At 43.3% G+C, this 144,179-nt stretch overlaps 2 protein-coding genes and 1 pseudogene across 3 annotated transcripts; 2 read left to right on the top strand and 1 right to left on the bottom strand.

Moving 5' to 3' along the window:
* Positions 1–13,702: 13,702 nt before the first annotated feature.
* Positions 13,703–15,060, bottom strand: LOC148043127 (uncharacterized; annotated as a pseudogene).
* Positions 15,061–47,026: 31,966 nt separating this feature from the next.
* On the top strand, positions 47,027–140,817 carry ZC3H12B (zinc finger CCCH-type containing 12B). 2 transcript variants are annotated; one of them, XM_087727810.1, is made up of 7 exons: positions 47,027–47,247; positions 121,591–121,656; positions 122,888–123,634; positions 125,901–126,040; positions 128,706–128,940; positions 136,521–136,627; positions 137,822–140,817. In XM_087727810.1, the coding sequence occupies exons 3-7, from the start codon at positions 123,027–123,029 to the stop codon at positions 139,255–139,257; spliced, it is 2,526 nt and encodes an 841-aa protein (XP_087583936.1). In that variant the 5' UTR covers positions 47,027–47,247; positions 121,591–121,656; positions 122,888–123,026; the 3' UTR covers positions 139,258–140,817. The 2 variants fall into 2 exon arrangements, with proteins under 2 accessions (XP_087583936.1, XP_087583938.1); XM_087727812.1 differs by lacking the exon at positions 47,027–47,247 and adding an exon at positions 119,795–120,007.
* On the top strand, positions 64,582–66,226 carry LOC148043126 (uncharacterized). Its single transcript, XM_087727365.1, has one exon. It carries the CDS (start codon positions 64,871–64,873, stop codon positions 66,182–66,184), a length of 1,314 nt encoding a protein of 437 aa, XP_087583491.1. The 5' UTR covers positions 64,582–64,870; the 3' UTR covers positions 66,185–66,226.
* Positions 140,818–144,179: the final 3,362 nt, after the last annotated feature.

The raw sequence follows: 144,179 nt of genomic DNA, 5'->3' as shown, positions 1-144,179 counted from the left end.
GCAGAAAGGTTGGTCCGGGTTGAGGGTTCAGGATGGTCTTTGAGGAACATAAGTCTGTCCGGGTGGGGGGGGCATATTAAAGCACTTTATATTTATGTAATTGTATTTTATTTTGTAAGGCATGTTTAAATACAATAAAATAAAAGTTGTTTAATCAAAACAATCTGATATATAAACAATCAATGTGTCGTCGCGAACAACGCTCCCCCACCCCTGCGCGCGCTCAGCGGGCCACGGTAAAATTATCAAAGGCTGACTAGTCCGCGGCGATAAAAAGGTTGGGGACCACTGCTTTATGGTATTAGTGGTATTAGTATCTCATATGATCTTGATGGAATCCATTTGTCAGCACTCCTTCATTGGATAATCAGGAAAGAAAACCACGAGACTCCATTGATAGAAATCAAGTGTACTTTTACTAATTATAAATGAACAGAAGCGTAGCAAAGCGAAGACTGATTATTAAGGCGCAAAAGCAAATGATATATAGAATAACCCATTCCCCACCCCTTGGCATCCCAGTCACAGTCCAATCATAATTCTCCCAAGTGTCAGGTGCAAGATAACTTTGAAAGGCATCACCAAGATGGAATGTAGGTGCCGTTGGCCTTGGCGGGAAACCTCCTCCGCATGCGCAGTAAGACAGGCAGCAGAAACTCCAGAATCTTCCTCCAGCACAATTAGTAGTCCCCTCCCAAATACCATGCCCCCCTCCCCGTTTCAATGGCAGCCGAAGCAGCAGCAAAGCAGAGGCTGACACCATTCTTAATGCAGTTTAGGATTGCATTGGCTTTTTTGGCTGCCGCTACACATGGTTGGCTCAGTGTTAGCGTTCCAAGTAATGTACCCATATCAAACAAAACTCTGAGACAGGTAAATTCCTTAAAGAACAGTTTTATTGGATATATCATATTGGCATAGAGTGGCAAAAACAAACTCTAAAGGTTCCCATAGTTTACGCCTAATTAGAAGTAAAGGTTTTCCAACATTGGACCATGTGATGAGAGGGGCGGAGCTTCATGTCACAGCGTGAAGACAAACTTTCAGGCTTCTCCTGAATGTCTGTCTAATTCAGATCATCTGGACAGTTCTTTTTGGACCTAAGCTGTCCCAAAGAGACAGTGAAAGGTAGGGGAAGATCCAGTGGTCCCAGAGACACCCACAAAGTCTCTGGTGAACTGGGAAAAGCCCCCTTTGCCAGTGATCCCGAGTCAGCCACCAGGCTGCTGAAGCTGCTGACAGCTCCTACACGCAAGCGCTGGAGAGAAGCATGTCGTGTTGGTGAGAGTTTTTAAACCCTTTTTCTATTGGAAAGAGAACACCCTAAATTTGGAAACTTAATTTAAAATAAGGCTGACTAGAGAGAAAAGTGGCAGATATAAGTTGGCCAACTTATTGGTCTTTTTCCCCCCTTTTTACTTCCAGAAGCCAGGCTGGACTTTCATTGTAATGTGGATTGGCTTTCTGTGGTTTTTTTCTCCTTTGATACTCTTAATTTTGGACTTTGTGGGGACACCGAATTCATTTAAATCTTAAATGCTTTGAAGATTCCTTTTTTTAAGCTCTTTTTCAGCTACTTTTGTTATTTTTAAGAAGAAGTTGAAACGGAAGATTTAAGTATCGTGTGTTGATACAAGTAACACTGCCATCTAGTGGACTTGAAACATTGTTACCAGAGAGAAGCGTCCCTTGTAAGCTATTTGGTTAAGGCTGAAAGGGCAGGAATACAGTTGTTTACACAGCTGTTTCCTGTGAGACTTTCAGTATCTGGAAACCTATTTTAGACTAAATAAAAGCGTCAAGGGAAGCTAAGAATGATCTTGGAAAGGCTTTTATCTTAGAAAAAAGACTGAATTTATTTGTTCTAGCTTTGTAGCAGTTCTTATACTATTCTTATATCATCTTGCTGGGGAGATGGTGACTTTTTTTTTCTTTGGCTTTTTGACTCCCCCCTTCCTTTTGTTTTAGTGGCTTGAAGTATCTTTTCATTTTTTTTGCTCTCTTTTCCTTTTGAAGATATTGGACACAAATGGATGGCTTGCCTTAAAATTTGAGCGAATTGGACTGAAGATATTTTTTCTCTCCTCTCCCTTTCTCTTCTCCTTTTTTACTTCTTTACCTTTCTTCTTAACTGAGAGATTCTCACTCTTTCCTCCTCCATCTTTCTTTTTCTTTCTCCTCTCACTTTATTTATAATCTCTCATCTTCATAAATTGATGTCTAAACTTCTGTGATATTACCTGCACTAGAATATAAAGGAAAAAAAAACTTAGAACATGAATAGAAAAGTAACACCTGTTGGTTCTACAACGACAACCCCTGGCTCCTCACCTGCGGGAGGACAGAGATCAATACAGTCAATGCTTCAGCAAGAAAAGGAGAAAGGAGTAACCTTAGAGGTAATCATGCAAGCGATACAGAAATTACAAGCAGGAGCTGATAGCAAGGATGAAAAGTTAGACACCATTGTAAAGAAGTCTGAGAGTATAGAAAAAAGAATTGAGACAATAGAACAACAAAATCAAAGCATAGAACAAAAAGTTGCCAAAAAGGAAGGAAAAATGGAAGAAATGCAAAACTGGATGATGAAATATGAAGACAGAGTCCAAAAAAATCAAAGAAAAAGTTCAACAAGAAGAGAAGGTTGAGAAGTTAGACAGTAGACTGAGTGATGGGGAAAGGGAGAGCAGTGGAATATTAAGATGGGAGATCGATAGGTTTGAATTTTTCTTAAGATTTCAAAACAGAAGAAGAAAGAGGAGAGAACCTAGTACAGATAATATCCGAGATATTGACAAACGTATTAGAGATATTTAAAGAGAAGATGATGGATGGCATAGATGAAGAGTTCTGAGTACATACAAGGTATGCAATGAGAAATGCCCTTCCAAGGGAAGTCCATGTAAGATTTACCAAGAAAACAATCAAACTACAAATTCTACAGAAAATGAGAGATAGAAAATTAGAATATAAAGGCAAGGAGATCGTAGTTCTGAAACAAATTCTGAGAGCAGTGAGAGAGAAGAGAAGAGAATATCAATTTTTGATTAAAGTTCTGATTTAAAAAGGTGTTAGTTACAGATGGCTCATACCGGAAGGTCTACTATTTACATGGCAAGGACAAAGACACAGGATAGATACAATTGATGAGGCAGAAGCTTTCTATGCAGAATATTTCAGAGAAACGGCTGAGAAAACTGGAAAAGATGAATTAGTGGCACAACTATTGGAGGCACCTATAATCAAGACTGAAAAAGTAGAAGGAGCTGTAGGTGGAATTGATAAAGAAGAAAGTGCGGTGGGGGATGTAAGTCACAGAGAACAATGAGAACCCAGACCTACTAGAGTTATAAATCCTGTATATAAAGTATAAACATGGAGGAAAGAAAAATGGCTACAATCAATATTAATAGACTTAACTCAGCAATTAAAAGAAAGAAAATATTTCACAAATTAGAAAAGTTAAAACTTGACATAATTTGTCTACAACTTGTAGGCTACAAGAAGTACATATACAAAAGAGACATGAACACCTACTAACACAACCAAAGCTTGGGAAAATGTTTACTACACTGGTGAATTGCAAGAAAAGAGGAGTGATCTTCTATATTAAAGATAATATTCCAGCAAAATTAATTTATGCAGATGAGGAGGGAAGAATTTTGATGGTGGAAATTATGGATATCAAAAAAACACTTCTAATTGGAATCTATACTCCTAATGAAAGGCAAGATGAATTTTATAAAAAATTGCATAAAAGAATCTCAGATTTGGACTATGTTGATATTTGTAGATTTCAATGGCATTGTAAACCAGAACATGGACTACAAAACACACAAAAAGCTAAATAGAAAACTGCTTCTGAAATCCTTCTTCAGGATGATAGATGAAATAAATTTAAAAGATATATGGAGTAAAAGAAATACTAAAAAAGAACAATATACTTTCTATTCAAATAGACATTCATCATTCTCCAGAATTGATATGATATGGGCCTCAGCAGAATTGATTTGCAATGTACAAGAAATTGAGATTGAAACAAGCACTTGGGTGGACCATAATCCAATTACAATTAAATGGAAAGGCCAAAGGATAAGATCTAGATGGACACTAAATAATACTATATTGAAAGAAAAAGACTTTGTACAAAAAATGGAAAAAGAACTAGTCTTTTTCTTTAAAGAAAATAGGAAAGAAGATACATCAATGCAGAATCTTTGGGATACAATGAAGGCTGTCACTAGAGGTCTGATAATAGACTGATCTATTAGAAAAGGAAGAACTGGCACAAAAAATTAGAGGCACTAAACAGAATTATTTTGAAAATGCAAATAAACCAGGCAGATGGTTGGCATATAAGCTGAAAAAAGAGGGAGAAGCAAAGAAAATATTCCAATTAAGGGATGAGCAAGGACAAATTCAGTATGGAAACACTGAGAAAAAAAATTATACAAGACTACTATGCTAAGCTCTATGAATAAGAGAAGGTGGAAGAGGGAGGAGTTAAAAGTATTTACAGGATGCTAATCTTCCCCAGATATCAGATGAAACTAGAACAATGTTGGAAAGTAAAATAACAATGATGGACCTAATGCAAGCACTTAAAAAACAAAATAATGGAAAAGCCCCAGGTCCGGATGGACTTCCTGTGGAAATTTACAAAACATTTGAAGAAACCTTGACTCTCCCACTCTTAGAAGTAATGAATGAAGTAATATCTGAGAGTAGAATACCGAAATCATGGTCAGAAGCATACATTGCATTGCTACCCAAGGAGGAGACTGATTTAACACAAACTAAGAATTATAGACCAATTTCTTTATTAAACTCAGATTATAAGGAATTTGTATCTATACTAGCAGAGAGACTCAAAAAATACTTAAATAGCTTTATCCACTCAGACCAAAATGTTGTTGTTGTTGTTTTTTACCAAAGAGACAAATTAAAGACAATATGAGAATGATTTTGAATACTTTGGAATATTATGAGGCTCATCCCGAAAAACAAATGGCTTTGATGTTTCTTGATGCACAAAAGGCCTTTGACAACATGAACTGGCAATTTATGTTTCTACAATTGAAACAGATGAACTTTGGTAAGAAATTTATCCAAACCATAGAAATGGTATATCATAAACAAACAGCAAAGATAATCGTAAATGGAGAATTGACAGATTCTATTGAAATAAAGAGAGGTATGAGACAAGGTTGCCCGTTATCACCGTTACTCTTTGTCTTAACATTAGAAGTTTTAAATAGAAAGATTAGAGAAGAAGAAGAAATAAGAGGAATGAAAATTAAAAAAGAAGAATACAAGCTACAAGCATTTGCAGATGATTTGGTCTTCATTCTTGAAGATCCACTAGAAACAGCACCCAAATTGTTAGAGAGAATAGAGGAGCACGAAAAAGTAGCAGGTTTGAAAATAAACAAAGATAAAACAAAGATTTTGACAAAGAACATACCAGTAAGACAAAAGGAAGAGTTGTCAGAAGCTTTGCAGATCCAAATCAGAAGCAAGGTTAAATATTTGGGGATATATTTATCACCTAGATGCAGTACTCTTAAGAAGGACAATTATATTAGACTAAAACAAAAAATTGTGACTGACTTGATGAAATGGGAAAACCTACAACTATCAATGATAGGAAGAATCTCTAAAATTAAAATGAATATCTTACCTAGAATTTTATACCTGTTCCAGACAATCCCAATCAGATTGGGTAAGGACTTTTTTCAAGATCTAAATAAATAGTTTTGAAGTTTATTTGGCAAGGGAAAAAAGCAAGAATAAAACTCAAACTGTTACAAGATGCTAGAACTAGAGGAGGATTGGGCTTACCTGATTGGGAGTTATATTACCAAGCAACAAATTTGATGTGGATTAAGGAGTGGATAACACTAAAAAACTCTAGATTATTGAATGTAGAAGGTCATGATTTACTGTTGGGATGGCATGCTTTTTTATGGTAAAGGGAACTAAAGCACATCGTTATTTTAGAAGACATTATATAAGGTATTGCAGAAAATTACAGGCTTTAGACTTCTCAGGATATAGGAAAAGTTTATTTGGCAGCCAGGTCCAGAAAGCTAGCCCATGGCTAGCATTGCAAGTTCTGAACAACCTTCATTATCGAAGCATACGTTCTTATACATTTTCAAAGGCAGCATAACACAGAAACACTTAACTCATTTCTTAGTGGTTACCTTGAGGAGAAAGCCTTATAAGGAGATGGGGTATGGAGTACATGTCATTAACGAACTTTAATTGAACCTTGTGGTTTGGACTTTTGACATAGGTTTTGACATAGGGACGTTGGCTAGAGCATCTTGTGGTTAGGCACTTGCTTCCTGTTCTTTTGCAAGCTGCAACTCTGCCTATGTGGCTTTTTAATATAGAAGTAAAGGGGCCCCGAGAGGCTGTACAGCCTGACCCAGTAGGTTTCACACTTAATGTCCAAATCTCACTTTACGTCCTACTTTATCCCCCCCTTCTAGACTCTATTAATACCCACAATTGAGTCTAGCCTGTTAGATTAACAATATAAGCATGCAGAATACAGAATAGCAAATAAAAGCAAGCATACAAACAATACACAGTTTAGGGCTTATCTTCCGGAATCACTTTCCCTTCTTCTAAGAGTGCAATTTGAATATAGGAGCTAGTATCTGAACTTCATCTTCCTTGAGGGTATGTGGGATTAGGCTTTCCATTAACATTAACACCTTTTCAGCCTGTATCTCTTTTACAGACCTCATAATGAGCTGTTTAAGCAAGGGTATTATGCAAGGGAGGAATGCTAAACTTGCAATTCCACATAATAAAAGAAGTAGCATTTGCTTAATCCAACCTGTTCCCAGTAGCCAAGAGAACCACACATCTGTTCCTTGTACTTTTTGACCAATAGAGGAAGCTTGATCTCGTAGTTCTTGGACCACCCCCCCCCCCGGACTGCTCCTGATCTATTCATATAGAAACAGCAATCTTCTCCCAGGAATACACATAGCCCACCTTTTTCAGTAGTTAAAAGATCTATCGCACGCCAGTTCAACAATTTGGTTCAGGCTTTCTTGGAATTCTTCCAACAGCTGTCTGAACTGTGTAATGGAGTGGGTCATTCCACCTACACCCATTCCAACTGCAGTCCCTATTCTCAAGATCGCTAATAGCGGAATTAGGAACAGCACTCTTTTCTAGACATGTCCCATGAGGGGTACAGGGACGGTCTGTTCCCTACTTACCATCCATTTTAGGGAGGAGGTGCATGTGCCAGTCCAATTGGTGGGTAAACATAGAAATGCATTTCTCCCACATAGAAAGAAAACTCCATTTTCTCCTACACATATGCCGATGTTCACGGAGAAGGCATGGGCTCGGAGGTTCCTTCCATTAGTCCAGACTTGTAAGGTTCCTGCTAGGAACATACCAGTCAGGGGCTGTAATGGAACCTCTTGATTAGGATCCATTAACTTATTCCTGAGGTCTGGTCCTTCAAAGAGATATTGCAGAAGTAAACACAAACTCCCATATTGGATTGGATTGAAAGCCAAATGGGAAGTCGGGGTGGTTGGAATGGCCTTGGGCAGCTTCCAGGGGTCAGATTCCCCTCCCATCAGTTAAAAACAAGTGGAGGTGGGAGCAAGAAAGTAACTTTCTGTTGGAAGAGCTTGTGAGCAAAGGGAGACATGCTGTGAATCAATTTTACGTCTACAAGGATTTTCCTGGGGGCAAGATACATTTCAGATGGGCATTGTTCCTCTGATAGTGACCCCACAGGAATGCCAGGCTCCTGATATCGTTTGATACACAAGAAGGGTGACTCTATAATTTCTACACCAACTGCTATGGGCCAACGATGGGGAGATGGCTCATTCCCCAGTCTTTTCGCCATGTAACTGGGCTTCTGCCATTTCAGTTCCCCATCTACCTCCCTTGTCAAAGACAATCATTGATTTTGGGTCATTTCCCCAAAATCTGGCTCAACTGGAACAGCATTGTAAGATGAAGAGGTTGCAGACAAGCACAACCTGCCCTTTTGGCCTAGGTCAGGGTCAGACCGTTTGATTAAGCTTTGACCTAACACTCTTAAAACTCTTTGACCCAGCGCTCTTTTAACATATTGTTCCCTTTTCTCAATTGTTGCAGGGGCCCATTTTCTCTATGCTTTGCCCTTTTTCTTACAGGGTTAGTCAGATGGTTGGCTTTAGGTATTGGGATTGGCTTACGGTTCCGTCCCCAAGCATAAATAATGCACCGTTGATGGGAGCGGACCTATTCCACATCCTGTAACTTGATTCCACCCTGTTCTTTGGGATTTTTGACATCCTCGGATCTTTCTTCAAGAGCAAGGGGGGTTGCTCAGGTATTTTTGCAACATTGGGAACTACTATTCAAGATATTATCACTTAGCAAGCTCTTTGCCAATAACAGCCAGAGCCACAAAAGGCTCATAATTGTCCCTCACACAAAACTTCTTCTAACACAATTCTTTTAGCCCACTGAATCACCACGTCAGGGAGAAGGCAGGGGATATATATAGTTTGAGGAAGGGCAATATCATATTTGGGCAATCTATAAAACCAAATCTTATTTGCTAAACATATTACCCACAATCCAAAAACTCCTATTATACTGCAAAGAACCCATTCTCACGGTTCCTCAAACATAAGTGACATCAGAAGATTCACACTCCTCTTTGTCACAGTCAATGATTTTAGCCTCAGCAACTGTTTTCCTCTGGAGGGGGCAATTCCAGGGGGATGAATATGCAATACAACAATTATATTCACTAAAGCAGTTATGACTATGAATACTTGGCTTGCCATTTCCTGACAGGCGCTCAAACTTTCTAATACATCTTATATCTAATAAATGGAATGTTGTCTTCCTTCCTTCAATTCTTCAGCCATACGTCGAGAAACCAGCTTCCGGTTGTGGTTTCAGTAGGGCTTCTTCTGCCCCCTAAGAACTTCCCGTTGCCGGTAGGAAAGCTTATAGGAGGCGTTTCTTTAAGCATATCACTAGAGGATGGGCTACATCCTGGTCTGCCTCCCAATACTCATCAGCAGCTGGCTTAACTCGAGTCCAGTGAATCCAAAACTTGGATTCCAACACTTTTACTTACTTTACTTACTTAAAAGTATGCACAGTATACGGGCCCTTCCATCTAGGTTTCAAATTCTTCTCCTTTCCAGTGTTTTACCTATGCTTTTCTCCCACCTGAATATTATGACTAGGGGTGGTCAGAAATGATGGACTGAGGGACACACAGTATTGCTGGATTTCTTGTATTTGCTTATTCAGTTCTCTCACCATTTGGTTCACCCATGAGGCCCCTATTTGACCGAGGTGCCCTATATGATATTTCAAGTTAGAACTTATAACTGGGAGTCTCCCAAACATCATTTCAAAACGAGATAACCCAATTCCCTTTCGTGTAGAGCATCACACAGACTAAAGTGCCAAAGGCAATGCATTCACCCATTTATGACTAGCATTGCCTTATATAGCCCACACTTGGGCTGTGAAATCAATAACTAATGAATCCATTGGATAATATCCTTTGGGTTGACTTCCAGGAGGGAGTCTAGGTCCTTGCCTTGGGTTTAATTGAGCACACATGCTATACCTTTCATGGGCACACAGTGTGTGTAAGCAGTCAATGTAAGATGGAGTTCTTCTGCTTTGGAATATCTGGAGCTCAGTCCCCTTCGCATTTCTGATGCTGCATAAGCTGTCATGTCAGGGTGGCTCTGATCATCTCAGGTTGCTGACAGTCTTGGTTCTCTGTCAGCTGCTTTTCCCTTTTCTGCTGGATCCGACCATCCAGTTTGGAGAGATTAAGGAGCTATTTAGAGTCCTTTATGTGGGGTACATCTTACAGACCAGAGAGCTAAGGGTAAGGCGTCTACCCATTTAAGGTGGGTTTCAAACACATCTTATCTTTTCCTTAACAGTGCGATTCACACATTTCCTTAATTTATTTCCTGAGGCCGCTAAAAGACCTCTTTCCCCATAATCAGCAGTATTGATATGCAAAGTAAGGAAGGCATATAGAATCAGTTCAGAAGTTCACCCTTTCATTCATGTCCTCTTTTAATGCATGGATTAAAGCCCATAATTCTAGGGTCTGTTAACCATAAATGTCCCTTCATTTCTAAAATTCTTTGAATTGCGTGGCTTGTGTAATTTGTTAACTTCCTCCATGAACTGTTTGGATAGATAAGCCACAAGTTGTTGCCAACTTCCCTTTTCTTATCAGAGCCTGAGATAATTCTGACTTCAGGGCTTTTTACACTCGTTTTTGCTTTAAACTCCAAACAAAGGGTTCTTCTTCACCCCCCTTCGTAGATGTGTAAGGAGGCTTGGCTAGAAGTGCAAAATTTGAAATCCTCATCCTGCAATTTGGCACACAGTTTCTTTTCACTCATTTCCTATTGCCTTCTATCCTCGAGTTATGGTGTACCTTAAGTATTTAATTTGGGGCTTTTCCAGCTGAGCTTTTTGCCTTGGGGCAGGATGTCGCTTGTCCATTAACAAATGGAGCAATTGATTGCTTTTTTTTTCTCAACAAATCTCCTTCGTTTGTCTGGTTACTGAGATATCTACATATTGGAGTAGCACATTTCCATCTTCGCCATAAAGGTAGGTAATTTTTTTTTAATCCTTGGCAAGCAAACTGCCTCGTGACCTGGTGCATTAATTTACATGCTGCTGGAACCACTCATCATGAGCGAGGGTGTTCTTGAGATTGGAGAGAAAATCCTGGGACATCTCCTCTTTAGAACGTGCCTGTTGTCTAGTAGCCACAGGAGCAGCGAGGCTTGACGTGGGAACGACCGGCTGGACCACGCTGTGCTTTGAACAGTTGTGCTGAGGGAGCCTGGACAAAGCATCAGCCATGAAGTTCTTCCCTCCCGGAATGTATTTCAGGATGAAATTAAAACGATTGAAATGCTGAGCCCAGCCCATCTGCTTAGGGGAAAGTTTCCGGGGAGTTCTCAAAGCTTCTAAATTCTTATGGTCAGTCCACACCTCGAACGGGTGCTTAGCACCTTCTAGAAAATGGCGCCATGTGGCCAAAGGCCAACGAACAGCAAATGCCTCCTTCTCCCAGATAGCCCAACGTCTCTCCGTGTCAGTGAGTTTGCGAGAGGTGTATGCACAGGGTTGCAAGTTACCTTGATCATTGGCCTGAAGCAATACGGCCCCCACCGCCACGTCGCTGGCATCAGCCTGAACCACAAATGGTGCGTCCATGTCCGGGTGCTTCAGAACTGGTTCCTCGGCAAAAAGTCGTTTTAACTTCTCAAAAGCAGCTTGACATTCCATGGTCCAATCCAATGGCTTGCTAGGTCTGGGTTTCGGCCCACCTTTGGACTTCAATAGGTTAGTAATGGGAAGAGCTATCTTAGCAAAGGGATGAACTGGCGATAGAAATTGGCAAAACCCAAAAATTTCTAAAACTGTCTGCGTGTACGAGGGGCCTCCCACTCAGTGACTGCTTTGACCTTAGTGGGGTCCATCTCCACACCCGCATGGGAGATACGATAGCCTAGGTAGTCCCCCTTCTCCTGATGGAATTCACATTTGGACAATTTGGCATAAAGCTCCGCGGCTCGAAGCTTCTTCAGCACCGTATGAACCAGCTTGACGTGTTCCTCATGTGTTTGCATGTAAATAAGGATATCGTCTAAATATACGATAATGCCTTTGTAAAGATGGTCATGCAACACCTCATTAATCAATTGCATGAAGATTGCAGGCGCCCCCTGCAGGCCAAATGGCATCACACGGAACTGGAAACAGCCCAGGGGACAGTTGAAAGCTGTTTTCCACTCGTCTCCCTCCTTAATGCGGACTCTATAGTATGCCTCCCGTAAGTCTAGTTTAGTAAAAATGCGGCCCTTGCCCAGTTGGGCTAGCATGTCCTTCATTAGTGGTAATGGATAGAGGTTCTGGGCAGAGATACTGTTTAAATTTTTGAAATTAATAATCTGAGAGAACCATCTTTCTTTTCTCTGAAGAGCACAGGAGCTGCTACCTTGGGTCTAGCTGGTTCAATGAAACCTCTCTCCAAGTTCTTGTCAATGAATGTTCTCATTTCCTCCATCTCCATAGGAGACATAGAATATATCTGGGGCTTGGGAAGCACCACTCCAGGTAAAATCTTGATGGTGCAATCAGTGGGTCTGTGGGGAGGGAGCTTATCAGAAGATTTCTCACTAAAGACTCCTCTTAGATCCCAATATTCCTTCGGAATTTTCTCTTCCCCTTCGATTCTCTCCTGCCCCCTGGCTGCCAAAGTGGGGTTGGAATCAGCAGGGTCTGGGGCTTCAACCTCCCTGTCAGGGGTCACGCTAGTGCGAATGCGTAGCCACCCCTTCCTCCAGTTAATGCAAGGGTTCCATTTACGAAGCCAGGGGAGTCCTAAAATAAGGGGCCGGTCCATGCCAGGTGCCACAATAAAAATGATTAACTCCTGATGGGTTCCCATCTTCATCTCTAACGGCTCAGTAGAAAAATGAGCAGGGCCCCTACCTGCAATAGAACCATCAATCTTGTGAAGTAACCATCCTCTGCTACCAAATGTGATGTTCCTGTGGGTCGTCCATGAGGCCAATGTTGAGAAAAGACAGGACACGAACTTTCTCGGGATGGAGCGACCCAGATTGGGGTCTGAGAGCCCCTTTAATTGGGATAGAACAAAGGCAGGAGGAGCAATAGCATGTGATTAAAAACAGCCTGTAAAAGTACAATTTCTAATCTACTGCTCAGGAAAGTTCTTTCTATATATGGTCAAATCCTGGACGTCAATGGTAGGGCACATCTCAGAATGTTATGTTATTCACTATCAAGATGTTATGGCTTTCTAGGAGTTTGTTTTCTCCTGTGTGATTCAGCGTGACTCTGCAAGCCCTAGTATGAACTAGGCCATGGAGGACACACACCTACACAAGGAACTATATTACAACACAATCTGGCAAAAAACAATAGGGGTTTTTTAAGTCCTCAACTTCAACTCCAGTTTTTCCACCATCACCGGACTAATCATACAGCGAGAACAGCCGGAGTCCAGCAGAGCTAAAAGCTTTTCAGTCTCACCAGCAGGTGGCACCCTTAGTTCAATAGGGATCAACATGGGGCCTTTGTTTGAACTCACCCAACGATGCAAGCGGTCGTCATCTGATGTTGCATTTAGGGTTCCCGAGGCTGAAGATGAAAGGAATGTCCACTCACGGATAGCTGAATCAACCAAAGTTTATTGAGCATCCAGAATTAACATCAGAATCAACAGCAAACTTATTAATCATGAAACATCATTCTTATAGTGTTTTCAGCTTCTTAGAGCTCTACCTACTTTACGTGTTATATCATTATTGGCTAACAAGTCTCCAAGGCACAATAATTGGTTAGTCCTTACATCATTGGTGTTCGTGAGAATGTTCACGTTGTAATAGCTAAGTAAATCAAGTGTTATCAAATGAGTGAATAAAATGTTGCAGGTTATACTTTGTATCATCCCGTGTCCTTGAACATCCCTGGGAACACTGCAAGAGCAAAGAATAGCTGACAAGCAAATATTTTCTGCAGATTGCTGCAGTTTCTACTTACACATGTAACCTCAGTTCTAAGGACCATCCAGATGATTCACTGTAAAAACCCTACATTTCCTCGCTTTTTGTTAAAAGAGATTTTTCAAGAGCATGCATTTGAATCATATTCAAAGTAGGTGCAGGAGACTTACGAAACATGGCAAAAAATGAAGGAACACATTACATACAGCAACAGCAAAGTATAAGTAATACGATTATGCTCACACCATAGAAAAACAATTGTTTTAACCAAGAAATATCAGGTAACCAGTTAGTTAACCAAGCAAAAGGAGAAAATTCATCATGTACATTATTTTTTATAGAAGCTTGTAAATTAGCTAATTCATCTTCAATAGTTCTATTAAGTGAATGAAAATGCACAGCACAAGCACGTTGACCAACTAAGGTGCAAAATCCACCTTGACGAGCTAGCAAATAGTCTATAGCAAAGCGTTGTTGAATTAAATCTTGATTAAGTTCTTCAATTTCATTTTGCAAGTCTCTAATAATTGCAGCAGTAGCATTAATAGATTTCTCCAATCGGCATGTGAGACCTAAAATAGAATGTCTATTTTCTTGAGCTAATATTCCTGGATATGATCCCAAAGAAATAGTTCCAGTTATTGATCCAACTAATGCACGTCCAAAAGTAGGCAATGAAGAAAATTGAGTATCAATAATAACTTCATCAGAACATTTTGATCCCAAGGCTGCACGTCTTTTTCTAGTTGGTAAACTTCCATATGCACCCACTTGTACAGGTAACGACAAATATCCAATGGCAGCACATTGATAGTTCTGAGGGTGTACGTTAGTTGCATATTTGTCAAAGAAAAACCACATTGCAGGATCTTTTAATTGCCATCCAGCACAGATTGATCCACCTGTGTCAGTATTAGAAAAGACAGTTTGAAAAATAGGAAAATTTTCAGGATACATTTCAGGTATGGTGTTATGACCTTGTGATGTTTTAATAGGACCCCATAACCAATATTTCTGAGTACAATAACTATAATTCCCTACTTTATCTAAAATACGTTTAGCTTTTGAGTAATCAGACCATTGATTAAACCAATTATGACGAGCATAACAACAAAAACATAAGTCTCTAGTAAATTGGTTAATGCAAATATACTTCCATCTTACTAAATTTAATTCATTTGGAGGAGTAGAAAATAACTAAGAAGAAGAAATATGTTGAAGTTGCGAAACAATGAAAGCAGAAGAATTAATTAGATTAGGAATAAAAGCAACTTGACCAAGAGCCATAGGAGGTTCATAATATAAAGTTATATTACGACCATGAATCAAAAACATGTATTGAGCGTGACGAATCCAAAGATTAGGACTAAGAGGAAGAGCAAGAATTGTTTCCGAGTTAGTAGAAACCGGAAAGAAAAAGAAAAAGAGAAAACAACATATGAGAAAAAAGGATTTTTTCAATTGATGTTGATCTTCAAGGTGATTCCAAGGCAATATTGGAAAGGACGAACACACCGGCCTGGAATCCACACAGCTTGCTTTGTTTTCAAATCTTCAACTGTGGCGTAACCCCGTCCAGCTTATAACCACGATCAACTTATAACCTGGGGACATCTGAAAATGAAACTTGACTGGAATGTCTGAAAAGGAATCTAGAAAAGTTAAGTAATTCCATGCATAAAGAGCAATAGAGATCAAATTTTGAATTTTTCTCAAATTGAAAGGACCAGATTCAGATTTTACCAATTTAGTTAATGTAGCTTTGAATGTACGATGAGCTCGCTCAATTATAGCTTGCCCTTGAGAATTGTAAGGAATTCCATGTATCAATTATGTTCCATTGTTGACAAAAAGAATTAAAGTCCTTGCTAGTATACGCAGGACCATTATCAGTTTTTAATTGAATTGGTCGTCCCATTACGGAAAAGGCAGAAAGACAATGAGACATTGCATCAAAGGTGTGCTCATGTCTAGCAGCAGTGACCCATAAAAAATGAGAATATGTATCAATGGAGGCATGTAAATAAGTGTATGGTTTAAAGGTAGCAAATTGTGTGACATCCATTTGCCAAATTTGATTAGATTTTGTTCCTCGAGGATTTACTCCCATAGGAAAAGGAACAGCAAATTGTTGACAAGAAGTACATCCTCGAACAATGTCACGAGCCTGAGACATAGGAACAGAAAATTGTTTAGCCAAAGATTTAGCATTTTGATGAAAATATGAATGACTAGCAATAGGATCTGAAAAAAGAGTTGTAACTTCTTTGAGAGTCTCATCAGCTCGTCTATTTCCTTCCGTCAAAGGATTTTGAAAAGGAGAATGGCTCCTAATGTGCTCAACATATAAAGGAAAGACACGTTCTTCCAAAACATGTTTTAAAGATAAAAATAAAGACAAAAGATTAATGTCAAGAGAAACAGCACAATAAGCATAAGGAAGAGATTGCATTGCAAGAAAAACATATTTGGTATCAACAATCAATAGGCTGATCAGAAAATAGTCTCAAAGCCAAAATAACAGCTGCCAACTCATAACGTTGGGCAGATGTCTGAACAGAAGTGAATTTAGAAAACCATTGTTGACCATCCGTCCAAACCACAACTCCACGAGTGGGTGATCCGTCTGTGAAAATAGTCACCGGTAATGCTTCAGGAAGAGGAGAACGAGTAAAAATAGAAGAAAATGAAAGATTCAATGTATTTGTAATAACTATTCTAGGATCTTTAGGTAAAGAATATTGAATATCACCAAGGTAGTGTGAAAATGCAATTTGATATGAATCAGAAACAGTCATCAAATGTTCATGTTCAAGTTTAGTACAAGTGAAAGCTATTCCATCCAGGTCATGACCTATTAATTGCAAAGATCTTCGTCGTGCTTTCATAATCAATTCTTCTAAAGCCTGTTGATAAGGAAAAATGTTTCTAGGAGGAGAAGCAGACAAATTCAACCATTCATGAATATGAATCACTTTTTCATCCAAAATAGTTTAGTTTAGTTTAGTTTAGTTTGCCTTTATTTGTATGCCGCCCTTTTCCCTAAGGGGACTCAGGGCGGCTCACAATTCAAAAGGGAGGGGGAAACAACAAACAATAAACAATACAACATATTAAAAGAGAAAAAATGCAACAATCATACCATTCGAGTGGGGCTATAATCTTAGCCCCAGGCCAGCCGGGACAGCCAGATCTTTACAGCAGCACGGAAGGATCGGAGGGTGGTGAGGGTCCGAATCTCCACGGGGAGTTCGTTCCAAAGGGACGGAGCAGCCACCGAGAAGGCCCTCCTCCGGGTAGTTGCCAGTTTGCACTGGCTAGACGATGGGATTCAGAGGAGGCCTAATCGATGCGATCGAATCGGTCTGGTGGAGGTAATTGGCAGTAGGCGGGCTCTCAAGTACCCAGGCCCACTACCATGAAGGGCTTTATAGGTGATAAGTAGCACCTTGAAGCGCACCCGGAGATCAACAGGTAGCCAGCGCAGCTCGCGGAGGATAGGTGTTACGTGGGTGAACCGAGGTGCATCCACTATCGCTCGCGCGGCCGCGTTCTGGACTAGCTGGAGTCGCCGAATGCTCTTCAAGGGCAGCCCCATGTAGAGCACATTGCAATATTCCAGCCTAGAGGTCACAAGGGCACGAGTGACTGTTGTGAGGGCCTCCCGGTTCAGGTAGGGACGCAACTGGTGTACCAGGCGAACCTGTGCAAATGCCCCCCTGGTCACAGCTGACAAATGATGTTCAAAGGTCAGCTGTGGGTCCAGGAGGACTCCCAAGTTGCGAACCCTGTCTGAGGGGCATATAGTTTGACCCCCCAGCCTGAGAGATGGAGTACTTGGCCAATTCTTGGGAGGGAAACACAACAGCCACTCGGTCTTTTCTGGATTGAGCACAAGCTTGTTGACCCCCATCCAGTCTTTAACAGCATCCAGCCCCTGGCTCATCACATCCATTGCTTCGTTGAGTTGGCACGGGCGGACAGATACAATTGAGTATCGTCCGCATATTGATGGTACTTTATCCCGTGCCGTTGAATGATCTCACCCAGCGGTTTCATGTAGATGTTAAAAAGAAGGGGGGACAGGACCGAATCCTGAGGCACCCCACACGTTAGGGGCCTAGGGGTCGATCTCTGCTCCCCAACTAACACCGACTGCGACCTGTCCGAGAGATAAGAGGAGAACCACTGTAAAACAGCACCTCCCACCTCTACCTCCCGCAGTCGTCGCAGAAGGATACCATGGTCGATGGTATCGAAAGCCACCGAGAGGTCAAGGAGCACTAGGATGGAGGCGTGGCCTCCATCCCTGGCTCTCCAGAGATCATCGGTCAACGCAACCAAAGCGGTTTCTGTGCTGCAGCCAGGTCTGAAGCCAGACTGGAATGGATCGAGATAGTTGGCTTCCTCCAAGGACCGCTGGAGCTGAAAGGCCACCACCTTCTCAACAACCTTCCCCACAAAGGGGAGGTTGGAGACTGGACGATAGTTATTTAAAACAGCTGGATCCAAGGATGGTTTCTTCAGGAGGGGTCTCACCACCGCCGTCTTTAAAGCGGGGGGAAAGATCCCCTCCCGAAGTGAGGCGGTAACAACCGCCTGGATCCAGCCTCGTGTCACCTCCCTGCTGTTTACAACCAGCCAGGAAGGGCACGGGTCCAGCACACATGTGGAGGCACCTACAGCTCTCATGGCCTTGTCCACATCCTCAGGGGCAACAGCCTGAAACTCAGTCCAGCGATGACTTACCAGATCATCCCTTAGTGCCTCGGCTGGTACTGCGGGATTGGAGTCCAGGTCCGGCCGAAGCCGAGCAACCTTGTCTGCGAGAAATTGGATGTAGTCCTCAGCCCTGCCCTGCAGCGGATCGCCCGTATCCCTCCTATTTAGGAGGGAACAGGTTATCCTAAACAGGGCGGCTGGGCGCGACTCAGCAGACACAACCAGAGAGGCAATGTGTGTTTTCTTAGCTGTCCTGATTGCCCGAACGTAATCTCTGGTGCAGGTTGTCAAAAATGCTCGGCTCGATTCGGACTTACTGGACCTCCATAGGTGCTCTAGGCGTCTCCTTCGGCGCTTCATCTCCCGGAGTTCCTCAGTGAACCAAGGAGCCTTCCGGGATCCACTGCCTCGGAGCGGCCGTAGAGGCGCAATCCGGTTAAGAGACTCCGCCGCTGCCAGATCCCAGGCAGCAACCAGAGTCTCCGCCGAACTGCGGGCGAGAGTATCAGGAATAACCCCAAGCTCCGTCTGGAACCCCGAAGGGTCCATAAGTCGCCTGCGGCGGAACCACCTGGTCGGTTCCTCCTTCCTACAGTGGGGGTTTGGTCTCCGAAAGTCAAGCCTCAATAGGTAGTGGTCTGACCATGACAGGGGCAAGATCTCGCTACCCCTCAGACCAAGATCACAATTCCACTGCTCCGAGAGGAATACGAGGTCAAGCGTGTGACCCGCTGAGTGGGTTGGTCCTCAGATTACTTGGGTCAAGCCCATGGTTGTCATGGAAGCCATGAACTCCTGCGCTCCATCGGAGTGTTCACCGAGCGAAGGCAGATTGAAATCCCCCAGAACCATAAGCCTGGGGAACTCAACTGCCAGCTCGGCTATCAACTCGAGGAGCGAGGGGAGGGCTGTTGCAACGCAGTTAGGAGGCAGGTACATTAGCAGCAGACCCACTTGACCCTTGAGGTCCAACCTCACCAGCAGGGACTCACACCCGACAAGCTCCGGAGCAGGGATCCTACGAGGTGCTAGAGACTCTCGGATAACAATAGCCACACCCCCACCCCTTCTCTGAGCTCTCGGCTGATGGTGCACCTGAAAACCCTCTGGGCACATCTCTACGAGGGGGACTCCTCCCTCCGGGCCCAGCCAGGTCTCAGTAATACATGCCAGGTCTGCCCTCTCGTCTAAAATCAAGTCCCGAACGAGAGGAGCTTTATGAACTACAGACCTGGCATTTAGCGCCAGCAGCCTGAGGCCAGGGTCCTGATTGCTCACACCACCTGGCCTTGGAGTGGGACTCATAGGGCTGGAAGGAGGGATCTCTGTGACGTAGCGAACCCTCCTTCCCCGGTAATGGCCTGCCCTAAAGTCCCCGCCATATCTGCCCCTCCCTGTTAAGACCGTAATGCTCCATCCCACTCCCGTGTCCGTAGTCCCACCAACCACCCCTATAGCCCCCGCGTTCCCCGACAAGCCCTTCGAATCAGTCATCCTCTCACATAAACACAATCACTCGTCCATGCATTCCCCACATAGGTCAGTTAAAAAACACAGAAAATACAACAGTAATAAAATTAAAAAGTGGGTACAATCATCAATCAAACATACCAGTCACACTACATTCCTACATTCCAAAATAGAATAAAGACATCCAGTAGGTAAAGGTGATGTAGGAAGAATTGCTAACCATAACTGCTTGGTTATAGAAGCAATTCTATCAACATATCCTAATTTAAATTTATTTAGAATGTCTTGGAGACATTTCTTTTGCAAAACAGTAAGTGAAACCAAATCTCCAGGTTTTTTGGAACCTTTTAATAGAGAGAAAAGAGGTAACATTTCTCCTGTAGAAATTTTAAAATATGGACGAGCCCAATTGATTGTACCTAAAAGTTTTTGCCACTGAACCAAAGTGTATGAAGATTGCACCTTAAGTTCAGGTAAGATAGGAATGGAAGAAGATTGTAAAACTTTAAAACCTAAGTAGGAATATGGTTCAGAACATTGTATTTTTTCAGGAGCTATGAAAAGCCCTCTGCTTGCTACAATGGTAGTCAATTTTTGTAGCACTTGTTCTTCATCAAGATTTTCACCTGCAATTAAAATATCATCCATATAATGGAAAATAAGATAAGAAGGAAATTGATCACGAAAGGGTTGTAAAGCTTGATCCACAAAATATTGACAAATTGTAGAAGAATTTAGCATACCTTGTGGTAAGACACACCAATGAAATCTTTGTGTAGGTTGACTATTATTTAAAACAGGCACAGTGAATGCAAATTTTTCTTTATCCTGTGACTGCAAAGGAATAGTGAAAAAACAATCCTTCAAATCCACAACTAATAATTTATAAGACTGTGGGATTAAATTAGGATTAGGAAGACCACATTGTAAAGGCCCCATTGGTTGAATGCATTCATTTATTTTTCTAAGATCAGATAAAAATCTCCATTTTCCACTTTTCTTTTTAATAACAAAGACAGGAGTGTTCCATGGACTAGTAGAAGGTTCAATATGGCCAGCAGCCAATTGCTCCTGTACTAAGGAATGCAAAGCAATCAATTTTTCAGAAGATAGAGGCCATTGCTCAATCCAAACAGGTGTAGAACAAAGCCATTTAAGAGGAAGCGCCATCATCCAAAATCAAATGAGCATTAAGAAGAGAAAGAAGGTCCCTACCCCAAATATTAGTATGAATATCTAAAATGTAAGGATGTAAGGATACAGACTTACCAGCAGAGGTTGTGATGGCTATGGAATGAATGCTTTGCCAACATCACGTTTAGGCCATTGGACAGGCCACTGTAAAAGTGAGATGACAGTAACGTTGGCTCCTGTGTCCAACAAACCTTGAAAAAGTTGCTTATTAAGATACAAAGTAAGAAGTGGTCTATGAGAATTAATAGATTGCAAGAGGCCTATAGAAGTAAGAGTAGAACCAAATCCAGAATCACCACAATTTCCAGTACCTGGGTTAGGTATTTTATAGGGAAGCAAAAGAAGTTGTGCTACAGAAGATCCTTTGGGAAGAAATTGTGGAATGTTGACCCAAATTTGCATAAGAATCACTCCAGTGTAATCAGAATCAATAACTCCTGGAACCACAAAACATCCCAATTTATGAGCAGAAGAACATGGTAAGATGATGCCAACCAAACCAGAAGAAAGAGGACCAGTGTATTGAGAAGCAACCAATTTTACTTCTAAAGGAAATTTAAAATCCAAATCAGCTTGAGTAATTAAGTCGATCCCAGCACTACCTGCTGTGGCTGAGGAAGCCCCAGAGAGGGAGGAGGAACAAGAGAGGGGGGAGGAAAACTCACAACGGGAAAGGCACTCTTTGTTTTCTGGGTGGGTGCCACACCCACCTGGCCGTTTCCCGAACTCAAACGAAATCTACACTGATTTGCCCAATGAAAACCCTTCTTGCATATAGGACACTTCTTCACAGGACGCTCACCACCAGTTGATGTTGAACGACAATCTTTCTGAAAATGACCTAATTTTCCACATCTAAAACAGTTTCCTGGAGGCTTTCTCCCTTTTTGAATCGCTGCAGCCAACAAATTCATTTTGTATGATTGAGAACCTACATCCTGACAAACACGTAACATGTCTGCTAACATGTATTGATTTGTAGCTTTTAAAGTCTGCAAAGCACGTTTACAGTCCACATTAGCATTTTCACTTTTTTATTTTTTTTATTCATTTTCATTTTCAATTTTGTACATTCACTTATATACTGGATATTTGCAGTAATAATAATATAATAATAAGAAAAGAAAAACCCCAACCTAAACACAACTCATAAACCCAACCTATCACTTTCATACACCCCTTCTTCTCCCCCTCCAACTTTCCTTTCTCCCTCCAACGATCACCCCTCCTACTTCCCTTTCCCCTCCTATCTTCCTTTCTCGCCTTCCTCACCCTCCTTCCCCTCTCATCCTCCTTACATTCCCCTCTTCCTCCCTCCTTACTTCTCCCTCTTCCTTTCTCACTATGGTGCATTTCTCTATTCCTTAATCTATTCAGTTACGCTAAAAAGAAAAAAGAAGGGGAAAAAAAAAGAAAAAAAAGAGAAAAGCAAAAAGAAAAGATAAAGATCAACAGTATACAAGTGTTTTCTTCTTATTCTATATATTGAAACTATATCTCCACCCACCCACCCACCCCCAATGAACCCCCCTCCCTAACCCCCTCCGACTTCCCAGGTCCCACACCCGGCACAGTTCAGTACCATTCACCTTCAAAATATCTTATTAACAATAATAATGAAAATAAAATAAAAAGAACGCTCCGAAAAAGAAAAAAAAAATACGAAAAAGTAAATAAAATTTTTTTAAAAAAAATCTTTTGCATTATGCTCAGCCTCCCATCATTCTTAAAATTTAAACAGTGTGAATCATTCCATTTATATTTTGTCCTCGTCCCTTACTTCTTTGATATTTACCCCCATCTTCCTGTAGACTCTCCAAATAGCCTTTCTTAACCTTATATTCAAATATTAGTTTATACAAAAATCAATTTATCTTCAAATACAGAGCAGTCTAATCATACTTTCGCTACTCATCTTCCTACCCTTCGTTTCACGTCTCCATTCCTCCCAAGCCCAAATTGCATAAGATTAGGATCTCGCTCTTCACTTTAAAATCCTGAGCTTTTTATGTTATACTTCAAGCATATAAATCCGTAAAATGTGTGCCCGAGATCCATACCATTTCGTTCAATCCCAAGATCCCTTCATCAATATCCCGCTCCACCTTCCCTCCTGCCCCACTCCTCCCAACTCCATTCATCCCAGACTGCAATTCAAATAAATCTTGATCCCCGCTTTCCTCACAGAAAACACTTCATGCGCAGTTTGGATTGAGATTCAAATAAGTCTTGTAAAAGTCCCGTATAATATCTGTCTAGAATAAGCAATGCTTCTTTCCATTCCTCATCAGTACACAGCTTTACCATTTCATACCAAACAGAAATCCTAAAGTTTTAATCAGTCCAAAAGCTTAGAAAGTATTTTAAAGACATCGCTGGATCTATATTCTTTACTCTTCTGCCCTTCCGGAAAGAGAAGGCAACCCTCTGCCTTATAACCACGTGTCCCGCTGCTTTGAAAATATGACTAAATCCTCAGTTTCCGCTCTTCTGCCTCTCCAGTAGGGGGAGAACAACTCCCTCCTTCTTGTAACCAAGTGACTTGCTGCTTGTCTTTCCTTCACCTTGTCCTTCTGCATTTCCGAGTGATTCAGGAAGCCCCGCCTTCAGTTTTATAATAAAAGTCCCGAGCTTCCGAAACAGAATTAATACGAAATCTTTGATTTTCAAGTGTAACTGTGATTCCAACTGGAGCTTCCCATTTGTACTGTATTTGACGATTTCTAAGTTCTTGGGTTAAGAAAGTGTAGCCTCTCCTTGCTTGCAGCATCTGGAGCGGAATCTCTTTAAAGACAAACAAATCATGGCTATCGATTCGGAGCCTGTTATTGTAAAACTTTTGAGTGATCGCATTTCTGGATTCTCTTGTGAAAAAGTATATAATTATGTCTCTTGGAAGCTGTCGTTGCTCTGCTACACGCGAATTCTGGCGATAGATTTTTCGAATATTCCAATCAAAATTGAGTCCCGGACCTCCCACCGCTTGACTGAAAGCTTCTACAAACGTCTGTTTCAAGTTCTCTCCTTTCTTTTCGGGCAGTCCTCTGACTCTTATTGCAGACGCCTTTCTGTTATAATTTATCATTGTAAGTTGTGTTTGAGTATCTCTAATCTCTTGTTGTAATGCTTGGATATTAGAAGTCAAATTAAAATTAGCCTCCTCCAAAGTTTCCAGTTTAGTCTCCATTTCTTCGATATAATCTGTCAAAATAGACGTAACTTCAAACATATCCGCCTTTATTTGGGCAATTTTAGTCTGTATTTTGTCGCATAAATCCAGCACAAATTCTTTAATTTCTTGTTTAAAGTCATTAATTATTTGAAAGAAAAGCTCCTGTGTCAAGGAATCTCCAGTAGGTGGTGTCGGAGACAAAGGCAGAGATTTACTAACAAGTTCGTTAAGCACGGGCGGGGGGGATTTTTTTGCCTGCTTAGATCTGGAAGGCATTATAGATAAAAGCTGAGAATAAACAGATAAACAGTGTCTTCACCTGGTCAGTTCTCAATAAATTATTTGTGGATTTTGCTTGTTAATGAGTAGCAGTCTCCGGGGAGATAAAGCCGGTTAATTACGTCATCAATCACCAACACAGTAAAAACGCCATTTTGTATCCCAATTGCACAAAGAAGTTTCAAAGGAAAAACCAGGCTGGTGTTTAGATAGTTATAAAAAAAAAACATCACAGGAGTGAGACCCGCTCGTGTTAGCCTTAAGTTGCTTTAAACAATTTATCATTGTCCTGAGTGGGGGGGTCGCCTGTCTAGGGCTGCAAAAAGGCAGCTGCGAGGAACTGGCTGGAGATAAGAGCTCAGTTACGCTGGATCTCTTCTCCGTTCGCAGCCCAAAAAAAAAAGAAAGGGGGCTGTGAACTACGAATAAATCCTAGCACCTGAGCTTCTGCCTGCCCCTTTCTGCCAGAAAGGGGTGATATCTATTGATCTTAATTAGATATACAGACCAGAACTCTGAGAGGGCCTCCGTTGAGCTCCTTCGGCGACAGGCTCCTCCCACAGGAAGTCCACATTAGCATTTTCAATAGCCAACTGATGAAGCAATTCTGCAGCTGCTTCCTGGTTATCCAACTGTTGATGCAAAGCTTTTGAAAGTCTCTCCACAAAATCAGCATAAGGTTCATTCACTCCCTGGCGTATGTTAGAAAAGCTAACTTTAGGTTCTCCGGCTTGGGGAACCTTGAGAAAAGACCTGAATGCACATTCAGAAACTACCGCCAAAGTTGCAGGAGGAAGTATGTCTGCAAACTGACCTGATCCAAACAACTGTTCTGCTGTATAAACTCCACCACTACCTACAGCAGCTGCCTGAGAATGACACAAATACTCACTTTCCCAAACAACATACTGCATAGAAGTCAAAATCATTCTAAACAATTGTTTCCAATCCTGCGGAATCATGGTATAGCCATTCTTAATTCCTTCCAAAAGACCTTTAGTAAAATTTCCAGTGATACCATAATCAGAAATAGCCTTCTTTAACTCCCTTAAAATCTGAAATGGCAAACCTTCCCATTCAGCAATCTGCTAACCTGGTTGTGGCCCTGGTTGATATTGAACCGGACACACAGACAACAAATCAGCTAACTCTTCTCCAGAAATATTAACATCTGATTTACAATTTTCTACCATTTTCTGAAAAGCAGACTTTGGAAGAATATTAGCAGAAGGATGAGGAATAGGAGGAAGAGAAAGAGGAGGGGGAATAGGAGGAGGTGGAGAAGGAGGAGTGGGAATAGGAGGAGGTGGAGGAGGTGGAGGAGGCTTTATCATAATGTCAGAAGAAGGAGAAGAAGGTATTATTTCAGACTCAGATTTAAGATCAAAAGAAGAAAATTCTTTTTCAGACAGTGGAGGAAAAATCACAGTAGTAGAATGTTGAGAAGGAGGGGATGATAAGAAAGAAACAGAATCTTCTTTCTGACCAAACATTTCTACAGCATGCCGACACAAATGCCAAGCATGCAAAACATCTACATCTTTCCTAGGCTCAGAATGCAAAACCTTGCCAACTTTTTCCCAGTCTGACAACCTCAAAGAGCCTTGTACAGGATAAAAAGGACAACTTAAAGCAATTTCACGGACCAGCCGAAAAAGAGCCTTTTGTGACACACATAACTCAGACTTCTTAAGAAGATACCCCAACTCACTAACATGCTTCCTTTGCTCTTGAGAAAGCGAAGATCCAATACTTACAGAAACCTTGATAGGTTGAGAAGCCCTTGGGCCGACGACGCGTCTGTCCTTTTCTGGACGAAGTATGGGTCCCTGTTCGGGCGCCAAAATGTTGCATTTAGGGTTCCCGAGGCTGAAGATGAAAGGAATGTCCACTTACGGATAGCTGAATCAACCAAAGTTTATTGAGCATCCAGAATTAACATCAGAATCAACAGCAAACTTATTAATCATGAAACATCATTCTTATAGTGTTTTCAGCTTCTTAGAGCTCTACCTACTTTACGTGTTATATCATTATTGGCTAACAAGTCTCCAAGGCACAATAATTGGTTAGTCCTTACATCATTGGTGTTCGTGAGAATGTTCACGTTGTAATAGCTAAGTAAATCAAGTGTTATCAAATGAGTGAATAAAATGTTGCAGGTTATACTTTGTATCATCCCGTGTCCTCAAACATCCCTGGGAACACTGCAAGAGCAAAGAATAGCTGACAAGCAAATATTTTCTGCAGATTGCTGCAGTTTCTACTTACACATGTAACCTCAGTTCTAAGAACCATCCAGATGATTCACTGTAAAAACCCTACAATCTGATTCGTCAGACGAGCTGGAGGTAATGTCACCCTCCTCCTCCTCCGTCTGGAAATGCTGGGGGACATTTTCAGCAGCGCACGCAGCCTCTCTCTTTTTTCCCGGGGCCTTGCTTGCCCTCCCCTCTCTTCTGGGTGGGGGTGGAGCGGTCTGAGCCAGTTTAACACGGCAATTCACGGTGCGATGGCCTTCCTTCCCACAGCGGAATCACGTGAAAGGCTTGGTCTTGCCGGCGAAGCTTCCCTTCCCTTCGCTTCTGGTGCGAGCAGGGGCTTTTTGGGCCAATGGGGGGGGCGACTTCTCCGCTTCTCCCTCTTTCATGCATTGAAGTCTGGCCAAATCTAACTCAACGTCTGCTGCATGTTCATACCAACAGTCACTCGGCGGGGAAGGTGTCTGTTAACGCACTGTTGGTAAATTTTTTCATTCAATCCCCCAGCGAACTGATCTAATAAAGCGTCTTTTGACCATCCCCTCATACAGGCTGACAGCTGTTGAAACTCCTGAATATATTCAGCCACCGGTCTGTTTCCCTGCTTCAGGGCCATAAATTTCACCTTCCCGCATTTCTCAATCAGCAGGTCATCAAACCTCCTCTTCATTGCAGCCATAAAGTCATTAAAATTCCTCAGGAGAGGGGAATTGCATTGGTGTAAGCCCACCATCCAGTCGGCCGCTTTGTCTTCCAATGAGAGTAAAACCATTTTTACTTTCATATCATCCGTTTCTAAATCCGGACCATAAATTTCCATATAGTTCCAAATCTGTATGGCAAACAACCCTAATTTTTTGGGATCGCCATTATATTTCACTGTTAAGGGAGTTAACAGTTAACAATTGGCGTCGCCAGGGCCCCCCCCTTCTCTTGGAGCAGCCCTAGCTGGGGAGGAGGCTGGTTCTGGGTTTCCTTGCTCCCAACCCCCCTCGGCCTCTTCACCCTCCCTTAACCTATGCATGGAGTACCTTTGTTCAAACTCTTCAGCTTGCTCCCTTTCCATTGCTCTTTCACGGTTTTTGCGTTCGGACATAGCTTCCTCAAGGAGTCGCATGGCATGGGACAATTTGTAATCCTTGTCTCCAGCGTCACCCCATTCTGCTGGTTTTTTTTCCGGTCTCCTTCTCGTGACTCCTGCATCCAACTCCTCAGACTCCTCTTTTTGCCCCACACCCAAAGTCCATCAGGGATGAACAATAGGCTCTTCCACTCTTAGACCAGCCAGCCTTTCAGTTAAAGATGGTTCTGCTGCCGCCCCTTCAGTTTCCTCTTCATCACTCACATGCAAAGACATTCTTTTTCTTCTTGTGAGAACACCCCCCTCGGTAGGTTGTAGCTCCTGGTGGGGTGGAGGTTGAGACTTCGCTTAATTGTCAGCCCTTCCTCATTCAAAAATCAGGAAAGAAAATCACAGGACTCCATTGATAGAAATCAAGTGTACTTTTACTAATTATAAATGAATAGAAGTGAAGCTAAGCGAAGTCTGATTATTTAGGCGCGAAAGCGAATAATATATTGTATAATTCATTCCCCTCCCCTTGGCATCCCGTGCACAGTCCAGTCATAATTCTCCCAATTGTCAGGTGTGAGATAACTTCGAAAGGCATCACCAGGATGGAATGCTGGTTCTGTTGGCCTTGGCGGGAAACACTCCTCCTCCACATGCACAGTAAGGTGGACAGTTCAAACGCTAGAATCTTCCTCCAGCACAACAATCAGTCCCCTCCCAAATACCGTGCCCCCCTCCCAGTTTCAATGGCAACCAAAGCAGCAGCAAAGCGGAAGCTGACATCTTCTTTCTTTCTTTCTTTCTTTCTTTCTTTCTTTCTTTCTTTCTTTCTTTCTTTCTTTCTTCACAAAGACCTTTCATGCAATTTTCATTTATTCAAGCCACACAGATCTTCATGGCTTTCTTTTCTTGCTAACTGGAAGGCTCTTTCTCTGGCTGGGCATGGGATTCTATCTATTGGCCCCTCCTTGACAATTCTTCCAGCAAGTTGCTAACTGGAGGCCTCTTTCTATCCTTCTTCTCTGAAATTTGAGCCCAATTAACATACGTTTTGTATGCTCATTCCACAAGTTCAGAGATGCCTTTATGCCCCCCTTTTTTGTCTTCTGTATTTTACTTATTTATTTTTTTAGCCTAATGTCATCTGCAGAGTGACCAATGAAGATCGGTTCACCGACAAAACTGCGAAGCCCTTTTCCACACCGACATAACCGCGGAGGGCAAATCCGCGCCGTCCAAAGCACTAAGCAAAATGCGACCCTAGCGCGCCGACATAACCGCAGAGGGCAAATCCACACCTTCCGAAGTGCTCAGCAAAATGTGACCCTAGCGTGCCGACATCAGTACTACATTTTACTGTCTGTAATTGATATATTTATTCCATTTGATGCAACAAAATAAACTTTTACTAGCATTCAAAAGCTAATCCTAACCCTAACCCTAAACATAACGCTAACCCTAACCCTAACCCTAACCCTAACCCTAACCCTAACCCTAACCCTAACCCTAACCCTAACCCTAACCCTAACCCTAACCCTAACCCTAACCCTAACCCTAACCCTAACCTTAACCCTTACCCTTACCCTTACCTTAACTTAAATCGGCTTTCTGTCACCGCACTGTTGTAAAGCGCCCTTCTGTCGCTGCGCTGTTATCGCCGCGCTGTTGTCGGCACGGTGATGATGTCGCGGTTTTAGCAACGCGGTTTTGTCGGCATGCTTTTGTCGTGCGCGCTTTTGTCAGGTCACAATGAAGATCATATTGATCATTCTCTTACTTTCTTCAAGCTCAGGATCTAATGTGGTATTTTGCCTAAAGGTTTGATAAATGCATGTTAGGATTTCCCCTGGATTTTCATCCTGTTTCTGTTGAATTTAATAGACCTTTTCTAAATTTTTAACTTTTGTTGAATCCTAACAAAACTAAGGTCCAATAGTTTTTCAGCTGAATGGACTAGGTTCCCAATCTGGTTCCTTCAGTAACCATGTCCAGTCTGGAATTTTTTTTCATGATCCTTCTGCAAAGGCTTATTTATAGTTATCTTCACCAGTCTTCTTTTCTCTGGGGTTAATAAAATTTCCATCAGACTTTGTATGTCAGCTTAAGCAGACTGGTGAGTTCAGAAAGATGGATGCAAAAAGGACATACATCTCATCTGGATTTTCTCTATAAGCAGGAATTTGATTTTTCCAATTATATAAATCAGCCATTAAGAATGGAGCATATCCACACCTTATGTAGCTCCCCCTCAGCTTCTGGCAATAAAATTTTCCTTAGGGGCAATTTGAGTTTTTGTCTCAACTACTCCCTTGACCAGATTGTGGTCCACTTAATCTGTCCCTTCAGTAACCTTTTTGGTTTCCTTCCTCCTGGCCCCACCTAATGGGACCGTTTGTTCATTCTAACCAATATCTGATCCCACCTTTTGTCTCCCTAGGTCTCCTACCCCTTCAGTGTCAACTACTTCATGTTAAGGCTACACAAGTGGAGGGCACTGATGTCAGAGATACACTCTCTCTTTCTCTTTTTAAACACTTAAACACATCAACAAAGACAAACATGCAAGCTAAAACAGCACAGGAACTAAATGTTTCATTGAGACTCTCTTTTTCTTTTTTTTGTTTCTTATCTATGTCTCTTTTGTGGATTCATATGGTGGTTTGGCTAGGAGGGCAAAATTCGGTATCCATATTCTACAATACCCTGCTACAACCAAAAACCCTCATAATTGCCTCCTATTAGTTGGTTTTGTCGTTAAATCAAATCATTAAATTTTTCAACACCACTACTCTCTGGGGAATAGACAGCATGAAGTTTCCACTTAATGTGCATGTGCAAGCTGCGAATGATCGGTAGCCTTCTTGCTCCGGCTCAATAGGCAGAAAGAAATGCTGGAAACATTACCGGTTTAACTGTGAGTCCTGCGAGAAGGGGTTCCAATGGCAGAGTATGACCCAGGGGACCTGGGCAGGTGGTCAGCCGGGGGGTCGCCATTCTCGGTTGGCTCCCAGCATACGCGGTTGCTTTGGCGGTCCTTTTTATCTGGTGGCGAATATGGCGGCGTCATGCTGACGGCTTTATTTTCTGGACTCGGGAGACCCGGGAGAGCCTTGGACTATATTGTACTATATTGGATACCATTGTGCCAGGGAGGGAGTGGCTGGTCCGGATGGCGCTGAATGAGAGCAGGCGGCTGGCTTCGTTGCCGCCACCACGGCCCTCCCAGGCGCCCTCCCTCCCTCATCGGCCCATCGGCTTGTGGCGGTCCTGGCGGCCTTGTTCCTGTTTCTCACGACTGGGAGGAGGCCTTGGAATTGTACCAGTTTATCGTCATCTTCCAAGGAGTGGGGTGGTCGATTTACTCAGCGCTGGACGGACGTGGGCAACTGAATTTATTTGGCATTGTCGCGGCCCCTTCGGGCGCCCCCCGCTCCATTCAATCGGGGTCTTCTCTGTGGTGCGGCCTCTCCCCCGCCTTTCCTTGTGGCTGCGGAGCCTCCTTTTCCTTACCATCTTTACCATCTGGCTCTCTCTGTCTACAAACTTGGACTCTCGGACTTTCCAGACTTATGACCTTGCTTTTTTGTTACGACCACTGCCGCCCACTGCTACCCCAGGGACACCATTTCAGCCGCCTAGACTCTTGGCCCCCTTTTCACGCTATTTTGGGAGGGAAGGCAAATTATTCCCTCTATATCACCATCGATCTGCCATCGACTCGACTCTTATGCCTCCGCTTCACGAACCTTTTTACGAACTTACTTGCACAAGATCATTTTTAATACCTGCGCAATCTTTTCCGTATGTAGAGTGTATGTGTATGCTTGTGATTGAATGAGCCCACGTTCTTTTAAATTAGCTTAATATACTTTCTTAGTATATTGTTGTATTCTTTTAATTCTATAGTGGGGTATGTATGTGGAGAATGTTTGGCCAGTGCATATGAGGGGATTGAGAGTGCAGCCTGGAGCTCCCTCCACTGAGTGCGGAAGCAGAAGTGGATGGGGGCCCGGATTTGCCTCTCATCCCAGAGTGTTTGGTATGAATGGCCTGCTGAGAAGAACGGGGGCCTTGGGAGGGAGGGGGGTCTACGGGAATGGGGACGGGCCGGAGCATCATGGTCACAACTGGGAGGAGCAGGTATGACGGGAACTACAGGGCTAGCCATTACCGGGGAAGGAGGGTTCGCTATGTCACAACGATCCCTTGTTCTGGCCCTGAAAGCTCAACTCGGGAGCCAGGTGACATGGGAAGTCAGGGCCCTGGCTTCAGGCTGCTGTTGCTAAATGCCAGGTCTGTGATTCATAAAGCTCCCCTCATATGGGACTTACTATTAGACGAGGGGGCAGACCTGGCATGCATTACTGAAACCTGGCTGGGCCATGAGGGAGGAGTCCCCCTCTCATAAATGTGCCCAGAAGGGTTTCAGGTGCTCCACCAGCCATGACACCAGTTAAGGGGTGGGGGAGTAGCAGTTATTATCCGGGAGTCATTAGTTCCTCGCAGGATCCCTGCTCCAGAGAATGCCGGGTGTGAGTCCCTCCTAGAGTCAATAGCCGGACTGGCGGTTGAGTTCCCCACATTTATAGTACTGGGGGATTTCAACCTGCCATCTCTTGGCAAACGCTCTGATGGGGCCCAGGAGTTCATGGCTTCCATGGCAACCATGGACTTGACCCAAGTAATTCAGGGTCCGACTCACGTGGCGGGACACACGCTCGACCTTGTGTTTCTCTCAGGGCAGTGGAGACGTGATCTGGAATTAAAGGGGATAGAGATCTCGCCCTTGTCATGGTCAGATCACTTCCTGCTGAGGCTTGATTTCCGGAAGCTACTCCCCCACCACAGGGAGGTGGAACCGATTAAATGGTTCCATCCCAGGCGCCTGATGGACCCATTGGGATTTCAGACGGAGCTTGGGGAGATACCTGACTCCCTTGCCTACAATCTGACTGAGTCCTTGGTCGCTGCCTGGAATAGAACGGCGGCTGGGGCATTAGACCGGATTACGTCTTTGCGGCCTCTCCGCAGCAGTGGATCCAGGAGGGCACCTTGGTTTATCGAGGAACTCCGGGAGATGAAGCACGAAAAGAAACGGCTAGAGCGATGCTGGAGGGCTAGTAACTCCGAATCCAACCGAACACTACTAAGAGCCTTTATTAGGACTTATCTAGTGGTGATAAGGGTGGCAAAATGTACTCATTTTTCCGCTCTTATTGCGTCCGCAGAATCGCGCCTGGCCTCCCTGTTTAGGATAATCCACTCCCTCCTGAAAGGAAGGGATGCGAGTGAACCCTTACAGGGGAGAGCTGAGGAATTTGTTCAGTTTCTATCGGACAAAGTCACTCAGATTCGGACGGACCTGGACTCCACTTGGATAGTGCCAGCAGAGATGCCGAGGGAGGGCCTTGATCAAATTTTGTGGAGTGAGTTCCAGCTTGTCACTCCTGAGGAAGTGGACAAGGCCATGGGAGCAATGAGTGCCGCCACCTGTTTACTGGACCCGTGTCCCTCCTGGTTGGTTTCGACCAGCAGGGAGGTGACACATGGCTGGATCCAGAGGATTGTAAACACCTCGCTTCAGGAGGGATCTTTCCCGCAGCCTTTGAAGGAAACGGTGGTGAGACCCCTCCTTAAGAAGCCTTCTCTGGAGCCAGCTGCTCTTAAAAACTATCGCCCAGTCTCCAACCTCCCTTTCTTAGGGAAGGTTGTTGAGAAGGTGGTGGCCTCCCAACTCCGATGGACCTTGGATGAAGCGGATTATCTAGATCCCTTTCAGTCTGGTTTCAGGCCTGCTTACTGCACCGAAACCGCTTTGGTCGTGCTGACCGATGATCTCTGGCGAGCCAGGGATAGAAGACCTTCCTCTCTCCTGGTGCTCCTTGACCTCTCAGCAGCCTTCGATACCATCGATCATGGTATCCTTCTGCGGCGGCTGGAAGAGGTGGGAGTGGGAGGCACCGTTTTACAGTGGTTCTCCTCTTACTTCTCTGGCAGGTTGCAGTCAGTGTTGGTCGGAGGACAGAGGTTGACCCCTAGGCCCCTTGAATACGGGGTGACGCAGGGCTCGGTCCTGTCCCCCCTGCTATTTAATATCTACATGAAGCTGCTGGGCGAGATCATCCGCCGGCACGGGATTAAATACCATCAGTACGCGGACGATACCCAGCTGTATCTGTCCACCTCGTGCCAACTCAGTGAAGCAGTGGAAGTGATGTCCCAGTGCCTGGAAGCTGTCAGGGTCTGGATGGGATTGAACAAGCTTGCATTCAACCCCGACAAGACCGAGTGGCTTTGGATGTTGTCCCCCAAAGAAAGTCCAGATATTCCATCTCTAAACCTGGGGGGGTGGGGTGGGGTGAAAGCTTACACCCCTCAGAGAGGGCCCGCAACTTGGGTGTTCTTTTGGATCCGCAGCTGACACTAGAACATCATTTGTCGGCTGTGACCAGGGGAGCTTTTGCCCAGGTTCGCCTGGTGCACCAGTTGCGGCCCTATCTGGACCGGGAGGCACTCCAAATGATCACTCACGCCCTTGTCACCTCAAGACTCGACTACTGTAACATGCTCTACATGGGGCTGCCCCTGAAAAGTGTCCGGAGACTACAGTTGGTCCAGAATGCAGCTGCGCGAGCGATACTGGGTGTACCGAGGTACACCCATGTGACACCTATCCTCTGCGAGCTGCACTGGCTCCCTATTGAACGCGCTTCAAGGTGCTGGTTATTACCTTTAAAGCCCTACATGGCCTAGGACCTGGATATCTCCGTGACCGCCTCCTGCCGCATACCTCCCAGCATCTGATAAGATCTCACAGGGTGAGCCTTCTCCGGGTGCCGTCGACCACACAATGTCGACTGGCGGCTCCTCGGGGAAGAGCCTTCTCTGTGGCTGCCCCGGCCCTATGGAACAATCTACCCCCTGAGATCCGGACCCTCCCCACTCTCTCGGCCTTCCGAAAGTCTAATAAGACCTGGCAGGCCTGGGGCTGTTGATCCTTGATTGAGTTCCAGCCCCACTAAGAACTGAGTGCATGTTGTGTTCTTTTAACCTCTTTGTTTTTGTATTTTAAATTTTCTAGTATTTTTAACTGTTTTTATGTGAGCCGCCCAGAGTCCTTCACGATTGGGTGGCATACAAATCCATTAAAATTAAAATTAATTCCAAAAGCCTAGGAAACAGTTTGTGTCACCTGAGCTGTGAAGTATGGGTTCACATGTTTCAGGAACAAAATGAACAGGTAAAATCATTTAAACACACAATAACTACAAGGATGAAACTTTTCTCATGTCCTTTTGGATTGGAGACATCTTAGTTTCAATTACCTTGAGGGTGCACAAAGACTTAGACACACCTAAGAATTTCAACAGACATTACATCAAATTAATCAAGTCCAATTACCTGCTAAATTTCTTACTTTTGCTCAAAGTTATGCCCGATGTTCTATCTCCTTAAGCAATAGATTGTTAATACATGTCTCTGCCCTGGGGTGTTCTGTTTCTAATTTGGATCTGCCAGCGGCGCTGGCTAATTTTTTTTTTTTTCCAAAAAAAAACAGAACTTTTTTATTTTTCTTTAAAAAAAAAAACACAAATATGTCATCATTTGTCAATCATTAAGACATTGAAGTACAATTTTTTTTTGTTGTGTGTACCCCTCCCTCCCTCCACCCCCCCACCCCCCTTCCTCCTCCCCCCCCCCCGACTTCCCAGAACCCGTACCCGGTATGGATTTTAACTAACACAGTCTAAAATCTATTGAGAAAAAAGAAATAAAGAAATTAATGACATTCTAGATTGACCTTAGCTTCTTCTTACTGAACTGACTTTTAACAGTTTAAATCATTTCTGATCTTAAGCATAGGCTAACTGGAATTTCTTAGTCCCGTATTTATTTTGTATATAGTCAATCCATTTTTTCCAGTCTCGTTTATATCTCTCATTTGAATGATCTTTGAGATATGCCGATATTTTAGCCATTTCAGCTAAGTTTGTTACTTTCAATGTCCATTCTTGGATTGTAGGCAAGTCTTCCTTCTTCCAATATTGCGCCACCAACAATCTTGCTGCAGTTATCAGGTGCAGAATCAAATTGGTCTCTACCACTGTAAAGTCAGTACATATACCTAGTAAAAATAACTGAGGACTAAACTTTATCCTTCTTTTAAAAACATTTTGCATGACCCACCATATTTTTATTTATGCCTTAACCTTTTGGCAGGTCCACCATATATGATAATATGTAGCATCAAGAGAACCACACCTCCAACATTTAGGCTGTACATTCGGATACATAGAAGCCAACTTTTTAGGATCTAAATGCCATCTATAGAACATCTTGTAAAAATTTTCTCTCAGATTTTGAGCTTGTGTAAATTTAATTTTTAAAGATCCAAATTCTTCTATCTTGACCTCCCAGCCCATGCTGGCATATTTTTAAAGATCAAAATAACACATTGTTTGCATCTGGGTGGGGCTCTTAATTCATCTGATGGTGACCAGAATCTGAGGCCCTACAGAAAGGCACCCCGAATCTTGGCACAATGTCTTTTAGTACACACAAAACCAAGAGATCTCTAAATCCCAATTTCTGGGAATATTGTGGGGAAATCTATTTGCCACACAGCACCTGGGAGCCCTGTAGAAGGACTTCCAAAGGAAGTTTCCATCCTGTCTTTGGGTTGTTTTTTCACAACTGAGACAGGCTGCAGCAACCTGATTAACAACAGCATATGTGTCTCTAACTACTGATCCCTGCAAACAACCTCCTTGAGGCTTGAACAATGGGGGTGAGGATAATTTCTCTGGCGGAGACTGTTATGTATTCTGAAACATACAAAAGGGCCGGCAACAGCTCTGCTGCTCCCTGATTGGCTAGGACGCAGCAGGGGCTGTTGCTAGCCTTCCCTAACAGCTAATCTTCCCTGATTGGCCGAGGTACTGCATCGGCAGTTGCTGTGCAGTACCCGGCCCCGATTGGTTATTATAATTGTTACAGCTACTATAAATACTGGGCGTGTTTTATGAAAGGTTTGAATCGCCGTCATCCTACTTCTGTAACAATAAAGATCATCTTTCTGGCTATCCATGGCTCCTGCGTTTCCATCCACCCAATCTTTAAAACTGGCAACGAAGGTGGGATCCGCGATTCCCGCAGGGCCTGGAACAAGAAAAAACAGCCAGTCGCAGCCACCTCTACCTCGCACAACTCCGGAGGCTACCCGAGCTACCTTCGCACAACTCCAGAGGCTACCTTCCAGCAGCAGCAGCAGCTGTAGCCACCGCCGTTGGAGCCTGCCAGCGTATCCGCCAACTTGGCATCGATCAGACGCGGCCTCCGTCCGCCCGAGGGTGGTCCCTGGTCAGATTCTTGGATCAATGATGTCCTCCGGATGCCCAAGAGAGGTCATCAGCCCTCTTCCAGAGAAAGGTCTCTGTGGCGCCTGAAGATGGGCGAGATGGCTTCGATGGGGCACTGGTCGTCCGTTCCGTCCTCAGCAAAATATCACTCTAAATCCTGCCCACGGTGGCCAGAATTGTTGCAGAAAATTACAGGCTTTAGACTTCTCAGAATACAGGAAAAGTTTATTTGGCAGCTAGGTTCAGAAAGCTAGCCCATGGCTAGCATTGCAAGTTCTGAACAACCTTCATTATCGAAGCATACGTTCTGATACATTTTCAAAGGCAGCATAACACAGAAACACTTAACTCATTTCTTAGTGATTACCTTGAGGAGAAAGCCTTATAAGGAGATGGGGTCTTACTTCTCCTTTTGTTACAAGTATGGACTACGTGTCATTAATGAACTTTAATTGTGGTTTGGACTTTTGACAGAGGTTTTTACATAGGGACGTTGGCTAGAACATCTTGTGATTAGGCACTTGCTTCCTGTTCTGTTGCAAGCTGCAACTCTGCCTATGTGGCTTTTTAAAATAGAAGTAAACGGCCCCCGAGAAGCTGTCCAGCCTGACCCAGTAGGTTTCACACTTAATGTCCAAATCTCACTTTACATCCTACTTTAAAGGGAGGCTTTGTTATTAAATTGGGAAAAGGTTAAAAGATTACACTACTTAAACATTCCAGTCTGGATATCAATGATTGAAGCATTTTCATATCCAGTAATATATAAAAAGGAACAAACAGTTAGATATATTGAAATACTGAATGCAGAGGGTGAACTCAAATCTATCCAAGAGTTAAAACAAGAAGGAATAGAAATGAATTGGTACTCATATGTACAGATACAATCTAGATATAATGAAGATAGAAAATCAAAAGGTTTTTACAATAAAATGACTGAGATAAAATTCTAGCATGTACTGATGAAAAAGTAATTAAAAATTATATGGATATTTATTGGAGGTTAAATTACAAGAGGAACAAGTTAAAAAAACCATGATAGCTTGGGGAAAAAACTTTAGGCATGGGATTGATTTAGAGAAATGGCAGAAATTGTGGTCTCAAAATTATAAAATGACAATGTCTACTGCATATAGAGGAAATTTGTATAAGATGTTTTACAGGTGGCATCTACCCCCAATGAGAATTGCAAGAATGTCCAAGGATAAATCAGAAAAGTGCTGGAAATGTCATCAGATACCGGGCTCATATTACCACATGTAATATGGTTGGAGAACCACATGACTTGCATTGAAGCCAAAAGATACTGGACTAAAATTCACATGTGGTTGGAGAAAATGATACACAAACACATAGATCTTAAACCAGATATTTTTTTATTGGGAATTATATCAGAAATCTATAACAAAGACTTAAAATATTTGATTGTAAACGTCTTAACAGCAGCTAGAATCATATTTGCAAAAAACTGGAAAAATGAAACAATACCAAAACAGGAAGAAGTTATTCGAAAAATAATGGAGTGCGCTGAAATGAGTAAATTGACATTTGAAATTAGAGAACAAGAAGATGAGCAATTCTATAAGATATGGGATTTGTTTTATGAGTGGTTGGGGAAAAAAACTTGGAAATGAAAAATGTTTTACCTATATTTTAATTGAAGGAGTTAAGTGATAATGCAATTATGATGTGAAATAGATTAATAACGATACAAAGAAAAGACTGATATATATATGAATTGAATAATTTAGAATTTTTTGTTTTAAAATAGATAAGGATAACAATGAATTTATGTATACTTGATAGAAGATTGGTGATATAATGTATAAGTCTAAGTATATATTATAAAGATATTCTGTTGTTGATAAACAATTTTAATAAGGAAGTAATCAAAAACTGGTATATATATGAAGTGAGTATTTAGAATACCTTGTTGAAAAATGAAGGAATAACATCTTTGTTTGAATGTATGATGTACAAGGACAATAATGAACATAAGCATACTCGATAGATGATTGGTGGGATTATACATAATTGAAAATAGTGATATACAAATATAAATAGTGGGTATTTTTTTATATTGTAAAAATATTTAGAATGGGATAAGTGATTATATAAAGGTATATTGTTATTAAACAGACAATCAAGAATGTAAGGGAATTAGGTTTATTGAAAAAATATTCCTTGCAATTGAATATATGTTGTATAATGAAAGTGAGGTATTTAGTTATAGTCGATGGAAAATCTGCGATTGTATATGTAATAGAGAATATGGATGCAAAAACACTTCTAACCAAACTCAAGAATGATACAATCCCAGGACACTGCAGAATCTAAGAGTAGTCGGATCCCCTGGGGGAAAAAAACCCCTGTTATTAAATTGACAGACCAAACCTTTGCAGAACTTTTGACACTGATAGACGGAGAAAAGCTTTCTGTGTCAGCCAATGATTAACTGTTCTGCGAATAACCATCTCCGGAATGATAGGGAAAGTGCCATTAAACTCAGTTAGTGAGGCTCCTTGGTTTCAGTCATGGGTTAAGCAGAAATTGAATCAGTTTCAAGCTGTATGTTTGGAGTAGGTGTGTTCTCTCTGGGGATGACTTAATTTGAGAAAATAAATGGTATGGTTTCAGAAGAACTGAGAATCCAGTTGCTAAAGCTTTGGAAGAGCAAAAGAGACAGATTGGAGAACTGCAAAAAGGTTGGGCAGAATATTTGCAAGCTGTGAGTGGCAGAAGGAGATGAATTATATTTACTTTCCACAATAGCAATAGCTTTTCATCATTACAGGCAGTCCTCGACTTATGACCACAACTTAGCCCAAAATTTCTCTTGGCAAGCAAAAAAGTTGAATTTTTGTCCTCTTTACAATCTTTCTTGTCACAGTTCTTAAGGGAAACACCATAGTTGTTAAATTAGTAATGTGTTTATTAAGTGATAACCATCGACTTTGCTTGTCAGAAGGTCACAAAATATGAGACAGTTGCCAAGCATTTGAATTTTAATCATGAGATCACAGGGATGTTGGTACAGTCGTGTGAAAAACAGTAATGTCACTGTTTTCAGTGCTGAAGTAACTTAAAATGGTCACTAAATGAATGATTGTTAAGATGAAGATTCTATGTATTTTTGACCAAGGTATCACCCAGCCCTCTCCCAGAGAAATGAAATATCCTAGGAAATGTTGAAAAGGCAGAATATTATATTTCCCTTGATGTGAAAGGGAGAAACGTTTTAAAGAGAAACTTCCTGCAGCTTCCTGCCTCCCCCCCTTTTGTCAATGGGCCATTAAGAAGGCAAAGCTAGTCCCTTTACATAATAAACAATTCTCCACTTCAGTTCCAGGGGGGATGGGATTAAGGAATGATAATATTGGCACTTTACCTAAGGTGACCAGATTTTCAGATTGGTAAAGAGGGACACCATTGACCGGGGGGGGGGGGGGGGGCTTGATTAAAAAAAATTTTTTTTGTCAAAAGGTCACTCCAGGACACTGAAACCAGCATAAATACGAATCTGTTGCCAAACAAAATTTTTATCACGTGACCATGAGGATGCTGCAACGGTCGCTAAGTGTGAAAAATGGTCGCAACGGTCGCTAAGTGTGAAAAATGGTCATCAGTCACTTTTTTCAATGCCATTGTAACTTTGGTCACTAAATGTTTTCCCCCTCCTCGAGACTCCTCACTTCTTCCTTCATTCCTCTTGCTTATCTACCTTCACCTTATCCGTCTTCTGCTCTTTCCCTCCCGTCCTTCCTTTCTCCTTCCATCATCTCTTCTTTCCTCACTCACTCCTTCCTCCTTTTTTCCCTTCCTTCCTCCTTCCATTCTTTCAGCTTCATTTCTTTTGCCTATCTACCTTCTCTGTCTTTCTGCTCTTTCCATTTCTCTCTTCCTCTTCGCTTCTGTTCCTTCCTCCTTCCCTCCTTTCCTATTTCTTCCTTCTTCCTTCCTTCTGCCTATTTACCTTCACCTTCTCTGTCTTTCTGCTCTTTCCCTGTCTTCCCCTTTCCTCCCTCCCTCCCTTCTTTCCTTTCTAGTTCCATCTTTTCTTCTTTCCTCTCTCCCTCTTTTTCTTTTTTCCTTCCTTCCCCCTTCCTCTTGCCTATCAACTTCATCCTCTTTGTCTTTCTGCTCTTTCCCTCTCTTCCCCTTTTCTTCCTACCTCCTTCCCTCTTTTCTCCCTCCCTTCTTCTTTTTCTTCCTTTCTTCTTCCATCTTCCTCCTTCTCCTTCCATTCTATCTCCTTCCATCCATCTTTTCTCCTTCCATCTTCTCCCCCCCTCCCTTCTTCTTTTTCTCCCCCCTCCCTCCTTCCTTCCTCTCCTTCCCTTTCTCGCACACAGGAAGGGGAGGGGGGGCTTTCTAGTCGCTTTCACAGCATAATTTCTTTATCTAACTTTTAAAAAACAGTGTGCAAATCAAACGAGATTTTCGTAACCTGCGAAGCACCAAGTTATATTATGTTGTTACAAATTCGCAGCTACCCCATTCTTTCCGATAGGGAACTGCATTTCCCAAGATGCCTCAGGCCCTCAAAGCGCTGAACGCAGTTTTGCAATTGACTCCAGCGAGGCCCGGTAGCCGCCGGCTGGGGTGGCTGTCAGGGCGCTGCGGAGCGGACGCGCCGTTTGTTACTGCTTCCAGCAATCAAGATGGACAAGGGAAGCGACTGAAACGGACGCTGGACGCAGGAGAGCGAGGCGGCAGCGTGCCGTTTCACCTCGCGCAGAGAACTTCCACTCATTCCCGGGGCTTCTGCCGGGCGGCACAAGCCCCGGAAGCGAGTGGAAGTTCTCCGCGACTGAAACGGACGCCCCGGCAGGAGAACGAGGCGGCGGCATGCCGTTTTACCTCCTGCAGAGAACTTCTACTCGGTCCCAGGGCTTCTGCCGGGCGGCACAAGCTCCGGAAGCAAGTGGAAGTTCTCTGCGCGACTGAAACGGACGCTGTGGCAGGAGAGCGAGGCAGCGGCGTGCCGTTTCACCTCACGCAGAGAACTTTCACTCGTTCCCGGGGCTTCTGCCGGGTGGCACAAGCCCCGGAAGCGAGTGGAAGTTCTCTGTGCGACTGAAACGGACGCTGTGGCAGGAGAGCGAGGCGGCGGCGTGCCGTTTCACCTCGTGCAGAGAACTTCTACTCGGTCCCGGGGCTTCTGCCGGGCGGCACAAGCCCCGGAAGTGAGTGGAAGTTCTCTGCGCGACTGAAATGGACGCCGCGGCAGGAGAGCCACAGGGGAGGGCGGCGGGACGCGACCACGCCTTGCGGACTCGCAGTGTGGTCGCTGGGAACCGCGCAGCACAGGCGCCGCCACACCAGCAGAAGCTCCGTGAGTCCGTGACCGAGTGGAAGTTCTCTGCGCGAGCGGCGGCGGCTGTTTCACTCGCGCAGAGAACTTCCACTTGCTTCCGGAGCTTCTGCCGCCCGTGGCGGCGCAGCACAGGGGCTGGCTGTGACGCGAGGAGGTGAAATGAACTCCGCAAAGGGGGAGAAGGAGGAGAGGAGGGCTGTCTCCTCCCCGCAGCGCCTCCCGATTCCCACCGGTACCAATCCATAACATGATTACTCACCAGTGAGTAAGCGCAGCTGCAACCCCAAAAGACGAAATGAAATGGAGACTCGCCCAGGCGTGCTCAGCTAAGCGGAGTCCAGCCAATCAGTGAGCTGGTTGGGATGGAAAATTTTCAGCACGTGGCTGAAAATTTCCCATCCCAGCCACCTCACTGATTGGCTGGAGTCCAGGCCAATCCAATCAGTGAGCAGCAGGCTGGGCTGGCTTAAATTTGTAGGATAGAACGGAACGATGAGCCAGCCCAGCGAGCTAGCAGCTGATGGGCGGGGGAGCGAGGTAGCTGCGAGCGCCAAAAAAAGCGTGTTTTTTAAAGAACCGTGCGGGACGTGGGAAAATTTATGAAAAGGCGTGGCTGTCCCGCCAAAAGCAGGACGTCTGGTCACCCTAACTTTACCCAACTCACCACATGGCATCTGAGAACTCAACCAAACCTGGATTCAAAATGCAGCCTAGAGAGTTGCCCCTGCATGGCCCCATGGGAGTCTGACAACCAATCAGAATACAAGCTCAAGATCAAAGGCCAGAGAGGGCATAAAACCAGGGACTCAGCATCTCAGCCCTTCCTTCACTATATAATGTGATCACCTTTTCTGTTCAGGACTCAAGCCATGTGGTCCTGTCCACAAATAAACCATCTTTCCAAGCAGCCTCCACGTCTCCAGTGTCTTTTTCCTCACTTGGAGCCAAACCCAGACGGACATTTCTTTCAACACTGGGGAACAAGATTTATTAGTATACTCCATGTTGTGGTCTTAATTTCTCATTTTCAATGGTGACTGGATGAAGGAGAATCAGATGCTGTTGGTCCAAATGTTCTTTTAACTGGATCTAAAAACCAATTGCTTTAATTCATCAATTCCAGTAAGGATCCTAATCAGTGTGTCTGTTGTTTTCCTAAAGACCAACCATTTGCAACATGATGCAATGATGCAAAATGTCATGTGTGCAGTGAAGACATGATACTTGTAAAGTCTTTGTGGTTTCTACCTCATTTACTGAAACATGCAAATTAAAAAAAAACAGGCAAAGTATTAAAAAATTGACTCTCGTGAAGGCTGAAGGATCACAAAACAGCGGATTCATTCTACGGTTTCAGGGGCAATCAGTGCAGGCCAAATTACAAATAAACTGGTATTACCATGATATTCCCTTAATATAGAGTTCTATGCTTTCCCCCCTTCCATTCAATGATGTTTGATTCTTGGAGATGGCTTGGAAAAGTCCCTGCATTTTTCTTATCGTTTTTCAGAAATGGTTTGCCATTGCCTCCTTCTTAGGGCTAAGAGAGAGTGACTGGCCCAACAAGGTCACGAGGCTGGTTTTGTGCCAAAGGTAGGACTAAAATTTAGTTTCCTGAGTTCTAGCCTAGTGTCTTAAACACTATACCAAACTGATTCTCCATAGCAGTTTACAACCAATCAATAAATCTACCTTGTTTTTCTAGTAGTAGAAATCTTTTCTCTGTTCTCTTCAATTTTTTTGTTCCTTTGCCTCATCTAATGGCGGTTTAGGTATTTATTTCCCAAATTGTTGTTTTTTGCATTGTTCAATAGCTGTCCCATCTGTGCAGTTTGTAAAATACAATAAGACATACACAACAAATTTAAAGTTGTCATTGATTAAACTTGAATGAATTGTTTGTGGCTGCTGTTTAATCTGTTTTGAATCAGCTTCCCTGGCAATTTTCAGTCACATAAAACATTTGAATAAATAACTATTGCATCTAAATGTGCAGGATAATAAATGGATCATTAATCGATGTGCGGCTGGTTGCTAAGCTCTAATGTGTAGCATAGGGCTCCCTTCTCTCATGATGTTGAGATTCTATCAGCATTTCAGTTCTCAATGGGGTGAGTCTCACATTTGTCCATATCTGGACCTGCTCTATTTCCTGGGTATTTTGCATTTCAGAGCATTTGTGCATTTATAATTGTTGGAAGAAATGTCCTTCTGAGTTCAGTTCCAAGTGGGGAGAACGACACTGGAAACATGGAGGCTGCTTGGAAAGATGGTTTAATGGTGGACAGGATCACATCGCTTGAGCTCCTGAACAGAAAAGGGGGATCTCATGCTTCCAGATGTTGGGTGAAGAAGAAAAGAGAGCAAGATGCTGAAAGTTCCTGGTTTAATGCCCTCTGTTGGGCCCCACCCCAGAGCTTCCCATTCCTGGGTAAGAAATGCATTCTGATTGGTGGTGAGTCTCCCAGGGAGCAGTGCAGGGGCAACTTTGTAGGCTGTGCTGAGATCCAAGCCTGTTTGTCCTGCTGGCTGAAGCAATCCTCCCAGGTGACATGTGGTGAGATGGGTAAAGGGCTAATACTATCATGCCTTAATCCCATCACCCTGGAGCCGGAGGGGGAGATCTCTGTTATGTAGACTGGCTCAGGCATTTTAATGGTCCATTGACAAAGGTGGGGGCTATTAAGAGTTTCCTATCTAAAACATGTTTCTCCATTTGTTATCCAGGAAAATATAATATTCTGCCTTTTCAATATTTCCCAGGATACTTCATTTTTCTAGAAGGGTATGTTTTAACTTCCTAGTGTTCCTACATTAACAATAAACAAATGTAAAAAAAGGCAAACCTGTTTGTTTAGTCTCTGTAATCAAGAGTCCTTGATTCATGATCATAATGGAAACTACCTATAATGGTCGTAAAGCAGGTCACCCAGTGACAACCCAATTTTACCTTTTTTGCAATGGTTGTAATGCACACGCTACGATTGTTAAGTGAATTCACTGTTCACTATGTTTTGCTGAAAAGTGAAAGTACAAATTTCAACAAAAATATAAATCAGTCATGTGGCTATGGAAAGCTGCAAACAGCTTTAAATGCCGGCTGGACGTTGTGACTTTAGGGGAGGCAGCAGTCAGAATTTTGGAAGTGGGTTGTTAAGTAGCTTTTGGGGAAAATTTATTATAACTTCAAATGGCCACAGCAACAGATACATAAGTCAAGGATTATTATAATTAAATGTAACAGCTAAAAAAGTTAGGTTTGGAGAAAACCTAAATTCAGTCGCTAACCACAGAGGTTCCAGTGACTTCGAGTCAGCTCAAACCAAGAATGTTATTTAAATTTGATTTTATTAATTTCATCTTATTTTTGTTGATTTTATATTTGTTTGTTTGTTTGATTTCTATTATTGCCCAACTCAACTAAGTGACTCTGGGTGGCTTTATCTTAGTTTTATCCCTGAGACAAAACACTACTTATTTATTTTTTATTTTATTTATTTGTCAAACATGTTCAAGATAACAAGTATAGGTATGAACATAAACATGAACAAAGGAAGTAAATACAGATAAATGGCGACAGTAAGACAGGGACAGTACACACACTGGTGCACTTATGCACACCCCCCTTTATGGACTCTTAAGAATGGAGTGAGGTCCACAGTAGACAGTTTGAGATTGAAGCTGTGAGGGTTTGAGGATGACCGAGTCGGATAGGCGTTCACCACTTTGCTGCTGAAGTCAAACCACTGTGAGGTGGTTTGGGCTAAGAGATAGATAAAAATGCAACATATAAAAATATGATTGGAAGTTTACATATTTACAGTCCAATGGTTTACAAATACAGCATGTAAAATATATATTTGTATTAAAGTGTCATATGGACTAGAGATGAGTAACATGAAATATCAGGCAATTTCTATAAGCCATAATTATTGATAAAACATCTTGCAAAAAAGCACATGAACTTTGCAATATAAAGAAATGTGCCACCACCCTTGTGTATGTCAACACTCCAAATGGCTGACAATGAATGATATTTTAAAAAAATCACAAACTGTTGGTCTATACGATTAGAGTGAGTAATGTTAAAGGACTCTTATCTTGATCCTTTATGGATAAATTTTTATTTTCTTCATTTCAATCCCTCATCCCCATTTTGTATATTTTCTTTTGATTTAATCCGCATTTCATGGGTTACACTTTATCATATTTTCTGTTGCTATATTTCACTACTTTATTTTAAAAAACCAAGACACATGGGGGGGAGGGAATATCACCAAAGATAAAAAAATATAAATTATAAACATTAAAATTATAAACATTAAAAGAAAAATGGAAACCAATCCTATGAAAGCAAACAAATCACTTGCCGACTATCAAGAGCATTTATCATAGGCTACACCCCTTAACCAGGCCAACTAATCCAGCACCACTACAACACGTGTAGGCTCTACCCAAGTTCCCAAAACCCACCGACCACCCGCTCCAGCTGGCGGGCAGAGCAAACCAGCGCTCATGCGCGGCCAGGGCCAGCCTCTTTCGGCCCGGCAGCCTCAGCGGAGTTGAGGGAGGGCGGGGCCGCAGTTGCCTAGCGACGGCGCCCGGGCGGCCTAGTCTCCAAGCCGGCTCAGTTGGAGATCGCCGTTGGCGGGCGCGTCTTCCCAAATTCCGGAGCCGCTTCGCATTCCGGCTGCTAAGTCTCTTCTACGGCCGTCCTCATGTGTGGATGCTGCTGAGCGGGAGCGGCCACCACGACCCCCCCCCCCCAAGCGGAGACGCCGCCGGCAGATCCTGAGCGGGCAGCTGCATCAGCGAGGAGGCCCGGTGAGGAGGGCAGGGGGCTCTGTGGCTGGAGGAAGCGGGTGTTGCTGTTCTTCTAAGCTCTCCTGGCCCAGGCCGGGAGAGTTTCCCAATGCAGGGGCAGTCTACCTTATAGAGTCCCAGAGATTTAAAACAGCGGAGATGGAGGGGGGGGGGGCTCTTCCGGATCTGGCTGGGATCGCTGAGATCGCAGTGTTGTCTTCGTGGAAGAAGGGGGAGGTGGTGGTTCACCCCCTTTTTTTTCCCCTTCCCCTTCCGAGAATTGAGTTGATATCCTGGTTTTCCTCCAGGGGAGGCCCCAGTTGACGAATTTTTTATCAGTATAAGTAGTCCTCGAGTTACAACAGGTAATTTAGTGACCGTTCAAAGTGACAACATCACTGAAAAAAGGAACATGATCATTTTTCACACTTACAACTGATCCTTATGGTCACATGAAACAAATTCAGACAGTTGGCAACTGACTCACATTTATGACGGTTGTAGGGTTCCAGGATCATGTGATCTCCTTTTGCAACTTTCTTACAAGCAATGTCAATGGATAAATCAGATTCACTTAACAAACATGTAACTTAACAAACATGTAACTGCCATGATTTCTTAACAACTGTGGCAAGAAAGGTTGTAAGATGGGGCAAAGCTCACTTAGGAAATGTCTCACTTAGCAAATTTGGGGTTCAATTGTGTCTACTGTACACACAGTCTCCTGTACTTTATGTCTCTGAAAAATATATATAAAAATTTTAAAAGCCAGAGTGGAATTCGTCATAAAAGAAACCAATGTTGGGTTTGAAGTCCAGGTTTTCAACGTCTGGCATATGATGGAGGCCGTGAAGTGGCTTCAATCCCTGGTGGGGGAACTGTCAGGAGGAAACCCAGGGTTCCAAAATGAGACCTAGCCTTTGGTGAGTCTTCCTTGGTCATTCATTGATTGCATTCATATATCCACTGATTGCATTGATGGATTAAGATTTCATTTGCTGCTGTCTGAAGCATTTGACGCCCATATATTGGACCCATAAAGAAGAATATTTGTAACTCAAGGTTGAAAGGAGGCGTTCTCGGTGCTCTCTGAGCTTGTTTGTTTTCGTGCAGACATTTCATTACCCAAACTAGGTAACAACATCAGTGCTAGTAAGGAATGTGGTTTGCTGTCAGTTTGTATTCTTTATTGGATTGAAATCTTGCCATTGATTTGTCTGGTTTGGTTGTATGCATTGTGTTGGTTGATTGCATTGCATTGATTTGATTTACTGTATTTTTGGGAGTATAAGACACACCTTTGTCCTTTAAAAAAGAGGGTGAAAATCTGGGTGCGTCTTATACACTGTATACAGCATTTTTTGCCTCCTGAATCCCCACATTCTTCACCAAAATGTGCATACATGAGGCTTCCAGAGGGGTCCTGGGGGCTGGGGTGGGCAAAAATTTACAAAAACGGGCCATTTTTTGCTTCCCTCCCAGCAGTATTCTATAAGCCTCCTAAATGCTATGCATGCCTTTTTTTGACAGAAAATGGGCCAAGCCTCTTAAAGGCGAGACATGCCCCCATTTTTTTGCCAAAAATTGGGCCCGTTTTTGCGAAAAACAGGTCATTTTTGGCAGGTTTGCAAAAACTTTTTTTTAAAATTTGCCTCTTCAAAATCTTGATGCATTTTATACTCTGAAAAATACATTATATAGCCTCCCCTCTTGCAAAAGTAACACTGGGCGGCTCACAATTTTTAAAAAATCACAATTTAAACAATTTAAAATATATAGGTAGTCCTCAACTTGCAACAGTTCATTTAGTGACCATTCAAAGTTACACTGAAAATAATGACCATTTTTCCACACACAACCATTGCAGCATCTCCATGGTCATGTGATCAAAATTCAGTCACCTGGCAACTGACTCATATTTATGACGGTTGCAGTATCTTGGGGTCATGTGATCACCTTTTGCCGCATTCTCACAAGCAAAGTCAATGGGGCAGTCAGATTCACTTAGCAACCATATTACTAATTTAACAGCTGCAGTGATTCACTTAACAACTGTGGCAAGAAAGGTTGTAAAATAGGGCTAAACTCTCTTAATAAATGTCTCACTTAGCAACATAAATTTTGGACTCAAAGATACTAGTACTAGCTTCCAGCAAGAACCATATCTAGAATAAGAGATAAAAAGGAACAACCAAATGCAACTAGTCCTTGACTTACAACAGTTCATTTAGTAACCATTCAAAGTTACAACAGCATTAAGAAAAAATGATTTACGATCATTTTTCATCGTTACAACTTTGAAGCATCCCTCTGATCATGGGATCAAAATTCAGATGATTGGCAACTGGTTCATACTTACGACCGTTGATATATCCGAAGATTATATGATTACCTTTTGCCACCTTCTAACAAGCAAAGTCAATGTGGAAGCACAATTCACTACCAACCATGTTCCTAACTTATCAACTGCAGTGATTCTCTTAACAACTGTGGCAAGAAAGATTGTTAAATGGGGAAAAACTCTTTTAACAAATGTCTTACTTAGCAACAGAAATTTTGGGCTCAGTTGTGGTCGTAAGTCGAGGACTACATGTATTTATCTTTATTTCATTTGTGCAGAGCTTTCATCCCTAGGTTGGCTTGCAACCAGGATTAAAAGCCGCTAGTGTTACTGAATGACCATTATCAGTTTGTATAGCTTCAGGTGGGGGGTGTTAGATTAGGGTTTTGATTAGATGACCTACAAGGTCCCTTCCAACTCTATTATTCTCTATTATAACAGGAGTGGTTAGGAAGTGCAGGGTAGTAACATCAGCAGGCCAAGAACACAAAAGAAACCCTAGGTTGGTGGAGAGTGCCTTTTGTAAGAAGATGTTCCCTGGATATGTAGCATGACTCCTAGAAACTTATTTCTCAGTATTGGGCATTCTTGCATATTATTCCATAGCATCTTTGCTTAAAGGCAGTGAATTCTGAAATTAACAGCTTCTTTGGCTATAAAATTGTTTGAACAGACAAAAGTGAAAATAGGTTTATTAACAAGTATTAATTATACTGGTTATACCACAGCATTCTCAATAGATTGCCTTTTCAAAATAGAATCTTTGTAAAGTGACCCAGAATTGCTGGGAGTCAGGCAGCATATAAATTTAATTATTACTCTCATAAATGTAAAGTATAAAACCACTTTTCAACCAGAAAAAAGAAACACAGGTAGTCCACAACTTATGACCACAATTGACCCCAAAATTTATGTTGCTAAGTAAAACAATTAAGTGAAATTTTCCCCATTTTACGACCTTCCTTGCCAGAGTTGTTAAGTGAATCTGGTTTCCCAGTTGACCGCAACTGTCATAAATATGAGACAGTTGCCAAGTATCTGAATTTTGATCACATGACAATGCGGATACTGCAACAGTCATAAGTGCTGTACGTCATTTTTCAGTGCTGTTGTAACTTTGAACGGTCACTAAATGAGCTGTTGCAAGTCAAGGACTTCCTGTAGTTCCTGAGTCTGTTTACAATAAAAGATAAAACAGTATAACAATAGCCAAAAGTTCACTGAGTGAGCAATATAATCAATAAAATTATCTCAGCTAATATTCATTTTAATTATCTAAAGACAATTTTTTTTCCCAATCAAATTTTTATTTTTTATAATCTCTCTATATATCAGTGCATGAATGGTGTGGTAACTGGGTAACATACATTTCATATAGTCTTATTATTCCTAAATATTACATTTCATTTCCATTATTTCATAACGTTTATACATGCCTTTTATTATCACCTTTCATTTCTGAACCATCTTTCTGTACTTTTGTATATCTTAACATATTAATATATAATTATTATTCCCCACTATTTTCTATCCCCCTTAACCCCCCCTTTCATAGCGCTATAATATTCAAAGACATGTTTACCACCTATTTTGTTGTTCATATTTCCTTAATTAAATCAAAGGTCCATCCTTCATTCTTCATTTATTCAATATCTCCTTATATAGTTTTAGTATCAATCACAATCATGTATACATTTAAGGTACTTCAATTCATATTCTTTCCAGTTCTTCAATCCATATAATTCTTCTATTAATACACATGTATATATATATATATATATATATATATATATATATATATATATATATATATATATATATATATATATATATATATATATATATACACACATACACACACACACATACATACATACATACACACACACACACACATATACACACACATAGATACATACATATATACATACACACACATACACCTAATCACTTATTGTTAAGTTCTAGCCATCCACTTTTGTTCATATTTTTATACATATTTAGTAGTACAGTCATTCAAAATCTATTTTTCCAATTCTTCATATCCATCTATGTTAAAATATTTCCTGATATTTGTCACACTGCTAAAATAATAATCCAACCTTTAAAGTTCTAATATTAATACACATTATTGAAATATATTCATAAAACTATTATTTTACTCTATTTTGCCTTATCCATCATCCCTTACCCACGTCCAATCTTATTTTCTTTTTAGTTTTCCTCCCATAATTGTCCCTTATGTATTTTATTCCCTCTATTTGACTATGCAATCTAGCTTTTCCTCCCAACTCTATCCTTTCCCACAGTCTAATTTCAGAACTATCCATTCCACCTCCTATTTATTTATTTATTTATTTATTTATTTATTTACTTATTTATTTATTTATTTATTTATTAATAAAATTTATAGGCCACCCAATCCCGAAGGACTCCGGGCGGCTTACAAAAAGAAGGAAGAAGGGATAATAAAAAAGGAAAGACAGATTTAAAATTACCACACATGCATTTGTTCTGATCGGGGCTGGACCTCAACAGTGAGGTCAACAGCCCCAGGCCTGCCAGAATAGCCAGGTTTTAACAGCTTTCCTGAAGGCCATGAGAGTGGGTAACGTCTGGATCTCAGAGGGTAGCTCATTCCAAAGGGTCGGAGCAGCCACAGAGAAGGCTCTCCTCCGGGGAGCTGCCAGCCGACAATGTCTGGTTGACGACATCTGAAGGAGGCCCACCCTGTGGGATCTCACCAACCTCAGGGAGGTATGTGGCAGTAGGCGGTCTCGCAGATACGCTAGCCCTAAGCCATGTAGGGCTTTAAAGGTAATAACCAACACCTTGAATTGCGTCTGGAGACCAATTGGTAGCCAGTGCAGCTCGCGGAGGACAGGTGTAATGTGGGTGTACCTCAGTACACCCAATATCGCTCGCGCGGCTGCATTCTGGACTAGCTGCAGTCTCTGAACGCTTTTCAAGGGTAGCCCCATGTAGAGCGCGTTGCAGTAATCTAGCCTTGAGGTGACAAGGGCGTGAGTGACTGTTTGAAGTGCCTCCCGATCCAAATAGGGCCGCAATTGGTGTACCAGGTGAACCTAGGCCAGTGATGGCGAACCTATGACACGCGTGTCAGTGCTGACACGCGTAGCCATTTGGGGTGACACACACAGGATTTCATGCGATTCATCCTCGGCTCCTGCACGGCCGCCGAGGATGAAAGAATCTGTGCTGGAGGAACGGGGGGGGGACGTGTGATCTCCCCCGCCCACACTCACTTACTGTATCGCCACCACCCCTTTCTGAGCGCAGGGGCTGCTGGTAAGGCGTGCGTGCCGTGCGCACACACGTCATCAACGCGGCGAGGGAGGACCCGCAGGAGAGGAGCGCGGGAACAGTGCGCGCCTCTCTCCAGTCAGGCCAGCACAGAGAGTCTACAAAAAAGTCACTAATAGGCAGGTTAGTTAAAGAATTCGCCCTCCCCCTCACTTATCTCAGTTCACGGCAGGGCTGTGGAGTCTGCTGCTTCCAGCTCCACGTCCTCATCAACATGCCGCTCCGGCCCGCCCCCGCTATGAATATTCATATTCTTCGCCCTCGCGTCACTAGGAATATTCATAGCAGGGGCGGGCTGGAGCGGCATGTTGATGAGGACGTGGAGCTGGAAGCAGCCGACTCCACAGCCCTGGTTCACGGCACCCCAAACAAGTTCAATAATATCAAGGACAACATACAAATCGACTGATGAACAAAGTTACTAAGCAGGTATGTTAAATAATTTGTTTTTGGTTTATTAAATACAATTATATATTGCAATTATACATTTTTGTAGTTTAAACTATAAATTGCGCAAAATTATGTTTTTGTCAAAGTGACACACAACGCGAGTTATGCTAGATTTTTTGCCGATTTTTGACACACCACGCCAAAAAGGTTGCCCATCACTGGTCTGGGCTGTCCTTTGGGGGCAACATCCAAAGCTACTCAGTCTTATCAGGATTGAGTACAAGTTTGTTCACCCCCATCCAGATCCTGACAGCTTCCAGGCATCGGCACATCACGTCCGCCGCTACACTGAGCTGGCACGGTCAACCTCTGTCCTCCGACCAACACCGACTGCAACCTGCCAGAGAAGTTAAGAGGAGAACCATTGTAACATGATTAGGAGACAGGTTTCAGCCATCTCGCCAGTTCTCCTGCGTGGCAGGAACCAGAGCTTGACTCACCATTCTATGGTCAGGCAATTCCTCAAGGGGGCTTCCAACCCCAAACCACACACGGTGTTCATGTACACTTCCTGGGACTTACACAGGGTAGGGGACGCTCCAACAGGCGCTCCATTTGAGCCAGTTTCCCTTAAGTTCCTGACTCTTACGTTGGCCTTTCTGGTGGCCATCACCTCCGCCAGGCAGATATACGAACTGCAAGCTCTGTCCACCAGGGAGGATCTCTGCGTCTTCCACCAAGACAGGGTGGGGTTACGACTGGATCCGTCCTTCATCCGAGGGTGGGCCCCTGCTTCCATCGAGCCCAGGAACTGATTTGCCAAACTTCTGCCCAGACCCTTCCCACCCGTTGGAAAAGAAATGGCACACTCTGGGCGTAAGGAGGGCTCTGAGGATTTACCTCAGGAGAACCAGGCCAAACAGAAAATCCAAAGCTCTGTTTGTCTCCTTCCAACCAGGGTCCTGGGTAACAAGGTAACTTCCACCACAATAGGCAGGTGGTTGTGAACCTGCATTGCCACTGCATACCAATCGCAGGGCTTACAGACACCAATCATATCACAACTTACTCCACACGGAGCGCAGCCATGTCCATGGCCTGGGCCACGCAGACATCACTGGCCGAAATCTGCAGGGCAGCCACGTGGGTTTTCCCCTCTCCCTTTGCTAGGAACTATAAACTGGACTCTTTTGCCTCGGCAGAAGCCTCTTTGGCCCCAGGGTGTTGCAGGCGGTTCACAGGGCGGGGCCCACGCCTCAACTAGCACATGGGGACATGGGGCCTCAGGGGTCTCCCTCCCTAGGGACGTGCAGGCTTTGGTACATCCCATTCTGGATACTCCTCCCCCCTCACTATGGAGAAAGAGCATTGGTACTTACCTGATACGCCTCTTCTCACAGTGTGGGGAGTCCCTCCCTGACTATGTTTGTACGACTAAGTGTTATGTTCATTGTTTTATGAAGTTATATAAATATGATGTTGAAGACGATAAAAGCTAAGAACTGAATTAAGAGTCTGGAGTGAATGGTGCAAGGAGTCGGATGGAGCTCTTCATCAAATATGGGGAAGTCCTGCTGGCCAGGGGGCGTTGCCCAAAGAGCTTATCTGACTATCCAGTCATGAGAGGACAAGGTCAACCCCATTCTGGATACTCCTCCCCCCACTATGAGAAGAGGCGTATCAGGTAAGTACCAACACCCTTTTTCCCTCAAAGTCTTAAATGTGGTTGGTTCACATGGAGAACAAAGAATACATATGCAAATAAATTTAATGATATACTGCCTATAAGAGCCAGCTAGTCTAGTGGTTTAAGTCCTGGATGAGAAGTCTAGAGATGAGTTCTAATCCTGCCTTAGATATAAGGCCAGCTGAATGACTTTAGGTCAGTCCTCTTTCTAAGACGTAGGAAAAAGGAGGTCCAAATCACTTAGGAAAACATTGTCAGGAAAAGTACAGGGATTTGTCCATATAATTGCCAGTTGTCGAGACATCTGAAGGCACAGTAAAATAAATCAATACATCCCTGTATTGTTTGAGATAGCAATTGAGGAGAATCTTGTTTTTTTCATTGATTATCAAATTCCTTTACAAGTGATAATTATTCCATGGACAGGTCAGGTTCCCCTGCTGCGTGCATCATTGTAGAAATTAAAATGTGTCTACTGTGGGATATTAAAATGATAACTCTAGGTGTCTATCTTACTGAAAACCTCTGCAGATGTGTAAGCTAATGATGATAAACTTGGAGTGGGGGAAGCACCTACCTACTTGCCTAACTCAAAACATGATCTAATTACTTTATTTATAGGTATGTATAATACAGAGCTGGCACTTTTTCTTTATAAGGTTCATCTGTTTTAATTCTGCATGTTGTGAACTATTTATATAGACTTTTTGTTACAAGAAGAAATTGTAATTCTAAACTACTGAGCCCATATTCAACAGATTTGGAAAAGCAAGAATTTGAACATGCAATGAAAAATCTCATTAATTTTTGGTGAGGATGGAGCTGACATCACGATGATACGACATGCGATCTTGAAGCTCCAAGATCGCCATCGATATCTCTACTGCTGGATGGTCCTTTTGGACCTAAACCGTCCCATAGAGACAGTGATAGAGAAGTGCACATCCTGTTGATCTCAGGGACATCGCAAAGTCCCTGATTGATCCAGGAGAAACACTTTTTTCTGGCAACAGAGATACAGCCATTGAAGCTGCTGAAGTTGGGACAGCTCCAGAACGGAAGGAAAGCGGGAGAGAAAGTTTGTCGAATTGGTGAGAAAAATTTTATTATTAGAGAAGAGATCACCCAAAAAACCCAAAAGTGAAATTAAAATTGAAGACAGAAGAGAGTAAGCGGCGAGATTAAGCCAGAATTAAATTTAGTGTGTTATCTTTTTTAATTTTTTCTTTTTATGGATGGAATCTTTACAAATGTTTCCTACTTTTCAAATTGGATTGGTTAATTTTTCTTCTATTTTCTCTTATTTTCATCTTATGAATTAAAATTTTCTTTTTTAATGCTTGATTGGATTGTTTTTCTTTTAAGAACTTTTCTCCTTAAGTTTGGAACACAATGAGGGACGTAAAAGCAGAGGAAAAAGAAGTAACACTGCCACTTAGAGGCTGGAGGCTTGGAAACATTGTTTTTCTCTTTGAACGTTTGACATATCTCAAAGCTTCTCAGTTTGTTTATTGAAAGTGATAGTGGAAAGAGCATGGGTTGTTTATACAGGTGCTCTTCTGGAGTACTATCAGTAGCTGGATTGGAGTGAAGAGAAAGCCTTGACTTGAAAGATAATGAACTTGCTTGAAATTTAACTAAAAAGCCTTGGATGTTATAGTGGCAGTGTTTATAAGTTGGAAGAATGGCACAACATGAAAAAGAAACATTAACATTGCATATGATTATGCTAGAAATTCAAAAAATACTAGTAATAACAGAATATAGAGAAGAAAATGGAGAATATAGAACAGGAAAAATAGATGGAAAAATTGAGGATACTTATCAAATGATGATGAAAGTTGAGGACAGAGTTCTAAACATTAAAGAAAAAGATGAACAAAGAGATAAGAAAATTGTTGATATTGACAGTAAACTGAGTGTGGTTGGAAATGGTAAGAGTGGAATATGGAAAGGGAGATCGATGGATTGGAACTCTACCTCAGACCTCAAAGTATAGAAGAAGAAAAGGGAGAAAATTTGACAGAAGTAATGAGAGAAATTTTGGTAGAAGCATCAGTGATAACCAAAGGCAAGCTGATGGAAGGAACAGATGGAGGGTTTCGAGTTTTTACAAGATATGCAATGAGCAACAAGTTGCTAAGAGTAGTCCATATAAGATTTAACAAGAAAGCAACCAGAACACTAATACTACAAATGGCAAGAGATATAAGATTGCACTATTACTGGAAGGATACAGGATGATGTAATGAAAGGTCATAATACAAATTAAATTTAGTTAAATTTAGAGTATTATGTATAAAATGGAGTGATAATAGTTATAGTCAAATAAATAACAATGATAATAATGCATATATATACACCAGATTCATAATATGAAACTTTATACAAATTGTAAATGAAAACTATGAGAGGATGTTTAAAAGCCTTGTTATTAAATATAAACAATTTTTATATAGAACATGGTATAAAGATGTAATGTTATTGGATGATTTTAGGAGGATGTAATGAAATGCCGTAATATAGATATTTAGAATATTTTATATAAAAGGATGTAATAACAGTTATAGTCAAATGAATGTTTAATAATCATAATATGCATGTATGCATGTATGTATGTATGTTATATTTGTGCTGATAAATAAATAAAGGGAGACTAGTATAGATCTATTTCAAGCTATTTAGCTCTCATCAGCTAGCCATACCCTTACTGGGAATCGAGCATTATACATATACATACATACATACATAGTATTGATGATATGAGATTTTGTGTAAATTGCAAGCGGGGACTATTGTGAGAAAGCACAAAGCTTTGTAACCAATCAACATACTGTATGTTACTGGAGGATGATTTTTATGTATTGTGTGTGTCTATGTCTGTTCGCTTTAGGTTTGTTTAATTTTTTTAAAAAAAAAAATAGAAAAATCTCATCTATTTGTTCACTGTGACTATTGATTGGCTTTGTCTATTTTCTTTCCTTTGTTTAGCTTGTTTACATTATATCTCCCTGTATTACTGTATCAATGATTCCAAACATTTGGAATCATTTCTCATTAGGGCTGCAGCCTTAGGAAAAGGTATAAATGAAGCAACATGCATATTTTCTAAGTCACATGGCTTGAGCCTGAATCATGCATTCATTAAACAATATATTACTTGGTCAGTTTTTCCAAGTAGTAGATTTTACTACAAGTGTATGAAATCATGGAAAATCTTTCTGCTATATTGTTCTGAATAATATAGTTTAGTAGAACTGTCCAAATACCTTGACATACCAAAGCCCTATAGGATTATAGAAACTAAGGCTTGTTCTCTTTGGCTTTCCAGTATGGCAAGATTGTTATTGTATAAGGGAGACTAAAGATGCAGTCTCTCTCACAAGAACATTTCTTTCTCTGTGTGTAATTTGAACAAAATTGCTTCCATTTAACAAGTGACCTATTTAAGATTGCACATTGTATTTATCTTCTGCGTATTTGTCTTTAAACTTTAAAATGTTTTATTTTAGAATGTTTGGGCCCAATTCTATATGAAATTTTAATATACCACCCAGATTGGAATGAAGAAGAATTGTACAAAAGGATAATCTTATGTTTTTCATTTATTTCATGAGTCCTGTACTCAAAGCCATGCTGGTGATTTATTTTCCACTTGTTAAAGAACAATGTGAAGACATCCTTAGAAATTAGCATCTTTTAAGGACGCTGGTCAATTTTATATGACATTGTGGGCAATGTCACAGTGAAAAAAAGAATAATGAAGTAAACAGATTTGTGGAAACATTTATTATATTCAGCATGGAATTTCTACTCCAATATTGCGGTATTGTTATCTGATGAAACATAACAATTGAAATTTATGTTTTAAATGCCACAAGAGGAATTTAGTTCAGTCAGTTCTCTAAGATGCAATGATTTTGGGGGGAAATGCTGGTTGTCTGACCTCTCTATATGTGGAAGACTTTTTTCTTTGGTTACGTTTTACCATTTAATTGTCATGATGAAGTAGTAACTTACTGAAGCAATAGGCCTAGTGCCGTGAGGGCATGAAACAAATATATTTTTCTTGCTTGTAGTGGGAAGATACCCATTTAAATGCATCTATGTGGACATCATTCACGTGGCAAGCTTTGTGTGAAATTCTAATGACTTTAGGCCTTGTCATAGCAATGATTCTAGTAAGCAGACTTTCTCTGTGGAACTGCTTCTGTCCAATTGTCTCTATCTCTTGATGTATTTTATGTAACTCTCTTAACAACACCTGAGTCATACTCTATGCTGAAGTTCTAGCCAGCATTAAGTTACATATTTTTATTGTTTTGCTGTGTAGGTGGATGTAGGAGAGTAAGAAGCAGCAGCCAAGGCAGAAATCAAATTATTCTGGAGTTGATATGGAAATGTTAATTTCCACTAGCCAACTTTAGAAGCTAATTCTATCTTGTAGCAAAGAATATGATATGAGTTTCATTAATAATTCAGAGTTTCCCAAAATGAGGCAGCCTGGAAGTGGGAAGAATCAATTGATCAGTAATCTGGTCAATCTTGAATCTTCAGGAAGGTCATCCCATAATTGAGAAGCTGTGAATAGTAGTGATGCACACATGAGCAGATTTGTTCCATACTCAAATTGAGCTTGGAAATTTGGTAATCAGTAAGTTTTTATTTAAAAAAAAACAGAAGTGTTATGATCTCAGTATCATCTTTGAGGATGCTCTAGTAGAGGAAGGCTTACCAAACCTGGTTGAAGGAAGCAGTCGGGGGGATGACCCAATGATCAGGGTAGCCACTCCTCCCTTTACTATCAAAACCCGGATAGTAGTGCCGGAAACTGGAACCCAAGGTGAATTGGAAGCTGCCATAGACACCAGCTGCACCAGATGTCTAATCGGCCTCCCCATAATTGAGCAGCTAGGCATTTGCACAAGTCCCTTCAAGTGACCCATCCACTTTGAGCAGATCGATGGCACACTAATCGGTGGAGTACCGGCCACCTTAGTCATGGAGTTGGTTGCATTAGAAATGGGGCATCATTGGGAACTGTGATCATAGCCCCCAAAATGAATGAGTCATCATACTGGATCTCACCTGGCTAGACAAGTGGGGACCAACCATCATTTGGGAAGGCAGCTATAGAAAGCTGACTATAGACCTTGGGCCACTGCCTCCTGTAAAGTCAGACCCAGGCCAAGTCTCTGTAAGACATGTCACCAATAACAAGCTATAGGCTGCTGCCCCTGCCACAGAGGCCCTGCCTGGTTGCCGCCAAATACCAAAAAAAATACCGTGGGGGGTATACTAGCGGGGGTCTTTAGCAAAGAAGATTGCAACCTTCTCCCTCCTCATCACTCCACCGACTGCATGATAGAGATTGTACCAGGGGCCAACCTACCAAAGCCAAAGCTGTTCTCCATGACTCCAAGAGAGGTGGGGGAACTAAGGAGATACATTGATGACAACTTAGCAAGACGGTTTATTCAACCTGCAAATTCCAAAGTAGCAGACCCAGTATTCTTTTTTAAAAAAAGGAGGTTGAGGCTCTGTGTTGACTTTAGTGTAGAGAACACCTCCCCTTACTCTTCATGAAGGATATGCTGAACCACTTGTCCAAGGGTAAAATCTTCATGAAGTTAGACCTGAGAGAAGCCTACTACCACATCCAAATTAGGGAAGGGGATGAGTGGATCATTCAACTGCCCCTTGGTAATTTCCAATTCAAAGTCATGCCATTTGGCTTACAGGGAGCCCCTGCAGTATTCATGCAACTAATCAACTAAGTGCTGCACGAACGCTTGTACCAAGGGGTTCTCCATAGTGAGGGGGGGAGGAGTATCCAGAATGGGTTGACCTTATCCTCTCGTGATTGGATTGAGTCATATAAGCTCTTTGGGCTCTGCCCCCTGGAACCGGGCATGCCGTTTTTTCTGACTCAAAACGATCGTGAGAAGTTGCTCATTCTGGAGCTCCAGGAATTTACTAGGATCTAAAGGAAAATTCATTTGGACCCGTCGAGTTTTGCCTCCCTGCTTCGCACACAGCCTCCTCCTGCAGGATTGGGACTGCCACTAGCCCCCCTGGGGCGGCACGCTGCCCTGGCCACTGAGGACATCTGAAGACTCTCAGTGAGGAGCTTGGCCGGGCAGCAGGAGGACGGGCAAAAGCCTCTAGCAGGCAGCCCTAACCGCTGAGGCTTGTAAGTTGCTCCGCTCAAGGGTTGAGCGATGAATCAGGGCTTCCAAACGCCCTGGAGCACCTGCGCTGCCTCCACGTGGCCAGAGGATCGTGAGGAAGCTGAAGAAGCTGTTCCTGGCCACAGCGGCATCGGAGGAGAGGCAGGAGGAAGAGAATCCGGCTGGGAGCGCACGTGGCAAGCTCTCAGGAGCACAAGCCTCTCTTCAGGCACTTTTAAATTTCGCGCCCCTTTGCAAGCTGTTCGGCGCCATTTTGAAGCCGGGAGGACCCACGTGGTCCAAGATGGCTGCGCCCAGCAGCTGCCAGGAAGGAGAATCCCAGGCAGCTGCAAGCATGGACTGCAGCCCCACCGGAGGGGCAGAAGAGCAAGCATCCAGGTCAGTGGCTTCCCCAGAGACTGCCCGAGGAGGGGGGGGGGAGAGGAAAGGCTAAATGCAAAACCAAGCACCTTTCCCCCAGGGCAGATTCAGAGGAAGGGAGGGGTCACAAGCCCTCCAAGCCCTCTAAATACGAGCAGAGGAGGCATAAGGCTTTAGAGAGGCTTTGCAACAAGGCAGCCAGCCATCAGGACGCCCCAGGCAAAGGGGGAGAAAATCCAGGCACTCCCTTATCCAGTGGAGGCTCAGGGGAGAATCCAGCCCTGCCAGCAAGGATCCCTATAGACACCTCGGGACTTTGGGGCTCTACTCAGGGGTGGCAATCCCCTACCACCCCTACTGTGGGGGCAGCCTTGCCTACTGGCTTTCCCCTTTTGGGCAGCCCCCCCCCCTGCTCGGGGGCATCAGCCCCAACCAAGCACCTCCCACAGGGGCCCCCAACTTCCAGGAATTAATGGTGCAGGCTTTTCAGCAATACATGGTTGCAGCATTCCAACAGCCACAGCCTCAGGGGGCCCCCCTCCCACCCACCCTCAGGGCTCCTGAATTCCCAGAAGCCCAGGAGGAAGAGATTCACAGCTCCTCAGATTCATCCCAGGAGGACAGTGACAATGAAAGTGAGGAAGGCGAGATCAGAGAACTCAAGCTATCAGCGGATGAAGGCATGCCTCCTCCTAAACCCACATTCACCGGGTTGTTCCAGCCCTCACTGTTTAAGTCCCTGCTCTTCAAGGCCAAGGCAACGGTCAAGCTAGGCAACAGAGCAGCGGAGGCCACACCCCAATGCCAGGGCTTCTCAGCGGAGAACATCTTCGATGAGCAGGCCATCGAGGCAGACACTGTTCCTACGCCCAAGACCTTCCTCGACCTGATAAGGCGCCAATGGGCATCTCTTACAACTGGCCCCTCACCCTCCTCTTCAGACAGGGTGTTCTTCAATGTGGACCAAGAGCTGGCTAAGCTACTTGCACAGCCCACCATAGATGATCCAATCGTGGCTCTTCATACATCCACCAACATGCCTGGGGAGCCAGAGGATGCCTTGAAGGCAGAGGACAAGAAGGCAGACCTCACCTTGCAGAGGGGTCATCTAGCAGCGGCCTGGACTGTGAAAGCATCCACCACAGCCTCTTTCATCATCAGATCTTCCTTGCTGTGGCTGCAGGAGCTACAGCAATGCACCCACATAGCAGATGCCCGGTCACATCAGGACATCAACAGGCTGGCAGCGGCCATCCAGTTCTCATCGGATGCCACCTTGGCTGCAGCCAGATTTGCTTCCAGGGTGATCACATCGTCGGTGGCATCACGCAGGCTGCTGTGGCTTCGACAGTGGCAAGCGGAGGTTCGTCACAAGTGGCGCCTGGCTTCGGCCCCCTTCACAGGGGACTCCCTCTTTGGCTCGGCTCTGGACCGGTTCCTGATTGAGAACAAGGACAAGAGGAAGGTCCTCGCCACTGCCCAGAAGAAAGGCAGCTTCAGGTCGACTCCATACCCCAGACGCTCCTACTCCCGGGGTCAGGACTGTGGTTCCTTCTTTCGGGGTCAGGACTCCCTTAGGGGGTCAGAGGCAGGTTTCTCTGGAAGCAGGCAGTATCAAGGGGGATTCCCTGCTAGACAGAGGTACTCAGACAGACAGCAAAGAGGCAGGCAGCAGAAGCGGCCCTTTCGAGGGGGCGGAGGAGGCAGAGGGGGGCGCTCCTTCCGCAGAAATTAAAGCTAGGTCCAGCATTCTCCCTGGACCTTGGGGGGTGCTTAGCGCACTTCACTGACCGCTGGGACCTCACCTCCTCTGACAGATGGGTGCAGAAGACCATCAGGCATGGTCTTTCACTCGAATTTCTTTCCAGTCCCCCGAGCTTCTTCCGGATATGTCCGGTTTCTAAGAACCCGACCCGGAGGCTGCTGATGCAGGAAGCCATCCAACACCTGTTGGAGATCAGGGCGATCCAGCCAGTGCCTCCAGAGCAACAGGGTCAGGGGCACTATTCCATCCTGTTTGTCATCCCCAAGGCCTCTGGGGGCTGGAGAGCGATCCTTGACCTGAAACGCCTGAACCGTTCCTTTCGCTATAGGAGGTTCAAGATGCATTCCCTACACTCTATCTTGGAGGGGGTTAGACAAGGAGACTTTCTCACTTCTATAGACCTCACTGAGGCCTATCTGCACATTCCCATTGCCCAGGATCACCGTAGGTATCTCAGGTTCTGCTACATGGGACACCACTATCAGTACCGGGCCCTCCCCTTCGGGCTGTCTTCGGCCCCGAGGGTATTCACAAAGGTAATGGCAGCACACCTGAGACAGGTCCCGGTGCGCATCCAATGTTACCTGGATGATCTGCTCCTGCAGTCATCTTCCTTTAGGGGCGCTCTGCGAGACCTAGACGTCACCATGACAGTCCTGAGGGACCACGGGTTTACAGTGAACCTAGCCAAGAGTCACCTCCACCCCTCTACTAGTCTAATTCACCTAGGAGCCAGAATAGATACCCAGGCGGGCATGGTCTTCCTGTCGCCCGACAGACAGATAGCGCTTAGCAGCCTCCTCGATAGCCAGGAAGCGCAAGGTGTCCTTAGCCACTCTGTCTAAATTACTAGGCACCATGGTCTCCGCCATTGGCATCGTCCCGTGGGCTCGCCTCCACACCAGATATCTCCAATGGTTCCTCTTGCTGTTCCAGCGAAGGCGCACGAGCTGTTCGCAGACCAAGGTACTTCTCCCGGTAGAGGTCTCCCGCTCCCTGACTTGGTGGACGTCCCCAGCGATCACGAAGGGCGAAACCTTCTGGACACCAGACCGCTTGACGGTAACGACGGACGCCAGTCTGAGTGGGTGGGGTGCCCATCTGCTGGCTCAGATGGCGCAAGGAGAGTGGACTCAGGCGGAAGGGACTCACAACATAAACTGGTTGGAGCTCAGGGCGGTCCGCCTGGCTCTGTTACGGTTCCGGAACTCGGTCAGGGGCCAGCACATATTAGTCCTCACAGACAATATCACCACCAAGGCTCACATAAACAGACAGGGGGGGACAAGGTCAAGGGCCCTCATGAAGGAGGCCAAACGTCTGGGTCAGTGGGCCGAAAGGAACCTCCGGTCTTTGAGGGCAGAACACATAGCGGGGGTGGACAACACCAGGGCCAACTGGCTCAGCCGGGCCGAGGTGGACAACTCAGAGTGGAGGCTACAGCCTGCGATATTCGAGGAGGTGGCTGAGCGCTTCGGGCGCCCGGAGGTCGATCTGTTTGCCACTCCCCTCAACACTCAGCTTCCGAGGTTCTTCTCCAGGTACCGGACACGGGGGGCGGAAGGGACGGACGCTCTGCGGAGCTCATGGTCCAGGGGTCTTTTGTATGCCTTTCCTCCCTTGCCCCTGATTCCCAGGGTCATACGGAAGATCCTTCAGGAGGGGGCGGAAGTGGTTCTGTTGGCTCCTCATTGGCCCCGGAGGCCTTGGTTTGCAGATCTCCAGTCTCTGTCGGTGGAGAGGCCCTGAAGAATTCCCCAGGAGAGGATATCCCTCAGCCAGGGGGCGCTGGAGCACCCGGATCCTTAATGGCTCCAGTTGACCGCTTGGCGATTGAGCGGAGCATCCTGAGGAAAGACCTCTTCTCCCCCAGGATGATAAGGACTATCCAGGCCGCCCGCAGACCTTCCACAGAGCGCATCTATGGCTCCACGTGGCGGACCTTTGACTCTTGGTGCAACTCCTGGGGGTACAACCCCATCCAGGCTACGGTGCCACAGGTTCTGGACTTCCTCCAGGCGGGCCTGGATAGAGGGTTAGCTCCTAACACAATTAGGAGACAGGTTTCAGCCATTTCATCAGTTCTCCTGTGTGGCAGAAACCAGAGCCTGACGCACCATCCCATGGTCAGGCAATTCCTTAAGGGGGCCTCCAATCTCAGACCACCTACAGTACACAGGTACCCTTCCTGGGATTTACACAGGGTATTGGACGCTCTAACGGGCGCTCCGTTTGAGCTATTACAAACAGTTTCCCTTAAGTTCCTGACCCTGAAGGTGGCGTTCCTTGTGGCCATCACCTCCGCCAGGCGGATATCCGAACTGCAGGCGCTGTCCACCAGGGAGGATCTCTGTGTCTTTCACCAAGATAGGGTGGTGTTACGGCTGGATCCATCCTTCATTCCCAAGATGTGCTCCTGCTTCCATCGAGCCCAGGAACTGATTTTGCCCAACTTCTGTCCAGACCCTTCTCACCCATTGGAGAGGAAGTGGCACACTCTGGATGTTAGGAGGGCTGTGAGGATTTACCTCAGGAGAACCAGGCCAAACAGGAAATCCGAAGCCCTGTTTGTCTCCTTCCAACCAGGATCCCTGGGTAATAAGGTAACTTCCACCACTATTGGCAGGTGGTTGCGAACCTGCATTGCCACTGCGTACCAATCGCAGGGTTTACAGGCACCAAATCATATCACAGCCCACTCCACGTGGAGTGCAGCCACATCCACGGCCTGGGTCACACAAGCATCCCTGGCCGAAATCTGCAGGGCAGCCACGTGGGCTTCCCCCTCTCCCTTTGTTAGGAACTATAAGTTGGACTCCTTTGCCTCAGCAGAGGCCTCGTTCGGCCGCAGGGTGTTGCAGGCGGTTCACAGGGCAGGACTCATGCCTCAACAGGCCTGAGTGGGGGACATGGGGCCTCAGGGGTCTCCCTCCCTAGGGACGTGCAGGCTTTGGTACGTCCCATTCTGGATACTCCTCCCCCCTCACTATGGAGAAAGGGCGTTGGTACTTACCTGATACGCCTCTTCTCATAGTGGGGGGAGGAGTATCCAGTCCCTCCCTGACTATGTTTGTACGACTAAGTGTTATGTTCATTGTTTATGTTGTTATTTAAATATTGATGTTGAAGACAATAAAAGCAAAAAAACTGAATCAAGAGTCTGGAGTGAATGATGCGGAGTCGGAGAGAGCTCTTCGTCATTAAAACTGGGCATGCCCGGTTCCAGGGGGCGGAGCCCAAAGAGCTTATCTGACTCAATCTAATCACGAGAGGATAAGGTCAACCCATTCTGGATACTCCTCCCCCCACTATGAGAAGAGGCGTATCAGGTAAGTACCAACTTACCCTTTCTAATCTACCTTGATGACATTCTCATATTCAATGATACTTTAGAGGAGCACATAAAGCGAGTGTGGCAAGTATTGAAGAAGCTTTTCGCCACCAAGAAGCCACTAAGCTGTCAAAGTGTGAATTCCACAAAACCTCTCTGGACTACCTGGGCTACCGGATATCTAGCGGAAAGGTGGGAATGGAAAGGTTAAAGCAGTCCTCAACTGGCAATTGCCTCGCCCTTGCAGGCAACTTCAAAGCTTTTTGGGGTTTGCTAACATTTATAGGCAGTTTATCCTGGTTCTAGCAGAAGTTGCCCTGCCCTTAACAGCTATTCAAATCGGGGTCCTCTCCCAACAAAGCAAAAACTAACTCACCCTCTTGCTTGGACAATGGATTTCCAAAAGGCCTTCGAAAAGTTGAAGAACCTCTTTGCTGAGGAACTGATCCTGCAGCATCCCGATTCAGAGTGACCACTCTTCATCCAAACTGATGCAAGTGATGTAGCAATAATGGTGGTACTACTGCAACAAAACCCAAAAGGACCATTCCTGCCGTGCACTTATGTGTCAAAGAAGCTCACCAATACCGAGAGGAAATGGGGAATTTGGGAGAAGGAGGTCTACGCAATCTTCTTTCATGAAGACATTTCGTGGAGGGGGAAAAGTGCCTTTTGAGTTCTGGATTGATCATAAAAACCTCGAAGCCCTATAGACCCCTAGGAAGTTAGCTCCCAAAATGTCCACTGGGCACAATACTTCAGACGGTTCAATTCTGAACTGAAGTACATCATAGCAGGAAAAAACTTGCTAGTTGACGCCCTGTCAAGAAAACCGCAGTTTGACAGCCGCTGGGAAGTAGTAGTCCACACAGTCCTTACTCCCTCACAGCTAGCAGTGCAAGTTACCACCCAGGCACAGACCTGATGGTCACCAGATCCCAACTAGGACAAACTGACTGATGCATTAAAGAACACAATACCAGATGACCCCTGGCTAACAGACAATAAAGACATATTGACTATGAGGGAGGAACTAGCTTGGAAAGGATCCAAGCTATATATCCCCGTGAGCTTAAGATTAGAGGTGCTTCAACACAGCTATGACTTGAAACTAGGCAGTCACTTGGGATTCCTGAAAACCCTACACCTCACTAGAAGACAGTTTTGGTGGCCAAAGATGAAAGCAGATGAGGAAGATTGTGTGCCACCTGCGTAGCCATGAAAACGAGACCAAGGAAACCCCCTGGCCTCCTTCAACAAGTAAAAAGTCCCAGCAGGCCTTGGGAAGAAATAGCAATGGATTTTATAGTTGAACTCCCAGAGAGTGGGGGGAACACAGTCATTTGGACAGTGATTCACTTGTTTTCCAAACAAGCACATTTCATTGCTTGCTCTGGACTGCCATCCGTGAAGAATCTAACTAAGCTGTTCATGAAACACATCTACCGACTACATGGAATTCCTTATCGAATCATCTTGGATCAAGGGGTCCAATTCATGGTGAAATTTTGGAGAGAGATCCTGAGGTCCGTTGGATCCACACAAGGACTTAGCTCAGCTTTTCATCTGAGTACTAATGGAGCTGCAGAGAGGGTTAACGCCATGGTGGAATAATATATATGATGCTATGTGGGTTACCAACAAGAGAACTGGGCAGTCTTATTGCCATTTGCAGAAGTGGCTTACAATAACACCATACATAGCAGTACAGGACTGACACCCTTCCAAGTTACTAGTGGTTTTGAGTTCGTCCCCATGCCAGAATTACCCAGGGGGCCCTCCTCAATGACTTTGACAGAGTGGATGAAGGGGAGGGGCTGGGAGAATGCAAAAAAAGCATTAGCAGACACCACTGATGATTATAAAAAACAGGCTGATAAACATCGTTTCCTTCAGACCCCCTTCCAAGTGGAGACAAAGTATTCTTGTCTACTAAATATATATGGCTAAGATTACCTAGCAAGAAATTGGGACCTAAGTTCTTAGGCATTCCCAATAGTGAAAGTAATCAATCCAGTGACAGTCCAGCTCAATCTCTCCCGTATTTTAGGGGAAATACATCCTGTGTTCCATTGTAGCCTATTGAAACCTATCCTGGGGTCTAGGTTCAGGCCCCAGCTCCACCTATTGTAGTGCAAGAGGAAACCCACTATGAAGTGAAGAAGATTCTAGACTCTAAATTACAGAAGGGTCAATTACAATACTTAATCCACTGTAAAGGGTACCCTTTGTCAGAAGCCACATGGGTAAAAAGCTGGAATATAAGTGCAGATAGTCTAGTTAAGCAATTCCATGACAAATACCCAGACAAGCCAAAGGGTCCCCCTGGGTGGGGGGACAGGTGGTTAGATACCTGATTAACCTCCTGTGTTACTTTTGTTACAGAACACGGTCTTCTGTCAAGGGGGGGGGCAACCTGTCAGGCTTGGAAGCCATTAATGATAGGGTCTCAAGCCTGCCACATATTCAAATATAATTACTATGGGAAACTGGGAGTGGGGATAATATTGAGCTTGGGAGATATATAGCCATAATAACATTTCTTCTCAGAAAGCCAAGGTTGCCTTATCCCTGCACCTGGACAGATGTGGATGGGAGGAATCTTCATCCACAGTAGTAACTGATTGGACCATTTGATGGACTTGTGGGTGTTGGGGCAGGATCTTGAACTTTCAACTGGGTGCGGAAAACTGGAAGCTTTCAGATTTGGGTTTTCCCAGATATGCCAACATGACTCTTCTAATAAATTGGTGTTTTGAGGAACTTCTTGCCTTGAGGCATTATATGCCTTCTATCGGCGCTCACTCTGATGGAGCGCAGGAGTTCATGGCTTCCATGACAGCCATGGGCTTGACCCAAGTAATCCAGGGCCCAACTCACTCGGCGGGTCACATGCTCGACCTCGTATTTCTCTCGGAGCAGTGGAGTTGTGACCTTGGTCCAAGGGGTAGTGAGATCTTACCCCTGTCATGGTCGGACCACTACCTACTGAGGCTTGAATTTCGGAGACCAAACCCCCACTGTAGGGAGGAGGAACCGACCAGGTGGTTCCACCCCAGGCGACTTATGGACCCGTCGGGCTTCCAGACGGAGCTTGGGGTTATTCTTGATACTCTCGCCCGCAGTCCGGTGGAGACTCTGGTTGCTGCCTGGAATTCAGCAGCGACAGAGGCTCTTAACCGATTGCGCCTTTACGGCCGATCCGAGGCAGTGGATCCAGGAGGGCCCCTTGGTTTACTGAGGAACTCCGGGAGATAAAGCGCTGAAAGAGACGCCTAGAGCATCGATGGAGATCCAGTAAGTCCGAGTCAGACCGAGCACTTTTAACAACCAGCATCAGAGTTTACATCCGGGCAATTAGGACGACAAAAAGAACATACATTGCCTCTCTGATTGCTTCCGCTGAGTCGCGCCCAGCCGCCTTGTTCAGGATAACCTGTTCCCTCCTAAATAGGAGGGATACGAGCGATCCTTTGCAAGGCAGAGCTGAGGACTACGTCCAATTCCTCGCGGATAAAGTTGCTCGGCTTCGGGCGGACCTGGACTCCAATTGCGCAGAACCAGCTGAGGCACCAAGGGATAATCTGATAGGACATCACTGGATTGATTTTCAGGCTGTTGCCCCTGAGGACGTGGACAAGGCCATGAGAGCTGTAAGTGCCTCCACATGTGTACTGGACCCATGCCCCTCCTGGCTGGTTGTTAACAGCAGGGAGGTGACACTGGATCCAGGCGGTTGTTGCCGCCTCCCTTCGGGAGGGGGTCTTTCCCCCCGCATTAAAGGCGGCGGTGGTGAGACCCCTCCTGAAGAAACCATCTTTGGATCCAGCCGTCTTAAACAACTATCGTCCAGTCTCCAACCTCCCCTTTGTGGGGAAGGTTGTTGAGAAGGTGGTGGCCTTTCAGCTCCAGCGGTCCTTGGAGGAAACCAGTTATCTAGATCCCTTCCAGTCGGGTTTCAGGCCTGGCTACAGCACGGAAACCACTTTGGTCGCATTGATCGATGATCTCTGGAGAGCCAGGGATGGAGGTTATGCCTCCATCCTAGTACTCCTTGACCTCTCTGCGGTTTTCGATACCATCGACCATGGTATCCTTCTGCGACCACTGTGGGAGGTGGGGGTGGGAGGCACTGTCTTACGGTGGTTCTCCTCTTACCTCTCGGACAGGTCGCAGTCGGTGTTGGTCGGAGGGCAGAGATCGACCCCTAGGCCCCTAACATATGGGGTGCCGCAGGGTTCGGTCCTGTCCCCCCTCCTCTTTAATATCTACATGAAACCGCTGGGTGAGATCATTCGACGGCACGGGATAAAATACCACCAGTATGCGGACGATACACAGCTGTATCTGTCCGCCCCGTGCCAACTCAATGAAGTGATGGACGTGATGTGCCAGGGCCTCGAGGCTGTTAGGGACTGGATGGGGGTTAACAAGCTTGTACTCAATCCAGATGAGACTGAGTGGCTGCTGTGCTTCCCTCCTACTAATTGGCCAAGTGTTCCACCTCTCAGGCTGGGGGGTCAAACAGTACACCCCTCAGATAGGGTCCTCAACTTGGGAGTCCTCCTGGACCCACAGCTGACTTTTGAACACCATTTGTCATCTGTGACCAGGGGGGCATTTGCCCAGGTCCGGCTGGTGCACCAGTTGCGTCCCTACCTGAACCGGGAGGCTCTCACAACAGTCACTCGTGCCCTTGTGACCTCCAGACTGGAGTACTGCAACGTGCTGTACATGGGGCTGCCCTTGAAGAGTATTCGGCGACTTCAGTTTGTCCAGAATGCAGCCGCGCGAGTGATCGTGGGTGCGCCTCGGTTCACCCACGTAACACCTATCCTCCGCGAGCTGCACTGGCTGCCTGTTGATCTCCCGGTATGCTTCAAGGTGCTAGTTGTCACCTACAAAGCCCTTCATGGTATTGGATCTGGGTACTTGAGAGACCGCCTACTGCCAATTACCTCCACTAGACCAATTAGATCCCACAGACTAGGCCTCCTCCAAATTCCATCAGCCGGCCAGTGTCGACTGGCGACTACCCGGAGGAGGGCCTTCTCTGTGGCTGCTCCGACCCTCTGGAACGAACTCCCCGTGGAGATTCGTACCCTCACCACCCTCCAGGCCTTCCGCATAGCCCTTAAAACCTGGCTGTTCCGACAGGCCTGGGGCTGAAGACTCACTGCCCCACCTCGAATGGTATGACTGTTGTGCTTTTTAATTATGCATGGTTTTTTTTATGTTTTTTTGTAACTTTGTTTGTTTTTCCCCTCCCTTTGAGTTGTGAGCCGCCCTGAGTCCCTTTCAGGGAAAAGGGCGGCATACAAATAAATGAAAATGAAAAAATGAAATGAAATGAAATTTCATACAGGATGCTATTTGAAATCCTGGCATGTAAGAGCTGTGGTGGTGCAGTGGTGCAGTACTACAGGCTATTTCTGCAGATCACCGGCTGCCAGCAGTTTGGTAGAGCGAATGTCACCAGGCTCAAGGTTGACAGCCTTCCATCCTTCCAAGGTGGTAAAATGAGGACAGATTGTTGGGGTCAATATGCTGACTCTGTAAACTGCTTAGAGAGGGCTGTAAAGCACTGTGAAGCGGTATATAAGCGCTAAGTAGGTTGAGGGCTGCCTTTAATTATGAAATCAAAGTATTGAGAACTGCAGCCAGATCAAATTGACTGGTTGTATATGAGGTATGAAACATAGATATACAAATGCTTCTTGCCCCTCAAGACCTAGAGAACAGCATAGAACCAATAGGCATTACAAACTTTTAAGAAGAAATGTGTTAATTTTTGGGAAGATTTCAGAGATCCCTAGGCGATAATCTGAAATAAACTTCTGAGAAAGGAAGGTTAAAATCAGATACCAACTTCATTCTCCCTTTGATCCATCATCTAATAAAATTGTTCATTAACTCTTGTGTGATTTATCAATAAAGAAAAAAAAATCGACACTTCTAGCGGTGATATCATGGTGAAGTGGTGCAAAGTAATGGTTCACTTTGCCTGAATTTCCCTGCTGGAGACCTTGAAAAAGGGGAGTGTTAATCCCAGAGGGATCGACAGGAGAGAGGGGAAGCTCAGGACATCAAGGAGAACATGCACACACATCCCCAATGAACATTGGATAAGTGCTACATTTGCCGATGCAATTCTTGCGGAGATATAGTCATTTGTTTGACCCCATACTGCAGTCTTCGACAGTATGACTGAGATTTCAGCAAATTTGAGACATAATATCTCCGGCAATATTTTGTTAAGAGAAACCAAACTTGGCCATCTTGTACAACTTCTGCTTTATTAAACAAAATAATAAAAACATTCTCATGAGTGATCTGCATCTAGATAATTTGGAGTGAAGTTGGCCAAAAATGACTGACGTGAAAAAAAGGGTAAATTTTGGCTTCTTATCTCTCTGGAAGGAAAGATATGACAAACGTGAAACATTGTGCATAATAACTTAGCAACACAAGGTTTTTGAATATAAAATTTCATTCTCCTGCTTTCTAATAGTTCACAAATGGAGTGTAAAGTTGATGTTTTTTGTAAAAACGCCAAAAGATAAGGTACTTTCAGCCTTTTACAAAAAAAAAAAAAAGACTCTGAAATGTTTCTCATTAGAAAAAGCATCTTTCAAACCCCCTAAAATAGTAGAGTTGCTGATGTATAAAACCCTAAAAATAGGAACTAAGTGGAGGACGTTGTATGACAGCGTCACATGCATTCTATTATTGTTTCGTCTTGTTTGTTTCATATAGACATCTAGTTCAGGCACTTGACCCAGCAACCCCATCGCCATAAGGGACATGCCCAATAGCTGTGCAATACCAGCCACGGGTGGGTTTCTTGGTTCAGGATCCCAAGCCTGCAGTTTGGCTTCTTCCTCGAGATTCCAAAACCTTGTGTGGGTATCTTATATGGTTCCCAAGCTGAAGTCCGTACTGTTTGTATGAACTGCCAAATTCCAATGACCACTTATTTATTATTGAATTTACACCCCACATTCTTTAGTGTCACTTCTGGGAATTGATACTGTCAACCTGACAATGTAACTGAAGGCGCTGGAAGCACACAAATAAAATGTGGTTCTGGAACCCAACAAACATTTGTCCTGTTCTGACCTAGGCATCACAAAATCACAAAGCAGACTCCTTGTCCTGACAAAACCCCTTTTTATTAGGCTAATATGAATTCCACTCATTCACATTTAGCACAGTTCTGGCAAACAGTCTTTCAAGGGTGAATTTACAAACACTGACCTTATCAAGATTGGAGAGTTGCCAGGCTGATAGCTTCCAAAAGCAACACTATACCAGAAAATACTTGGCAAGGAGTCTCTGGGAATCACAAACAACTCTTCATATTCATGAAAGGAACTTATTGTCTCCTGCAAACTCCACTCCTCATTCGCTCTGCTTTATTCTCTATGCGAGGGACCACTCACTGTCCACCTGTGCCTTTACTCCCGAGTTGGCCCTTGTTCCTTAACTGTTCCCTTCTCCTGGCAGCTCTGTGCCATTGCACATTGTGCACATGGGGAACAGGCTCCAGCTGTTCTGCCTGACTGAACTCCTACTCTGAAGGCAGCTGATAACTGTTGGATGGCCCTGGCCCCATTTCTGCCTCTGACGCAGAGCACTCCTCAGAGCCTTCTCCAGACTCCCGGACTGGCCCATGTTCCTCCCCAACCTCCTCACTATCTGAATCTGCCACCAGCTCTGCTGGCCACTGGCGGGCCACAACATTGCCTTTCAGGCCAATAAAATGAATGAGCAGGGCCTGGCGGATGCATAAATCTTACCAATGCATCATTTTGTTCGAACGAAATGTCACGACGTTGCCTACCCACCATTTTTTGTCACAAATGCAGGCAACATAACAACTGGGAAATATGTTAGCCAATTTTAAATTCAGATCGACAGTATTGGACATTTTGGCCACAAAGTTAATCATGTCATTTGAAACTTTGCTGACAAATCGAATTTGACTCAATTGGCACAAACTGGTGGTGATCTCTTGTGCCAGCTATTGTGCTGCTAACTTTCCATCTTTCTTCTTGTAGCATCTTGCTTTCTTCACTTTCTTCTTTCAGAACACACACACACACACACACATACATATATATATAATTCTGTGAATGTTTTACCATGCGATTTTGTTTCACCAAATCACAGTGCGATGGAGTTGGCAGCTTGAGCTAGCAACCAGCAACCGACCAAATACTGATGCCGAAAGATCTGTTCAACTTTTGCAACAGAAACATTCAGAGACTTAATATATATATACATTCCGAAGGAAGAAATCGAAGAAAGCAGGATGCTGCAAGAAGAAAGATGGAAAGTTAGCAGCACAATAAATGGCACAAGAGATCATCACCAGTTTGTGCCAGTTGATTCAAATTCGATTGGAATTTGGCAGTTCATACAAACAGTATGGACTTCATCTTGGGAACCATATAAGATACCCACTTTAGGCTTGGGAACCTAGGATAAGCTGCCTAATTGTCAGCTTGGGAACCAGACAGTTATCCACACAAGACTTTGGAACCTTGAGGAAGAAGCCAAACTGCAGGCTTGGGATCCTGAACCAAGAAACCTATTGGTGGCTGGTATTGCACGGCTATTAGATGTGCCCCTTATGGTGATGTGGTTGCTGGGTCAAGTGCCTGAACTGGTAGTGACAATGTCATCATGGACCAATGCAATAAAATAGTAGTAATGATGTCTATATTAAAAAATAAGACGAAACAATAATAGAATGCATGTGATGCTGCCATATAACGTCCTCCACTTTGTCCCTATTTTTAGGGTTTTAAACATCAGCAATGAAACACCAACTCTACTGTTTTAGTGGGTTTGAAAGATGCACTTTCTAATGAGATTGATTTAACAGAGTTTCCAGAAGGTCTTTTTTTTGTAAAAGACTGAAAATATCCTATTTTTGGCATTTTTACAAAAAACATCAATTTTACACTCCATTTGTGAACTATTGGAAAGCAGGAGAATTAAATTCAAAAACCTTGTGTTGCTAAGGTATTATGCACAAAGTTTCACGTTTGTCATACCTTTCCTTCCAGAGATATAAGAAGCCAAACTTTACCCTTTTTTTATGCCACAGTCATTTTTGACCAACTTCGCTCCAAATTATCTAGATGGAGATTGCTCATGAGAATGTTTTATTTTGTTTAATAAAGCAGAAGTTGTACAAGATGGCCAAGTTTGGTTTCTCTTAACAAAATATTGCCGGAGATATTATGTCTCAAATTTGCTGAAATCTCAGAGTCATACTGTCGAAGGCTGCGGTATGGGGTCAAACAAATGACTATATCTCCGCAAGTATTGCATCGGCAAGTGTAGCACTTATCCAATGTTCATTGGGGATGTGTGTGCATGTTTACATCAAATTTCATCAAAATCTATGATGGGAGCCACAGACCACTTGACATGGAATGACCCAGATATCAGAAGAATGGGTGATAAAATAGGAAATATACAAAATGAAATTATTAAGAATGAATAACAAATTAAAACCGTAGAAACAAAAATAGAAGAAATGGAAAGGAAAATGGAAACAATAGAATAGAAATTGATTATGGCTAATAAGGACTTAGAAGAAATGATTGTTTTTCTTGAGAGGAAAAGGCAGCATTTTTTAAAGGTTGCAAAATACAATAGAAGATAAGAAGGAAGATTTAGGAGAGACAATTGCAGAATATTAGCAGATAAATAAGATAAATAGAAGGATATTGATGAAGTATATCAAATCCACACAAATTATGCAAAGAGACATAGATTCCCAAGAGAAGTACACATAAGATTCACAAAAATCAGAAAGGGATGAAAGTGTACAAAAAAGGGAGGGAGGAACCTATAACATATAAAGGAAGAGAAATACACATCTTGAGACAAATACCCAGGAGAGTGAAAGATCTGAGAAGGCACTACCAATTCCTAACCACACAACTAATAAGATACAATGTGATGTTCAGATGGCTTATTCCCGAGGGAATCATGATCACCTGGCAGAAGAAATTTAAAATTGATACATTAGATAAGGCGCATGAGTTCTTTGAACATCACAACTGAGGAGAACTAGAGAGTAGAGAGGAGGTAGAAAGTAGAAGTCAAGAAGAACAGTAATTAAAGAACAAGGAGGTGGAACAAGAAGCAGCAAGGAAGCAGGAAAGAACAAACGGAATCAGAGGGTGCAAGAACAAGAATACAACGAGAGACAAGGACCACGAGAAAACAGCTGTATATAAATAACGAAATGGAGGAAGAAATTAAAGTGCTTTCAATAAACATAAATGGATTAAATTCACCTGTGAAAAGAAAACAAACCCTTATAAAACTACAAACTACTTTAGATTGAATATGGATATCGTGTGCCTTCAAGAAGTACACATCAAAAAACAATATAGAAAAACTACTAGAAAATTCAAAAATAGAAAACTACATAGCACTAAAAACAAAAGAAAGGAATTGCAATATATATGAAGGAATGGTTAAAACTCAAACAAATTTGTGCAGATGAGGAGGGAAGAATTTTAATGATGGAGATAGAAACAACAAAAATGAATACTTCTCAAGTTAATATATGCACCAAACAAAAACCAAAAAGAATTCTATAGAAAAGTTCATTAAAAATAACGGAAACAGAATACAAAAATTATGCTTAATAGTGACATCAATGCAATAGTAGATACCAAAAAAGATTATAAAAGCAATAAAAGAAATAAGAAAAAAAAAGAATATTACCAACCACATTTTTCAAGATGGTGCAGAAACTGAGCTTACAAAAGACATGGAGAGAAATAAATATAAACAATATACTTTTTATTCAATATAAATCATGGTCACGGATAGATATGGTTTTGGATGACAGTGGGACTAAGAAGAGATGCAGAAGAGATTGATATATGATTAACAGATCACAGATTTGCAGATCACAACCCAATGGATAGGACAGAAGAAAAGGAGGAGATGGACAATGAACCAAAATATACAAAAAATAAAGAATACGTAAAAATGTTGGAAAAGGAAATGAAACTCTTCTATACAGTAAACAGAAAAGAAGAAACATCACTGCAACATTTGTGAGATACAGCAAAGGCATACATTCAAGAATTGACAATAGCATATATGGCAAGAAAAAACAAGAAAAAGAAACAAGAATTATTAGAGGAAGAATTTAGAAAGTTGGAATCGGATCTGAACCACAAAAAAGTAAAATAAAAGAAAAAAAAGGTTTGATAAAACATAGACTTAATTTGATAACACAAGAAAATTAATCAGAAAATTAAAATAGCTAAACAATTTTTTTTGAAAACGCAAACAAGCTGGGGAGATGGTCAGCTTACAAATTAAAAAAAGAAAAGGAGAAGAGAATAATACATCAATTAAGGCATGAGAAGGGAAATATACAACACCGGAGGGAAGGAGAAAAATATATAATATAATTTTTTAAAAAGTCTGTATAGTCATGAAAACATTCCACAAGATAACACAGGTCTGCAAAAAAAAATTTTTTTGAGAGCTGTTTTGGTTATTCCACATAATCTTTATGTTTTTGGGTGTGCTAAATGACCTCCATTTTGTCATAGGACATGACGTTTCCTGACAATTTAGATAACTCAAAATAAATGGAAATAGACTTATAAAATTAAAGTTTTATTACAATATTTTCATGAAAATCCTTTTTTGAACTGAAATGAGCTCACCTACACACACACTAAGCTCGATTCTTTTTCCTTGTGAGGCTCCTCTTGGTGCATATACGCTTGTGAGTAGCATCTGGAATGTCTCTCTGAAGCATCCAACAGTAGTCTGCCATCATTGTAATGCTCCATCTTCCCTGGTATCTCCATCTCTTTAATGTCTTGGTGGAATCGTTCACCTTGTTCCTCACTCATAGCTCCCAAATTTTCAGGAAATTAGTCAAGGTGGGACTGGAGGAAATGCACTTTCAAATTCATCAGGCAACCTAAAGCTTGAAATGCTTTCAGCATTCTTCCGACAATCTTTTTGTAGTGAGGATCGTTGTTATTGCCTACAATTTTTTGTACGACTTCTTTAAATGCAATCCACCCTTCTTTTTGAGGATTGGTATTGACAAACTCTTGATCAACTATAAGCCTTCTAATGTCTGGTCTGACGAACACACCTTCCTTCAATTTTGCCTCTGACAGGCATGGAAACTTGGTGACCAAGTATTTGAAGCATTCTCCATCTCTTGGAAGTGATTTTATGAATTGCTTCATCAATCCCAATTTTATGTGGAGAGGTGGTAGAAGAACTTTATGGGAAGGTACCAAAGTTTCTCGGAGGACATTTTTTTCACTGACTGATACCACCCTCGGCTGCCAACTCTTCTTGGTCCAGTGATTTTGTCGGTCTCGACTGTCCCATAGACACAGAAAACAAGGGTATTTGATATACCCAGCTTGTTGCCTGAGCAGCATGCACAAGACCTTCAAGTCCCCACACACTTGCCAACCATGGTCTTCATATTTAAGTTTATGAAGAACCAATTCCAAGTTCTCCTAGGTTTCCTTCAAGTGTACGGAATGACCTACAGGTATGGAAGCGTAAAAAACGTTGTGGGGTAAAACTGCTTTGAGACTTCTTCTTTTTGAGAATTTTTTTTATTTATTAATCATGTTGTACATTTTAAGTCAAGAAAAAAAGTTATGTATTTTACTATCCCTATACCATATAACCCCATTATTAGTTTTTGTAATATCCCATAGTCTGTCCCATTTCTTGTCATATCTCTCAAGTCCTTCTGAGATGTTTTGAAGTCCAGCCAAAATGTTTTGAATTAACAAGTTTTCTTCATCTGAGTATTTCTCCATTTTTTAGAATAAGGAAAAATATAGAGAAAGAGGAAGAGGAAGAATTTGGTACTATCTGCCACTCTAGCCTGTCACAGATTTTGAAGAATATATCTATTTTTATTTTAGATTGTTCTTTTATGGTTTTCAAAGAAAAAGGATTCTAAAGTTTTTCTTTCCTTTTTCAATTCTTGTCAAAATATTTTCCACACACCACTATTTGTGATTTGGGTCTTTATTAGGTTTTAAAGAGGCGTTCCAAACCCTTTTGTTGCACAGTCAGTATAGTCACATAAGAGTGAACAAAGAAAACATTGTTACAACAGCAAAGGAAAAAAAGCTTCAGACTTGGGCTTCCAAATGGCAGATTCGATTCTTTTAAAACCTCTTTCCTTAAGTATCTCCAATATAATATTGCAACAAGTAGAAGAAGAAATTTATCAAAGTAAAAAGAGTTTTAGTTTAAGCCAAAAAAGTTAAAGTAGTAAATGGAAATAGGGGAGAAAAAGATCCCTTCACCTCAAGTGGAAAAAACGGGAGCGTTGCAATCACTCAATCCACAAAAGATTACAAGCAAGAACAGGGAGCCGAGGTGGCGCAGTGTTTAGGGTGCAGTACTGAAGGCCACTACAGCTGACTGTTATCTGCAGATCAGCGGTTCTAATCTCAATGTTTCCTGAAAAGAGAATTACATAAAAGTTAACACAATACAATTAACCACCTCTCCCCCCCCCCCACCAGGGGGAGCCTTTGGTTTATCAGGAAACTTCTCATGGAATTGTTTTATTAACTTATTCACTTTTAGGTCCCAACTTTTCATACAAGTAGCTGGATGAAAGGGGGAGCTTGGGTGGACGGTCTTATGCTGGACCCAATTACTGGTTTCAACAAGCTACAATGAAATGCTGGGTAAATTTTCCCTAGAATTCTGAGCAGACAGTCAAACTGTAACTGGGTTAATTATCTTCTCTATTGGGAATGAACCAAGAAATTTTGGCCCCAATTTCTTACTAGTCATTCTTAATCTTATGTATTTCGTAGATACAAAAACTTTGTCCCCCACACGAAGGGGGGGTTGGAGCGAGCGGTGTTTATCAGCTTGCTTATTGTAGGATTCTGTTGCATCTGCTAGAGCTTTCTTCGTATTTTCTCACCCTTTCTTTAGTGTGTCCATCCATTCATTCAGAGACATGGAGGAAGGAGGTTCTCTAGGCAGCTCACACATGGAAACAAATTCCATGCCACTGGTAATCTGGAAAGGAGTTAATCCAGTGCTGCTGTGGACCGCATTGTTGTACGCCACTTTGGTGAAAGGTAGCAAGTCTGACCGGTTGTCTTGCTGATAGTCCACATAACACCGGATGTATTGTTCCACCATTGCATTGGCCCTCTCCGCTGCTTCGTTTGAGCGGGGATGAAATGCTGAGCTCAGTCCTTGTGTGGACCCAATGGATCTCAGGAACTCTCTCCAGAACTTGGCGGTGAACTGAACTCTGCGGTCTGAAATGATCCTCTTGGGCATTCCGTGCAGGCGATAATGTGTTTCACAAACATTTTCGCTAATTTCTTTGCGGCGGCAGCCCTGAGCAAGCAATGAAATGTGCCTGCTTGGAAAACAAATCAATAATTGTCCAAATTACTCTATTTCTCTGCTCTCTGGAAGCTCGATGATGAAGTCCATTGCGATCTCTTCCCATGGTCGGCTAGGACTGGCCACTTGTTGTAGTAGTCCAGGGGGCCTCCCCGGCTGTGTTTTCATCATTGCGTGAGTAGCATAGCTACTTGCTCCTTACTATTCCCCCTCCCTATTCCCCACTAATGAAACAGCATAGAAAAAATAATAGAAAGTGTGGCAGGCCAAAGATCCTAAAAGGAATATGACTGCAGGCCTGACATACTGTGTATTTACATACAATGTAAAGACAATAAAGTAAAGTAAGTAAGTATTACTAATGGAAATTAGACAGGAGCAAGAAATAAAATGACTAAAAATTAAAAAAAGAAGAATATAAGGTACAAGCATTTGCGGACGATCTAGTGTTCATCCTAGAAGAACCATTAGAAACAGGGTCCAAATTAACACAAAGAGATGGAAAAATTTGGCAAAATAGTAGGTTACGAGAGCAAAACAAAGACAATAACAAAAAGTCTTACTAAAAAGCAAGAAATAGAGGAAGTAATGGGCAGGCAGATAACAAAAAGTGAAATATTTGGGAATTTGGCTAACAGGAAACGTTCAAACATGCTAACTATAAGAAGACTGCAACAAATAAAAAAGAGTTGGAAAATTGTGAAAAACTACAACTTTCACATACAGGAAGAATAGCTGCAGTCAAAATGAACGTATTGCTGAAACTTCTGTTTTTATTCCAAGAAGTAGTACCAATAAATCTAGGCAAATTTTTATGGAACTAAATAAATTAACAACACAATTAATTTGGCTAGGGAAAAAAACCATCAAATTAAAACTACTGTATTATTCGGAGTATAAGACACACCAGAGTATAAGACACACCAAGATTTTGAAGAGGCAAATCTAAAAAAAAGTTTTTGCACTCTGCAGACCTACTAAAAACGGTCTGTTTTTCATGAAAACGGGTCCTTTTTTTTTTCTTCAAAAAAAGGGCATGCATAGCCTATAGGAGGCTTATAGAGTGCTCCTGGGGGCTGAGGGAGCAAAATTGAGCAAAAAACTACCTGTTTTCCACTCATTTCTGTCCTCCCCAGCCCCCAGAGCACTCTGAAAGGCTCCTAAAGTCTTTGCACGGCCATTTTGGTGAAGGGGGCATGTTTTGGGAGGCAAAAAGTGTATAAGACTCACCCAGATTGTCAGCCTCTTTTTTGAGGGAAAAATGTGTGTCATATACTCTGAAAAATACAGTATTACAGGACAGTAGATGAGGCTCTGGTTTCCAGATTGGGAGCTCTATTACCAGGCAGCCGTACTCACTTGAATAAAAGATTGGATAAATCTAAAGAATAAAATATTAATAATAGAAGAACGCGATCTACAATTAAGCTGGCATGCTTCCTTTTGGGATGGGAAAAACAAAATACACATGTCAACTTGTAAAGTGTTGCCATGACTATCATCAAGTTGGCATTGGAGGGAGGATTCCATGCATACCTTTGGCCAGAGTTAGATGTCATATTTCTACCGGAGGTACTGTTCCAAAACAGAATTAGTCTGTTCACAAGCTCTGTTAGTCTGAGGATGGTGGGCAGAGCTTAGCCCCTGGGCGGAGCCAATTAACTTCAGAAACTCCTTCCAGAAGAGGGAGGTGAACTGGACCCCCTATCCGAAATTATGCGTTCAGGTACTCCATGCAACTGGTATACATGTGAAATAAACAACTTAGCTAGCGACTTAGCCAATGGGATTTTGGAATGGAGTACAATATGAACTTGTTTGGAAAACAGGTCGGTGATAATCCAGATCTCCAATATCTCCTTCCATGGAGCCTCAGGACGGGCCACACCTTGGAGAAAGCTTTGGGGCTTTCCTGGTGGGCGCTTTGCAGCAGCACAGACTAGACAACTGGCTATGTAGGACTCAATGTCTTTTTTCAATGAAGGCCACCAAAATTACCTCTTAACCAGATGTAGAGTCTTTACAAAACCAAAATGGTCTGCCATTTGTGAATCATGGGCCCATTGAAGAACAATAGCTTTCAGGTTAGCAGGAACATACAATTTAGCCCCTACCCAAGCCAGTCCATCCTTCATAGTACATTCATTTGAATGTTGTTTGAACCAGTGATCGGACTCAAGGCCTTCCTTGAGTTTGCATATGAGGTCTATCGTGACCTCTAAATTCGAAATGCATTGGCTTCTGGTAACAACCGGGGCAGCAACAATTTTTGCTGGGATGACTGGGGAACTACGCTCAGCTTCGAGCTGTTGTATTATGGAAGTCAGGATAAAGCATCAGCCATGAAGTTCTCCCCCCCCCCCCCCGGAATGTACTTGAGGGTGAAGTTGAAGTGTTGCACCCAATGCATTTGTTTAGGAGATAGCTTTTGAGGGGGTCTTCAACGCTTCCAAATTTTTATTATGAGTCCATACCTCAAAAGGGTGTTTAGCCCCTTCTAGGAAATGTCACCAGGTCATCAAAGCCCACCTGACTGCAAAAGCTTCCTTTTCCGAAATAGCCCATCGTCTATCCGTCTCTGTTAGTTTACAAGAGGTGTAAGCGCATGGCTGCAGTTTCCCATTAGCATTCGTTTGAAGTAATACTACCCCCACTGCCACATCATTGGCATCAGCTTAAATGATAAATGGTGCATCCATATCTGGGTGTTTCAAAATAGGTTCAGCTGCAAAGAGTCACTTCAATTTCTCGAACGCGGCTTGACACTCCATAGTCCAATTCAAAGGCTTACCCGGTCTGGGCTTGGCCTCGCCTTTTGACTTTAGGAGATTTGTAATGGGCAGAGCAATGCTGGTGAATGAGGGGATAAATGGACAATAGAAATTCCCCAAAAGCTTTGTAATTGTTTGCAGGTGCGAGGGGATGCCCACTCTTTCATGGCGGTGTCCCTTCTCTTCCCAGGTTGTTTATCTGGTTTCCTCTCCCCTTCAGCAGGGGTCTTTGGGCCCATCTTGGAACGGCAATTTGCTGCCCGGTGCTCCTTCTTTCCGCAATGGAAGCTGGTGGTAGATCAGGGCTTGCTTGTAGACCAATTTTTTCCTCCTTTCGGAGCTCCTTTGGGGGAGGGGTTGGGGGGGAGTGCTTTCTCTTACTGTCTTCGCGGTACCTGTCTCTGGCTAGATCAATCTCCACGTCTGCTGCCAATTCGTACGGTTCTGGCCTTCCGCTCCGTGAGCGGATCATCAAAGCGTTTCCTCAGGGTGGCCATAAACCTATTATAGTCTCTCAGTAGGGGGGGAGTCATCATTATGCAGGGCAACCATCCAAGCCACTGCCTTGTTCTCCAGCAACATGGTAACAACTCTTACCTTGGCTTCTTCTGTGGGGAGATCCTCTCCGTACTGTTGCATGAAATTCCAGACTTGAACCAGGAAAAATCCTAGGTCCTTTGATTCCCCACCAAATTTCAAACCAAGCGGAGGAACTTTTGCCATCCGGCATCTGCGGGGGGCCCTCCCTCTCTTGGAAGGGCTCTGAGGCTTCTCCAAGGGACATGAGGATGCAGCAGCTCCCATGTCATCCTCCTGGTCGCTGCCTGGGTAGAACATTCTTTTGAAGCTTTTGGTTTTATTTACACCCCCTTTGGAAGATGTTAGCTCCAGGATGAGTGCAAAAGTGAGATCTTGCTTAATGTCAAGCCAGCCTCCCTCAGCAACCAAGAAAGAAACCACTTAACTACATTTTGCAGAATTAAGAGTACTTTTAATAGTTATGAAAAGATAGCAGCTAAGCAAAGCAAGATCTGAGGCAAAAGCACACGGAATCATAGATATCAATATATGACCCAACCCCCTCCCCTTGGTAACCCCATCGCATAGTCCAATCTGTAAATCCCTCAGGTGTCATGTGAGTTCCATCTTCAAAAAGCATCATCAGATTGGTATGCAGGACAGTTGGCCTTGGTGGGCCCAATCACTATCTCCAGCATGCACAGTCCCTTTTCACAATCTCTCCTGTACTTAAAACTTCCCTTCCCAAATACCATGCCCCCCCCCCCCGGTTTCAATGGCAGCCAATAACAAGTAGCAGAACAGAGGCTGATACCTTGTTGGTGAATATGATTTATGACCCAGACAGAGGGGAGGGGACACAGGGGTAAAGTTCAAACGCAATTAAGTAGAAGTCAGTTTTGGCTCCGCAGACGAACATGCCAGAATGTTGATCCTAATAAATTAATGGATTTCTTTTGAACTTTGTCTCGGGGCTCGTAAATTAATTAGGTCATCTTCTGGGAACTTCACAACACAGTTACTTCCAAAGACACCATTTAGAAATGCTCTATTACAAACATGGCAAAAAATTAAAAGAAATCGTTATAACAAAATACCAATTTGGCTATTGATTATGGAAGTATTAATCTACCCAAATGTATTAGACATAAATACAATAATAAGATATCAAGATCTATTGGACAATCAGGAGAAATGAAAAACAAGACAAGAACTAACAAGTCAGGGAATAGAAATTGACTGGTGGCCATATATGCAGATTCAGACCAGATAAAAGAAGGATTTAGAACTATATGGATTTTATAAAGAACCACAAGAATTAGGCACAATTTTACAGAGGACAGAAGAAAAATTAATCAGAAAAATATACAATTATTTATTCGATTTAAAATGGAAGAAGTAGTAGTGAAGGAAACCATGATAACATGGACAACAAATAGAATTAGAGAAATGGGAAAAGCTCTGGGGAAAAAATTACTAATTAACAATGGCAACAACATACAAAGAAAACTTACACAAATTGTTCTACAGATGCCTTCTACCCCCAGCGAGAATAGCGAAAATGTTCCCGAACTGTTCATCGGATTATTGGAAATGTAGTCAGGCCCATGGAACATATATGTGGTGGACATGCACAGCAGCAAGAAAATATTGGATAAGAATTAAAAAATGGCTTGAGGAGATAAATGAACAACCAATAGAATTAAAACCAGAACTATTTTTATTAGGGATAATTACAGGGAACTATGAGAAAAAAATTATATATTTAATATTACATTTCATAACCGCAGCAAGAATTATATATGCACAAAATTAGAAGAATAAAAATATAACATCTGAGGAAAATGTGATTAAAAAAAATAATTAGAGTGCACTGAGATGGACAGACTCATAAAAGAAATGAAAGATAAAGGAGACTCCGATTATTACTTGGTATGGAATATATGATATAAATGGCTACAGGAAAGATGTAAAGAATAAGAAAGCATTAAGGGAAGAAAGATCAAGAAATCAGAAAATAATTAAAAATCCGCATAAATAAACAAGATAAAAAATGTAGGATGTATATAAAATAGTACACTAATAGATTAATATGCACAAGAGGAATATATGTATAGATAGATAGATAGATAGATAGATAGATAGATAGAGAGAGAGAGAGAGAGAGAGAGAGAGAGAGAGAGAGATAGAGAGAGAGAGAGATAGATACAATATGTATATAAATTGGTACATTGGTAGATTAAAGTGTATAAAAGAAGTTGATTTACAGCTGTGTGAAAAACGGCTTTGGTCCTTACCTCATACTGGTTATGAAAAGATAGCAGTAAAGCAAAGCAAGATCTGAGGCAAAAGCGCACGAAATCATAGATATCAATATGTGACCAAACCCCCTCCCCCTGGTAACCCCATCCCACAGTCCAATCTGAAAATCCCTTAGGTGTCATGTGAGTTCCATCTTCAAGGAGCATCATCAGGTTGGTATGCAGGACAGTTGGCCTTGACCAAACCAAGCACTGTCTCCAGCATGTGCAGTAGACGGTGAGAACAAAACTCCCTTTTTACAACCTCTCCTGTACTTAAAACTTCCCCTCCCAAATAACAGCCCCCCCTCCCTGTTTCAATGGCAGCCGAAAGCAAATAGCAAAACAGAGGCTGAGATCCGGCCGTTCTTCAGGAAGAGAACTCATCCCTGCAAGAAAATAAAACAATAGAAAAGATAACATAAGAAATATACAGGATGAAGGTTTATCAAGGTACTTTGTGTAGAACTTCCCTGAGAGTCTAGGAGCTCTAACACGAGATTTATCAACCCATTCAGCCTGGAATGGGGGAAAATGCTTCCAGGATACTAGATATTGAATTTGATTCCTATGCTTCCTGGAGTCCAAGATTTTTTTAATCTCAAAATGTTGCTTTCCCTCAATAAGAAGAGGGGCAGGGGGTGCAGGTAGGGGTGCACAAAAAGAAGTGTGCTCTGGCTTTAACAGGTTTACATGAATCACAGGATAAATCCGTTTAAGATGCTTTGGTAATTCCAATCGTACAGAAACAGGATTAATGATTTTCATAATAGGGAAAGGACCGACATACTTTGGCCCCAGTTTCTTTGATTTCTGGGTGGTTTGGAGAAACTTGGTGGACAAAAACACTCGATCTCCTATGTTGTACTCCCTTTGCTTCACCCTCTTTTTGTCAGCCTGTTTCTTGTACGCCCAGCGAGCAGCCTCCAACGCCCTGCGGGTCATGGGCCAAATTTGGCGAAGCTGGTCATTCCACTTGGAGAGGGACAAAATTTGCGGTTTTTCTCAAGGTAATTCAGGAATTGGTACAAAGTCCTGCCCAAACACAACTCTAAAAGGGGTCAAGCCAGTACTGCTGTGCGCAGAGTTGTTGTATGCCACCTCAGCATGTGGTAACAGTTCAGCCCAGTTATCTTGCTGATAATTGAGGAAACACCTAAGGTACTGTTCCAAAACAGAATTAGTCCGTTCACAAGCCCCGTTAGTCTGAGGATGGTTGGCGGAGCTTAGCCCCTGGGCGGAGCCAATTAATTTCAGAAACTCCTTCCAGAAGAGGGAGATGAACTGGACCCCCCTATCCCAAATTATGCGTTCAGGTACTCCATGTAACCGGTATACATATGAAATAAACAACTTAGCTAACCACTTAGCAGATGGGATTTTGGAACAGGTTACAAAATGAACTTGTTTGGAAAACAGGTCGGTGATTAGCCAAATTACGGTATTTCCTAGACTCTCTGGCAATTTGACAATGAAGTCCATCGATATCCTTCCATGGGTCCTCAGGACGGGCCACACCTTGGAGAAGGCCTTGGGGTTTTCCCGGTGGGCGCTTTGCAGTAGCACAAATGGGACAACTGGCTATGTAGGACTCAATGTCTTTATTCAACGAAGGCCACCAAAATTGCCTCTTAACCAGATGTAGAGTCTTTACAAATCCAAAATGGTCTGCCATTCTCGAATTGTGGGCCCGTTGAAGAACAATAGTTTTCAGGTTAGCAGGAACATACAATTTAGCCCCTACCCAAGTCAGTCCATCGTGCCTCCATATTTGGGTGTTTCAAAACAGGTTCAGCTGCAAAGAGTCACTTTAATTTCTCAAAAGCGGCTTGACACTCCATAGTCCAATTCAAAGGCTTACTCGGTCTGGGCTTGGCCTCCCCTTTTGACTTTAGGAGATTTGTAATGGGCAGAGCAATGCTGGCGAATGAGGAGATAAATTGACTATAAAAATTCACAAATCCCAAAAAACTTTATAATTGTTTGTGGATGCAAGGAGGTGCCCACTCAGTTACAGCCTGGGTCCATCTTGATGCCATTGTGGGAGATGCGCTAGCCCAAGTAATCAATTTTTTCTTGATGAAATTCACATTTAGGCAATTTGGCATAGTTCTGCGGCCCAGAGTTTCCTTGAGTACTGATCGTACTAACATCACGTGTTCATCACGTGTTTCCGTGTAAATAAGGATGTCATCAAGGTAGACCATCACGCCCTTGTACAGGTGTTCATGTAAAACTTCATTTATTAATTGCATGAAAACAGCTGGCACCCCCTGTAGGCTAAAGGGACATTCATGAAACTTGTCTGTAATCAGCCACTGGGTTCTTCCCCTGGGTAAGGGTTTTCATTCTGGTTCTGGCCTTCTGCTCCGTGAGCGGGTCATCAAAACGTTTCCTCAGGGCGGCCATAAACCTATTATAGTCTCTCAATAGGGGGAAGTCATTGTTATGCAGGGCAACCATCCATGCCGCTGCCTTGTTCTCCAGCGCCATGGTAACAACTCTTACCTTGGCTTCTTCTGCGGGGAGATCCTCTCTGAACTGTTGCATTAAATTCCAGACTTGGACCAGGAAAAATTCCAGTTCCTTTGGGTCCCCTCCAAGTTTCACACCAAGTGGAGGAAATTTTGCCATCCGGTGTCTGTGGGGGGGGGGTGCTCCTCCTCTTGGAGGAGGGCTCCCATTGAAGGGCTCTGGCGGCTGCGGCTACTGCCGCCGCCAGGGCTTCCCCATCCTGATGAGCTCCACTGTCTTCCCCCAGGGCCCGCGAAACAGGGCTTCTGCAGTTCTCTCCTCTAGGTCTGGGAGATCAGCTTCTCTTTCGGGACTGGTCTCGCATAAACGTCGCCTCTCCCAAGCCTCTTGAAAGAGTTTCATAGCCTGGGACATCATAAGGTTCTCCTCATCGGCGTCCTGCCAAGCAGCTGCCTTGTGGTAACTCCAGCCAGAATTTCCTCTGGGTCATACTTCTGTCCCACTCCCAGCGACCACCTGGGGTGGACAGATTGTTCCTCCAAATTCAGATCCAGTACCCACTATGTCACCAAGGGACACGAGGATGCAGCTGTCCCTATGTCATCCTCCTGGTCACTGCCTGGGTTGGACATTCCTTTGAAGGTTTTGGTTTTATTTACACTCCCCTCGGAAGGTGTTAGCTCCGGGATGAGTGCAAAAGTGAGATCTTGCTTAATGTCAAGCCAGCCTCCCTCAGCAACCAAGAAAGAAACCACTTAACTCCATTTTGCAGAATTAAAGAGTATTTTTACTGGTTATGAAAAGATAGCAGCTAAGCAAAGCAAGATCTGAGGCAAAAGTGCGTGAAATCATATATATCAATATGTGACCAAACCCACTCCCCCTGGTAACCCCATCCCACAGTCCAATCTGCAAATCCCTTAGGTGTCATGTGAGTTCCATCTTCAAGGAGCATCATCAGGTTGGTATGCAGGACAGTTGGCCTTGACTAAACCAAGCACTATCTCTAGCATGCGCAGTAGATGGTGAGAACAAAACTCACTTTTTACAAGCTCTCTTGTACTTAAAAATTCCCCTTCCAGATGCCAGGGCCCCCCTCCACGTTTCAATGGCAGCCGAAAGCAAATAGCGAAACAGAGGCTGACATCTTCACTCTCTTGGCTATTTCTGTACAGGAGTAACCTTCATGAAGCACAATGATGCGATGCCGCTGCTTAGTACTGGAGAAAGCAAAGGCCTTCATCCTTGCCCACAGCCAAAGCTCAATTAAATTTCTCAATGCTTTTATAGTCAGAGAGTATGACAATATTGCTTGGCTCATAGATTTAGACTCTGCATTTTGATTGGTCAGTCAAAGCTCTCTGCTGATTGGCTACTTTCGATCCTAACATTCTTAAAAATTTGTGGGTTTTTTAGCACATAAACTCACTCAAAACCTTAAAAAGACTTTGGTTATATTAATAAAAATTATGCATCTCAATCCGACTACAGAAATTTTCATCAAAGTACTAATTTTGCGTGGTTTCTATGAGTGTAAAGTTGATTAAACATGTAAATACAGCTTAAAACTGAAAACGTGCAGGACTTTTTCATGCAACTGAATACATGTATGGATAAAAATAGTATAATGAAGGTATACCTGTGTGGAAATGTTGTAAAGTTGATAATTGTGTTAAAAAATTTGAAAAAAATGTTACATAAAAATATTTTTAATAAAAATAAAGAAAATTCTTGCATACAACCATATTTTGTTTAATGGTTTCAATCTCCATGGATTGAAATGTTCTTTACATAAATTAGTCAGATATTATTGTAATCTGTTCTATTGTGATTTTTTACTAGGAATTCCTGTACCATAACAGATACAAGAAATTATTAGGGCATTTTAGAAAAGAAAAGAAAATAGTTTAATGGTAAGTTAAAGTCTTCCATTTCTTTTTAATATATTATTCTTCAAAATAGTAGCTCAAATCTATTAAGTATGGAGCAATGGAGTTCCATGCTTCATAGCCATCAAATATGGTTTGATGGTTTTCTTAACTTGAAAATTTGTTCTAATTGCAGAGCATTGCTTCAACATATTTCCCATCATCCAAAGTATTTTGTTAGAATATCAGTATGATTTTTTCATTTAAAATATGTTTTATTCAACTATGAATTTGACTGAAATTATGGAAATATAATCATGGGAAAGCAGTTATTAAAAATAAGTTCATATTATTAATACATGAAGGATTACAAGTTGGAATAGCATTCAAGAGGAGATACTTTGGTTTGAGGGGAATTTGTTCACTGATACATATAGAGGACCTCCAAAGTCCCTTCCAAGTCTCTTATTCTATGTTCTATGTCAATTAAATTTAGTGTATTCTGTGGTTCATACATTGTAGATTTTCTCCCTGTTTACTACCAAGGGGACAGCTTCTATTTCAATTAATATATTAAATGGTTTCCACCAAGAAAACATTAGAAAAATAGTCAGCGTCACTTTAGTTTCTTTGGGGATGCTGAGAACTGAAACTAGAACAAGGATCTGGAACTGATCCTTGTTCTTGAGACAGCAGGTTCTGGGTTGCTTTTTTTCCATTGTTGGGAGTGGTGAAAATGGGAGGAACATTCTGATTACAATTTCCTTACTTGGATTAACAAAATGGCAACTCAAATTATTTTGGGGTTATTGTTGGGGAGTTTCAGTAAGAGTTTCTGCTAGATACTCTAATACAGCAGCCTCCAACCTTTTGGGCACCAGGGACCGGTTCTGTAGAGAAAGGATTTTCCACAGACCAGAGAGGGCATGGTTTGCGTGGTGCCTGCATCATGCAGATGGGGCTTTGTTTGCGTGGCCTACTGCTGGCATGTCGTGGACTGATGCCAGTCCACGGACCAAGAGTTGGGGATCCCTGCTCTAATAGTAATGTTAAATGTGCCTAAATTTGATGATGGAGTGGGTGAAGATTGAAAAACTGAACCAGAATCAGTATAAGATAGAGACTGATCCAGTTTGGTCTAGACTCTAATGGTTAAGGCACCAGGCTAAAAAGCGGAAGACTGTGAGTTCAAGTCCCACCACCATGAAGCCATCTGGGTGACTTTGGGCCAGTCCCTTTCTCTCTCTCAGCCCAACCCACCTCACATAGTTGTTGTGGGGACACCTGAAGTTATTTGTAAAAATAATAAAGGCTAAGGAATTCTGGGAGGTGAAGTCCGTAAGTCTTAAAGTTGTCAAGTTCACAGACACCTGCTATAAAAGCAATGGTGGCCACACATAGTGCTGTAGTCAGAGTGCAATAGTTGAAAGTCTGAGACTAATCCATGGAGAAACGACACACCATGCAGTAGTGTCATTCAGTTGTGGTGGTGTTTTACAGGATGGGGGAATGTGCCTTTGTTTTTTTCTTTAGAATGTTGCTTTTTTTGCTACAGCATGCATTTTCTAATTTGGAAAAATGTGCTGCAAATATTTAGCAATGTGGCTAGAAGAGCTTTGATATCAAAGAAAAGGGGTATGGACCACTCTGGCCTTGGGAGGTGAAATTTCCCATGCTTATTGTATTGATTGTTTCACTTGTATCAACATAAATCAGTATTTTTTTTTAATTAAAAGTTTTAAAAAGGTTTTACAAATATATACCTTCCCTCCCCCACCCAGACCCACCTCCTCTCCCAACCTCCCCCCCCCCCCAACCTCCCAGAACAAATACAGGGTATAAGTCTTTAACAACCATATTCTAAAATAAACTAACAGACTTTAGCATCATCCCTCACTTGCACTTTAACTCCCCTTTTGTTAAGCTAACTTTAAAGAAGTTATATCATTCCTTGCTCATTCAGTCATAAGCTATCTGGAGTTTCTTAGTCCCATATTTGTTTTGAATATAATCAATCCATCTTCTCCATTCCAGGTTATATTTCTCATCTGAATGATCCTTGAGATATGTTGATATTTTAGCCATCTCTGCTAAGTTTGTTACTTTTAACGTCCATTCTTGAATAGTAGGCAAATCTTCCTTCTTCCAGTACTGCGCCACCAACAGTCTTGCTGCCATTGTTAGGTTCAGAATCAAATTAGTCTCTATAACAGTACAATCAGTAGTTGTACCTAACAAGAATAACTGGGGAGTAAACTTTATCCTCTTTTTAAAGATATTTTGCATAATCCACCATATTTTTATCCAAAATGCTTTAACCTTTTTTACAAGTCCACCATATATGATAATACGTAGCATCAGTACAATCACATCTCCAGCATTTAGGTTGCAGATTTGGATACATACAAGCCATTTTGGGGGATCTAAATGCCATCTCTAAAACATCTTGTAAAAATTATCTCTCAGATTTTGGGCTTGCGTAAATTTTACATTTCTTACCCATATCTTTTCCCATGTATCCATCATTATTGGTTCTTCAAAATTTTGTGCCCACTTTATCATACAGTCTGTAACTAATCCTGTTTCAGAATCTATTTCTATCAATATATTATATAACCTTTTTATATGCATTTGACTTTGATCCCTGATTTGTTTTACTAGATTGTCCTCATTTTGCGAAATACCAATTTTCTGGTCTTTTTTTCCATCTGGCCTGTAATTGTCCATACTGAAACCATGTTTGGATTACCTTTTCCTCTTTTAATACATTCAGAGTTTTTAGCTGTAATACACCTCTTTCTATAGTAAGAACCTGTCTGTATGTGGTTACATCCTGTATTTGTTCTATGCTTATATTCTCTATTGCATGTCTGGGAATTGCCCACATAGGTATCTTATCATTTAATTTATATTGATATTTTTTCCAGACATGCAATAGAGCATTCCTTAAAATATGACTTTTGAAAGTCTTATCCACCTTCTTGTCGTATATCAGATAAGCATGCCAACTGTATACCAAATCATGCCCTTCGATGTTCAGTATTCTATCCTCTGTTGAGTTGATCCAGTCACTAATTATTGATAAAACTACTGCTTCGTAATATAATTTTAAATTTGGCATTTTCAAGCCTCCTCTCTCACGTACATCTTGCATTATTTTAAGTTTTATTCTCGGTTTCTTCCCTGCCCAGACAAATTTATTAATACCCTTCTGCCATTCAAGCAAATTTGCATCTTTTTTAAGTATTGGTATCATTTGGAAAAGAAATAAGAATTCATTTTTACTGCTGCTATCCTTCCCAACAAAGACAGTTGTAGTTTTCCCCATTTTTTTCATATCTACCTGTATTCTGTGCCATAATGGTTCATAATTATATAATTTCCTATTTGAAGTTGTAATATAAGCTCCTAGATATTTAAACTTTTTTACTATCTCACATCCTGTTATTCTTTCTAATTCTTCTCTTTGGTTTGTGTTCATATTTTTAACTAAGATCTTTGTTTTCCCAAGATTTATTTTAAACCCAGATACTTGACCATATTGATTAATCATATTTAAAGTTACAAAGTTACAACCAAGTCATCCGCAAATGCTCGTAATCTATATTCGTGATGCCTAATCTTAATTCCCTGTAAATCATCTGACCCCCGTATTTTATTCAGCAATAACTCCAGGGTTAGAATAAACAATAATGGCGATAGGGGGCAACCCTGTCATGTACCTTTTTCAATTTTAAAAGGTTCTGTTAAGCTTCTATTAACTATAATTTGTGCTGTTTGTTCCTGGTGTATTGCCTTAATAGATCTTATAAAGTACTCTTCAATTTGCATCTTTTGCATTATTTTCATTAGAAATTGCCAGTTCACTCGATCAAATGCTTTCTCCGCGTCCAGAAATATAAGCGCTGCGGGGACTTGGTTATTCTTTCTCAGATACTCCAATGTATTAACAATTTGTCTTACATTACTTCTCATTTGTCTCCCTTGTATAAAGCCAGTTTGATAATTGTGAATCAATTGGTGTATAGCTAACATCAACCTGTTTGCTAATATTTTGGCAAAAATTTTGTAATCTGTGTTGAGTAATGATATAAGTCTATAATTTTTTGGCTGGCTGAGATCTTGATCTTCTTTGGGAATCAAGGATATAAAAGCTGTTCTCCAAGATGGAAGTACCTTTCCTTCCATTTGGATTCTGTTAAATAATTCCTTAAGGGATTCTACCATTTCTAATTGTAAATTTTTATAGTAAACTGCTGTCAAACCATCTGTACCAGGTGCTTTCCCAGCTTTTAACTGTTTAATTGCCTGGAGGATTTCCTCCGAAGTTATTGGTTGGTTCAATCTCTCCCTTTGCTCATCTTTAACTATAGGTATTTTTTCTTTGTCCAAGTATCTATCTATATCTAAGCCTTGTATTTTGTCACCAGTGTACTGTACAATCCTGTGTAAAATTCTAGAAAGGACTTTTGGATCATATCCTGTTGATGAACTTCTTTACCTTTATAATATATTTTTTGTATGGTACGAGATTTTTGTTTTTTCCTCATCATATATGCTAACCATCTGCCTGGTTTGTTTGCATTGCAAAAAGTATTATGTTTAGTATATAACAAATTAGTAGCCACCTGATCTGACATCAACATATTAAATTGCAATTGTAATAGGGTAATTGCCTCTTTTGTCTTCTAATATCCAACCTGGGTTGGATATTAACTCCTGCTCTTTCTTCTTTATCTCTTCCTCTAATTCCTTTCTTTTCCTCCCCTGTCTACGTCTATATAGCTTATTTAAATTTATTAGGACTCCTCTCATATACGCTTTGCTTGCATCCCAAACCATTTCCATAGATGTACCCTTATTCATATTAAAAACAAAATATTCTCTCAGCAATTTTTTACATTCATTGACATTTTTCTCATATCTAAATAAATTTTCATTTAACCTCCAGCACCTTCTAGATTCCTTCCAATATTCCAATTCCATCCAGACCGGGTTATGATCTGTTAAGGCTCTGGAACATATCTTCGTCTTCTTTACCTTAGAAAGCAAATCATTTGTAGTTAGTATAAAGTCAATCCTAGAAAAAGATTGATGTCTATCAAAAAAGAATGTAAAGTCCTGTTCTTTAACATTCCTTTCTCGCCAAATATCTCTTAGCTCCAAATCATCCATCATATTGAAGAAAGACTTTGGTAATTTCGCACGTGTTTGGATATTTTGCAAAAGACCCTTCTTATCCTTCTTGGTATCCTCCATTCCAATCACCCATTAATATGCAGGATCTGTAGTCCCATTGTATTAACTTGGTATGGAGTATCTTGTAGAATTTTTCTTGTTGTTGATTAAGGGCATATACTCCCATTAAGAGTAACTTTTTTCCCTTCTAACAATAGTTCTATTGCAATATATCTTCCTTGAGAGTCTGCTTCAATTAGTTCAGCCTTTACGTCCTTTCTTAGGTATATAACTATACCATTTTTCTTCTCTGAGGCGGAAGCCACGAAATGTTGTCCCAGTCTTGCATTTATCAAATATTTCTGGTCATTTGTTCTAATATGTGTTTCTTGCAGGCAAATTAAATCATTTTTGAATTGTTTCAAATAATGGTTTATTTTTTTCCTTTTCTGTAGTCATTGACATTCCAAGTTAAAAATTTAATTGTCATCTTTAGCTCCTTGAAGCTTTTTAAGAGCCACCTGGAAATCCTGTAATTTGATTTTTGGCCTGGCTCCTCCCACCGCTTCTGAGCTAATATTTATAGCAGTTAGACTTATGGCTTCTTGGGCCACTGTCTGGGCTTGTTGCTGGGCTTGTTGCATCTTTAGTTCTTGTTCCTTACGTCTGGTAGCCGCTTGAGTTTGTCTTTGCTCCTTAACTCCTTCTAACTCCGCCAGGGGATTCAAAACTTGGGCCACCTCCAATGATCCTTGGGCATCTTCCTGTCTGGCCTCTCCTGCTTTCTCCCTTTCTCTAGATCCTGGAGATGAGGGATAACCAGCCTTTAATACGTTGCTGTAAAAATCTCTGGCCTTCTAAACTGAGCTAAGACGGTGTCTTTGTCCCATGTAGTTGACCACTAATCTGGCTGGGGCCTCCCATCTGTATTGTATCTGGCGGTTTTTAAGTTCGTCCACTAGGAATGCATAGTCTTTTCTAGATCTCAACATTTTGGGTGGGATTTCCTTCAATACTATCACCTTCTTGATTTTATAGGACTCGTGTAGTATCAGGTTCCTCATATTCCTTGTGGCAAAATAGACTACAATGTCTCTTGGAAGTTATTTCTGTCTGGCAATCCATGAGTTAACGCGGTATATTTTGTCTATTTGCCAGTCATAGTCCATTCTTGATTGACCTACTAATAGATCAAAGGCTTCTGAAAGAATCTCCTTCAGGTTTTCTTGATCATTCTCTTTAAGGCCTCTTATTCTCAAAGCAAGTTCCATCTGCCTATATTGTAGCATTGTAATTTCAGTTTCTGCATCGTGAACCTTGTCTTGGACTTCCTCCATTTTATTTGCTAAATTAACATTAGAATCGTTAATTTCTTCAACTTTATTATCCAGTAAAGATACGTAGCTAGATAAGCCTTTAAGGGCTTCCACAATATCTTCTCTAATCTCTTGGTTGCGAATCTGGATTAACTCTTTAATCTCCAAAATCTCCTCCGAGACCTCCTTGAAGGCAGCAGGAACATTTTCCTGTATTTTAAGTTCTAAAGCAGCTGCATGGTCTTTTAGAGCAGTGGTCCCCAACCCCCGGTCCGCGGACCAATGCCGGGCCGTGGAGTACCTGGCACCGGGCCACGCAGCAACCGGGGGCCATGATCGCTGCAGCGGCCGGGGGACATGATCGCTGCAGCGGCCGGGGGACATGATCGCTGCAGCGCAAAGGCTCCTGGGCCGTGCACAAAAGCTCCTGGGCCGTGCGCAAAGGCTCCAGGGAAGAGAGCCCCGCGCAGGTACGCACGTGTGGCCCAAAGCTGACGTGTACCTGCGACCCTGCAGACGTCTCCCCAGTCTCCCTGCGGCTCTACAGAAAACGCCTCGCTCAGAAGACGTCTCCCCGGTGTTCCTGCGCCTCTACAGAGCGCTGCGGCGCAGGATAAGGTCCTGCAGTGATCTACCATCCCGCACAGGCCTGCTAGAAAGGGTGAGTGAACCTGCCGGGGGTATATGTGAGGGGACCGCGGGATGAAGAAGGGGAGGCGGTCGGGGGGGTTCGGGAGTCGATGAGAAGGACCCCGATGTTTAAATACAATAAAATAAAAGTTGTTTAATCAAAACAATCTGATATATAAACAATCAATGTGTCGTCGCGAACAACGCCCCCCCCACCCCTGCGCGCGCTCAGCGGGCCACGGTAAAATTATCAAAGGCTGACTGGTCCGCGGAGATAAAAAGGTTGGGGACCACTGTTTTAGAGCATCATTTAAGACACCTTGCAGCACCTCTTGGGTTAAAACTTCTCCAGCTGGTGTAATAATGACTGTAATTTATTTGTCGGGGCTGGAGAGCTTCCAGCCATTGTTTTAAATTGTTTTGAGGCCATTTCTAACCTTCAATTAAGCTTATCTTCCACCAAAGTCCAAACAAACCGCTTATTCCAATTATTACTCTTGTAGCTTGCTAATAAATCAATGCTGTTTTAAGATCTTAAGCTCTGTAGTAGTTTATTAAATTATGATTCAGCCCCGCCTTCAAGACTCTGGCGCCATTTTATCTTCTGTCTCGTTAGTTTTAATAGAAGGAATTTTTAGAAAATGGAGTTAAAGTTTAAATATACCTACAGTTGTAAATTCTCAGGTATTTGCTCTGCCTGCTTTTGGCTCAGATGTAAATCATACGTTGTGCAGGGATGATCGTGAGCTTTGGTTTCTGTGGAAAAGCAGAAAAAGTCCCGGGCACGGAGTTTGCCGAGTTGCAGGGGGGCTCACACCTTCCACACCCCAGAATTATCTCCTGGGGGGGGTGTTAATGGAGCTCTCCCCAAGCTCAACAGCTTTCCCCTTTCCTCTTCACCCAAGGAAAGGGTTATCAATCTGTCAGACGGCTGATATACTCTGTCCAAACAGTGTAACGTGATCTCGGGGCTGGAGCTACTCAAATGAGCTGCTCTTCAGGCAGCACGAACACCAGAAGCCAACATAAATCAATATTTCTTTGATTAATTATATAAATTATACCAAGCCTTTGGATGATTTTTCTTGTATTAAGCTTTTTTTCTCTTGAATATCATTGATGAATGTTATAAAGGAGAGTGTGCCTACATTGTACACACCAAACAGCATATAACGTTATAATGAAGTTTACAGCTAATAAACTAACACTGTTGTTTTGACAATGTTTATAAATTTTAGGGATGACAAAAAGAGCTTTAAATGCCTTACTTGCTTTTCGAAGTTATATTGTAGGCAACTGATAACACACTTCTTTTTTAATGACCCTGCAATTTAGAAATTTTTTGGTGCTTTCAAAAGTGATTAGCTCAATGTTTAAATTTCCTATAATCCCCATAACATTTTGAAAAGTGGATTCATGTTCTTGCTATTGATACTATCCCCATGCCTATTGTTGCTCTAAGACAGATAATGCCTTGTTCCATGTATTTGATGCTTCACATGCCATTGAAATAATATGAGTTCTACCTGTTCCAGTGGAATATTTGGTCCTGATCGTTGATCCGTGCAGGAAGTTAAATGAGATCCCTTGCTTCTGATGAACCTTAGGAAATTTCTTTTCATTGCTGTTGTTCGGGAGTCAAATCTTGGTTTTCAAACTCATCACAAGAAAATGCTTGTCCATGGCTTTGATTGAATAAGAGGACTTTGAAGCACCCTTTAATCTGAATTGTTTGTAAATTAGGTGGATTGGTGGGACCATTTCTTGATATAACTGCCTGAACCAGAATAGTAGAATCACAATGATCAGCTGTTATGTCTTAATATTTTTTTAAAAAAAACTGATGTGAAAAACATACTGTTTCTTAATTTTTGATTTTGTTATTTCATGGTGCATAATTGCCAGCAAGAGTGCCAGTTTGATGTGGTGGTTAAGGCACCAGGCTAGACATGTTTTAGTTCTGTTTTAAGCTTAGAAGTCAGCTGGGTGACTCTTTTTCAATCCTAAGAAGACAGCAAGGTCAAAGCCTTCTGAAAATATTGCTGATAAAACTGGAAGGAATAATCAGGCAGTTGTTGTGAGCCCTCACTTGCTCTTAAGCTGCAATAAATAAATCATAGAAGATCTTCTTAAAAAGCTTGTATAGAAACTTCATTAAGCTATGTGACCAGAACTCAGACCATTCTAAAATACATGTTTTCTCTGAATTGCATTAGCAGCCCTACTAGTCAGTCGTGACTGCTGAAAAGCAATGTTTAGGTAAGGATGCCTGGTTGCTAAGCAACGGGCAGCAAAGGCTTAAACACTTAAAGCTATAGTGCAAAGTTTTCACTTCAGATGATGACATTTTTGCAGATTACAAATGAGAAGCTGATAGTACTGGATGGTTTTCTCCTTAAATTGCGTTGTGTGTATCTGTGTCTGTATGTCAGTGTATGTTGTATTTACATCAGCATTGCTGTACTATAATGAAGTTTAAAATGCGGGGTGGGGGGTGGGGGGGTTCCTTGATTCTCTCTGAGCTTGGTGGTGTTCTTGCAGATGTTACATTACCAAACCAGGTAATATCAATTTAAAATTTTGAAATTTTATTACACCACTTGACAAATTAGCATTATTTACAGATTTTTCTGCTCAGATAGCATAAGAATCCAATCATAGTCTCCCATTGAATCTGGCCATAGTTTCAGACAGGAGAAAAAGGACATCTTTTGTTTTAACAAGATAATACATTTCTGGGTAATGTATTTTTTTTTCATTACTTTCTTTCTGTTCAGAACAGGAAAAATCTTTTCAGAATTTCTAGTCAGGAGAAAGTTACTGTTTTCAAGAAACAATCACAATGTTGAGTAGTTCGTAGAACCAGCAAATGCCACCTCTGACTGGCCCCGCCCCCATCTATTCTCTGCTTCCCGAGTCCCAGTTGATCGGGAGGGAATGGGGATTTCGCAGAAACCTTCCTCTGGAGTGGGGAGGGAATGGAGATTTTACAGTATCCTTTTTGAATCCCACCACTGAATTGATAATCTCTTCCTCGTGTTGTATAACAACCTTTAATTTTTGATATTTGGATGTCAGCACCATTGATTGAGTTGCCAAACTATTATGATGTTACACAGAAGACAGGCATTAGCATGTATAGGAAAACTATGGTTAACACAAATGTAAAAAGGCACACATACAACCTTCAAGGGGCGGGGGAGTCCCTAATATGGGGAACTCCCCAGCCACTCCAATGACTAAGGAATACTGTCCCAAAGAGGACTGGTTGTGATTTCTCTCAAAATGTAAACCACCTTAGAATGATTATTATTTAGGATTATTTCCTCATAGCCATGTGTTTAGAGGCAGTGGTGATTTTCTCATGAAAGTACCACTCAGTCCTGGTGGTTTTTAAATGAAAAATGATACAGCTGAATTTTCTTAATAGCTTTCAGAGTTGATAACTACTTAAAAAAAAAGGAGATAGAAACTCCTGTGAGTCATGGAAGTGGGTGTGTTTCTGCAGAGAGCAGCTTTCATAACTCACACAGTCCCTTAGCAGAGTCCAAAGAGTAGAAAACTGCTATACACACTATTTTTGCCGAGAATGTATCATCTGTATTAGTGGTGTTGATGACAGGTAAGCCGCCTGCTTCCTCTAATGAGAGTTGTGAGTATCTAGCCGGAGTGCCTTCGGAGAGCCATTTTTAAATTTGTTTTGTTGGCTTTTGAAGTTTTTGGGGGGGATTTATGACAGTTCTTTTAAGTGCCTTTTCTTTATACTGTAAGGATAGGTGTAATTCCCATCCCCCATGATCTCATGAGATTTTGGGTCCATCAATGGTAGAATTTGTTAGAGATCTGAATGAAGCAGGAAAAAAGGTGTACATTTTAATATTCTGAGGTTGATTTTGAAGAAATATTTCTTTAAAAAAAGTGTGTACATTTGCCTCTGCTATGCCTTTTAGAAGAGTTTAAGTTATAGCTATGAAAGTAGTTTGCAAAAAAGGAAAGGTGGGAGGAGAAAATATTTCACCCTTCATCTTTCAAATATGTGCTCCTCTGATGGTGCCAGTTGTTTTATTCCAATGAGTACATTGGGTCGGAAAACAGATACTATCAGAAAAGATATTCATGGGGAAAGAACAGGTAAGTAACAAAATTAAGTGCCTCTTGTTTAGGTTGTTTTGCATTAAAGAAACAAGTTTTTCACTTTGTTAAGTTTTAAGAAGTTGCTTGTCCTGCATTTTCGGTTGTGCAACTCTATCCTTATAGCAAATAAGGGTACATTACCAGTAAGAATTTATAATTTTGACTACAATTGCTTATTTTAAAAAAATGCCTGGGCAGGTGATTCGATAATACCTATTCAATAGATTCAAGGTTCTCTGTGATATATTTCATACATAGTAATCTACGCAGTTTTTCTTTTATTGCTTTTAATCTGTTTTGTTTTGTTATTTTGTGCTTTCTATATTTCCTGGGCTTAGAATTGTGACTGCAAGTTTTTAGACAGAATATTTTTATAGCCATATAAAAATAACACAATGGATACAATGCAGATTGATCTGTTGGTTTTACATTTTTCAATTAGGTACTTCCTTTTGTAGGATACCTTTTATTTATAATTAGCTCCCTTGATATTCAAATAAAGTTTAGAAATGGCACCAATAATACAGAGTCTCAAATATTAGGACTTGTGAAGTTTATTTCTGTTCAAAATATACTTTCAGAGGATACTGAAAGGATAGGCTTGCACAAATAGGGTTTTGTTTTTTAAGGGAAGAAATCCAGTAATATTAAACAAAGGCAATAATTGGCAGTGACCAGTACCAGGATTTTGCTGGAACTCATCGAATTTGCAATCAACACCAAGCTGGCAGGAATAGCCAATACTCCAGCAGATAAATTCAAGATACAGAAGGATCTTGACAGACTTGAACACTGGGCTTTACCTAACAAAATGAAATTCAATGTAGAGAAAAGTAAGCTTTTACATTTAGGCAAGAAAAACCAAATGCACAGGAATAGACTAGGTGATACCTGGCTCAACAGCAGTGAAAGGGATTTTGGAGTCGTAGTGAACAATCACTTAAATAGGAGCTATCATTGTGCTGTAGCTGCCAAAAAAGCCAACACAGTTCTGGGCTGCATTAACAGAGGGATAGAATCAAGATCACATAAAGTTCTAGTACCACTTTATAATGCCTTGGTAAGACCACCGTTGGAATATTGCATCCAGTTTTGGTTGCCATGATATAAAAAAGATGTTGAGACTCTAGGAAGAGTGCAGAGAAGAGCAACAAAGATGACCAGGGGGTTGGAGGCTAAAACATATGAAGAACCCTTGCAGGAATTGGGTGTATCTAGTTTAATGAAAAGAAGGACTAGGATGATATGATAGCAGTGTTCCAATATCTAAGGGGCTGCCACAAAGAGGAGGGGGGTCAACCTATTCTCCAAAGCATGTGAAGGCAGGACAAGAAACAATGGATGGAAACTAGTCTAGAATTAAGAAGACAATTCCTGACCGAAAATTAACCAGTGGAACAGCTTGCCCTCAGAAATTGTGGGTGCTCCAATACTGGAGGTTTTAAAGAGATTGGACAACCATTTGTCTGAAATAGTATAGGGCAATGTTCAAGTGCCAAAACGGGAGCGTGCATAATCTTCCGGATTCCGGTGCGCATATTGTCATGTGTGCATGCACGCCAGAAATTGGAAACCAGAAGAGCAGGCATGCACATGCGTTCTGGACGACTGCTCTTCCAGTTTGGGCTGCTCTTCCAGTTTTGGCCTCTCCTGTGCATGGGAAGATGGTGGATGGTGGATGGTGTGTCAGAACCTGGAAGAGCAACAGGCGACAGCTCATGTGCCCAGAGAGATGGCTCTGTGTGCCACTTCCAGCATGTGTACCATAGGTTTGCCATCATGGGTACAGGGTTTCCTATCTGAGCAGGGGGCTGGACTAGAAGGTCCCTTCCAACGTCCCGTCTAACTCTGTTATTCTGAGTTGTGAGAAACTATTGTATATTCCAATCTGTGTGTACATGCAGCAATATTATAGTTTGCATATGAAAATGTCATAATCTATTTAACAATGTTAGTTTTAGTTTATAGGAAGATGCCAAGAATTAGAGCACTAACCAGATCTAACCACTCTCGCAGAGAGTGTGTATATATATTGTTGGAAACCTTCATTGCCTGTTCAGTTACATTTTTCACTCTGCTAGAGAGATTTGGAAGGGATTTTGAACTGCAGAAACATAATTTCTCTCTGCTATTCACTAAAAGAGACACAACTTTTTTCAAGCCTTAGAAAAGATGTGACCTTTTCAACCAATTGCAGAGCTGTGTTACATTTTCAAATTCTGAATAATTTTTGATGTATATATAACCCTCCTGTCCATGCCTAATGTCCAAGGTGCATTTTTCTTAAACAAATTTTATCGTATGCTTCAAAGACTTGTTTCCCTTTTTTCAAATAGCATTTGAATTTGTTTTATGTTAAGTATTTTTTTTAATTAGTTATAAATAGAGGAACCTCTGGGAAAGAAAACACAGAAATATGCCAATGAATTGGGACACTTAATATTAGAACATCCTCAAGTGGATACTTGTCCAATATTTAACAGAAAGACTTCCAAGAAGCAACGGTGATTAGTCTTTGTGGGCCCCATGGGAAAAAACTCTTAATGCTGCTTCTCTGTAATTTAGAACTTCAGACCCAAAGTCATGTTTTAATTTCATTAACCTCATTAGAAATAGCAGCTGCTAAATTATGTCCCATTAACTGGAATTAAATTTTAGCATTCCTGATTTTCTTTGGATTTGTGACAGTATTTATAGAATCATAGGACTGAAAAGGTCTTGGAGGTCTTCTAGTCCAACCCCTTGTCTAAGGTAGGAATCCTTATACCAGTGTTTTTCAACCACTGTGCCGCGGCACACTGGTGTGCCGTGACATAGTGTAAGGTGTGCCGTGGGAAAGTTTCCGAAGAGAAGGTGTGGGAGGAGTAACCATTGGGTATTAACCTAATCTTGATTGCCTATTGGAGATTGAGGAAATCTTTGGAAGCCACACCTCCTGCTGGTCCGGTGGCTCGCCACTTTAACCTCAATCTCGGCCTAATTGGAGCGATTTTCCTGCTCTCCTTTCCATCCGAGATTCAGGAGTTTTTTTTTTACTCTCAAGAAAAGCCTCAGCAAGGGATTTCAATTTAAATTGACCTCACCTGCCTTCTGCTGTGCTCCAGCTGCTCATCAAGCCTCGGCTTGCCAGAGCGCGCGATTAGAAGCCTGCAAGGAAGGGCCAGGATCACAGAAAAACTTACAGACAAAGATTGGAGAAGCTCAGGGAAGCCGGAGAACCCAGAACCCTTCCAGGATTGCAAAGAGGCTTCCACCGGAGGAAGGAAGGAGACTCCAGACGGCACCAGCTGCCTCCATTTTGGATTGTCGCCATTTTAGGAGCACGTGGGAGTGTGTAAACAGTGTTCCGACACTGAAAGCACTCACAAGGCCGTAGGAAGCCGGAAGAGGCTTCCTTTCTGCTCTGCCCCGCCGGTGATCCGGGGGGAAATTCAGGGCCTTGCCTGCCGGCAGCAGCAGAGCCTGCAAGCAATCAGAGAGAGGCGGAGCCTATCCCTAGGAAGGGAATTTATTTCAGCCGGCTGCAGAAGGAGCACGTGGGTGAGCAACAAACCGTGAGTAATGGCAGAGGCGACTAGGAGCAAAAACTCTAGGCCCAGAGCCCCGGGGGGTGCGGATCCAGAGGAAGGGTCCTCTAGAGCAATTTCCCCTGCTCCCAGAGGCAGATCCCCATCTAGGAGGGACAAAGCCAGGGCACCCAGGAATCCATCCCCCAGGAGGGAAACCAGAGCAACCAAGGCCTCGGCCAGGGACTACAGGGCAACCATCAGCCCTTCCCCCCCCAGATCTCGCTCCCCACGCAGGGCCTCTGCCCGGGCTGTACGCAGATCTCCATCCCCAGCCTCTCCAGGGGGATCTCTGAGAAGGCACAGCTCTCTTTCTCCTCCTCTCTCCCCTGCTCCCCTACTGGATTCGAGAGCGGATCCCTTTGGCCACAGAGCAGCCAGCCCAGCCCGGCCTCGCCTAGCACCTCTATCCCCTGAACCCAGGGAATATTCCCAACCACCAGAGCTTCAGCCTCAGCTGCCTGATCTAACCAGCAGCTTTCAGGACATGTTTGCCAGAGCTTTGGCCCAGGTTATGGCTTCTAGCTTAACTCAGCAGCCACAGGCTCCCAGGAGCAGGGCCCCCCAGGATCCCCCCAGAGGGCTGAGCGATCGCCCTAGCACCTCGGCTGCAAGGGAAGCCAGGTCTCCCTCCCCATCCACGGCTAGTGAGGCATCCGACCTCGAGGAAGGGGAACTAAAGGATGTGGGGTTTTCGGAGGATGAGGTCCCCCAGGGGGAGGAGGATTCCACCGTAGCGGGCCTTTTCCCCCCCTCCTTGTTCAGCTCCCTTTTACGCAAGGCAGTAGCCACAGCTGATCTGGATCCACCCTCGGATCCCCAACCCGCAGTTGAGTCCTCGGGCAAGGGCAAAAGCAAGAAGAAGAAAGGGCCCTTCCATAGGCCCCCCGTAGCTAAGGAAGAAATCCCCACCCCAGATATGTTTATGGAGGTGCTCAAATCTCAGTGGGTAAAGCCAGGGTCTTTTCCAACCCCAGGGGGGAATGAAAGAAGGTTTTATAATCTTAACCAAGCCTTTGCCCAAGCCTTGCAGGTTCCGGAAGTGGATAACCCGGTGGCAACCCTGGCATCTTCCTCAACGGTCGTAGCAGGAGACACCGCTAATTGCCTCAAGCCTGAGGATAAGAGAGCAGACATTGTTCTGCGCAAGACGTTCCAGGCCATCACCTGGGCTATCAGAGCGGCCGCCTCTGCCTCCTTTTTTAATAGGTCCACGGTCCTGTGGCTGGAGCAACTGAGGGATAGGACCCCAGCCTCTGAAGTGCGACTCCTGCAGGACATCTCCAAGATGCTTGCGGCAACGCAGTTCTCAGCGGACGCCACCTTGGACGCGGTAAAGTATGCGTCGCGTGCTATGTCTTCTTCAGTTGCTTCTAGGCGACTACTCTGGCTACGTCACTGGCAGGCGGAATCCCGAATGAAGTGGCACCTAACCGGCGCGGATTACACCGGGGACAAGTTATTCGGGACGGCGCTGGAGCCTCTCCTTGTGGAGGATAAAAACAAGCGGAAGATCCTCCCGTCAACGAACAAGCGGTCGGATTTCCGCCACGCACCGTACCCTAGGAGGACCTCCTACAGACCACCTGAAGGAGACAGCCAAGGCCAGAGGTACCAAAACCCCAGATTTCAGAGGCAGGGGGATAGACAATTTCAGAACAGATTCAGGGGCCAACACCAGGGGAAGCGGCCCTTTCGTGGAGGAGGCGGTCGTCCCTTCCGCAGATTCAAGTGATCCGCCCCCGGATCACCCCATCGGCGGTCGCCTCTCCATGTTTGCGGATGCCTGGGAGCGTATCACATCGGATGAGTGGGTTCTCCAGACGGTAAGGCTCGGGCTTCGCCTGGAGTTCCGCTCCCTTCCTCCCAGTAGGTTCCGCACCTTCTCCTCCTCCTCAGACCCAAACAGGAGGGCCCTTAAGGCCAAGGCCATTAAACATCTCCTCGACATCAGGGCCATCGAGAGGGTCCCAGAGGGGGAAAAAGGGTCAGGATTTTATTCAAACCTCTTCCTAGTGCCCAAAAGTTCGGGGGGTTGGAGAGCCATCCTGGACCTTAAATTACTCAACTCCAGGGTGGTATACCGTAAATTCAAAATGGCTTCTCTAAGATCCATCCTGGAGGGCATCCGGCCGGGCGACTTCCTTGCCTCCATCGACCTTACAGAGGCATACCTGCATATCAGGATCGCCCCGGAACACCGTAAGTTTCTGAGGTTCTCCCATGAGGGGGACCATTTCCAATACAGAGCCCTGCCCTTTGGGTTGGCCTCAGCCCCCAGGACTTTCACCAAGGTGCTAGCTGCAGCTGCTGGTCACCTACGTTCCCTCCCTGTCCGTTTATTTTGTTACCTTGACGACATACTCGTCCTGGCCAGGTCCTCTGCTTCAGCTGCAAGGGATCTGAATACTACCATCGACACTCTCAGATCCCTGGGGTTCTCCATTAACCTGGAGAAGAGCCACCTCGTGCCCTCCATTGGCTGCTTCACCTAGGGTCCATTATCGACTCTGTAGCGGGGGAGGTGTTCCTCTCTCAGGATCGGAAGAACAGCATCGTTAAGATGATTCATGAGGTTCGCAAGTCACGCTCTGTCCCTGTAGTTCTTCTTTCCAGGCTCCTGGGAAAGTTCATCTCGTGCATAGGGATCATCCCCTGGGCCCTACTGCACGCCAGGGAGCTCCAGTGGTTCCTGCTACCACATCAGAAGTCCGGGACAAGCGACGCGACCTTCAAGATCCAAGTATCACCCCAAGTGCTGCTATCTTTCCACTGGTGGCTGTCCCCAGCTCTGAACAGAGGCTGCCTCTTCAGAGATCCACCAAGAATGACGCTCACCACCGACGCAAGCCTCTTCGGCTGGGGGGCCCACCTGGAGAACCAGATCGCCCAAGGTCGGTGGACTCCAACAGATCTAAAGCACAACATCAACTGGTTGGAGCTCAGGGCCATCCACCTGGCCCTCCGACACTTCAAGGACATGGTCAGAGGTCAACACATCCTAGTCCTGACAGACAACGTAGCGGCCAAGGCACACGTGAACAGACAGGGAGGCACCCACTCCAAGGCTCTCCGCGACGAGGCGCTGGGCCTGGGTCACTGGGCGGAGAAACACCTGGCGTCCATCAAGGCGGAGCACATCTCCGGAACAGAGAACCATCAGGCAGATTGGCTAAGCAGAGAGACGATCGACAATGGAGAGTGGCAACTCCATCCCTCGATCTTCCACAGGATCTGCGAGAGGTTCGGCCATCCGACGGTGGACCTGTTTGCGACACCGCACAACGCCCAGCTACCAAAGTTCGTCTCGAGGTTCCCGACCCCGGGAGCCATGGACACGGACGCCCTACGCTGCAGCTGGCCACCAGGTCTTCTCTACGCCTTTCCCCCCCTTCCCCTCATCCCCGGGGTTCTGAGGAGGGTGGTAGCGGAGAGGGCAGATCTGATAATGGTGGCTCCCTTTTGGCCGCGCCGCCCCTGGCTGGCAGATCTGGTGGACCTGTCCACAGCTCCTCCCTGGAGGATACCAGCAGGGGAGGTGACGCTTCACCAGGGATCCCTAGAGCACCCAGACCCGGAGTGGCTCCATCTGACTGTCTGGCGCTTGAGCGGGAACAACTGAGACAGGCTCAGTTCTCCGAGGAGGTCATCAAGGTGGTAGAGGCATCCCGGAGACAATCCACCACCCGCATCTACAATGCCTCGTGGGTGGCCTTCTCAGACTGGTGCCGGGGTAAAGACATCTGTCCTACGACCGCCTCGGTTCCTCAGGTTCTGGACTTCCTCCAGGAGGGTCACCAGAAGGGCCTCGCCACCAGCACCCTTAGGCGTCAGGTCTCCGCTCTTTCCACAGTCCTAGGGGGGGTGAACGCTCCCCCCCTATCTCAACACCCGGTTCTCAGGCGTTTTCTCAAAGGGGCGGCGAATTTCAAACCCTCAGTGGTCCATCGATTCCCCTCCTGGGATCTTCCCACAGTCCTCCAGGCTCTAACGGAGGCTCCGTTTGAGCCTCTGAAGGAGGTTTCCCTCCAGCTCCTGACCCTTAAGGTCGTTTTTCTGGTAGCCATCACTTCAGCTAGAAGGGTCTCAGAGATCAATGCCCTTTCCAGCAGAGCAGACCTCTGCACCTTCCTAGAGAACAGGGTCGTCCTCAGACTCGACCCTTCTTTCATGCCCAAGATCAACTCCCCCTTCCACAGAGGGTTAGAGATCATCCTTCCGGATTTCTGTCCCCATCCCCATTTGAGTTTCAGGATGTTGCCTCTGGGGATGTGGACAAGGCTATGCGAGCTGTGAGTTCCTCCACCTGTATACTGGACCCGTGTCCCTCTTGGCTGACTGCCAACAGCAGAGAGGTGACACGAGGCTGGATCCAGGCGGTTGTCACCGCCTCTCTTCGGGAGGGACACCTCCCCACCGCGCTTAAGGCGGCGTTGGTGAGGCCACTCCTGAAGAAACCGTCATTGGATCCAGCAGTTCTTAACAACTATCGTCCAGTCTCCAACCTCCCCTTTCTGGGGAAGGTTGTTGAGAAGGTGGTGGCCTTACAGCTTCAGCGTACCTTGGAGGAAGCTAACTATCTTGACCCCTTCCAGTCTGGCTTCAGGCCCGGTTACAGCACTGAAACCGCTTTGGTCGCATTGACCGATGATCTCTGGAGAGCCAGAGATGGAGGCTACGCGGCCATCCTGGTTCTCCTCGACCTCTCAGCGGCTTTCGATACCATCGACCATGGTATCCTTCTGCGACGACTGCGGGAGGTGGGGGTGGGCGGCACTGTTTTACAGTGGTTCTCCTCCTACCTCTCAGACAGGTCGCAGTCGGTGTTGGTGGGGAGGGAGAGATCGTCCCCGAGGCCCCTAACCTGTGGGGTGCCGCAGGGCTCGGTTCTGTCCCCCCTGCTATTTAACATATACATGAAACCGCTGGGCGAGATCATTCGGAGGCACGGGATTAAGTACCATCAATATGCGGACGATACGCAGTTGTATCTGTCCGCCCCGTGCCAACTCAATGAAGCGGTGGACGTGATGAACCGGGGCCTTGAGGCTGTTAAAGACTGGATGAGAGCTAACAAACTGGTACTCAACCCGGAAAAGACCGAGTGGCTGTTGTGTTTTCCTCCCAAAAATTTGGCTAACGTTCCATCAATCAGGCTGGGGGGGGCAAAATTTATTCCCCTCAGACAGGGTACGCAACTTGGGAGTCCTCCTGGACCCACAGCTGAGTTTTGACCATCATTTGTCGGCTGTGACCAGGGGGGCATTTGCCCAGGTTCGCCTGGTGCGCCAGTTGCGGCCCTACCTGAACCGGGAGGCTCTCACAACAGTCACTCGAGCCCTTGTGATCTCTAGGCTGGAATACTGCAATGTGCTCTACATGGGGCTGCCCTTGAAGAGCATCCGGCGACTTCAGCTAGTCCAGAACGCGGCCGCGCGAGTGATCATGGGCGCACCACGGTTCGCCCATATAACACCAATCCTCCGTGAGCTGCGCTGGCTACCTGTTGATCGTCGGGTGCACTTCAAGGTCTTACTTACTACCTATAAAGCGCTCCATGGTAGTGGATCTGACTATTTGAGAGACCGCCTCCTGCCAATTACCTCCCTGCGTCCCATCAGATCGCACAGAGTAGGCCTCCTCCGAATTCCATCCGCCAGTCAGTGCTGACTGGCGACTACGCGGAGGAGAGCCTTCTCAGTTGCAGCTCCGACATTATGGAACAACCTCCCCGTGGAGATCCGTACCCTCACCACAGTCCAGGCCTTCCGCACAGCCCTCAAGATCTGGCTATCCCGTCAGGCCTGGGGATAGGATTACTCTCACCCCGCCCGAATGTTGAGTGAATGTTGTGTTTTTATGGTTAATTTTCTTTTAATCACGATTCTTTTTTTTTTAAGTCTTGTCTTGCACTCCCTTCCCTTCATTGTTGTAAGCCGCCCTGAGTCCCCTCAGGGAAAAGGGCGGCATATAAATCCCCAATAAAATCCTAAAAAAATCCTAAATCCCTCCGGGGAGAGGGAGAAATCCTGGCATAAGTTAGATGTTAGAAGAGCCCTACGCATCTACCTGAAACGCACGGCTCCCTTTCGACGATCAGAGGCCCTCTTCGTGTCCTTCCACCCGTGGGGCTAAGGTCTCCTCGGCCACCATCAGCAGATGGATCAGAGCGGCCATATCTCAGGCCTATCAGGCTCGGGGTCTCCAGGTCCCACAGGGTATCACAGCACACTCCACTAGAAGTGCTGCCACCTCAGCCGCCTGGTCTTCCCAGGCTCCCCTAGAAGAGATTTGTCGAGCGGCCGCCTGGGCCTCCCCGTCTCCCTTCATTAGACACTATAGATTGGACGCCTACGCCTCGGCGGACGCTGCCTTCGGCAGGAGGGTCCTTCAGGGCGTCCTAGACATGCAAGGGGGCTCAGGCCCGTCCATTCCCTCCCAGGACAACTAACTTTGGTATGTCCCAATGGTTACTCCTCCCACACCTTCTCTTCGGAAACTGGCAGTTGGACTTACCTGAACTGCATGTTTCGACGAGAAGTGTGGGAGGAGTCACTTCCCGCCCGTGATGGCGACCTTCGCCGTGAAGCAGGGCCTGAGCACGTCCAGGTTCAAGCAACAGCTAGGAAGAATCGGTATTGGCTGTTTCTTTTTGCTTCCTTTCAGATACCGTTCAGATGTTCGGTTAAAGTGGCGAGCCACCGGACCAGCAGGAGGTGTGGCTTCCAAAGATTTCCTCAATCTCCAATAGGCAATCAAGATTAGGTTAATACCCAATGGTTACTCCTCCCACACTTCTCGTCGAAACATGCAGTTCAGGTAAGTCCAACTGCCAATTACTTTATATATAGTCAATATAGGCACAGAGTTAAATTTTTTTTAACGTTTTCTAATGGTGGTGTGCCTTGTGATTTTTTTCATGAAAAAAGTGTGCCTTTGCACAAAAAAGGTTGAAAAACACTGCCTTATACTATCCAAGACAAATGGAAGTCCAATCTTTTCTTGAAAACCTCCAGTAATGGAGCACCAAGTTCCACGTTGGATCTCCCTCTGACCATTGGATCTCCCTCTTCATCCATTGCTTCTTGTCTGGTACTCGGGTACTTTAGAGAACAAATTGATCCAGTCCTTCAGGTATTGGAAGACTACTATCCTGTCATCCCTAAGCCATCTCTTTGTTAGGCTAAACATACTTAGTTCCCTTAGCTATTCATCATTGGTTTACCCTTATATTTGATGTTCTTCTCTGCTCTCTTTCTATGGCGTCAGCATGAGTTTTTTTGTATTGTAGTGTCCAGAACTGGACAAAGTATTCCATGTGTGGCTGCATCAGTGCAGTATGCAGCAGTACTGTACTATCATTTATTTGTGATTTTGATGCTATCCCTTTGTTGATGTAGCCTAGGACTTCCTGGGCTTTTTTGGCAGCACACTGCTGTCTCATACTTAAGTGGTGGTCTACTACGACATCTAGAACCCCCTCACATGTACTACTGTTGGGTCAGGTACTGTCTGTGCACTTGGTTTTTCCTGCCTAAATGCAGTACCTTACTTTTCTCACCACTGAACTGCATTATAATGGATAGGGTGTAATACTCAAGTCTGTCAAGATCCTTCTGGATCTTGAGTCTATATTCCAAAGTGTTAGCAATTGCCCCCAGCTTGGTGTCATCTGAAAATTTGATGAGCTCTCCTTCTATCCCCTCATCTATATCATGTATGAAGATGTTGAAGAGTACTGGCCCCAATATAGAATCTTGAGGTATCCCACTACATTCTTTCTTTCATGTAGAGATAGTTCCAGTAAGAACCACATGGTGATCCATCTGGTAGAAGTACTGTCTATCCCACATTGTTCTCTTACCAAGAAGCAGGCTGTCATCTACTTTGTCAAATCCAAGTTTACTATACATATACTATACACAGTGCTTCCTTGGTCCACTAATTTAATCATTTTATCAAAGAAGGTAATAAGATTTATTTGGCGTGGTCTGTTTTTAGAAACCCATGCTGACTTTTCATAATCATCTTGTTCATTTCTAGATTCTCAGAAATTTACTGCTTGCTTAACTTTTCCAGGATTTCCCCAGATTTTGGTATGCAGTTTCATGGATCCACTTTCCCCGCTTTTTTTGAAGATTGGAATCACATCAGCTCTTTTTCAGTCCTCTGGCAGAACCCTCTTGTTCCAGGAGCTCTGAAAGATTCAACATGGCTGGCTGAGGAATTTTGGGAGTTGAAGTTCACAAGTCTTAAACTTCTCTATCTTCTTTCAGTCTGTCTTAGATTTGCTAAACTTGCTCTGTACTAGATACTTCAGTGGCAACACATAGTTCATAAAGACAACTCCTAAAAACAAGAAGACAGGAAAGTGGAGAACCTGCAACCCAAAGTCCATGTGGTTACACCCCCATTCTCATAATCAAGTCTTGTTCTTTAGTCTTTGTCTAGATTTCTGTCCTTTGAGCAAACAGCTAACTTGGCTTCCCACAGTGTAGGAAACTCAGGCAGAGGAACCACAATGAGCCAAAGCCGTTGCCTACTTGGCAGAATATATCTTGATGATCTGCAAAATAGCAGTGGATTGGCTCAGCCTGAAAATCCTCTCAGGCTTGGTGTCAAGCTTTCAAGCCTGATACTGACTAGTGAATGTGATTAAGTTTTGTGCAAAGAGAAGCAATCTTACCAATGACAACCTTCAATCTTCAATGTCAGGCTTACCAACGGCCTTAACAAAGAACTACAATCAAACAGACAACTTTGAGTCTTCTCCTTGGTCTCTTATTGGGAAGCAATAATCATTCTCTCTGCTCATCCTCATATCAAGAAGTTCTTCAGAGGGTCTGCATACTAAGGCAAACTAGTATACACTAGTACCTGTCATAGAATGATGCCCTAGCCCAACTCCATGCTCAAAACCTTGCATGAGTCAGCCTCAAAGCATCTGGCATGGAAAGTGGCCATAACCTCTGCTAGGTAGGTATCCCAGATAAGAGTGCTCTCTGCCAAGATTTTTGGTAGAGATGATCACAAAGCAAATCTTTGCATCTAAGTTGAATTTGGCCTCCCACCACGGTCAGGAAATGACCTCCTCATCTATCATAATTCTAAAACTGAGTTAGAATATTTGAAATATTGAATAGTACTCCCAATCTCCTAGATTCCTTCCAGCAGTCTTCCCATAGAGGTGTAGGGCCTCATGATCTCCAGGTGAGTCAAGGCCTGCCTCAAACTAGCCTATGAGGCCCAAAACAAGTCTGTTTCACAACGAAATGTAGCACATTCCATTAGAAAGATACACCTTCCTCACCCCCAGGAGACAGGCAACTAATAGAAATCTTTTCAGAACACACTGTGCTTTCTGGACTTCTGAAAAGGATGTGTTGAATGAAGGCACATATAGCTGCTTTTGGCTGTGTTATCAGAATTCTGGGTGTTTCTGAATTTTGGAGGATGAGCAAGATTGAATGCAGAAAATATCAAGTCAAAATCCAGACTTTCTGTCTTGAATAAAAAAGGTGAATTGTAGTTGGGGCTGATAATGCAATCATGGACAATCAAAAATTATAAATTTGGTCACTTGTTGACCAAGCAAGCTTTGTTTTATTTTTATTTTTTATAAAAAATTTATTAGTTTTATTACAAACAAACACACACACACACACAAAAAAAAATCATCTGTCATTACAACTTGTAGAAAGCGTATCCATTGGTCACAGGTACATTTCGTGCATTCTGTCCACAATCACATATATTTCATTCAGTCTAAATTGTACATGTTAAAAATTTATATATTTTACTCTCACCATATCACAGTTTTCATTTAGTTAAGGTTTCAAAAACACAGCCACCTGTTGGCATTTTTTCCCCTTCCCCCAGTTCCAGTCAATATGCCATATCTCTATATCCTTATAACATGTTCTAAAAATAATTTTTTTTAAAAAAAATAAAGAAAAAATAAAGTCAATTAGTAGGACATCTTATATTTCCTCTCTCTAGCATATCTTTGTTATTATTATAGTTAACTAAGGGTTGTTTACATTTTTCTCTCCTCTCCACAAACGCAAAAAGTAACAATCTCTGAACAACAATCTATTAATATATGTTAACGAAATGACCATTTAAAATCTAAGACAATCTAAAGAAAGAAGAAAAAAATATATTGACATTTCTAATTAATAATAACCAAAGTATATGTTAACATTCCCTTTTGTTTTTATAGTTGAAAAACAGGGAGAAAAAAAAAGAAAACAATTGTTTGCTATTTACGTCACATCACCTCTTATTCAAATCCAAATTATTTATAGCTTCATAAAAAGGTCTAAAGCACAAATTTATAGGTTTTATCATTCCACCAGGTCTCAGTTGGAATTTGTGGCCTGGTTATTTATCCTAATTAAGGTTATCCTTTCATTGTTAATATCATGATATATTACATGTTAGCGATTAAACATTCAATAATAATCTATAAGAGTCTACAAAATACTAACATCCCTACTTATTAACCATCAAAAATTAACTAATTTTTAACATCAATTTGGCATTATCAACCAGTGTCCTTCCAGTAGCAAAATGAATCTCTCTCGCCAGCAGCTGTGTCATCTCTCTTATTAAAATCTTTTCAGAGTTTATCATTTCTCGCTGCACTCTGTAGCTTGAAGAATCTCTCATGTAATTTAGTCGCTCTTTAATTGTTATTAACATAGGCTTAACTTTGGTTGTCAAACTTGTTTCCGGATATATTTATCTTTTTAGTTCCATTTTTTCCACTCTTTTTTTCCCCTTCTGCATCTTGAAGTCGAAAGAAAGGCTCCAAGTTGTCAAAAGCACTTTTACAGCTTCCCTTCTTTTCACTTTCGCTCGTATTTAGTCCATTAGTAGATTCATCTGACATCTTGTCCTTATTTTCTATATTTCCATTCTCTTCTTTAATCTCTGGGGCTCCAACCCCCTCCTCTTTAACTGTAGCACCCCATAAACTGTTCCATTTCTTATCAAATCTCTTAAGTCCTTCTGCAATATTTTGAAGTCCAGCCAGTATGTTTTGGATTATTAAATTTTCTGCCTCTGAATATTGATCCATTTTTCAAAATGCAAAGAAATATAAAGGAAAAAAATTGGAAGAGGAATCTGCCACTAGCCTGTCAAAGTTTTAGGAAATGTGTCTGTATTTATTTTGAACCTTCAACACCAGTTCTTTCAAGGTTTTTTAAAATAGGAGGGTTTTTATTCTTGTTTATCTTTTTCCTTCTCTTGCCAAAATATTTACCAGAAGCACTAACAAAAACAAGTTTCGTGCTTTTCCAAACCCTTCCATTGCAAGGTCAGTGAAACCAAGTGAAGCAGAACAAAAGATACATTGTAACCAAAACAGAAACAAAGTTCAGACTTTGGCTTCCAGGTGGCAGATTCAATAAATTAGCGGTTTTAACCAGTAGAAGAAAAAAAAATTGTTGAAGTAAGAAAATAAGTTTAATTTAGCCAGCAAAAAAAAATTAGGGTAGAAAAAAGGAAAAAAAAATAGAAAGAAAAAAATCAGTCCATAGACTACAAGCAGGGAGACAGGAAATGTTGTAATTACTTCAATCCACAAAACATCGTTACTAACAAGAGCAGGAAATCTTCTAATAACAGTCCAATAAGTGTCAAAAACGCCGCTTTATTCTTACTTTGGGGACTGGATGTTATTTTTTTTTTTTTTAAAGTTTCTTAGCACGGATCTTCTGAAAGTAAAAAAAGAAAAAGAAAACCTCACCAGATGGAATGCTTTCACTTCGTCTCTTCCTTCAGGAGCGGTCTCCGACTATGCCAGCCTAGGGGCTACCTGTTTGTCCTCAGTTGGAAGCACTACCCTTGCGATGTCCCTGTGACCAGCAAGGCTTTGGCTTCCCTGTCGCCGTCTCTTTGGGATGGTTTAGGTCCTACCGGACCGTCGAAAGACAAAAGTTTCATCGACTGTCGGGTCTATGCGATGTGTCGGCGCGACGTGGCTCCTCCCTCCACAAGCAAGCTTTGTTTTTAGAAGTTCAAAACCAAATACTATTATTTTTTTAAATATCTTTAGCAAACTCTTCACTGTTTTTCAAAAGTAAAGAATTATTTTCATTGATTTCATAACAAATTAGGCAGGAGTTCCATGTTTATAAAATACAATCTGATGTGCCTTTAGTTTTAGGTCATATTTATGATCTTTTTTGGATTCAGTCCAAGTTCATGCTATTTCCAGACCATTGGCAACTTTATGAGGACATGTTCTGGAACTATCTGGGAAGGTGGAAGATTTTTCCTCACCTTATTTTTAACTCTTTCCCCTTAAGTGTTTGTTCCATTTTTGCTAATCCTCAAGGTACTCCTCTGTTTTCTGCTGCTGAAGATCTGAGCTCCATATTCCTCCAATTGTTGGCAGTGACTTCCATAGCTAGGCCTTGATGTTAATGGGCAGCAAAATAAGTCTTAATAATTGGGAAAAACAAAAGAACTCCACATTTCTCAGTTTTTTTTGTGGGGGGGAATAGTTGATTTATGCTTCGAACTGGTTTGCGCTTATATGTCAGTAAATCAGTTTTGATCTTTAATTGCTAGTAAAAAACATCTGTAGTTACTATTTATTTTTTATACTAAATTTCAGTGCTGAAATGTTAGGTTTCTTGTTGATCTGTGTTAGAATGAGGATTTTCAACACTGGTGTCTTTCCCTCCACCCCTTAAAGTAAAACAAAAGCAAAAAGGGTGGAAGAGAGACCATTCCTTTTTTAACTCATATGGAAATTCTAAGCTGAGAATTCCCCTTGATTTGCATAGTTGGGCTAGAGTACAAGACAAGGCCTAAACTTTAGTTTTCGGTTTCAGAAAGCACGTGGACTATCATAACTTTAAAGTGAGCAGATTTCACATTGCAAAATAATTCCCAGGTTGCAAAACAGATTTCAGTAAACATACCAGTTTCTCTATTTTTCTTGGGGGAGGCGGGATACCTAAATCATTGTAACAGCAGTTCCTTTCTAATGAAGTTTCCCAAAAGACTGCCTCCAGGTCATATATGGAGATTTGTGATGAAAGCCTTCTTAGTTTCTATTTAACATTTCAACCTTCCAGAATACTGTTTAGCAGACCTCAAAGTCTGGAAAAAGTGGATTTTTAAACACTCTGCTATGGGGTGAGAAGTTGATGAACTTACATACATCAAAAGGTTTCAGGCTATTGCACAAGTTCTCAGCAAATACTATTGGTTTTTACACATTACAGTTCTTAATTGAGGAAAAATATCATTAATTAATTAATGAGGGATATTTCATGTATAACCTGTGTTTGCATAACAAAACATCTTCCTGTCTCTTTCTGCCTCATTCCAGTTTAAATTCTTCATACGTTTAGGCACTCTATACTCTCCAACTTTTGACACAGTCCTATATTTGTTCTAGGAATACCTACCATTGAATTCAGTGGAATTTACTTCTGAGTCTGTGTGTAATATATGCATAAGATAGGTTTGTGGTTTCATATATGATTTCCTGATCCTAGATCAATAGACCAGTCATGTGATTGGTAGGCTGCTTGAAAGCAGTCATGTCAGATGCGAGATAACAGGAACCAAGTTTTTTCAAATGAGTTCACATTCATTCCAAACTAGCTCACTGCAAGAATCTGAACTACTAACAGTCAAGGCAAATTGACAGTAGATAAGAGTCAATGGAATTCAAGGTGGGTTGGTCTTGTGGGCAACTAAAGGACTCCAGACTGATGACGTGAGAGTCAGCCCCTCCCTTGAGAGTCAGCCTGGTCATCTCGTACAAGTCATAGGCTAGGGAAGGTATAACACCAAGATTAACATTAGAACAACACTCAAGAAGTAAACAATACCCCAATCAAGGAACTGCCAAACAAGCTAACAGTAAACAGCCCAAACAAAGAACCTCTAAAACCATCCACACTGACAGGACAAACCACTAGAATATAAATTGAGAGCAAACCCCACTCCTTACTATCACTGATGATGTTACCTAGCTTGGGAAAGGAAACATCCAAGCTCAACCCTGAGCTACAAATATTCTCCTTTTTCAGATGGTGTTCTCTGAGAACAGTGCAGTATATACCTCTGGCAATTGATGGATGAACTGATAGTCTAGTCAGCATGTGAAAATTGCTCCCAGCTATGACAACACACCCCAAGGAAAAGAGGGATGTATCTGCTGGCCACTAAAGGTTGTCCTTTCATGTGAGCAATTTGATGCCTTTACGTATTTTGAATTACAGCTTCCAGAATCAGTCACCAGGATTTGTGCTAGCCTAGGTGCTTGAGAATTCTTTTTAACACATTGGGAGGGCATGATATTGCTTACTTCTTTGAGAACAGTGGTAGGAATTAAGCCTTTCAAATGACAGAAGAATTTCAAAAGGAGGTTTATGTCAGTTAATGTGACATGCTAGAGATTTAGTAGAGTTCATTTTCCATTTTTGCTGAATATTTTATGAAACTGTCATTAAAGGTTTAATCACTTTATGGCCAGCTCTCTCTTTAAAGACCACAAGTAAAATAACAATTGAGTATCATTTTTTTGTTCATGTTTTTCTGGAGGTGATGATTTAAAACATACTGAACTTTTAATCATAGACTCATAGATCAGGAAGGGACATTGGAGGTATTTTAGTCCAACCCCCTACTCAAGGCAGGAGTCCTTATACCATCCTGGACAAACGGTTGTCCAATCTTTTTGTTAAAATCTGCAGTGATGGAACCACTACAATTTTGGGATGTAAGCTGTTCCAGTCATTAATTGCTTTCACTGTCAAAAGTTCCTCCTTATTTCCAGGTTGAATCTCCCTCTGGTGAGCCCATTGCTCCTTGTCCTGCCATCAGGTGCTACGGAGAATAAATCGATCCCCTCTTCTCCGTTACAGGCCCTTAAGTATTAGAAGACTTATTGGGTCTCCCTGAGTCTTCTCAGCCTTCATTAGGCTAAATATAACCTAGTTCCCTTTGACATTCATTGTATGATATAGTCAGTCCTATTGGTATCTCAGGTTACCTCCTGGAGTTCAGGGCAAATCTCACAGTACTCCTTATAAGGAACGTTAGGCTGGAAAATCATACCCAGCATATTTCCATGTGCAGAAACCTGAATCTGAGTCTCTCAATCCAGTTTCCAATCACAATACCATACTTGTAATAGGATAATTCAGGAGTCTCCCATTTTGGCAACTTTAAGACTTGTTTACTTCAACTCCCAGAATTCCCCAGCCAGCATGAGGAATTCTGGGAGTTAAAATCCACAAGTCTTAAAAGTTGCCAAGTTTGGAGACCCCTGGTAATGATTAGTACTCATTGATAATTTCAGATGAATTTGTCTAATAATTTTTCAAAAAGTTTAAATAAGAGATTATGGTCATTCTATTGGTTAGCTTTGGGTTGGTTACCTTGACTCTTCTAGAAGTACCATTTGACGGCTCCTGATATTAATATTACAGAGGATGGAGATAAATCTCTGCTTTTTCCACATTGTGCATTGTTTCTCATATCTCCATGTGGTGGCCTACCTTAATAATCTATTTCCTGAAATCAAAACCTTATATTTCTTTGAAGGAATTTCTTCTTTAATATTGCTAAATATTAAAGGAGAAGCTAAAACTTTCTTGCTCTACATTTTATTTGAGTTACCACAAACAAAGCGACACATAGTATTTCATGTAGTCATACTGTATACTTGTATAAAAGTATTAGAGTATTAATGGTTTTGTTTTTTATCCCTTTTCTAATGATCTCTAACATATAATTTCCTTTTTATTTTTATCTTTTTGCAGCTGCTGAATACTGGCTGAGCAGTTTCTTGGAGCTGTTCAAGAAAACAATGATCCATTTCTCCTTCAGTAAGTTTCAGCTTGGACACCTTCAGCTGATACATGAAATATAGGGAGGAGGGTTTGGTCCCAATATGTTATTGACATTGTTAAAAATTAACTGGATTTTAAGAAGGGGTGGGAGAATATGCTAACTTACTGATACTTTTCTACTATTTAGTTCATTTGATTATTTGCTCATATCTGCTGCTGCAGAACCATGCCAATTATGATTTGTTCAGTAAAGGATAACTAATGAAGTCATGGTTTAATGCCTTGATTGACAGCATGTCTCAGAGAGTGCATGTAGTACATCACATCACAACTCCTTATATTGATTTTATTGTCCCTCAGTAACAAGTCCCATTCTGCTCCAGTGTTTCTAAGTTTCATTTTCCCTCTTTTGAATCTGTGGATGTCAGTTTTTGTGTGTGTACAGGTAGTCCTTGACTTACAACAATTAGGATCATAATTTCCACTGTTGAGCAAACTGGTTGTTGAATGAATTGCATCCAATTTTATGACATTTTTTTCCACAATTGTTAAGTGAATCACTGTAGTTGTTAGTAAATCATGTGGTCATTAAGTGAACCCAGCTTCACCCATTGATTTTGCTTGTTGGAAACTGGCTGGGAAGGTCAGAAATGGCAATTGCATGGCCTCCAGATGCTGCAGCCATTGTATCAATGTGTTGGTTGCCAAACATCTGGTTTTTGATCACATGATTGTGAGGATGCTGCAACATTCATTAGTGTGAAGATCAGTTGTAAGTCACTGTTTTCATTTTCATTGTAACTTTGAGTAGCCACTAATTGAATGGATGCAAGTCGAGGATTAACTGTATAAGTGTACAAGAAAAACTTGTAATTTTTATTTGAGGGAACCACTTTTAATGCTTCTAGTTTTTGTAGCATGGCATAAAATATGCTGTTTAAAAACTGGTGTGGCTTTTGCTGCTACTAAACTTATGCACTTCTGCTTTATCATAATATGAGGTGTGAATCTGGCCTACATTTAACTAATTTTAGATCCCATTGTCTGATCTGTTACAGTATTGTCCCAAGAAGTATTGATTTCTCAAGCAGAGATAATCATACATGGGCTTCTAACTCTGCATCCCTCACAAATCCTTTCCATACGAGCAATTCTTTTAGTTTATCTGGATTTGAGACCTAATCTACTTTTCTTATTGTGGCAGACTACTACTTGTCACTAATTTCGTTTTTTCCCCTTTTATTTTTCTTCCCTCCCTGCCAAAAAGTTGTGCAATTGTTTTTGTGACTTTCACAAATCAAGACTGATTTAAGAAGCAAGCCACAAGATGATGCAGCGGTGCATACATTCCAAGCACTTTTGGCACTGAGAGCAATTTGAGGGTATCTCACCAGAAGGTCAACGTGATGACGGCCTGGTCTATGGTGGAAAGGCTGAGAATGGAGAAGAGGCACTCCCAAGATGAGAGGACTATTGAGCAAGACGGCAGGGATTGCAGCACCGAATCTGAAGAATGGACAAGCTCCGAGAGTGAACATGAGGAGCCTTGTGTCAAGAACAGCTCCCACAACCCCCTGCCTAGGGAGAAGGACATTCCCCCCCACAAGCTTCACCGGCAGCTTTGCCGCTCTCCTTGCTTGGACCAGCCCAGCTTCTCCCAGAACAGCCTTCTTCAGGATTTAAAACTGGAAGATGGTAAAACAAACTCGGACAAAGAATATCAAGCGAAAATTGATTTCGCTTTAAAACTGGGCTACGCGGGGGATCAGATTCAAGCCGTGTTGAACAAGTTGGGGGTGGATGCTCTCATCAATGATATTTTGGCTGAACTTGTGAGGCTTGGCAACAAGGCTGAGAATGAAGGGCCAGCTAGCCTGGGAAGTAGCACTGCTCCCACGGGTGGAACAGCTGCCAAGGAGGTGACCAGCCCCGAGCTGTCCCTGGAGGAGGATGTTGTGGACAGTTCTGACAACTTGAGGCCGATCGTAATTGATGGAAGTAATGTGGCAATGAGGTAGTTCATAATTTTGTGCTGTTTTTATTGCACTTGCTCCCCTCTTGCATTAAAAACCCTTGAAGGAAGTTAGCATCCAGATAAATGTTTATTTCAAATGTGGATAAGAACATACAACAATGAATTCAAATGGCAAATTTTGCAGAGATCCTTGAATTCTATACCCAGGTACATCAGATACAGGTAGTCCTGAACCACATTTGAGTCCCAAATTTCTGTTGCTAAGTGAGACAGTTGTTAAGTGACTTTTGCTCCATTTATAACCTTTCTTGCCATGGTTGTTCAACAAATCACTGCTGCTGTTATATTAATAACATGATTGTTAAGTGAATCAGGCTTCCTCATTGACTTCGCTTGTCAGAAGGTCGCAATATGACCCCTGGGACACTGCAACCGTCAAAAATACGAGTCAGCTGGCAAGCATTCGAATTTTGATCACGTGCCCATGGGGATGTTGCAATGGTTGTAAGTATGAAAAATGGCAATAAGTCATTTTTTCAGTACCGTTGTGACTTAGAATAGTTAATTAAATGAACTGTTGTTAGTCAGGGACTATCTATACTACCTTACAAGGTTTGAATCTGCCCATCCACTGAGAACATCCTAAAATGGCCACAAACTGTCCCTCCACACTGGGGATTAGGGAGATGTGGACCATATGTGAGTCCATTTCTATTGTATCCCTGTACATTAAACTTTCTATTCCTGGAGGTATATGCAGCCCCCTCCTATGGCCCTGTCCCATTCAACTGTTACCTCTAGTTCAGCAGCTCCCAACCTTTTATGTACCTGGGACATGTATCAGTTCTTTACTGGTTCTGTGGAGAGAAGCTTTTCTGTGGACCAGAGGGGGCGTGGTTTCACACACTTTCTGCATCCCACAGATGGGACTTCACTTGTTTGTGCAGCCCCATTTCTGGTGCTGTGACACACCAGTGCCAGTCCATGGCCCAGGCGTTGGGAACCCCTGCCCTAGTTTATTGTTGGAGGTGTCCATTTTGGGAGAGACATTTAGAGCTAGTGCACCTTAAACTGTTTCTGGCACAGTAGTAATCTGCCCAGAGTCTTTTGATTCAGGCATGCTATAAAAACAAATTTATTCTGTTTGGATGCTGCTCAGCTCCAGCTGACTCTGGGTGACTCACAACAATAAAATAGCAAAAACAACAGATATAGAGAATGATCAAACCAGATTTTTTTTAAAAACCCTGGAAAATAAAATATACCTGGAAGCCATCTTTTACTTTTTGGATTTTAGGCCTGCCACACTTTCTACTGTGGGAAAATGGGAGTGGGGGGGGGTATACAGAGTATGGGTGATGTGTAGCCATAATAATATTCTTTCTCAGAAAGTCAAGGTTGCTTTGCTCCTGCACTTGGACGGATGTGGATGGGAGAAATCTTTCTTCGTGGCAATGAAGGATTGGACTATGTGATAGACTTGTGGGTGTTGGGGCAGGGTCTTTCAATTGGGTTGGAAAACCTGGAAGCTTTCAGATTTGGGTTTTCCCAGATGTACCAGCATGACATCTCTAATAAAATGGAACTTTGAGGAAACTCAAGCCTTGGAGTTTTCTTTCGTTGGGGGTGTTTCTTGGAATTCTGACATTAACACAAGGTGGCAACTCAGCAACACAGAAGACATAAAATCTCACAAACAGGGTAGTGGTGCTCGTGTCCCATCCACCCTACCCGACGGCCTGGGTAAGAAGCCAAGTCTAGACAGCATGATATGTCATCAGGCAGGGAACTATATGGATCTTATAACATCTCATCATGGATCTCCAACCTTGGCAATTTTTAAGGCTTGTGGACTTCAACTTCCAGAATTCCCCAGCCAGCAAGAAAACAGAGTGAAGTTTTGAGTGGATCACCAGGACCAAACATTTATTCTTCCAAACTTTCAGGCTCATCTACAGCTCATCCTCAGGAAAATTCTCTCTCTCCAGATTGTGCGCCATTCTCTCTCCAGAATGGGCATATATTCTAGAGACAGAGAAGTTCCCTGAGGATGGGCTGCAGCACGAGTCTGAAAGCTTGGAAGAATAAACCTTTGGTCCCGATGACTGACTCAGACTGGATCCTGCAACATTATCCTGGGACACATATATTTGCCTCCATTTGCGAGAGTGTTTTCCCCCTAGATCTTTTTAATACTGTCTCCTAAACTTTAATAAACGCCTTTCCCTTAACTATTGCATTTTTATATCAGCTATCTTTATCAAGATGCATCAGAATTCTCTGAATTATTTTTGCTCATTTTCAGCCATGGAAATAAAGAAGGATTTTCCTGTCGAGGGATTCAACTAGCTGTTGATTGGTTTCTGGAAAAAGGTCACAAAGATATAACAGTATTTGTGCCAACCTGGAGGAAAGAACAGAGTCGACCAGATGCACCAATTACAGGTAACCATTTCGGGGATTGGAATAACTGTTATAAGATCAAAAATGAGAATTTTTCCAATAGGATGACTCAGTTACTCTGTCTATTATAATTGCATACTATTTTTACATAATATAATAGAAAAATTTTGCATGAGCATTTAAATCTAATGGGCTATATCAGTGGTTCCCAAAGTGGGCGGTACCGCCCTCTGGGGGTGGGTGGGATGACTTAGGGGGGCACTAAGAGGCAAGGGGTGTGGCAGGTGGGCGCTAGGAGGCAAAGGGGCGGCAGGAGGCAGAGAAGGAGCCACACTGAGCCTACAGCTTCAACTGGCTAGCCTGCCATAAATGCCCCTTCTTTGATCTACTAGATACTACCACTGCTACTTCTCATTGCTGCTGCTGTCCGCCGTGGCGACTTAAGCAACAGCAGAATCGATCCTAACTACCAGTGGCCTCAACCACCGCCCAGCAAAAGAGAGAGAGAGAGAGAGAGAGAGGAAAAACATACAGAGAGCGCGCAACCGAGCAGAGGAGGGGGGGGGAGTTGAAACAACTAAATCAGAAGACACCGAGCCGCTCCCATGCGGCGACTAGGCACACACCGCTCAGGGCTTCCCCCCCCTCTCCGGACCGAGCGCTCGGAACATGCATGCCCCCTGAGCCCACCGCAGACATGAGCCACTCTCATCCTCCCCCCTCCCCGTCCTGTCGAATGGTTGCTTCTGGCCTCTTGCATACCACACATTCCTCGGGGTAGCCAGTCAGTCAGCGCGCGCTCTATCGATCTGCACGCTGTGCACCAAGGGCGGCAGGGAGCCCTCTTTTCTGCAGGCGCATGAAGGGCGATCCCGGGACAAAAAAGGGGTGGTGGTGTTCCTGGGGTGGGAAGGGGGCAGCGGGGCAATGGCCAAAAGGAATTTCGACATGGGCGACAACAAAGCAAGTTTTGCATGAACTCCAGGGGCAAACTGGTAGGAAACGGGCCGCTCTTTTTAAGTGTCTTTTAAGACAAACTATCACCCAAAACTACTGGAAACTAGAGCCAGGAGTTAATGCCACCGAAAAGGCTCCTCTGATGCTGTAATAGTAGAGGAGAGGAAAACAGTTCTGATGCTTTTAGAGCAGTGTCTCTCAACCCTAGCAACTTGAAGATGTCTGGACTTCAACTCCCAGATTTCCCCAGCCAGTATTCCCTGGCTGGTGAATTCTGGGAGTTGAAGTCCAGACATCTTCAAGTTGCCAAGGTTGGGAAACTCTGCTAAGTGACTTAAAACCAGGGAAACTTTTCATCAAGCCCATCCATCACATTAAGAATTTACTGAACAGTGAAGTAGTTACTAAATTTTACTGAGTTTACTAAGTTACTAGTTACTAAGGTTCCTGATAAAGAAGTGAGTAAACTTTTTTTACGACGACGACGATGATGATGATGATGATGATGATGATGATGATGATGATGATGATGGAGGAGAAGATGATCAGCCCCAAAGGACTCCAGGCGATATTAAGGGAAATAGTTAATTTTGTTGTCAGATTTAAAGGAAGAAACAAGTCCATTTATTCTACTGGAGATATAAACACTTATTTTAGAATGGATGAATATAAGAACTTGGCAATAATCACACTCTCCACAGTAGATGATTTGCACTGAATTTCATTGGCATGCTCTCAGTGAGCTCCTCATAAGTTGGAGTGATATGTGAATAACAGATTATTTACTCTGCCTTAAGTAACAACTTTGTTCATATTTTTCCATGTTCTTATTTTACTCTCTACCTTTTCAAAGCTCCTTAAATATTTGAAAAGAAATGTAGACAAATACTTGATGGATAAAGGCCAGAGGAAACCTAATTACAGGTTTAAATCACTCTAGAGTAGGTGGTTTCATGGGAAATTCACACTAGGCAAGATACTATTTTAACCCCCCTAATATGTTCTTTAAAATTGTCCTATAAATTATGACAAAAACTTAATAGCATGGGGAAATGATGACTCCGATATGAACTGGAAATGTTAAGTAAATGTATGTAAATTCTGTAAAATTCTTTTGGGATCCTTAAATGTAGCTTAGATTCTTTAGCAAGTAAGCCACTGGTCTGCCAAACTTTGGGTATGGCCCCAGAGAAAACTATATTACCAAAAAGTACTTTTTTTGATGTGAAAAACCGAAACACGATTGCATATGTATTATAGAAGAATTTACTAAGTTTAAATATAAATCAATTCAAGCCTACTTTTTACTTTTAAAGCAGACGTGGGTTCTGGCCGGCACTACTGCTGGTTGGATTGGAGTGCACTGTGCGTGCATGCGCAGTACAACTAAAATTGCTCTGCATATGCGCAAAAGCAATAAACAAGATGGTGGCACCTATGGCACTGCTGGGAGAACCGGTTTGAGGATGTGGCAGGCCTGAGTCGCTGCCGGTTCCAGCAACCCAGGCTGTCAAACCGCTACCGGTTTGGTTGAACCAGGAGGAGCCCACCACTGTTTTAAAGCCAAGTGTTGTCTAGAACTTGAAAAAAGTTATGTAATCTTGAACTAAAAGAATTAAATAAACTCAATGAACCAAATGGGTCATATTAATCCTGCAGTTATATAACTGCCAACGGTGAAAAACCATAATAAATGCTCTTTATCCAAGTACCTTGATCTTAACCTTCTTATGTAAATCCTATTTTGCAGACCAAGAAATCTTGCACAGATTGGAGAAGGAAAAAATTCTTGTTTTCACCCCATCGCGGAGAGTGCAAGGAAGACGAGTTGTCTGTTACGATGACCGCTTTATAGTAAAGTTGGCCTATGATTCTGATGGCATCATTGTGTCCAATGACAATTACCGGGACCTTCAGAATGAGAAACCAGAATGGAAGAAATTCATAGAGGAACGGCTGCTTATGTATTCCTTTGTAAATGACAAGTATGCTATTTCCCCTCATCTGCTGTGCACAAATCTTCCTTAGAGAGATTTCCTTTTCTTTTAGTGTGGGTCCAATTCTCATCACAGATAGTCCTTGGCTTACGACCACAATTCAGCCCAAAATTTATGTTGCTAAGCCAGGCAGTTGTTAAGTGAGTTTTGCCCCATTTTACAACCAGTGGTCGGTTCCAGATCCCGTTCCAACCGGTACGGTGTCGTCCACATGGACGTGTGCGGTGCGTGCATGCATCATACTTGCTTGCGATGCCTCCACAAGCCTCTGTGACGCTCCAGCTGCTCGGCGGAGCATCACGCAGGCACCATACGCGCCATACGTGTGCGCGTAAGCACCAAAGGCTTAAAGGACAGGTAAGGAGCTTGGGTGGGAGGGTGGGCCCTCTGGAGCACCGTGCTGGAACGGTACCCATACTGGGGCATACCACCTGCAACCCATCACTGTTTACAACCTTTCTTGCCACAGTGAATCACTGCAGTTATTAAGTTAGTAACATGGTCATTAGGTGAATCTGGCCTCTGCTTGCTTATCAGAAGGTCACAAAATGGGATCATGTGATCCCGGGACCCTGCAACTATCATAAATATGAACCACTTGCCATGCATCTGAATTTTGACCAGGGGATGCTACAATGGTTGTTTGAAAACGGTCATAAATCACTTTTTTCAGTGCCGTTGTAACTTCAAATGGTCACTAAATAAACTTTGTAATTAGAGGACTACCTGTATTTGAAAATAGCATGGCCAGGAGTTAATGTCTGTGAACAACGGGAATAGTAGTTAACTGATTTAGGCATTTGTTCTCAATGTTTTCCTATATTCTTCAGTTCTTCTTCTCTCCATAGATTTTGTTCTAAGCTAGAATAACGTTTTTTCCTGTTTAGTGAGAAAACACTGCAATCCTGTTAGCTTTTTGGTTAATACTTTTTGCTTATTCTTCAGGTATCATTTACTTTTACATAGAAAGTAAAGATTGATTGGCACAAGCTGCTTTCTGAATTCACTACTGCTAAACTACAAAAGTGGTTGTGATCTTGGCTTGCTAGTAAAGGTTGCTGCTTTGAGACTCAGAAACAATATTTCTCCTAGGCGCTGCTTGGAGTGTCCAAGCTCGGGTTAACTTCAGCTTGCTGCCCAAGGAACTGAGTTTGAAACTTTGTTGTAGCTCCACCTCCTGGTTGCTCCAGAGGCTCAGTTTTAAAAAACTCAGTCGCCCAACAGGACGTATTTCCAGGGGCTCCAGTCCTTGTGCAGCAAGCTGAACCCCAATTTAGTATTTCCTAGAGAGTTTGTAGCTCCTTTGTTGCTAGTTTGGATAGATAGGTTGCAGTTAGGGTAATTTTATCCTGCTTTTCTACTTCTTCGAGAATTCTGGACTAGGCCTCTGAGCCTTAAAGGCCTTAATCCATCGCGCAGGCAGGCTCCCTGGGGCGATCACAGCCCAGCCTCCACCTGGGCTGTTTCTAGGTCGGGTCTCTCCCAAAATGCTGGTTCAGTGAGTACGTGGGGGGGGGGATTCGGCTGCTAAAGCCTTCCTGAGCCCCTGACAGGAGCGCTAGGCTCCGTGCCGGCCCGACAACGCCCCAGGTGCGCGCGGCAAGAGAGCCCGCCATTTTAAACGGCCTGTTTTGGCGCGCTTTCATTTCGAGGCCTCTATTCTTGCCGCGCAGCCTCCCTTGAACAGCGGATCGCCGCGGAGGGCCGCCTTAAGCCCGGAGACTCACGTGGGGTGCTCACGCTGTCTCTTGCCCTCCTTCTCCTTCCAGCGGCTGCAGGGAACCCGGGCTTCAAACCCCCGCCTACCTGCCTTCAGCGCGGATCCGCAGGCGCTCGGCCGATCCTCTCAGCCAGCTCCAGCCTCCCTCTCCTCTCTTCAGCCGGCTAGGCCTCTGAGCCTTAAATGCCCAGCGTGTGGATCAGGTTCTGGCCTACCCCAGGCCTGGTCTACTGCCATTGCCAGAATGGAGCAACAGCTTAGTACTATCAGCATGGAAGAGAGGCAAGGGGAAAAGACCGGGCCCACTCCCAGTAAGCGTAGCAGGCCCAATCCATCGGGCAAGAGAGTTGGGGGGGGGTATTTCCCCAAGGGAGAAGCAGCCTAAGGTAGGCCCAGCCTCCAAGGCTGAGGAAAAAATGGCACTGCGCCGTCAGAAGCCCCTTGAGAAACAGTTCCAGAGGGCCCAGGCCACACAGTGCAAGATTTCTATGGAGCCATCCCTCAACGAGACCGGGGGTGGGTCTCCCAGGGGTGAATCCCAGCAAGGGGAATCCCCTCTAGGCAGTGAGGATTTTGGGTTCTCCCCCAACCCTCATAGGGCTTCCTTGGGATCCCCTACCCATTCCATGGCTATGGATTCCCTAGCAGACATGGATTCAGGAGCTGAGGAGGAATCCTTAGCTCCATCTGAATTGGAGCCCCCTCCCCCACAGGGTGAGGAGTTCATCCTATCCAGGGCCATGGAGGAGGTGGTAGCTCGGGCCATATCCAAAGGCATCTCAGATGGCATGGTACAGCTGGCGGCCCAGTTGCCCTCTGTGGCGCACAAGCCAGCCCCCAGTCAGGCCAAGATCCCCAAGGCTTCTGAAGCTAGGGCACCCTCTCCTGCCCCCACGGGCCTTAGTGAGGTGTCAGATCAGGAGGAGCCTGAGGTAGAGGTTCCGGTCCTATCGGAGGATGAGGAACCTGCCTCTGAACAGGCCACGGGCTCAGCCCTATTCAATCCGGCCATGTTTAAGCCCCTCCTTACGAAGGCCAGGGCTGCAGGCCCCCAGATGGGTCTCCCAGCTCCCGCTGCAAAGCCTATATCTGATCCGGTCACGGGTGTAGTTATAGGGCCCCAGGACCCCGGCGCAGGCCTTTTTAATGAGGTTCCTCCGCCTTTGGACCTCGTGCCGGCACCCCAGTTATTTTTGGACATCATCCAACGACAATGGGTGCAGCCGGGGACTCTAGCCACTCCCAGTGGGACGGAGAGGAAGCTATTCACCATGGAGGCCCCCCTGGAGGAGCTCCTCAAGGTTCCTCAGGTGGACGATCCAATTATGGCTCTCACATCCCCCACTTCCCTTCCAGCTGAGTTATTGGAAGGCCTCAAGGCAGAGGACAAGAGGGCGGAATCCGCAGCTCTTAAGACACACCAGGCCACCGCCTGGGCCATGCACGCTTCCGCCAGCTCCTCTTATTTTGGCAGGGCAGCCCTCTTCTGGCTCCACAAACTGCGGGCTGGCCTCCCGGCAGGCAACTCCAGGACTAGGCAGGACATCACCAAGATCATAGCCACCGTGGAGTATTCTGCTGACGCGTCCCTGGCCGCCACCAAATTTTCATCCAGGGCGCTGGCCTCAAATGTCACCTCAAGGCGCCTGCTGTGGCTCCGCCACTGGCAGGCTGATGTTAAAGCGAAATGGAAGGTGGCTTCCGCCCCCTTCAAGAGAGGTAAGCTGTTTGGAGAGGCCCTAGATCCATTCCTCACCGAGAATAAGGATAAGCGCAAGGTGCTCCCTCCGGTCACAAAAAAGCACGAACGGAAAGGTCAGCCCTTTCGCAAAAATTCCTTTCGGAACAGCGAGCCCTCCACTTCCACTGCCGGTCCTAGTCGAGCCTACGGTGCCTCACAGGATCGCGCCCAGGATAGACCCTCCTTTAGAGACACAGGGAGGCAGCAGGGTTTCTGCAAACCCTTCCGGGGAGGCTATTCCAACAGGCCCTTTAGAAAGTCAAAGTGACCGTCACAGGGCTCCCCCCATAGGCGGCCGGCTCCAGCTCTATGCCGCCCAGTGGGAGGAGATGACGACAGACAGTTGGATCAGGAACATGGTCCGCCATGGGCTGACCCTGGAGTTCCTATCCTTCCCCCCGAAAACCTTCCTTCGTTGCCCTATCCCCAGGTCCGCCCACAAGTTACAACTGATGAGGGCGGAGATACAACACCTTTTAGAGATAGCGGCCATAGAGGAGGTCCCCAGAGGGCAAGAAGGCAGGGGGTTTTATTCCATCCTCTTCCTGGTCCCCAAGTCATCAGGGGGGGTGAGGGCGATCCTGGACCTCAAGAAGCTGAACAAGCATCTGGCATACAAGCGCTTCAAGATGCAGTCCCTCCAGACCATCCTGGGCTGCGTCAGACCGGGCGATCTGCTGACATCGATCGACCTGAAGGAGGCGTATCTGCACGTTCCGATCCACCCGGCGCACCGCCAGTTCCTGAGGTTCCAGTTTGCCCATCACCATTACCAGTACAGGGCCCTTCCCTTCGGGCTCTCGTCGGCCCCGCGGACCTTCACCAAGCTGCTGGCAGCTGTAGCCGCACGACTCTGGTCTCTGCCCATCAGATTGGAAAGCTACCTGGACGACATACTTATCCACTCGTCGTCCAGGGGGCAAGCCCAAGCAGACCTGGCCACCACCATCAAGGCCCTGCAGCTTCACGGATTCTCAGTCAACCTTACCAAGAGCCATCTGAACCCGACCTGCAGGATCCAGCACCTCGGAACAATCATCGATTCCGAAACCTGCCAAGTCTTCCTCACTCAAGAGCGAGTCAACAGCATCTGGATCCTGGTGAGGAGCATCCGCTCGACCGGGTCAGCCTCGATCCTCTCTCTATCACAACTGATGGGGAAGCTGGTGTCTTGCATCGCGGTGGTCCCTTGGGCGCGGCTGCACACGCGAGAACTGCAATGGTTCCTACTCCCTCTCCAAAGGAAGAAGACCAGCAACTCCAAACGGGTGGTACTGGTCCCACCGAAGGTTCTCCGCTCCCTCCGGTGGTGGCAGACGGAAGCCCTCCTCAAAGGCACACGCTTAAGGGAGCCAAAGAGGCTGATAATCACCACAGACACCAGCCACTTCGGCTGGGGTGCTCATCTGGGAACAGCGGTGGTGCATGGCAGGTGGTCGCAGGCGGAGCTCGCCCACAACATCAACTGGCTGGAGCTCTAGGCTGCAAGACTCGCCCTGCGCCACTTCCTCGATCAGGTCAGAGGCCGCGATGTACTGATTCTGACGAACAACATCGCTGCCAAATCCTACATCAACCACCAGGGCGGCACGCGGTCTCTGGCGCTGATGTCGGAAGCAGAGACTCTGGATCACTGGGCGGAGAGTCATCTGGTGTCAATATGAGCAGACCACATCTCCGGCGTGGACAACGTGACAGCGGACTGGCTCAGCAGAACAACCATCCAGAACTCGGAATGGCGTCTGCACCTGAGACTGTTTTACCAGCTGTCTCAGAAGTTCGGCCACCCGGTTGTCGACCTGTTTGCCTCGCCGGCCAACGCCCAACTTCCAAGGTACTTCACCCGGTTCCATTGCCCAGGGGCGGAGGGCACGGACGCTTTAAGATCCCGCTGGCCCCCGGGTCGGCTGTACGCCTTCCCTCCGCTCCCTCTGATACCACATGTCATTCGGAAGATTCTGGAGGAAGCTGCGGAGGTGCTCCTAGTCGCTCCTCACTGGCCGAGGAGGACTTGGTTTGCCGACCTGGTCAGTCTGTCGGTGTCCCGGCCGTGGCGCATACCTCAGGAGCAAATCTCCCTCAGCCAGGGGGCCATCCAACATCCGGAGCCCCAGTGGCTGCAGTTAGCCGTCTGGCACTTGAGGGGGACCTCCTGAGGCTTCATTGCTTCTCCGACAGAGTCATTCAGACGATCCAGGCCTCCAGACGACCGTCCACCATCAGAATCTATGAGGCTACGTGGACGGCCTTCTCCAGTTGGTGCCTCAACCATCACCTTGTGGCATCCTCCGCGACCATTCCGCAAGTCCTGGAATTTCTTCAGGACGGTTTGGAGAAAGGGCTGGTAACAAACACTCTCCGTAGACAGGTGGCCGCCCTGAGCACCATCCTGTCTTCTGACTCTCAGCTACCGATTTCACGACATCCTCAGGTAAAGGGGTTCCCCCAACCTTTGCCCGCCCACCATTCACAGGTACCCTACCTGGGACTTGACTGTTGTTCTGCAGGCATTGACCGCATCTCCCTTTGAACCGTTGCGGACAGTGGGCCTACGCCACCTTACACTAAAGACCGCCTTCCTCATCGCCATCACCTCCGCCCGCAGAATTTCGGAGTTGGCCGCCTTGTCTGTCAGAGGCGACCTTTGCATTTTCCACTCCAACAGAGTCATATTGAGACTGGACCCTGCCTTTGTCCCGAAAATTAACACCATCTTCCACAGAGCGCAGGAAGTGATACTCCCTTACTTTTGCCCTCGTCCCAAGCACCAGAGGGAAGTCACTTGGCACAAATTGGACGTACGGAGGGCGGTGCGTATTTACATCAAGCGAACGGCTCCTTTCCGTAAATCGAAGGCCTTATTTGTGTCATTCCAGCCGGCCTCCATGGGGAAGAAGGTCACATCCTCTACCATCAGACGTTGGCTCAGAGCATGCATCAAGTTGTCTTACGAGATTCAGGCCAGACCGTTTCCCTCGCGCACAACAGCACACTCTACGAGGAGCGCTGCAACTTCGGCCGCCTGGGCTACGCAAGCGCCAATTGAAGAAATCTGCCGTGCTGCGACGTGGTCTGGTCCATCTCCATTTATACGCAACTATAGACTGGACACTTTCGCCTCCGCTGAGGCGTCCTTTGGGAGGAGAGTTCTACAGAGGGTCGTGGCAAGCACCGCGGCCCCGGACATTTCTTCTTGCCTCCCAATTTCGACATAGCTTTGGCATGTCCCGAGCTTGGACACTCCAAGCAGCGCCTAGGAGAAAGACCATTGGCTTACCTGAATGGTCGTTCTCGAGGCGCTGCAGAGTGTCCAAACCCACCCTTAAGGTGGGGCCGCGAGGTGTGTTCTTAGCACCTTTGTGTCTTGGACTTTGGACTTGGACTAGTTCAGTCATGGACTATTGATCTCCTTCATTTTTTAAAACTGAGCCTCTGGAGCAACCAGGAGGCGGAGCTACAACAAAGTTTCAAACTCAGTTCCTTGGGCAGCAAGCTGAAGTTAACCCGAGCTTGGACACTCCACAGCGCCTCGAGAACGACCATTCAGGTAAGCCAATGGTCTTTTAAATCACCATCAGTCTATGTTCTGTATACACTATATAACTACAGTAAATAAGTCATGGCCTGTTTTAATATAAGAATATTGTGTGACCTTACCCACTAGATATTGGTTACTTTATATATTGCAGAATAACAGAATTGGAAGGGACCTTGGAGATCTTTTAGTCCAACTCCCTGCTTAAATCAGGAGACCCTACATAATTCTGGACAAATGGCTGCAATCAATCTCTTAAAAACCTTCAATAATGATGCACCCACAAATTTTGAAAGCAAGCCATTGATTAATTGTTCTCACTGACAGGAAATTTCTCCTGAGTTCTAGGCTGGATCTCATCAATTATCTCCCAACCGTTACTTCTTTTCCTGCCCTCAGATTCTTTGGAGAATAGGTTGACACCCCACTTCTCTGTCACAGCTCCTCAAATATTGGAAGACTGTCATGTCTTTCATTCTCCAAAGCAGGCAGAACAAGAAGTAATAAATAGAAGCTTGTCAAAGAGAGATTAATGCTAGGCAGTTAAATTTGACTATATTTCATTTTTCTAGGTTTATGCCACCTGATGATCCATTGGGACGCCATGGCCCTAGTCTTGAAAACTTCTTAAGGAAAAAGCCAGTTATTCCAGAACACAAAAAGCAACCATGCCCTTATGGTGAGTAGGTTATTGGAGGGATTTGGAGAAATTTACGTTCTCTCGTTGCTGGCTGGGAAATTCTAGGAGTTGAAATCCATAAGTCTTTAAGTTACCAGGTTTGGAGACCCCCTGCTCTAAAAGTTTGAGGAATACTTTCAGACTGCATAGCCAACATTTTTTTAAATTGGAAATTTGTAGTTCCCTAAATCTCTGGAAGATTCCAGGTTAGGGAAGATTAAAATAAGCAATCAACATATTGAATAATTATATTATTATTTTCCATCTCATAATGGTAGTAAAGTAGTATAGCTTTGAAGAAAATACAATTTAGATTTATTGGCTAATCAAGAATTTACTCTGAATTTTTAAAGTTGGGAGGCAGCATAGAAATACTATTTCTCTAGTTTATGCCATGTGATCCATTTAACATGATCTTTGAGAGTAAAGCCTTAGTTTTCTGCTCTCTCTTGCCTATGGAGTTTCAATTATATCTACAGCCAAGAAATTCATTTTATTTAGGATCTAATCTGACTTGGTCACCAGGATTAGAGGTTTTGTCTTTTGAGCTTTCAGACTCATGCTGGAGCCCAATGCACAGGGAACTTCTCTGTAGCATAGTATGTGCTGTTCTGTGTGTGGTATTTATAGTGCCTGTTGTAAGTGGCTTTTTGGATGTAGAATGGGGTGTGTTCATGGCTGGCTTTTAAGTCATTGGCTGTTGTTTCCTTGTGCTGCCCAGCCCTTGCCTTGTAAGTATTTGTTAGGGTTGGAAGACAAAGCCTCTGGTCCTGATGACGGAGCCAGATTAGACCCTGCAGCATTATCCTGGAACATGTATATTTGCCTTCATTCATTTTGTTTTTAGGAATAGATCCTAATGATTCTCTTTGATCAGAATAATATTATCACAACAAAACTGTGTTCTAATTTAGCTGCATCTCATTTTGAGTGAACATCTAAATGAATATATTTATTTGTGGGGCCTGCTCTAGCTGTCTTCATGGAGCATTGTCACTCAGATTAAAACCTTGACAAGAATTTTGAACTGTTAATAAGGAAAATTGTGGACCTTTTATCATGATGTAAGAAAGTACCAATGTCTTATTTTATGTTTTTTTGTGGTAAGAACAAAGCATTTCACTTGGGTTATCAAGTTAAGACATATAGTTGGCAAAGAATATGCCTAATCAGAGAGGATTTTTCCCCCCTTAGGGAAAAAATGCACATATGGGCACAAATGTAAATATTACCACCCTGAACGGACAAACCAGCCCTTGAGATCTGTCGCAGATGAGCTTCGCATCAGTGCAAAATTATCTGCGGTGAAAACCATGAGTGAAGGTGCCTTAGCCAAATGTGGTTCAGGGCAAGTCCTTTGCAAAGGGGGGGAGAACATTTCAGAAGTGAAGCGCAATCCTCCGAAACGCCAGTCTGATCCAAGCATCCGGTCTGTAGTGGCGGAACCGGAGGACCGGCTGTCGATGATGCGGAAGCCAGAGGCCAGCTCTGTCCCATCTCTTGTTACAGCGTTAAGTGTCCCAACGCTTCCACCTCCTAAAAGCCATGCAGTTGGGGCCTTAAATGCTCGGTCAGCGAGTAGCCCTGTGCCTGGGTCTTCTTCTCAGTTCACCCATCAGAAATCCTCTCTAGAACATATGGCCAGCATGCACTACCCTCCAATCCTGGTCACCAACAGCCACGGGGCTTCAATCAACTACACGGACCCATACGCCAAATATGAATCTTTGGGAGACCACGGCTATTATTCTATGCTCAATGACTTTTCCAGTTTGAACCTTAGCAATATTCATAACACAGATTACTATGGAGTCAATCTAGACCAAGGTGTCTATTCAAGAAATTCAAGCCCGTGTCCTGACAGTTGCTTAAGCCATGCAAGTAATGACTCTTACTCTTCTTCGTATACCGACCTGTACCTGGGTGTAGGAGATGTGGGTTCAGAGGATCACGCTAAAGTTCCTCGAATTCCACCACAAAACAGACTTCAGCCTTTTTCTCATGGCTATCACGAGAGCTTAACTAGAGTTCAGAGTTATGGCACTGAAAGGCCCAAACATACTCCACCCAAGCATTCAGCTTCTCATTTAGCACTACACGTCCAACACCCTCTTGTTGGGGCACGATCCAGTTGCCCAGGGGACTACCCAGGGCCTGCAAACGTTCACCAGTCATCAGCTACAGCCCAACCAAGCCGTGCACTAGTTATGACAAGGATGGATAGTGTTTCTGATTCAAGACTTTATGAAAGTAACCCTACTCGGCAGAGGAGGCCCCCCCTCTGTCGAGAGCAACATGCCAGCTGGGATCCATTACCATGTGCAACCGATGCCTACTCTTTCCATTCCTATCCCTTGAGCAACAACCTCATGCAGCCATGTTACGAGCCTGTCATGGTGAGGAGCATGCCTGAGAAGATGGAGCAACTCTGGCGTAACCCTTGGATTGGGGTTTGTGGGGAGCCCCATGAACCACGTGTTATCCCAGAGCATCAGTACCAGACCTATAAGAACCTCTGTAATATTTTTCCTGCTGGCGTCGTCTTGTCTGTGATGGAAAAGAATCCACACATGACTGATGCGCAACAGTTAGCAGCTATGATTGTTGCCAAATTGAGAACAGGGCGTTAGCATGGTATCCTTTTGAATTCCTGGAGAGAAATACTGATTGCACCAAACCAACGTCCTGCAGGAGGTATCCGTGATTCTATAGAGATATTCTCTGTTTGGGGAATAGTTTCCCGCTCTGGTATACCACTCTGTAGATTGTTTTGGCAATTCCATTGAATATGTGGTTGAAGAATTCTGTAAAAAGATTGTATTATAAGTAAGTATTAAGTAATTTTTTTAAAGCTGGGATTCTTTTTTTTTAAAGATGTATTTTACAGGAAGTGCATACTTTTTGCATGGATATATACTGTTTCTTGAATCCAAAAGGTCCTATGTTTGAAATAATTCCCTCAAACCTATTAGCAATTATATTGCATGAATAAATTTTGTAATTTGCAGCATTAATTGACAAGCTGCTCCAAGAAAAAATGCGCTGTGTGCATTTGAACATCCTCACATCTCTTTCAAAGAGCGTCTCTGAGGCCCCTCACCTGCTGTGTCTTAGTGGTACATGGTGAGCATTTCTGATCTGAACAACTCTCGGTTCTCTGGCAAATTCAGTTTCTGCACACAATCTTTGCTTGGGGGGAGGGGCTTTAGGTCATGCCCTTTGGGACAAGGCCATCTGTGTCAAACAGATGACATGAAAGCAAGGACAATTCTCAGCTAAACTGTAACTCTCTCATTTCCACATAAATCTTGTTAAAATTGGCAGGTGTGGGTTTTAAAATACAATTAATTGTACAATTCAATTCTTTACAATCCAAAGGTGGTATAATTGTAGCATCCCAAATCATTTTTCACATTTCAGTTTAGCACAAGTACAACTAAGTACAAAATGAGTAAACACATTTTTTAAAAGGATTAAATGTTCATGATAGAAGATGGAGTTGTTTTCTAAAGGATGCTACAGAATTGATAAACTTGTTTCAATTTTTCACTGTCAGATCCATGCAAAGGTATGCATTTGCTTCTTTGGAGCTATTTGACTGACTCAAAGCATCTCAGCAAATGCTTGGGTATTTTTGCTCAAGAGCGGGCAACTTTTGTAGCTAAACATCTCCCGTATGAGACATATATCCAGGTGTAGTAGCTTTTCCATTTTCTTTTTTTAAAGCTGCACTCAGCGGACACCCTTTTTAAATCCAAACATGTCTTTGAACATTTTGAACCATTACTAACTCGATATGTCTCGAGCTAGGACTTGTTGACTTCTACTGTAGTTTTTTTTCATGAAAGTCGAGAAGGCCGAGTTACTGGCCTTTGGTTTCTTCATGAGAAGGTGTGACACTGCCTAAATGTTTCTGACTAGGAAACACATGGAACGCGAGGCTGCCGTCAGGGTTGTTTCTGGTGTTTTGAGAATGGCTTCCAAGCTGCTTTCTGAATTTTTGTTTTCAGATCTAGGGGTTGTCCAAAGTGTTGCTGGAATAATTACCAGCGATGGCCAGAATGGCTGCCTAATTTATTTCTGTTTGGCATCAGGTAGGATATTCGAGGTGGATCTAGACAGGGATGATGTCACTAACTGGCAGGGTGGTGATTCTATTTTGGTGTCCATAACAAGCATAATCGTACATTGATACTGCTGAACATATTAAAGAAGGTTATCTAGAGGTAGCATCTCTCCAGAATAGTGTTTTTCAACCTGGGCAACTCTTAAGGAGTATGGACTTCAACTCCGAGAATTTCCAGCTAATATGAATTTTGGGAGTTGGAATCCACTTATCTTAAAATTGCTAAGTCTGAGAAACACTGCTCTAGAGAGAAGGATGACAGTAATTCATCTAACAACTTTCCAACCACAAAAGATATGGATGTCACCTGCCCGTAGCATATTTGCTCTTCCACAAAGCTGTCTTCTGATTTTAAAGACAAGCTTTATTTCCCTGTAGGAAAATGGCGGTGGATCACATGACATGACCCCTGCATTTGTCATGGTACAGCTTTTTTCAAATTGCTGCTGGCACACTGGTGGCTTTTTCTGGGGTGGTTGCTGATTGGATTGAGTTTGGATAGTGCACCATGCTGAGCTTACTGCATTGCAGAACCCAGCATTCCTTTTTATCCAGTGCTTTATGAAGTGCTGAATAAAAATGCAGATTTTCCCTTTGGTTTAAGCTGTTCCCTGAATATTCTTCGCAATATTTAGCCTTTTAGCTGTAAAAACATAACAAAGAAAACCCTTGAGTTATCTAGATCCTTTTATCAATGAGGACAAAACCCCACTTTTTTGGAGATTTCTTCTCTTTTAAAAGTAGCTGAAAGCAACACCTCAAATAACCAGAAACGACTTTTTGTTTGTTGATACAAATTGTATCTTTCTTGATTGTATAAAAATATATAAAAGCCATCTCTAGATTAGCTCAATATTGTACTTTCATCACTATGTTTGTGACACTGTGTGTCAAAGGGGAGTAGCTCATGGAGGATTATAAATCTTTTTATTTAAAATGGGCACTTACAGTTTATAGGGAAAAAAATAGGCAAATTTTGAATTCCATTTTATTTCTATAATGTATACTGCTAGTGTGTGTGCATTTAAGAGCATTATGCTGCATAAATTATATATTGTCTATTTATTAATACATTCCTGCAGAGAATTTTTTTTGTAAAATACTCGTGTTAATACGGCTTATGTTCATATTTATACATGGCTATTGACAGTAAAAGTGCTATACATCCTGCTTTTGTTTTTAAAAGGATCCTTATAGAAGTATGGCTTTTCAGTTCAGCATTGAAATTTTGTGTGCTCACATTTTTTTGCATGGAATCCAGTTTCTGTATGTATAAAATACCAGTAGGTGTTTTCCATTTTATCCCTATTGTAAGAAAATCTTGTAGACAATTCTAGCAGAATCTTTCAGCACACTGAATGCTGAACAAAAGCTACTGCATGGTGTTTTTTTTTTAAATGTAAGGATGAAAATATTTTACTGTCAGTAAAAGCTATATATTATATACTATATATTGTTAGCAATATATTAAAAATGTTACAAGTCTCTTGTGTGCTTTTTGGGAAGTAATGCTATGGAGAGGAAGTTGTATACTATCTGTAGCACCTCTTTTCCGTAAGGAAGGAATCCCCTTTTTGTAAAAAAATGATTTCAAAATCTAATCTGTAAAAGCAAGGAGAGAATGGCAATTTTAAAAGTGTCTGTGGTTTTTTTGCTAATTATTTTTCTCTGAAACTGTTGTAACATTTGTTAAACCAATTTACTTCTTTCTGTCTGGATTTTTTCAATACCAGTTCCAAACTGACATGTCACTGCCTTCATCTCTCATTGCTGAATTTCTTCTTATATAGAAGGGATGGTATATATAAAAAATCATAACTGCCTATACTGTAAATACGTTTTGCTTTTAAATGCTCTTTTTGAGAGCAGAGTATCTATTTATTTATTTATTTATTTATCTATCTATCAGAAAGCTATAATATAACTTGTCTATCTTGAAAACCCTGAAAACCCCATCCTATAAAGTATTTATTTGCATTTGAATTTTCTGTAATATACTGTTAAATCAATGCTTAATACTGTGATTATGTAAATATTTAGTAATCCTTTTTTGCTTGTATAGCTTCTAACTACTGTTAGTCCCTTTGTAGTATTTACAGTTTACTTTTTTCATTGATAGAATTAAACATTACTCTTTTAATTGTTCAAAAAAGTGTGTGTGTGTGTGTGTGTGTGTGTGTGTGTGTGTGTGTGTGTGTGTGTGTAAATAAATTTGGGTTTTTTTCTGTTGACCCAAATATAAGGTAAGTCTCAATGACAAAGAATAAAGGTAGATTTTAATTGCCCTGATCCAATAACACAGGGGTGGACAACTATAGCAACTTTATGACCTGTGGACTTTAACTCTCAGAATTCCTAATCCAGCCTGGATTAGGAATTCTGGGAGTTGAAGTCCACAGGTCATAAAGTTGCCCATCCCTGCAATGAGAGGTGTGACAATGTCTTTTATAAATGCAAGGAGCAGAGTGTACAACACAAGTGGTAGCCTCAACCACTTCCTTGATTAGCAGAATAAAGAAAAAGGAACATGGGCACCAGAGAAAGTCACTAGCTCTGGGTCAGGGCTGGCATGCATGTTTTGTAAAGACTATAAACTGTAGTGGCTTTATCTGTAGCTGCATGTAAGCATTAATGGGCAAGGCCTTTCTTTTTAAGAAAGCATGCTCTTTAACTGAAATGACCAAGCTCCAAAGTGTCAAGTTTCTGGGAGAGACCCCCATTTTTTTCCCCTTTATGAGACAATTCATGCTTTTGCATATTGCATTGACATATATTTGCATGTGGTTGGTTGTAAATATCGCTTTATCAAACCAGTGATGTTCTTAGTTTGGCCTGAAGTTATCTTGTTTGCTTTCTGATGGTCACTGGCCACAGAGAAAATATACCTGTCATTGTGTTAAATGCCTCTCCCCTCTACCAGTAGCATCCATCTTTGTACAGGCCTACTTGAAAAAGGAACACTTTTCGTGCCACTGTTGGACACCCATCTTGACTCATTGCTGCAGTCTGGGCCGCCAAATAAGTGCGAGTATAAATACTTATTACTGAATGCTTAGCACATTCAACATTGTTACAAGACTTGCCCATTGGTGCCCTCCAATTAGTTAATAAGTTAAACTATCTTGTGTGGCTTTGCAAGAGCCATAACCAATCTTAGACAAACAGCTGTTTGTTGTTGGATGGCATCTCTTTTTTTTATCCTCTTTCATAGGCTGCCACTTCTCCATTGATGCACTTTGTTCTTGCAGAATCTTCGAGGATGCTAACAATCACTTAACACACTTACCATTCTAGCCTGCTTGAACCTTTGGTTTCTAGGGACCAGTCTGGGTAAGAATGTTTATTATTATCTTAGGACTTTTCTCTACTGTTGTTGGAATAGTTCCAATTTCTATGTAACACCATTTGTAGAGATGCTTTATATCC

The sequence above is a fragment of the Thamnophis sirtalis genome, unplaced genomic scaffold (assembly GCF_051295495.1).
Source record: "Thamnophis sirtalis isolate CommonGarterSnake01/CBP01778 unplaced genomic scaffold, rThaSir2_p1.2 scaffold_13, whole genome shotgun sequence".
Taxonomy (NCBI): domain Eukaryota; kingdom Metazoa; phylum Chordata; class Lepidosauria; order Squamata; family Natricidae; genus Thamnophis; species Thamnophis sirtalis.
This window is presented reverse-complemented; position numbering and strand designations above follow the sequence as displayed.

Coding starts and splice junctions, on each gene's coding strand:
- LOC148043126 (XM_087727365.1), top strand. CDS start 64,871: ATGGTCCAGGGGTCTTTTGTATGCCTTTCCTCCCTTGCCCCTGATTCC.
- ZC3H12B (XM_087727810.1), top strand. CDS start 123,027: ATGACGGCCTGGTCTATGGTGGAAAGGCTGAGAATGGAGAAGAGGCAC. Junction 126,041..128,705: donor ACCAGATGCACCAATTACAG/GTAACCATTTCG, acceptor CCTATTTTGCAG/ACCAAGAAATCTTGCACAGA. Junction 128,941..136,520: donor TATTCCTTTGTAAATGACAA/GTATGCTATTTC, acceptor TCATTTTTCTAG/GTTTATGCCACCTGATGATC.